The sequence below is a fragment of the Megalobrama amblycephala genome, linkage group LG9 (assembly GCF_018812025.1).
Source record: "Megalobrama amblycephala isolate DHTTF-2021 linkage group LG9, ASM1881202v1, whole genome shotgun sequence".
Classification (NCBI taxonomy): Eukaryota; Metazoa; Chordata; class Actinopteri; order Cypriniformes; family Xenocyprididae; genus Megalobrama; species Megalobrama amblycephala.
In genome coordinates this window covers 21,869,939-22,014,117 of record NC_063052.1, presented here as the reverse complement: position 1 = coordinate 22,014,117, position 144,179 = coordinate 21,869,939, and the positions used below count along the sequence as shown (strand labels likewise).

General features: G+C 37.8%; 2 protein-coding genes across 2 annotated transcripts; one reads left to right on the top strand and one right to left on the bottom strand.

The window, feature by feature from the left end:
- Nucleotides 1–25,263: 25,263 nt before the first annotated feature.
- On the bottom strand, nucleotides 25,264–30,655 carry LOC125274583. The gene is made up of 2 exons (XM_048200956.1): nucleotides 30,167–30,655; nucleotides 25,264–27,972 (listed from the first exon to the last, which is right to left on the bottom strand). Exon 2 carries the CDS (start codon nucleotides 27,014–27,016, stop codon nucleotides 26,249–26,251), a length of 768 nt encoding a protein of 255 aa, XP_048056913.1. The 5' UTR covers nucleotides 27,017–27,972; nucleotides 30,167–30,655; the 3' UTR covers nucleotides 25,264–26,248.
- A 3,542-nt stretch (nucleotides 30,656–34,197) lies between these two features.
- Nucleotides 34,198–142,994, top strand: grin2da (glutamate receptor, ionotropic, N-methyl D-aspartate 2D, a). Its single transcript, XM_048202070.1, has 14 exons — nucleotides 34,198–35,233; nucleotides 62,043–62,655; nucleotides 74,028–74,294; nucleotides 89,641–89,969; nucleotides 108,273–108,387; nucleotides 109,625–109,830; nucleotides 111,315–111,483; nucleotides 111,781–111,934; nucleotides 123,135–123,260; nucleotides 123,493–123,722; nucleotides 126,655–126,815; nucleotides 132,841–133,028; nucleotides 134,370–134,602; nucleotides 136,053–142,994. Exons 2-14 carry the CDS (start codon nucleotides 62,095–62,097, stop codon nucleotides 139,077–139,079), a joined length of 5,766 nt encoding a protein of 1,921 aa, XP_048058027.1. The 5' UTR covers nucleotides 34,198–35,233; nucleotides 62,043–62,094; the 3' UTR covers nucleotides 139,080–142,994.
- Nucleotides 142,995–144,179: the final 1,185 nt, after the last annotated feature.

Below are 144,179 nucleotides of genomic sequence, written 5' to 3'. Positions count from 1 at the left end.
AAAAAACTGTTTTAGTGACGTCATTAAAGAAGGAAGTAGAGGGATGTAGTCCAAACTGGCCGTTCGATGTAGGCGACTTCTGTTAAATAAAATATCTTGCTTGGCATTGAACTTTGAGCTTTAAAATTTTACAGATTTTATTTATACTCTAACAACAACATTACACACTAACTAAAGTTTGAAACATGGGATCACGAAGAACGGGACCTTTAAATCCTTAGTTCTGTCTGTTCACAGTTTCATGTCGTTTGCGGTTAACATGGTTATATCTCCTGAGATTTCCTGTTCCCAGTTGGATTTATTGATTTAAAAACTGTTTTTTGTTGTATTTCCTGAGCCGTGTGAATATTGCTGCAACCCGTTTGCTTACAGTTAGCACAATCTAATTTTTTAACTGATACCCCAAAAATAGCTGATAAACGCAATCTTCAGGCTTAATGAAATAATGACTGTCATGTTTACAGCCTCCCTTGGATTTTTTTTAGTGGTATATCAGCTTTCTCAACATTAAAAGTTAAGTTGGAATTTTATTATTATTTTTTATGCTATTCAGCACTAAACTAATTTTGGCACCATATTAGCTAGTATTTCAGTAATTTCATTTTGAATAACATTAGAAGTATTCTTTCCATACATTCGGAACAGGATGTGGTTGGTTGGTGCTAGGGCTTGGACAATAAATCGTATAGCGATTTGTGGATCGGTTCAAGTTTTTTCTGAATGTATTGCAGTTCTCTCTCAAAGCGATTCTGAGCTTAGTTTTTAACAGCAGATGGTGCTCTAGGCTAGTTTTTAACCACATGCTCAAATGCTCACAAAGAAGAGTGCTGAAGAGCATTCATGCGTTCGGCTGAGCAGGCCCGGGGCCACGAGGGGGCAAAAGGGGGCATTGCCCCCTCAGATCTGATTTGTGCCCCCTGAGGCTACGATAACACCGGTGTGATGAGAACGTTCAATGCGCCACTACTAAAATCAAACCTGCTTTCGCGCTACTGGCGCTGAGCCAGAGCGCTCTGTGCTTTTCATATTTCACAACTATTCAGTTTTCAACCACATGTTTATTTGTGGTTTCAGACGTTTGAATGATGTCTAGGCTATATATAAAAACAACATTTATATTTTGTTAAATGCAGATTCCATAGACTCATATGGAACCTGCGATAATCCTTTAAATTATAATTTGACGAAGTTGTTTATTCAGATCAGATACAATGCGTATGAAACAAAGTTTACTCTCTTATCCCAGTTCACCAGCCACTTACGTTTATTTCGGGAAAAATGAATGAATTTATGTAATGTAAATCTGACAGATCCTCTGTTTTATCTGAGTCTGAGAAAGTACTTGCACCTTTAGAATGCTTTTATGACTCGAGATTAATGTAAACATCCTTGTAATTCGCTTCAATGTTTTCGAACTTTATGAATGATTATTTTATAGAAGGTTCAAGTGTGTGTGTAAGGAATTGGAAGCCAGGAAAGTACAGCTATTTCTAAAGCACACAGTGCCATCTGCTGTTAAAAATTAAGCTCATAATCGATTCGAGAGAGAATCGCGATGCATTTGGATTATTTCAGAATCAATCCAGAATCATTTCTCGATTTGCAATGCATCGATTTATTGTCACAGCCCTAGTTGATGCAAAGTTGTTATAATGGATTTTCATATTATAAGTATTGATTTGGGCTCAAGCCAAATATATCCGAATGCATAGTATTCAATTCAGTAGGCGAAAAGTCCCTGGATGACCTTCTACTTCCAGCAAGAGTCTCTATCCCATGAGGCCCTGGGAGAGGTTTTATGAATGGCAGTGAAGCAACACAACTGACGCTGGTAGGTCATGTGACAGTAACAACATGGCGAATGTACTAAGTCTGAAGTTCATTCACAAGAGTAACACACTCAAATCTATACATAAAAGGCATTAAAATAATTATAACCAAATAAATAATGAAGGCATGTCGCAAGGTTTACAAGACAAAGTTTGATGTAACTGTCATACTACAACAGAGTAAAAAGTTGAAAACCGTTTTAAGAAAAATCAACCTTTTATGATACCCTTGCTGAGTCAAATGCTCAATATCATCTTCCCCTAAAATTATGGTTTTCCGCCAAATTCTATTGCCAGCCCAGGTCCAGGCTCACAGCATGAGCGGATGAGGAAGGGCATGACAATGCCGCAATGCCGGCAGCACATGATGGAGCGCACGTGATGTTTATTATGCCTCGTCACCGCAGTCATAAATCTTGCATTGCACCTCGCTCTTGGGGAAAATGCTCTTCCTCTTGCATGCACCAGGTGTCCTTGAGGTCCAGATGACCTCCTAGCCTCGTGCCACTCAGCCTGACTTTCGCATTCCCCATACCCGATGAGAATATCACACTTTTATATTGTCTCATGCCCCATAGACTTCACAACTTCTACCTTGACACTTCTCCTTTTCATCACTCTTTTATTTGTTTTTTTATTTAATAAAAGCCTCTCACCACAGTGTCTATCTTCACGCATCTATAGACAGCTCTGGCCAAACAACAAGACCTCTTGCTCACTGCTCTAACACGTTGCATGGCAAACAGGAGAACTGAAGCCAGATGGACCCATTTCCTCTCCATTTATTCAGTTAGGGTCTCCAGAGCGGCAACATCAGAAAGTATATAAGCAGCTAAATACTGAGGCCTCTTGCCTTCAAATAACCTAGTGAAAAAGGCACACCTGAGATGAACTCTAAGATAGCCATGCACGGGTCATGAACACAGAAAGAGCCACAACTTTATGACGCCATAGATGTGACTGTGCAAATTATTGATAGGACACTATATATCGGCTAGGCAGAGCTGAAATCCTGTCATAAACTGTAGCATGGACAATTGAACAGAAGCTGTAGTTTCCAATTTGTTCATACAAATGTTTCTAAACAATATGGCTTACGATTTTTGTCTAGCAGGTGATAAAATGTGTCAAAAAATCATATAGATTTACATTGACGGAAAGACACGAGTCATATTTAGGGATATCATATATCAGAATATCTTATTAGGCCTGAGTGCTTTTAATTAACGGAGTGTCTATTTACACTAAGTGCAAATAGCGTCCCTTGTTGGCAAGCACTATTTACACTAGCTCCACCCACCAATGTCTGGTTGGGCCACTCAAGTTTTAAAAAAGACACATAGGCCTCAATGTTTTCAGTGGTGCAGCAGTAGCAAGTAAGGCTTGCAGACCTGGCTTTTAAGGCAATCGACACAGGTTCGAATCCACCTTTTGCCAAGCTCACATTTATTTTCACTAAAAATGAAAATAATGTTCCGAAAGTGGAAATAAACTGCGAACGAGTGTTTAATAATATTACAAGTGTTTATTGGGTAGGGTTAGGGGAAGGTGTAGAGAGGGTTTTTATTCTCCAAATAAGGCAGCATCCATTTAATAATTTTAATAAATATAATCATTTACACTCTATGATATTATTGCATCCTGTTAATGTACAAAAATACTGAGGTGCAAATAGTATCTGCCAATATAAAGAATCACACATGCAGTAGCCTATGCATGCTTTTCTGTTAAAATTAAATGGGATTTATGCTTTAATAACATAATTTATCAAGCACATTTATGCTGCAATGTGTAGGTTGTGGCTAGGCAACACGTAACTTGAAACTAATTCATGGAAATTTTTACTTTTGGGCTTTTGCAGTCAGGAATGGGACAAACAATGAGTGTTGTGGGTGGGAGCAGGAGAAGGTAACGTATATTTTTGTGGGACTGGAATGTGCGTCGAGCAGGTCCCTACATCCAGAATCACCTCTTTTCTCACAGTGTCTGAAATTGTTCGATAAAGGATTCAATCTCTCTAAACCCCTCCTTTCCAAGAACTTCCTCTGCTCTGATTGGTCAGATGGTCAGAAGTCTGTTGTGATTGGTCTACCTCTTACAGCGCATGTTGGAAACTAAACATCCATTACCATATTTGAATTTCAGTTCCGGAGGATTCTATTCACAGCACTTGTATACACACTGTGTTTTACTATATCAATTCCAGCACTAGTCCTCATCCTTTGGAAGTGCATGCAAAGTGGATTCGCAGAATCCACAGAAAACTGCAGAAAACAGTGTCTTTTCAAAGTAGATGTTGTTTACAGGCAGCCAATGAAGACCATAGGCTGACATTAAGCAAATTTGTTACAAACGTAGATGTGTTACGTTAGTAAGACTGGAATTGCTGATGACTCGGTTCGGCAGTTCAGTATTGATTCACAATAACTTTATTTCTGTCATGACAGCCCTCGGAGTGTTTGGCATGCTATTGGGTATGACAATGTTGATATGTTTGGTCTTGGCGGAATAGATCTACTACGCTGCTGCTGCTTTTATTGCTGCTGCTGCTGCTGCTGTAGGTTATTGCTGCTGCTGCAGAGCAAGTACTAGACTTGCTATTGCCAATACATACACAACACACTGCTGTGAGCAAGTAAGTCATGCTGCTGCTGTACAATATAGCATACACAAATTACCTGATCTATACAGGTGGAGCTGGGGAAGGTGGAGGGTTTCTGAAAACACACTGCACTGCTAAGCAAATGCTATTTTGAAGGTTGAGCATGCAAGCTCATTGGCTACTGATACAGCAGGAACCAATCAGCTGTGCCCTATCGATAACGATGGGATTATGAACAGGTTGAAGGACCTATTAGCCTGCGCCATCTAGAGTTTCATGACAGAACTTGGTATTTGTTGCACACTTAGATCTTTTACATTCACCTACACTCTGCATGAAAGTACATTTTCGAAAAAGCACAATAGGGGCACTTTAAATAAATTTTTATTTCAGTAGTTCTAACTTGCTACTAATATTTTCTAGATATAAACTGTACAACCACATTGTGCAAATTAATCTTTGCCCTTTGACCTCAAGCATTGCCTTGTTGCTCCTAAATAATTTCTCTCTCTTTAAGTCGCCTTCCCGAGTATCAAGCCTTTTTTTTTGTCTCCTGGTATTTTACTGGCAGGCCAGTTCAGAGACATGACTTGATTGGCTGTTGCCATGGAGACCAGAATGGTAGTAGGGAGGGCCTGTTTCCCTCTGCCTAGGTGGATGAGGTGAAGAACCCAGTGTGTAAATGTGTGCTGGTGAGTATATGTGTGTGTGAAAGAGAGGTTGAGAGAATAAGAGCAAAAGAGAGTGGGAGAGGGGCGTAATGAGGCTATGTTTGTCAGTTGATCGCTGTTGCTCAACAGTATGAGTGAAAGTGTGTGTGTGTGTTAGGCTGCCTGGAAATGTGGTCAGGTGTGTGATTGTAGAGCTCGTGGTGTGCATTTTAATTGAGCACTATCTAAATTTTAAAGAGAATGCATCTGCACCCCATGTGACCTGAATGAGAGGTTTTCCTGAGTGCGAAATGCATAAGTGTGTTTGTGTGGGTGGCAGCTGTAGCTGAGCAAGGCTCTGTGCCTGATTGCTCATTTAAAGCACTATGCAGCTCTCCTCTCGCTCTATCTATCTCTCTTTCTCTCACCCAGACACACAAATGCACACACATTTACACAGACACACACTAGTCAACCCAACCTAGCACAGACTGACAAGATAAGTACCAGAGCACATCAGTTCTCTCCCTGTCGTCTCTCAGGAAGATATAGAGCATTTAATTAATAAAGCTATCATGGGCTTGTCAAAATGACTTATGATTAACCTGTGATAATTATGATGTCCTTTAGCTTGGCACTCTGCTGACATGCCAAGACACAACACACACCGTCACAGTCTTATTTTTTTTTTCTTCACATGCACATCTTCACTATCTTAGTGCTGCCAGCAACTGGCAAAGCTACAGTGCTGTCAGCATACGGGTTCACTCCACCTGCACACTAATACTAGATGCCGTAGGTGCCAACAGGAACACTAGTTGGCGCCGTGGTCTAGTGATTAGCATGTGCTCCAAATGGTTTGAGCTGCGGTGCTCATGTGGGAGATACAGTTTTGAATCATATTTCAACGCCCCCTGGCAAAATCCTATCCACTTTGGCTCCCAAAGTGAGTTCATTGGCTGTTTTAGTTACCGTTTAGGAAAATACTTCAATGAATGACTCAGCAAATGATTAAATTAAACATTTCTCTAGTTTTTAGTTTAAAATATTCACAATATTGGAACCTAAAACCAGAAAATGTTATTTGAAAACTTTTCCACTTACAAACTGATTAGCCTGCTAAGTTAACATACCCAAATTAATCATATCAAAATGTTTAATTTTGTGTTGCACTAACATTCAAAGCAAGGTTAGCTTGAAAGCAAGTTTTTTTCTTTCTTTTTTGAAGGAAATTAATACTTTTATTTAGCAAGGATTCATTACATTTATCAAAAGTGACAGTAAATAAAGCTATAATGTTACAAAAGATTTCTATTTCAAATAAATGAACTTTCTATTCATCAAAGAAAAATTTATTTTCATTGAAAAAAAGAATATAAATATTAAGCAGCTCAATAAGTATGTTTTTTTAGCATCAAATCAGCACATTAGAAGTATCATGTGACACTGAAGACTGGAGTAATGGCTGCTGAAACTTCAGCTTTGCCATCACAGTTATAAATTACATTTTAAAATATCTTAAAATAGAAATCCCTCTGGTTCCTCCATTGTCCTCACTCCCACCGTCTCCGGTCTGCCAAGCCCACGCCTCCACCTAGGCCAAGCCCGTCTGCAGCTCCGACGTGGTCCTCCAGGCCTTCACTGTCTCCCTGGCTCTACGTCTCCTTGCCTACACCTGGGTCCCCTCTAGTCATGTTTACACCTCTCTCAGTCGGGCTCCTGTCTCCAGTCTGGCAGCTCCCTCTGTCAGTTCCACAATGGGCCTTCATCCTGTCATGGCTCTGGGTCATCCTCTGGTTCCTTGATGCCTTCTTCTGTTCTGTTTGTTTGTTGTCATTAGCCAAGTTTCCATCCAGTGTTCACAATGTTTTGTTATCGACAAAGAAAACAAAATATTTGCGAAATTTGCTGCCTCGAGGCTGTTTCCATCCAGTAGGCCTTTTAATTATAAAATAGTGTGCGTGATGACGTCATCCCTAAAAAATGCATTGTCAAAAAAGTTTTCTTATATCGCTAAAAAAATCTGCTCTTGATCATGAAATCGAAACAGACTCACAATTTTATATATTCAGATAACAAGTAACATTTCTGTATTTTATTTTACCTTCCTTTTTGTCCGCGTTGAAAACTCCAACATTCTTCCTTAATTTGACAGAAACCCTGCTTATTTTTGTCAGAGATTTTCCTTACCTTTGTGATGCATCTTTGAACAGGGAAACAGATGAACCAATTTTTTCGACATTTTGAAGTATCGACATAGAATTTATACGCTAAAGATAAATGGAAAAAAGATATTGTCGACATTTGAGAAATTTTATCGACATTTCCATCAGCTATATCGCTAAACATTTTGAAGCGCTAAATCTTTTTTTGCAAAAAAATCCTTGGATGGAAACCTGGCTACTGTCACCATTTGCCTGAGTTCTAGTTCTTTCATTAGTTGCCATGGATCCTGATAAGTGTCTCACCTGTTCTGTGTTCTGTTAATGATCTTCCCATGTGTATTTAAGCCCTCCTTTTTTCTCCGTTCTTTATCTTATGTTAACATTTAATGAGCTTGTGTAGTGTTATTGCTCTTTGTGTTTTATTAAAGTCTATTTCATCTTTTACTATGCATCCTGCATCTCTCTTGGGGATTTACTACACGCATGAGAGGTAGTAGTAAGTGGTGAGAGGTTGGAGACCTGGGGCCATATTCACAAAACATCTCAAGGCTGAAAGTAACTCCTAACTTGCTGATTTAAAGGTGCTAAAGAGGATCTTTTCATCGACTGAGAATCCAAAGACTGTTACTGAGTTTTTGAAATGAGCGCATGCGTAAGAACAACCCCCCTCCTTCGAAGGAATGCCTCCCAAAACTCGTAAAAACTCGTATTGGAACACGAGTGTTTACCACCGGCATTCGCTCTGTCGTGTTAGTGGATTCATTATGTCGGACTCACTGCAGGTAACTCATAATCTGCAGTTGTTACTCCTGTCTCCTGACAAAAACATTGCATGCGGCGCCTGTGGAGTGTGGAAAGTTACTGGAGCGTGCAGCCGCGCTCGTCTCTCACAAGGAACGTCATGGCAGTGATTGACAAGCCAGAGGGCCAATCCGCGCACGTCTCTCACAAGAAACGTCACGGCAGTAATTGACAAGCCAGAGGGCCAATCATTTACGCGATGATCGCGTAAACGATTGGCTGATGTTTTTAAGGCCCTACCTCGTGCACAGATGATGTATATTAATATTATTCCTTTCAGTGCACCTAATAAATAGTCTTTTATCAGTTAGTAAAGACAGTTTCAAGTAATATTGCAAAAATGTATAAAACAAAACATCCTCTTTAGCACCTTTAAGAGAAACTCTTAAAATTAATGGGTGTGTCAGTCCTAAATTTAGGACTCAAAATTTTTGCTCTAAGAGTATTTCACAATGCATTTTAGCGCTAAAACTAACTCCTAAATCTGTGAAAAGTTAGGAGTAGTCAAGAGGACTAAGTCACTAAGACCAAATCACAAACAATCCTAAAATGGTTGTTGCCGGCAATCTGCCTCAGCAATCCGCCCAATGACACTGTACACCTTTGAGGTAATAGGCGATAGAACCTTGGGTGCTGAGCCTTTTCTTCATAAATGCAATAAATAATTTAATTTTTTAGATTTTAATCTACGATGGCATAACATAAAGGTTAATTTATGTACAGGCAAAATGTATTGAATGATGGAGAATAAAACATTGCGGTCAAGTTGAAAATAATATCCAGTCGTCGTTGCCGATAGCTATGTGGGCAGCTTGGGTGACCCAAGTTCGAATTCTGGCTCGTGGACCCTTTCTGATCCCATGCTGTCCGAGGGGAGGTGCCAAGCTTGGAATTTAGCCCAAACATACATATATATATATATATATATATATATATATATATATATATATATATATATATATATATATATATATATATATATGCCTCCTCTCGAGCTGATTAGATAGACCATTTGAACGTGCTCCTACCGAACTTTGTTAATAAAACTTCATTTGTCGCTTGAATTCTGCAATCTCTTGAGATGCAAACATGTAAGAGGCTGACAATTAGCTGAACATATACTTGTTTAATTAACACTTAGCCTACATTTTAAAATCTTTATTTGAATATGGCAACATGATACCTTTTTCAACTAAATTTCTATGAATAAATCACTGACAAGAGACTCCCCTAACAGCCAATCACTGTGGGCATAGTTAGTAAGCGTGTTGACATCATCCATAGCAATGAGGTCAACCCCGCCCTTTTTCTTAGCTTTGTCTTTCTCTATTCCTTAGAAAAGTTTTGTCTCAGCAGCTTTGTGAATAAGTTTTAAGAGAAAACCCTTTGCTAAGAACTTTTACTTCTATTTAGAAGTCTTAGTGCTAAGATAAAATGTTTTTTGAATACAGCTCCAGATCAGTCTACATTACTCTGCACTCACCTCTTTTCTGTACCAATTAGACTAATCTGTTGATCACTGTGAGCAGCTCTGCAGAAAGACTATAAAACCTGTGTGAATTGTTGAGCAGCTAGAGTAGATGTTGGCGTCGTGGCTGATGACAGGCTGCATACCACATATTTTACTTGCATTTCTCCTTTTAAATGCTATATTTTCCTCCCTGCGTTACTATAAATTTCCCTACTTTTTATTTATTATTTATTTTGTAGTCCTATTGGTGGGTTAGCGAGTTTGACATTTTTAGTTGAGTGGCATATAAAAGAGGCTTAATTGTCAAACAAATTAGACGCAACTTCTTGTAGAGCATGTTTTGTGTGTACTGATAGTCGGCATGGTAAAAAAACATCTCTGAGAAGTTTGGTCTCTTAAATAATTTAAAACTTATTTAAGGTGCCACCATAACTGTGCACTAGTGATAGCAAAATTACTGACACATTTCATCAAATATTTTTAAAAAAATGTGTGTGCAAAGGAGCGAACTTGTGTTTTGGCAACAGATACACTGCCAAGTGATTTCCTGAAAGATTTTTGTGCTCCTGGGACGAGGTAGGGTGGCTGCCATCCTGGAGGGAGCGGAGGAGTGCCGTCGTCCGCCGTGGGCCGGAGCCTGCTGCCCTCAACCGGAGGAGCCATCGCTGGCCGCCAGGAGGTGGTCGAGGATTGGGCCGTCCACCGAGTGTCCAGTGCCATCGCATGGCACTGCGAGGAAGAGCCTCTCGGCTGGCTGAGGACCGAGCGGCAGTGTGTCTGGGAGCCGGACCCAGAATTTTTTTTTCTCTTTTTCCTCTCTCCCCTCTCTCGTCCTGTCGCTCCCCTTGCTTCCGTCTCCTTTCTCTCGTCTCGTCTGTCCTTACTCCCAGGTGCTGCGGCCGCCGAGACAGGGAGTAAGCACAGTCGCGGGAGTACCCCCCGGCCTGCGAGGGGCGATGGGGGTATGTGACGAGCAGGGCAGACGAGAGCCGTGAGGGAATGGCACGAGGCCGGTGACGCAAGTGATAACGAGCATCACCTGCGAGGCGCACCGGCCTTGAGTCTCTCACGGAGGAGCTCCGGGAGCATAAATGGAGGAGCGACGACAGTGAAGGACGAGAGAGGACCAGGCCTGGACTTTACGTTATGTTTTATTATGTTTGTGTGGCCGGCAGATGTCCACGAGGGTCTGCCAGCATTACTTTCATTTTGTTCTTTGTTTATTTTATATTAAAGTATGTTGAACGTTCGCCGGTTCCCGCCTCCTTCTTCCCATATCTACGAACTGTGTTACAATGTTCTTAATTATAAAAAATCCACTTTTACATGGTGTTTGGACATAGTGTTTTGGCAGTGTGTGAACACAACCACCCTACAATGATAAAAATCCACCCGCTCCTTTTTTTATTATGTATTAAACCAAAGCAGTCTCATTAGACATGCTGTTTGATTCTCTGAGCAGTATGATGTCACACTGGTCTGCCATTTACTCCGAGCTCGAGCAGCTGTAGCAACAATGTCTCATAAGCAATCCCGGTGTTCTGTTGTTGGATGTAGTGGATTAGTTTTATTTTTGAAGGTAATGCACCCCAAAATATACCTAAATTTGTCCAATTTCTGCGCAAATCATTCCAGACTGCTTTGTGAACGAAGGGCAATACAAGGCAGGCTTTGCTAAAACATTGTTACTCAAGGATGGATCTGTACCAACTGTTCACAGCTTCACCTCCAGAAGAAGTAACTGTTACACTGTTTATTTTTTATGATTTTTGAGCAAATCGCCATTTCCTTCAATGCACCTGTTAGCCAGTTCCACAACATATGCTGCTAAAGCTACTGTTGTCTGTATAACCACACATTTGTAAAGAACAGTGTAAAAGGTGATTGGTTTGAAAAACTGTGTACGTTTTCTATAAAGATAAGACATTAAAAAAGCTATGTTTATTTGCAAAGGCCAGCACATTTATCCACTGAGTCTCTCCATCAATATCTGACTCCAGTTAATGTGAAGCTGAACACCGCTACTGACAATCGTCATTTTGGCTGTGTGAGATTCTCCAGTTTTGTTGTTGTTGAGTATCCAAAGCACGAGCTGTTAAAGCTCCGCCCTCTTCTGGAAAGGGGTCGGGAGCCGCAGCTAATTTGAATTTAAAGGGACACACAAAAACGGCGTGTTTTTGCTCACACCCAAATAGGGGCAAATTTGACAATCTATAATAAATGATCTGTGGGGTATTTTGAGCTGAAACTTCACAGACACATTCTGGGAACACCAGAGACATTTTGTGAAAAGGGGCCCTTTTGAAAAACATCATGTTGAGAACCATCTGTTCATCGTAGTTGGCAATATGGACATAATACCATATTGCCTATTCATAATCGATAATGATGTTCAATCAACAACAGAAAGCTTACAAACACAGAAATGCAACATTATATTCAATGTATATTCAGTATATGAAATATATTATCACTCAAGTACTGTTCAATTATGAGGCTATTTATGCAATCAGTTACAACAGGATGATGCAGCAGTCATTTTTGATTAGGCATGGCTACCCCTTGGGGTCCAACAGGATGGAATAGGAATCTGTAAAACCAACCTGCTTTGCTTTCTGATCCTGTTCCCTATCATGTTCTAGTGTCTGCTTTGGCTACCAATAAGATAAATGCAGAGTATGGGAAACTGAGGGCAGTTGTAACAAACAGCTCTTCACAATCAAGCTAGAGTGATTGTAAATGTCAGGACATTGTAAATTTGTAATGAGTTTTATATCATTTCAAGTATTTGGCTGGATACTGTTATTCCTTTTTTAATGATATTACTCTTTCGAGGTCTGAATGTATTTGAGAAGCAGTGCATTAATATAATTTATGCATTACAGTTACCCCTGTTAAATTCAATCAAAGCTTTGTAAACATTTACTGTTGGCACACACATGCATAGGTTACAACCAAAGATGTAATTGTCATTCTTCCCAGCAGTAAGACAGCTTCATGTTCCAGGCTTTGGCTTCTTATTACTTACTGAGAGTAGGGCTCTAACTGTACCCCATGGAGAGGACAGGAAGTTAAAAAAAATAGTTTGCTGCGGGGAAGGTACATTCACTGTACATTCTCTTTGGAAAAAAAAAAGGCAAAAAGAAAAAGGGGCAAGGGGTCATTGAAAAGAAAGGTCAAAGTATCAAGCTTGAAAGGGAAATTGGTGTTTCAGTGCTGCAAGCAAAGCAAAGAAAAGCTATCTAACTTTTCACACACAGTTTTCTGATTCTAATTTGGGCTTGAAAATGGATGGATCGACAAGTGAGTCAGTTTCTCTTCAAAATCTGTTGCGCCCCAAGAAAAAGAACTATCGACTGTATTACAATAATGGCAGTATTTATTAAGGTTTTGTATATCATCACCTTACTTTGACAAATACACCAGATCTTTCTCAGCCACAGGAAAAAATGCGGAGAGCGGGATTAGATTTTGTGGCTGCCAGATGGTGAATTAATTTTAAGTTCTGGTTCTTGTAATTCCCATTTGTGCATGCTGCTTATTTGGAGTTGCACCGTATACAAATCAGGTTTGGGCAACGCAACATCACAAGTCCCCTGTGTAGCAGTTATTTTCAAAGAACAAGAAAAATGTGGTTGCTATTGTAATTCAATTCCCATAAAAAATGTAACTCATTATCTTAATACAATCATGCATTTTCTTTCGCATGGTTTAATAAATAGAACAGATTTTCTAATACTTTCCGAAATTTAAACTCGCAGTGTTCCAAGAACAAACCACACTGCAAACATCATGTTCACTTTGTTTGAAATGTCGAACCAAATCAACAATTCTACAAGACACAAAGCTTGCAAACAAAAGCACTGATGAACAAAAACAAGGTGAAAATGCTGACTTCTCCGTGAGGAATGTGTAAACACACTGGTGTGCATAAATGAGCTGAATGTTGTTGGTTATAAGGGTGTTGTACAGAGATCATTTGTGGTTCATTGGTGGCTATATTGAGATGTAACATCTTCCTAATTATCTCCACTGAGAGTCCATGTTTAATTGGAGTCCTGTGGCATGAGGACACGCACACGCACATCAAAAACTTGCATTTACATAAAACACTTGCAAGTTCAACGTAAACATAATAAGAGAGTGTGATTAGGAGTCCTGCGTCTGACATCGCACTTCAACATCACAAGGAAGCTGCAAATTAGAAGCAAAGGAATTGCTCTCTGTTGAGCAGTTTCTTTCTCCTGTTGGTAAGGTCTGATCCTACATTGTTGCTCAGGTGCTCCATAAACTAGGGCATCGCTTCCCGCCCTCTACATTTCTCTGGACAAACACAGAAAGCAGTGATTGAGTTCAAAAAGGAGTAGAACTGTGAAGTCATGCAACTGCTCTGCTGCTTTATATTACACTATGGTTTCAGTCTGACTCTGGATTTCAAATAGTGAAGCAATAGTTCTAAATCACAAACAGTTACAAACACTTTTCTTGTTCTTCTGTGGAACACAAAAGGGGTTATTGTACAGAATGTTCTGCATGGACTGAAATTTAGTAATAATTAAGGTCAGATTATTATTTTTAAATCAATCAATATGGTTTTAACAGCAAGGATAATAGAATTGATCAAAAGTGACAATAAAGACATTTATACAAAAAATATGTTTAAAAAAAACAGACCGCCTTCCGTATTCAACTTACAAAGAAAGTGTAAACTGGCATCGCGTCAGTTAAGCTTTTTCTGTAAGTTGAATAGGGAAGGAGTAGGACGTAGCGTAGTGTTTTTGAACTGCGAGAGTTTTACACTTTCTTTGTAAGTTGAATATGGAAGGCGGTAGATATTTTACTTCATAACTTTATTATGCACTTTATTAACTTTATTAAGCACTTTCTTCAGCTCATACACACTGGTTTCGCTCACTGCCATTATAAAGCTTGGATGTATCAGAATATTTATGAATATATCTCCGATTGTGTACATCAGAAAGAAGAAAGTCATATACACCTAGGATGGCTTGAGAGCGAGTAAAGCTTGGGGCAATTTTCATTTGAAAGTGAACTAATCCTTTAAATGTGGTGGCGTTACAATCGTGTTGCATTGTGGTATATGGAGCTGTCTGAAGTGTACATATGAAGTAGACTCGCTCCCTCTGTCAGAATGGAGGAAGTGAGGGTCTGTCCATAAATACTTCCCTCGTCCACTACACGAAGTGGAACGCACTTCAAAATGGCGGCAGGGATTGCCCCTAGGGGAAGTGCTTAGGGAAGTTTGTGATTGCGTGTCTAAAAGTGGAGTGGAACGCAGCCCAGAACACATGCAAGCTACAGCGACAATGGAGGCCCACATAGACGAAAAACTGAGTGAAGAGTTTGGAAAGTACCCTCATTTGTACAACTCTAGCATGAAAGAATACAAGGATGTTCAAAGATGCTCAAAACTGCGCATGCGTCGAACGCCTGTGTGTGCGTACGAGTCAAACGAAAGGCTGTGCGTTCAACTGTGCGCGTACACTAGCGTACGCATAAAAAAAAAAATGAAGTATACCCAGGGCTTTAGAATTATATGACACTGAAGACTGGAATAAAGGCTGCTGAAAATTCAGCCTTGCCATCACAGGAATAAGTTACATTTTAAAATATATTAAAATTGAATTGTAATAACATTTCACAATATTACTTTTGCAGTATTCTTAGTCAAATAAATACAGCCTTGGTGAGCATAAGAGACTTCTTTCAAAAACATTAAAAATAAAAAATCTTACTGGCTCCAACTTTTGACTGTAATATATATTAAAGTTTCAGTTTCACAAATACAAATTTAAATTAATAAAACTAATTTTTAAATTGGGAAAAATAGTCAGTATATTAAAAATATTCAATTTTAAAACAATATAGCTGCAAGTTGATCAGTATATCTTCAGAAATTAAACACTCAAAATCTGGTCTGGTTAACAAAGAACCTCCATGAAAGTTATAAATTGCATCACAGTCAATATGGACTACTAAAACTGAGCTGTGTTTTGTGTATTTGTGCAGGTGTGCACGTATACAAATAGTTTCGCTCTGGCTCAGCAACTGAGCCCGTAGAGATTATGATGTATGCTCAGGTGTGTACACGTGTATTTGTCTATATAGCTAAGTGAGCATGCATTATTTGTCCATGTTCGATGTATTCATCCCTCCAAGTCTTGAGAGACTGATGTAATCGCGATGAGAGGCAGCTCTCGTAGAGTACATGAGGGGTGCTGTGGGCAGATCCCTGGTGCTAGGGAACTACATCAATAACCACACAACATACACCACAAATGTGTTCTCAACCAGTGACAGCCAGTCCCTGCAGCCTCCCACAAGCCCCCACAATCCCTGTCTATTTTCTCACTTCAGCTCTCTCACTCTTTCTCTGCAATCTAGGCCAGTGAAATGTGCTTATAATGCAGCTGACATATTATGAATTGGATGAAACATTATGCACATTCAATGCTCATGTCAGGCAAGCACACACACACATTTTACACTGTAGTAATGTAGAAATATATAACAAATACGAGTCATTAAAGGGGTTATGACATGGTTTTTTTATTTTAATATGTTCTTCTAGGTTCACCTATAATGTTAATGTTTTTTTGCACACAAAAAAAGAACAAACGGAATAATCCGTCGTTCCAAACCCATAAGACCAACGTTCATCTTCAGAACACAAATGAAGATCTTTTTGAAGCAGAACTTTGATGCTTCATAAAGAGATCATAAAACTAATCCATATGAATTGAGCGGTTTAGTCCAATTTGTCTGAAGAAACTCGATTGCTGTATATGACGAACAGATTTAATTTAGGGCTTTTATTCACATATAAACATTGATAAGCAAACAAACCGTGAACAAACCTCTTCCTGAAGCTCAAACGTGCTTCGTAACAGTTGTGTATGGAGGGACAGAATGCTGTCAGATTTCATCAAAAATATCTTCATTTGTGTTCCGAAGATGAACAAAAGTCTTACAGGTTTGGAATGACATGAGGTTGAGTAATTAATGACAAAATGTTCATTTTTGGGTGAACTAACCCTTTAACGCTTGTCAGTAAAGGGTCAGATATGATTGGTTAATGTCATTGCATAAACAGCATCAACGCCCACACGCTATTCCAAGCGAGTAAGTGTTTTAAAAACATTATCCATATAAAACCATCATTTACAGACAAAGCATTATGAAATCATTTACTTGAGATTTATGGTGTAGTTGCTGTCAGATTCAGCTGACAGCTTCTTCTATCAACAAAAGTTTCTTTAGGAACGCTGTACTGTGCCTTGTTTAAAAAACAATCTGCAGTCAAATTCCCTGAACAAACATATAATCCGCTGATGTGATCCAGGACGGCATTAAAATCAAGCATATGGTGCAATGTCTTGTTCTGGAGGCAGTCATTTGCAAATGAATTAGCTAGTGTGTTGTCACAAGTCCCCCAATGTCCAAATGAGCCATTTTTGGAGCTTGCTTAAATAAATGCTTTGTTTATAATGAGGACAAGCTCTGAAACTTGCAGGATATTTTAATGGTACAAAAGATCAAGCAAATTTGATTTCTTATGTCATGACCCCATTAAAGAGCAGCTTCAGTGACTTTTCCTAAAGATTTCATATTTATTCACATTTTTGCTGGCAAACTTAGTGTTACGAAAAAGATTCCCATCAGCCCTTTGTTTGCTTTAAGAAAGATAGGTGAAATCTTTATGAACTTGTGTAAAAGACTGTTGACCTGTACTAAAGGTCACTGAATCCTTCAACAGAGTCACTCGCATGAGACACAGAGCTCTCTAGGTGTTAGACATGTGTTTCAGACATTCATTACCCTCGCCTAGATGATTCACCTTTTCTTACACAGCTTTATTGAGCACACACACTTATAGTCCAACACATCCACACACATATAGAGGTTCATTATCTGTCTTTGTACAAGGAGATTTTCTGTGGATTGTCTTGACATAACAAGGGATTGCAGTGAAACCATCACTAATATAGGTTTGAGCGCTTTCGAGTTCATTGAGTGTGCTTGTGTGTGCGTATGTTGCACTATTTGTGTGCAAGCACCAGTGTTTCCTCTTATAATTCATCTTAATACTATACAAAACAATTGTATTTTTTATATACCATAGTCTCTATATTGCATACTATAACAATATATTTCTAATTAAAATACAATTTGTTACAACAAAATTGGGAATATCTTTAAATACATTTCTTTTAATTACAGCTAATATATTAAAGGTGCCCTCGAATGAAAAATTGAATTTATCTTGGCATAGTTAAATAACAAGAGTTCAGTACATAGAAATGACATACAGTGAGTCTCAAACTCCATCGTTTCCTCCTTCTTATATAAATCTCATTTGTTTAAAAGACCTCCGAAGAACAGGCGAATCTCAACATAACACCGACTGTTACGTAACAGTCGGGATCATTAATATGTACGCCCCCAATATTTGCATATGCCAGCCCACGTTTCCAACATTATAAAAGGCATTAGACAAGGGCAGCCAGTATTAACGTCTGGATGTGCACAACCAAATCATCAGACTAGGTAAGCAAGCAAGAACAATAGCGAAAAATGGCAGATGGAGCAATAATAACTGACATGATCCATGATAACATGATATTTTTAGTGATATTTGTAAACTGTCTTTCTAAATGTTTCGTTAGCATGTTGCTAATGTACTGTTAAATGTGGTTAAAGTTACCATCGGTTATTACTGTATTCACGGAGACAAGAGAGCCGTCGCTATTTTCATTTTTAAACACTTGCAGTCTGTATAATGCATAAACACAACTTCATTCTTTATAAATCTCTCCAACAGAGTAGCATTAGGCGTTAGCCACGGAGCACTATCAAACTCATTCAAAATCAGAAGTAAACAATATAACAGTATACAATACTCACATAATCCGAAGCATGCATGCTGCATGCATGACGAACACTTTGTAAAGATTTTGAGGGTTATATTAGCTGTGTGAACTTTGTTAAGGCACTGTTTAAGGCAAGCGCGAGCTCTGTGGGCGGAGAGCACGGGATTTAAAGGGCCGCAGCATAAAATCGGCGCGTTTATAATGATGCCCCAAAATAGGCAGTTAAAAAATTTTTTTTTTAAAAATCTATGGGGTATTTTGAGCTGAAACTTCACAGACACATTCAGGGGACACCTTAGACTTATATTACATCTTTTAAAAACATAATCTAGGGCACCTTTAAACTATATTAATTCCAAATACATATACCAATACTACATTTTTGCCTGATACTGATAACTGTTTTCATGTTATGGTCAATACTAAAATTCTATATCAATTTGTCTAAATAAATGACAAAATAAATAAAAACATATGTACATACAGTATATAAAACATTAAAAACTGAAATCAATCATTCAAATTGTACAACTGACTATAGGAATCACAACATTATAACATTAAATTTGAGATTGTGTTATTAAAGGATTAGTTCACTTTAAAATGAAAATTACTCCAAGCTTTACTCACCCTCAAGTAATTCTAGGTGTATATGACTTTCTTCTTTCTTATGAACACAATTTGGAGTTATATTAATAAATATCCTGACGCATCAAAGCTTTATAATTGCAGTGAACAGGACCAACAAGTATGAAGCTCAAGAAAGTGCATCCATCCATCATAAACATACTCCACACGGCTCCGGGGGGATATTAAAGGCCTTCTGAAGCTATGTCTTTGTGTAGGAAAAATATCCATATTTAACAAGTTATAAAGTAAAATATCTAGCTTCCGCCAGACCAACTTCCGCATTCAACTTACGAAGAAAATGTAAAACTCTCTCAGTTCAAAATGCTTACGCTACATCCTATGCTTTCCGTATTCAAATTACGAAAAATTACTTTTTTTCGTACATTGAATAAAGAAGACAATCTGGTGGAAGCTAGATATTTTACCTTATAACTTGTTAACTATGGATATTTTTCTTACACAAACGCATCGCTTCGCTTCAGAAGGCCTTTATTAACCCCCCGAAGCCGTGTGGAGTACGTTTATAATTGATGGATGCATTTTCTTCTGCTACATACTCATTGGTCCCATTCACTGCCATTATAATGCAAGGATGCATCAGGAAATTTATTAATATACCTCCGAATGTGTTTATCAGAAAGCAGAAAGTCATATACACCTAGGATGGCTTGAGGGTGAGTAAAGCTTGGGGTGATTTTCATTTTAAAGTGAACTAATCCTTTAAATTGTTTTTAAAGAATAACAAAGCCCAAATCACCAGCCCTCCACCACCGTGCCTGACAGTTTGGCATGAGGTGTTTGTGCTGATATGCTGTGTTAGGTTTTTGCCAAACATGACGCTGTGCATTATGGCCAAACATCTCTACTTTGGTATCCTCTATCCAAAGGACATTGTTCCAGAAGTCTTGTGGTTTGTTTAGATACTACTTCAAACCTAAGCTGAGCTGACATGTTCTTTCTAGAGAGAAGAGGTTTTTCTCCTGGCAACCCTTCCAAACAAGCCATACTTGTTCAGTCTTTTTCTAATTGTACTGTCATGAACTTTAATTCACCATGCTAACTGAGGCCTGTAGGGTCTGAGATGTAGCTTTTCGGGTTTTTTTGCAGTTTCTCTGAGCAGTGCACAGTCTGACCTTGGTGTGAATTTTCTGGGACAGCCACTCCTGGAAAGATTGGCAACTGTCTTGAATGTTTTGAACCACTTGTGAATAATCTTCCTCACTGTAGAATGATGTACTTCAATTTGTTTGGAAATGGCCTTGTAACTCTTCCCAGATTGATGGGCATCAACAATTGCTTCTCTAAGGCTATACATCCACACGAAGCCAGAGCTTTCCCTATCCAATCTTTTTTTTCCTCATCTCAAAAAATATATACGTACACACAAAACCACTGAAAGTAGTATACATGCCAAATCAGTATGTGGTGCTGTAATTCTGCCACAGAGATACACTAAAAATGTAGAATAAGACTTGGAGCATGCGCATAAATTGCGCGATATATACAAATTTTATCAAAGCTTAGAAATAAAGCTTTACTTTAGTAAAGCTAATAGGTTCAGAAGCTTCTGCAGCTCGAACACAAGCATGTGTTGTTGTTGTTGCTGTTACGTGACGTAGCGGTGCTGACTAGGGTCAACACGTGGGATGATGACATCATCGTTTCACAAAATATACGGATTGGCTGTACACACAAAATGCAAAGATGTCATTTTCAGATTTATCCACTCTGGGACCTGGTTTCAAAAATAGCGGATTCAGGCTCCAGAAACACCAGATCTGTCTGGATGAAATGCCATTACGATACAAAATTTTTGCGTATGCATCATAGTTCACCCAAAAATGAAAATTCTATCATCATTTACTCACCCTCAAGTTGTTAAAAATCTGTATAATTTTCTATGTTCTGTTGAACACAAAGGAAGATATTTTGAAGAATGTGTTAAACTGAACAGTTTTGGGGCACCATTGACGTCTTCCATAGTAGTTTTTTTTCCTACTATGGAAGTCAATGGTGCCCCAAAGTGGCCTGGTTACAAACTTTCTTCAAAATATCTTCCTTTGTGTTCAGCAGAACAAAGAATCTCATACAGGTTTGGAACAACTTGAGGGTGAGTAAATGATGACAGAATTTTCATTTTTGGGTGAACTATCCCTTTAATTCCTATGGAAGCAGTAAGTGTGCACTTAGTTGGTCACACATGGCTTCTCCATTTTGGCCTGTTTTTTGTTAAATAAATTAAATGACTGTGTAATATATCATGTGTCATTGTTCATCTGAAGTTGCATTTACCTAATTTTTTAGACCTGCCAAGGACCAGATGATTTTGTATCATGTCCTGATACATAAAACCATAGAATTCAAAAGGATGTACTTTCCTTTTCACATGACTATATAGATATGCTGTGTGCAAAACAACCATTAAATCAATACAAATAACAGGTGTTTGAGAACTGCCATTGTTTCTGGGCCCGTGTGCATCAGATTTGATTCGGAATAATTTATTTACCGGTTCTCATTATGATAATCCTATAAATGCTGTCATGCAATTTGAAAATCCCATCAGCACAAATGCAGCATTCTGCAGCTTAATGTCACATTCATATATCCTGTCTCATTACAATAAGAGCCAAAGCAGCTCTGCGACAATACCAAATCAAAAGATCATCCCTGCATTTCCTCAAAGATTTCTGAGAATGTCATAATTTATTATTTTATTACATTTTTATTACATTTGTACATTTTTTATACATATTTAATGTGGAACAAAGATACAGCTATTGATTTGTTGGCTGTGTGAAGACTGACCAATCAATTATCACGTTTCCCCTCTTACATGTGTATTGTCAGAAAAAAATACCCTATATTTCACTAAAGCCTCTGTCTCTTGCTTTTGCTCTGTCTCTCTCTATTACAGACGGCATGTCATCATGATATCCTTCAGTCACACCACTCTCTCTTCCTGTTCTCCCTCTCTCTTGCTCTCTCATATCAGATAGTGTTGGCCACTCTCAGGGGAATGCAAGCTGGCAGTGGCCTGTCCCATCTGTCAGACAGAGGATGAGGAGGAGTGAGGGTGTGTGTATGCGTGTACATGCTGGCGTCTGAATATATATATGTGCAAGGAATGTCTTCGGGAATGTATGGAGTTTGCATTGATTTTTTATTTATTTATTTATTTTTTGGAATAGTGTGCTGTGCAAATGTTAATGCATCATAAAGTTATGAAATATATCTGTGCTTATGATGTGGATGGGAAGAAAAGTGGATGAATGCATTCGATGGAAGAGAAAGGGTGAAAAAAAAGAATAGAAATCATCACCATTCTCTGCATAATTAAACTCTATTATGGCATGCCTGAGCTTTGAGCGACACAAGTGTGTATGTTGTTCAGTGCTGCCCCCTGCTGCAAGTAATGTGTCAATGACACATCATACAGAAAGCGGAAGGTGTGCTTTTGTACATAAAGAGGACAAGCTGTTCTGCAGAGCCATCTCTCCTTCTCTGTAGACTCTCCTTTGAACACTGGAAGCAGAATCAATGTTCTTTCGCAAACAATGCTCTTTGCACATTTTCCAGTTCAAAGAGAATACAACATTCTCTACAAGCCGGGGAAGTGCCTGAAAACAAGCAGTTGTATAGAGAGTGATGCGACTGAAGCCTAAGGATACTGCATGAGAGACAGCTGTGACATAACTGATCAACTTTTGAAATTAACACAGGCTTTTAAAGTAAAATATGGTGTTAAAAGGCAAATGATTGCATGATAAAGTGCTGCCTTGTTTAAAGTGTGACTCAGCACTTCATGTTCCAGAGCAATAGCAATATCAAAGAATCTTAGAGGTATTTAATCTAAGATTCATGCCGGTTTTGAAGGGCTGTTTTTATTGTGATCATTTTGAATGGTAAGATGTCAGAAAACCCAATAAACCACCATTACTCCCACCCCACGCATTATTCAGAACATCTCCGCACGTCACTCCTATCCATTTATAATCTTCACAGAGAAAGAATAAATGATTGCATTGCTTTCTGCCGCCATCAAGACAGCAGGCTTTCTTTATTAATGCTTTTTAATCTAGTACACTTTGTATTTAGGACCGTTAGAATCACACCTGAGTAATCTACAAGAAAGGCCATAAAAGAGGAAAGCCACTCTCCCATGGTGCCCATGTCTATTGATTTTCAGATAATGCAATTCATTCAACATGTTTACAGTGTATTTGCTGCATTGCAGCTGTCTGGCTTTATATGGTGCAAACAGAAAGTCAACAATATAGACTTAATCTGATACTTGGCAATTTGGGAAGGCGCTGCAGGAACTTCAGAGCAATAATATTTTATGATCGATGGGAGAAATAATTAGAATCACACTATGGAGGAAAGATCTACTGAGCCTTTATGAGAACACTGTAGATTTGAATAACTGAAAAGCTACTAGTACGGAATCAGTGCTTGTCTGACAAGGAAAATGGTAAGAGATGCAGTGGACTCTGAAATAAGTGGTATTTACAAAGTGATCAACAACTAGTGTAGTTTGGGACAGTTAATATTCAAAACACTGCACCACCGTTTCTGTCTCTTCAAATGATAGAGATGGTACTGAGATATATGGAATGATATGAAACCACAGAGGTGAAATTCCCTCTAGCAATACATAAGCAACTGTATGAGGTTGATGCACATCCGAGCAGGTCAGTTCCCCAGAGTTGCCAGACAGAATTTCAGAGCAGCTTGTAAGCAGCACACAGATTTGCGTGAATTAAGAAGTGAGTCATGATATTTTAGAATAACTGCATTGTTTGACAGTTAATTTACGACTACAGCATGTGAAGTCTATGACTGTCTAATGGCTCTCATGTGTTTCTTAGCTGTACTTCAAACGCTCTACCCACTGACCCACTTTAAGAATCAAATTTTAATAGAGTGTTGATAAGATATTGATCACAGAGACACCCTGTGAACAGGCGAACAAGGCAGGCATTGACAAAACGTGTCATTCTAATGAACTAGAATGGAGGGAAAATGTAAAATATTGGTAATGTGCTGGCGGAAAAGCTCAAAGACACTTGCGAGTATGGCGGCATAGCTCCCATCAAACAATCACTGTACTTTTCACAAGATATCTGTGCTGTTATCTGATAATGACAAAGGATATCGGCCTATCAATCACAGCTAGGATGCCTCCAGCAACTGTCAGAGAGAAAGACTCCGTGAGAGAGAGCGGGAGGGGGAAAAACATTCTTGGGGACTGTGAGATGAGAGATGGAGGTGACACATGCATGATTACGCTCTGCTCTGTTCCAGTCCCCTCACGCAGCTACGGCCAGTCGGCCCTGCGAGGAGATGGAGACGTACTCGAATCGCAGGTGCACGGAGGTAGATGCTAATGAATCCGTTCTAGCATGATGTTAATTTAGATTAATGAGGGGAAAAGGCCTGGGAGCGAACAGTGTCCAACAATAGAAAAATCCTGTGAATCATGTGAACAACCATGTGTATAAAAGAGGACGCTGTGGCAGATAGTTTACACTGACTGTAAAGACACTTAAAAAATGACAGTGGAACATGTTGGAACAGGCTTTAAAGCAATGTCAAAAATGACAATTCTGTCATTATCTATTCACCCTTATGTTGTTCCAAATCTATATTCTGAGATTTTTTTCTGTGAACATTTTTTGTCACCTCTGCTGCAGTTGTAGTGCAGCTCTTAAGTTAAATATGATGCAAACGTGAATGTGAGTAAATTACAGAATTTTAATTTTTGGGTGAAAATGGCCGACACAAGGATGGACCAGTATGCACGGGCACTGACACGCCTAGGAGCTGGAAAAGACCTTCCAATTGTGGGCCTTGGTCAGACACGGTATCTTTAGGTAGGCCAAACTTTCGGAAGACGTGGTGAAACGGATTCTGCAGTTTCCATGGTGGTAGGGAGACCCTTCATTGGGATCAGGCGGCATGCTTAATTATGTTTTATTAACGTAGTTCAGGAGGAACAAGTCTAATAAGCTACCCAATCATTATGTCATCTTAATGATTACGTCATCTCAACCAGCTGTCAACAATCTGTAATCAATGTATCTACCCAATCGGCATGAGTTCAGGCCTGTATATAATCACAGTCAAAACTCACCCAAGGATCCTTGACAGTTTCCAGAATCCCTCCACCACCCCGTCTCCTCACACTCTCTGGGTTACTTCATATAATCTAAAAGGGGGGGGGTACTCTGTGTTCGGGCCGATTACCGAGCTTGGAGCCCTCTCCCCGGACAGCACGCCAAATACGCTTACCAATTTATTGACTTATTTGTAAGTGTGAATTTGTGAAAGAGAACGGGTCGACAGCTACTAGAACACAGGTGAGAGAATCTGACTCAGGAAGGTCAGTAATGAAATCAACTCCTAGGTGTGACCAGTGTCGGCGTGATGTGGGCAGAGGGTGAAGTTTACCTTCAGGCAGGTGGTGTGGTGACCTGGAGATGGCGCAGGTGGGACAATCTTGTTCATAATGTTGCACTTCCTGGGTTACATGAGGCCATGACTCCTGTTGTTGAGGCGTACACTTTCACAACGAAGGGCAGTGCTGTATTCGGGTGGACCAGTGTAGGAGTGGTGGTGAAGGCGTCCTTCAGCTGGTGGAATGCTGAGATGGCAGTTGGTGTCAGGACAGAGACTTGAGCTTATTATGGAGCATGATGGTGAGTGGAGAGAAGAAATCTTCCTGAAGTTGACAATGAAACGGCAATAAAAGTGGGCAAGTCCTAAAAATCTTTGAAGATCTTTTACGGTGGAAGGAAGTGGAAATTTCTGGAATGCTTGGACCTTCCCCTCATGACTCTAGTAGCATGTATGTAGCCCAGGAACTGGATAGAGGGTTGATGAAACTCACATTTCTCTAATTTGAGATAGAAATGGTGTCACTGCAGTTGCTGGAGGACCTGTGAAACGTAGAGACGATGGTCAGTCGGGAATAGATCAACATTTCATTGATGTACATGACCATGAAGCAATGGAGATAGTCCTGGAACACCTCATTCATGAATCTTTGTTAGATGGAGGGTGAGTTGGGAAGGCCATACAGCATGTCTCGATACTCATAGTGACTCGTGGGTGTAATGAAGGCTGTCTTGCACTCATCTCCCCTCCGTATCCGAATAAGGTTGTATGTGCTGCGCAGGTCCAACTTTGTGAAGGTGGTGGCTCCCTTTAAAGTCTCCAGGGCAGATGGGACCAGAGGAACTTGACTGCTGCTTGAGGGCTTGAACCGGCAGGGGAAGTAGAAAGGTAGATGTATGCCTCTTCTACATACTCCTCCGTGGCCTTTTGCTCAGAGATGGAAACTGGGTAGATCTTACGCTTTGGCAATGAAGCCCCAGGCGGCAGCTCAATAGCACAGTCCCATGGCTGATAAGGTGGTAGCTTCGAGGCCAGCTGTTTGCTGAACACATCCTGGAATGCCCTGTATTCGGTTGGAATTTTCACTTTGCAACCTTGATTAGGACTTTTGTTAGTTGCAACTTGGATCGAGATGGAAGGCTGCACATTCTGATGGGTAGATTTCTGTGGGAGACTTAGACACTCAAAACATCTCTTCCCCCAGGACAGGATTTCCACCGTACTCCATGAAATGTGTGGGGAATAAACTTGAAGCCACGAGCTCCTCAGGATGATGACAATGGTCGACCCTTCCAGCACCTGCAATAAAATTTCCTCATGGTGAGTGCAGCCAATACATAGAGTTAAGGTGGGTGAGCAGTGCATGATTATATATTTTTCCTGTGGTTTACCCATGATGGAATGGATGTTTAGGGTCTCTTTGCAAGGTATTTTCGGGAGGTAGAGATGCCTGAGGAACTTCCTTGATATGAAGTTCCCGGCAAAGCTGGAGTCAATGAGAGCCTTGGCTGTAATAGATAGGGTGGAAGAAGTGACTGATATGGTGATATGTATTAACAAGGTAATGAAAGGCTGCATTTAGACTACAATCATCAGATTTCGGGGTGGTCAGAAAGGACACTTGTAAAAGATGACCCTCAGCTCCACAATAAAGGCACAGATGATTTTGGATGCTCCGCTGGCATTCTGTGGAGATGTGGAATGTCTCCACTTGCATCGACTCGGGTGCTGGTGCTGGAGGTGAAGCAGTGGCAACAGCAAGCGTGGATTGTAGGGTATAGAATTCCTGATGGCACGGAGCCATGCGCTGAGAAATGCAGATGGGGCATTGGATGAGGTTTTCGAAGCCGATGGTATCATCATAAACAGAGAGTTGCAGCTGCAGCAGAGGTGAGAGACCATTGGTGGGCTGTAATCAGTGCTGCTTCAGTCCAGCCACTAGCAGACACCAACATGCGGAATAGACCAAAAACCTCCTTAAAATGGCTGGTGAACACTTCAAGGGATCGTGTGATAGTGCTGGCTTGTTCCCAAATGGTCTTTGCCCATTGTAAAGTGTGGCCTGTGAGTAATTAAATAATATACAATATTTTTGTTCTTCTTGTCGGGAACCACTGAGGCTGCATTTCGAAGAGGAGTGAGCACTGAAGCCACTGCAATCGTTTGAGGAAGTAGCACTTGACACAACTGTTGAACTAGGTTGGTGAAGGGATCGGTGGAATCGGACGCGGCAGCCCCAGAATCCATCTACACTTGTTCAGTCTGGGGAGAATCACAACAGACATGAGGATAGAATCAACAAGACTTTAATGAAGATACTTCAGAGATCAACAACTCAGGAACATAAGGCAACATAAAGAATCCACACTATGGTGTGAGTGTGGGTGTGGGTGTGGTTTAAATAGCAGTCTGATTGGTGACAGCAGGTGCAGGTGGTTGGTATTCTGGGGAACGGGAATGAGTGGGAGGAGCTGAGGAGTCTGGCACTGAGGGATCAGATGGAATTGTGAGAGTAAACTCTAAATAAGATAAACCTAATTGGAAAACAAATATCAAGTTAAATGAATGAAATGTGAAATGGCATATACATTTATAATGCATATTTTTCAATTTTCAATTTTGTATGCAAATTAAAGTTATTACAAAGTTTAAACAAAATGTGAAGTTTATTGCAGTGTTGTTATTGTTAACTAAAACTATTAAAATAGTTTTTGGCAATTGAAATAAAGCTGAAATAAAATAAATATTAGATGGAAAAACTTACTAAAAACTAAACTTACTAAAACTAAAATAAAAATGAAATAAAGCTATATAAATAATAAAAAGAAACTAACAAAAGTGACAAAAGCACATAAATTTACTAAAACTTAAGTTAATTTTAGTTTAACAATGGAAATATTAAAATAAAAGCTAATTCAAAATATTAATAAATACTATATAAATAATACTAAATAACACTGAATGTTTATTGTTGTTCACACTGAAACACAGAGAAAAGTTGAATTGAATTTGGCTGAAACAGTGAATGACAGATGCCTGAAAGACCTGATTAGATTTGAAAATCCAATTTTAGATTGGCCTCACAGAAATTGTATACGTGTATTTTTTTTTTTTTATCACTGGCAGATGCTAAAATGGACTCTGAGGAAAATGACTTCTCACTGAAGGGGTGAGCTGAGGGAAGAGCTGTTGCTTTGAATATGAATTATTTCATTTAGGTATTCTGGCACTAACTGGCACTCCCCTAAGTACTGTAATCAATATAATGAATTGAATATGGTTTGACAAAACACATACTGGAGTGGTGACTAGACATTTGATAGCAAAGCATTCTTGTAATAGCACCATTTCAAGGAATTTACTTTTATATAGTGTAGCAGCTCTCTTCCGCTGTGTGTGGTCAGCAGTTCAGTTCACAAAATAACCACTGAGTGGTGCTTTGCTATTTATTTAAAGGGGTCCTTAATTATGATTTCACTTTTTTTAACTTTAGTTAGTGCGCAATGTTTGAGCATAAACATCTGCAAAGTTACGACGCTCAAAGTGTAATGCAAAGGGAGATAATTTATTTTACAGAAATCACAACAATCGGCTGGAAAGGACAACAAAGACCTTCTTCCCAGGTTGGTGACATCACAAACCCCAAAATTTATATAAACCCTACCCCTGGTACCATGCAACAAATGGGGTGAGGCCATAATGGGCTGCTTTAGAGAAGAGGAAGAGTTGTTGTAGAAGAGTGTTGTTGCCATGCTGTAATTTTGCGCCGGACTGCTTCACAAATGAGGGTCAATTCAAAGCTTAATTTGCACAAAAGATTAACATGACAGCACATGCTAGTCGATGAGTTGAATCAACTCCACAGCAATTAGTTACATAAATTTATCCACTAGCCATTCAGAAATGTCCAGTTGCATTCTAAAAGTTGTAACTTCTTCCTGAGTCTCTCTATCAGTGTCCGAACACCAAGGCTGAACACCATTACTGACAATTGTCATTTTGGCTGCGTGAGATTCTCCAGCTTTGTTGTTGTTGAGCAACTGAAGCGTGAGCTGTTAAAGCTCCACCCTCTTTTGGAAAGCGGCTCATTTGCATTTAAAGGGACATACACATAAACAGCGTGTTTTTGCTCACACCCAAGTAGGGGAAATTTTGACAAGCTATAATAAATGATCTGTGGGGTATTTTGAGCGGAAACTTCACAGACACATTCTGGGGACATCAGAGACTTATATTACATCTTGTGAAAAGGGACATAATAGGTCCCCTTTAAGGAGGTTAAATCATGGAAAACAGTATTTTCCATTTACCACAGAGATGTATTTTAACATTCTTAATGCAATGACCCTTAGCCTAGTCCATACAGTTGATTTATGGAAACTAACCTGCCAAAACAGGTCATTCAGAAATTATCAGTTATGATGCCACAACCATGAGCATATTAAAATACGATAGCCCACATTTACATACAGTATAAAGATGCATACGGTATCCAGCAACCTGGCCTTCCCTCATGAGTGCAATTTTCATATACAAAGAGGTTAGAGCCAGTCATAACGTTGGATGGATGGATACATACATACATACATACATACAGTACATACATGTATACATAGGCAGTCAGACAGACAGAAGTTGACATTTTGGGTGCAAATGTGCTTCAGGCAAAAATATTCACGAAAGTACAGAAAATGGCCCCTTTAAGGAAATGCTAATTCTCAAACTCACCTGTCAGAGTTTTCAGTTTAATTCTCCTTTGACAAACTTCTCTCCAGAATATACTTATCTGAAGACTTTCCTCATGAACATAAATGAGCTCTCTCCTAATAGAAACCACTGCAGACGGCATTAAAAAGATGAGCTCTGCTCTAAGTAAAGAAGGAGAGATAGAGAAAACAGAGGGAAAGGGGCAGATTAAGCCGCATTCCCTGAGGGAACAGGCCTTGGTCTTCAGCTCGATGGGCTAATCATGAAGCCCATCAGGCTATTACAGCATACAGTTACAGGTTCAAGACCTTCGAGACTGGCTCTGATGCATAAAGCTGTGAGGGCCTTTGACAAATATGGCTGCCTAGCTCCGTGTTGATTTTCTAAGACAAATTATCAGGGCAAATCACTCTCTGCGGTGGTGAATTTCATTACACCAGAGCACTTGATTGCTCTTTTTCTATGCTCATTGAATGTGATCATTGGTAATTAGCACTGGGGTGGTGACAAGTCGGAGCATTTCTGGGAATATGTTTGGACGTGCAAAAGACACAGAAAAAATGTGCCAATTGAAACTCTAATTAGAAACAACATTTCTTTTAGGGAAAAAAATCAGTTTGTAAAATCCATCACACATGCAAAAGCGGTTAGAACAGGTATATAGTGTTAAAATAGTGTTCTACATGATTTTTAAACTCAAAGATGTATCCACATCACTGTATTATTTAAAAAGCATTTCACAATGTCTGTAAAATGGTTGTGTGTGTAAATGAACTGAAAGATATTATGAAGAGGCTGTTAAAAGAAATCTGATTGGGAAAAAATCTGATTAGGAAATACTTTAGGTTCAGCTGATCTTTTCTTTAGATTATTATATTAAATAGATATATAAATTTATAGGTTAATATAATATATTAAACTAAGAATATGAGAAACCATAAAACAATCAGCACTAGGGTGTCAGTTATATCTCACAAATCACTTTAATGCACTAAATCAGGATCTTATGTTCATTTAATGCACAAGGGCAGTAATGGAGTTTGGAAAAGGAAAGCTAGTTTTGGTTGACTGTCCATAATAGAGGTCTGACTCTCTGGAGATCCTATATCAGAAATAATATACAGAGAATAAGTAGAGCTCAGAAATAATGAAGTAACTTGATGTTTAAAAAACTTCATCTATGGAAATGACATTATTGTACAATGCCCAAGAATGTGAATATACAACACTATAAAAATCTGTAGATTTCTTCTGATTTCTAAAAAAACTGATTGGTACTGAAAAAGGCACAGTGCAAGTGTCAAACACACACACATCCCTAGCGGAGCACCTGTTCTTTTAGCAAATGATGGAAAAGGACACTCTTTATTGGTGATCTGTGTATAAATCAAACATTTAACAAAAGTAAAAGTCATTTGCACTATTTGTATGGTGAAATTTAATTATCGAATCTCAACAAGTGAAAGAGCGAAATGCTGTCATTCATATAAATGCAAACACCATAGGGGATTGCAGATCAGTGCCGTTTTACTCAATGGAAGATGTGGGAAGTGTTTGAAACAGAAGAAGAATCCCGTTTGAAAACTCAGAATACACTTAAAAGTTTTATTTCTGATATGAACAAGACGTGCTTTCCAACTGCTGCCTCAATATCCAAATCAAATTCACTTCAGGGTATTCTATCTGTAACTGCATCCCCAAGGTTCATAAATAATATACTCACTGTAAACAAAATAATATGCACAAGATTCGTGCAAAGCCCCAAAGCCCCCTAGCTGTTTGTATTTGTGTAAATCAATAACCTTAAAAAGATATTTCTGCGGTTTCTAATAAAATATGACAAAACTAATAAATAGGTTGGGAGGCTGTAACACAAGTCACATAATTCCTGTCTGAGCATGTAAAATAATAAAGCTAAATTCCAAGGTACAAGTAATCTGAAAGAATGTCAATACATATTTGAGAATGTCTTTTCTATGAAGTATTAACATGCACCTTTTAGGCATCAGCATATTACTTTTCAGCATAGTTCTTCTGCTTCTTTGCCTTAAAGGAATGATTTGGGATTCAATGTTCCCCTCTGTACATATACAGTGACTTAGTAAGGGGGGAAACTCATACAGAAACAGCACTCTCATTCTTTGCTTTAATGTAAGACTGCTGATAAGATGGTTCTCCACTATAATCCTGGAAAGGTGCAGATTTAGCTTTTTGCTTGAAGTAATGACTTAAAGCTTCAGAGATGAACAAGCCATAGATTCATATAGATGGACACATATTCAAGAGCCAATGCAGCAAAAAATAAGAGAAGAGCATTTATGCCTCTGATATTTCAGTGAGTAAGATTATGACATGATGACATGAATGATTCATAATGACCTGCTTATGAATGCCTGTATTATAGCTAAAATATTCACTTGTCTCTGGTGTAAGACAAAAGGATATAGCAGAGAAAATGTTAGCGTTAACTTTACATCCAAAATTTATGGAAGTGCTGTGAAATTTTCATAATATTCACACCAGTTCTACACATTTCTTCCTGAGTAATCCCTTTTCCTGGTGCTTTATCTCTGTATACGTGGCTGACTGTACCAGTATTCGCTGATTTATGTATCCCGGTGGTGACATGGATTGGGCTCAGTCTTCACTGTATAAAAATATTTTCAATGTTCATCATACTACTACTGCCAACAGAGGTCACTGCCCTGTCCTCCAATTACTGGCTAGACCATACGAAATGGGATGCGGGTCCTGTGCTTTTAAATTAATTAGTGCTATTTTTTAATATTTGAAGGAAACTGAAGGCTGATGAGTATATATATGGACAAATACAGGCAGGTGGAAATACAGTCGTGTGCAGTTTTTTAGAGTACAAACACCTGCAATCCTCCTCACACTTGTGCTCACATACTCACACTGTCAATCTGTCACGAGAATATTCCACATAGATACACACCTCTTGTGTCTCTCACTCACACACAGCAGGGTTGTTTGCCAATCAGAAGTGAATTGGCTTTTAAATTTTAAAGTCACAAAGATGGTTCAAAATACAATCTGAAATTTAAGAAAGTAGAATTAAAATGAAAGAAACTGTATAATTTTTTAACTAGACAATGAAAGTTCGTCATGATAAACTTTGGCTTTAAAAAATCTGTCCGTTTTATACTGTGCGTCTTACAGATAGACCAACAGATATAGACTTATAAATAGACTGAAATATTTCTAGACCTTTGCAGATTTATTTTCACAACCACCTTTGCTCATATAAGGGCGCCAATAATTGTGGAGGGCACTGTAGATAGATAGATAGATAGATAGATAAGAGTAAAATACTAAAAAAAACATTTTACTGTAAATTACACATAAAGATAAATTAAAATCTAAATTATATATAATGTTAAATCATTTAAGTATTTGTGACGTTGGGCCACTAAGCCAGTCATAAGGGTCAGTTTTTTTTAAAATTGAGATTTATACATCATCTGAAAGCTGAATAAATACGCTTTCCATTGATAGGACAATATTTGGCCGAGATACAACTATTTGAAAATCTGGAATCTGAGGGTGCAAAAAAATCAAAATATTGAGAAAATTGCCTTTAAAGTTGCCTTTAAAGGCATTTTTCCAAATGAAGTCCTTGGCAATGCATATCCACTCACAAAAATATATATTTTTTTATATTTACGGTAGCTAATTTACAAAATATTAATGGAACATGATCTTTCCTTAATATCCTAATGATTTTTGGCATAAAAGAAAAATTGATAATAAAATGTATTGTTGGCTATTGCTACAAATATACCCGTGCGACTTATGACTGTTCCAGGGTCACATATGGTAAGATAACCATAAATGGACTGATAAATAGGCTCAATAGACTGATAGATAAAATTAGGTCTACATAAACATTAAATTAAAAATAGGCTAATGTAAAACCATATTTTTTTCATAGTAAGGTATTTATATGGTAAGATTGACTTACAGTTAGGCTAACCAATTTTGTTTAATTTCTAAAGTGTAACAGTGTATTTCATCACATAATTTTTTTTTTTTTTTTTTTTACTAATTCCAATTCAATACATTTCTCTTCAATTCAACTTCCTGTGGGGTGTGGCCAAATTCAATTTTGCAAATACACACTTTTCTACTCAATCACCCACAACATCTCCATCCACCCAAACACGGTCTGTTTCTCTCAGTCCCTCCACATATACAGCAGATAGTGATTACCTTCGGATAGGACAGCAGAGTGCTGAGCACTTGCGTTCTCTGCAGCATTCAACACCCTGATGTCCAGCAGAGGACAACAAAATGACCGGCTCGGGGGGAGGAGTACGATAAAACAGACAAAAATCCTCAAGAGTTTGAAATGCTCTCAAAATAGCTCACCTTTTCTCCTTGCGCCAGACAAACCCCATTTGGATTGATAAAAATTAACTATTTGTAAAAATGACTTTGTTAGGCTTCTATGGAACACAATGACAGCAAAGAACGGATAATACAAGGTTAGAGAATAATTTGGTCGTAATTATCGAACGTTTTATATCTTCGTCTCCTTTTAGAGAGCTAGACGCTAAGTTGCGTCTGGGTCTTTAGGTGGGGGAAAGCGAAACGTTCCAGTTTGGGGGTTAAAGGACGGGAGGAGGCGTGTGAGAAAGCGTACTATAATAACTATGTTGATTGCATAGTGATACGGCACCGGCGCGTGTACAGGCGCTTTTAAAATATCCCTGCAACCTTCCACAACGGCAAGTTTAGCATTCAACACGTGTCGCGTGAGTGATGAAGAGAGAGAGAGAGGTTGCTAGGTGACGGGGCGTATATACTGAATTTTAACAAAATAACTGGAGAGAGAGACTGAGTGAGTGAGAAAGATACGGGAGGGGGGAGGGTGGGAGAGAGCTAGTCAGCAACATGTAGGCAGGCTGAGTAAAGAGAGGTCGAGACTGTGTACGTACAATTTCTTTTTTCCGTTTTACCTCAGAGAAACATACCAGGTGGAAACGTCGTGAAAATGGGCAGCTGTGGAATGGATATACAAGTGACGAAGTGCCGCAGGGAGAACAGAGTGTCTGGATCCTGAAAACAGTGAGTATGCTGGTTTTTTCTTTCTTGTGGGGTGTTTGGTGAAGTCCTCAACGGATTTTTGCCCTTCAAATCGGCAAAAGATGTCAAGCACGAGACACGCTTATGCGTCAGCGCCTGAACGCTCCTGCGTCTCGCGCGCATATCCACTTTGATGGATAGGAGACAACCGGCCGGTGCGCGAGGGGTTTGACCCCTCTGTCATTGATGCGCGTGCACATAACGCAATGCCTCTCTCTCTCTTTCCAACCCGACTATCACCTAGACATCCTAAACACATAGAGGATAGTAGTGACTTTTACCCTACGGGCTCGTGAATATGATCTCAACTTTACCTCGCTGACAGAGCCTAGTATGCTTCCTCAGGGAGAGCAGCAGGAGAGCACGTATGTAAAGCCATTCCGTATTCCAGTGTTATGTGTGACAAGTGGTCGCGCGAATTTCATTGACAGACTGATGTCAATAGTGATATATTTTTTTCCAGTTATTTTTTTTGGTTTGTTTACCGTTCATGTGGAAACACTGCAGTTTTAATGCAGCCATTCGTGTGTTTTTTTAGTTGCTATCAAATGATAAATCATGTTGAGTGTAGCCGCAATTGCAAGAATATATCGACATTTCAAGGGTTTTCAACGTGCTTTTCTCTCATATAATACACATAAATGATGTAATTGCCGAAACTCAGAGGATTATACATTGTTTTAGAAGTGTGCCATATTAAAACAGGTCACAGTATAGTGTTTAATAAATATAATGCTTTTATAATGCGAGAATCAAATACATTTCATTAGGTCTGTAATATCAGATCCAGTGTGCTGAGTTTAGTAATTTGAGGTGCTTCTTTCTTGGCTCAGATTGCCTCCTTTTGTGTGCCACTTGTTACTGGGCAATCAAGATGCACAGAATCTGCATGTCTCCAGCTTATTAGGAGGAATAAGCTGACTTTTATTGTTCCGTGGGCTTCATCATTGCTGCAAATATCAGAATGCTTTGAATGCAATGAATGCCATATTTGAGTCATAGATTCAATTACTTTTGGTGTGGCAGCCATTCTACTCGTTTCTCTTATCATGTTCGGCCAGCTCTCAGTGTCCTGGTTTTATATAGGGTACTCTGTGTATTTGACAGCGCTTCACTAAGCCTTCAGCCACCTCCTACCTAAATGTTGAAGTTATGCAGGTGATCTGCCTGAGACATCAGAGTTGGCTTGACAGTTTTAGATGAATTCCCTTGGGAAAGCCAGGTTTATGCTGGAGCCACCTAAAGGCTCATCTGACAGGTTTGAAGGTGGCAGAAAGGAGCTGGTGATACTGGAGGAGGGGGCACCATTTGGGCTGTCTCAGAGATTGCTACTGCTTCAAAGTCCTCCCCAGGTTACAGTTGTTGACTCCAAGAACCACCCACTATATAAACACACATACACAAATAAAAAACCCCTCACTTGCTTCAGTTGAAGCAGCACAGCTTGAGGGCATTTTGGGATGACTGCCCAACAGGAAGCTGGCCTAGAGGTCTTGAAAAGGCACATCCCAGGGAGAAAGCGAGAGAGAAGCCAAATTGCGTCCTGTTTTCCCCTCGCCTTTTCAAGCCCCCTCCCTACGGGATTCGGTGCTTGCCAGACCCCAGCTGTTCCGAGGAGCCACCTCCTACGTCCAGCCCTGTCATGTCTATGCATCAGCGCTGTGTTACATCACCCTATGTACAAGACTGAGGCTGACTGATATTTTTCTCAAGACTTCAGAGAAGTTTGACTACATTCTCTAATGTCATATAGCGATCGCTTTATTGTTTGCGGTTGGGCGATATCTAAATTTAAAGTACAGTCTGTACTGAATGAGAATAACACATTTTTACATATTAGGAAAAAAAATATTCAAATGAATTCAATTGTGTGATGATTTCATTGTGTGATGAAGTGTTGTGCTGGATTAGGGTGTGGATACTCTTTTCATGGCCCCTCAGACAGAATGCACCTGTATTTGCCTCTAGTCGATAGTATGTTAATATCGGCCACACAATAGATTTTAATACCCGAAAACCCTCCAGAAGGACTTACTTCGCCCTTTAAACTTAATTAAATGTCAAAAAAGAGATATAGAAGCAATTAGCCTCTTTTTTCCTAAAACATGTCTCAACAGGTGTCTGAGAAATGGGCTCCTAAAATCCACAGAGACACTGAATATTTCTATATCTATTATTTAACCAGTGGGATGAGACGGGCAAATGACTGATATAACAAGAACGATTAAAGGCTCGACAAACCCTTTTACCATGGTACAGTTAAATAACCCCTATAGCCTTCTGTTCCTGCTGTCTGAAGCTCATAGGCATATACAGCTGGAACTGAATCTAAATGAAGAGCATGGTAGCACCCGACGTTACTTTCCCAGGGTACCATAGGCTTTGTCAACGTCGCTATGCAAAGTGAGACTTAGAATCTTGACAGTGTAGCTTCACTGAGAACTAGAGTGCTAATGATTTTCAGCAGCTCTGCATCCTGCTTTTTCTGTTCTTCTCCTTGACGGTTCGTATTTGTTGATGTTGTCTTCTCACTGCTCGGCAGTGAGATCACTGGGAGGAACAACTCAGACACTGGCTGCATCTAGAAATAGAAGGCATTTTACTTTTAAAAAAACTCTATGTATGCTACCGGGGAAGACGCTGAAGCAGCAAAACTGCTGGCTTTGAAGCACATAAAGGCATATGCTTGTGCGCAAGACATTTATTTATGTCTGTGATATATTTTTACCTAGATATTGATGCCTAGGGCCGGCCCATTGCGAAATTGCGGAGATTTGTCTTTCTTTCATATGATTTCAGCATTATGAGGCACAGAGGAGAGCAGACATTGTCCATTTGTGGCTAATGAGAATAAATGTAGTTAAGTCAGTGACATTATGTTCAGTGTGATGAACCAAACTCTTTTGGAAGCCCTCGTTGTGCTTGTGTAGCGTTTAAATAATGGAAGCCACTGTCTCAATGACGATTCTAGACACGGTTTCACCTTAGCTTTTACTTTTACCTTTGTTTATAAACTCCTGTCTCCAGACAATTGTAGTGCTGCTCACACTCCCAGGATACTCTGAGAAAACAATAGATTCGACTTTCGATCCAACTTTATGTCAAAACAGGGTTTCGGCTCTTCCACAAGGTCGACCTCAAAGGCATGTGACAGGAAGTCAATGATGCAACGGAGCCACAATTCCAAATAGCTTAAGCCTTCCATCATTTTTATGTTACACTCTCAGTGACAGTCTTCTGATTTCCAGAGAAAGCGCACATATCACCATATTGGATAACATTTACCCATCAAACCCATGATTATTGAACTGAAATGGGAAATTAAACATTTTATGAGGAAATGAATGTATAATCTAACCTCTTGTTCAATTTATCATTTATTTCTGCTTTCCTTCTGGCTATTCAATCTCCTTATTTTGCTTTATTTGGCTGTAACAACACTCTGACCCCCTGCTGTATACCGTGACAGAGTGACATGATATTTAAACACAATCTCTCCCAATGCGCAACAGACATTTTCTGTCTAATGGTCCTGCACTAGGCTGCCTGGCAGCCAGAATCGTTCCACATGCTCTCTCCCGGTCTTTTCTCCACCCCCTGAAGAATCTCACCCAGACCCAGATGCGCTCTGATCACTGTGAATTAATAACTCCACACTTTCTTCGCGATACCAACAGAGACTCCCCAGATGTATTTATTCATCTGATTTTTAGTTTGATTCTTAAGCGCACTACCCTCATGTGCTGGCTTCCTCATGGACTTGGTGCCCGTTGAGTTTTGTCCTTAATTAGTAGCGTTTTGGACAAGTTGTATTTTTTCCCCCCATCTCAAGTGATATGTGGTGGAATGATGTCTTTGTCTTTCGACCGCTGGGCTTGATTGCTCATCTAAATAAGTACCTTAGTGAAAAGGGAACAAGGGCGAACCGCTATTTCGCACTCTGTTAACATCAGGGCTTGAAATCAGCTGCAAATTACCCTTGCTTATCGGACAGGCGTGAATGTTTTTCTTTCTTTCTTTCTTTCTCTCGCTCTCTCTTCGACCATTGATTGTAAATCCCTCTTTGTTCCAATGTAAACCAATGGTTTATCTGTGCACTTCATTTGTGCTTGATGAAGTCTGAGCTTTGGAGTCCAGAGCCTCTGAAACTAAAGCTAGCCAAGCTCATCCTGGGTTCGAATTAATCTGACATGATGTCTTGTGGGGGCGGGCGGATGGTAGGGTGGAGTTTGCAGGGATTCCCTACTTCTCTTTCCCCTGAGTGAGACAGACAGAAACCGGCTCCCCGCGAGCATCCGAAATTAAATCTCAGGGGCCGCCACAGATGTGATTGCCAACGCAAGGCAATATGGCTTGCTGCTGCCACTGTCACTTTTACTCTTTGGTGCTCCACTCTCTCCTCCCTCCCACTGGGCTTTGGGATATGATTCAAATTAAGCTCCTCACCTTTGCAAGTTTTTTTTTTTTTTTTTTTTTTTTTTGTCTCCTGAGTGGGATGCGGCTCTGTGTTTGATGAGATGAACGAGTTTTTTCAGCTTTTTTCATTTTGTACCTCAAGGAGGAGGCATTAATTTATCATGGATTCATGGCAAGAGGCTTCTTTGTTTTGGGCAGTGCTGTTTTCTGATGCTTCACTGATTGATAAAAATATGTTGTTTGATGTACATCCAAAGAAAGACTTCCATAGGAAATATTTATTGCAGCTCAGGGGACTTAGGGGAAGTCTCGGATACTGTTAAAGCAATGTCCCGTGTTCAGTACAAGTTAAGCTCAAATTAAAGTATTTGTTGTATACAGTAATGTTGATTACCACAAAAAATATTTTCTTTTTTAAAAATAGCAACAAACAAGGTTGCTGTGAGGCATTTACAATAGAAATGAATGAGGCCAATTTTTGGAAATGTGAGGGCTGCAACTAATGTTTATTTTGATGAATGATTAGTTGGCCAATTATTTCTTTGATTAATCTGATAAAAAAAGCCCAATTTTCTTCCTTTATTTTATTGACAAAACACTATTCCACATCCTGCCAGTGCTGTCCTTCAAACAAACGTGTCAACGGAATGCTATTCAAATATGCATTAAATGTATATCTATGTTATATGCAAAAGAGCTATGTGCAAAAGGGCTATAAAGCAAAAAGAGAGTTTAAATCCCTACATTAAAAATTAAGATAATAATAAAGATAACAAAGAAAAATAAAAACTTAATCTCAGCATTAACAGATAAGAGGAATGTTCTGCGCACACATTCATTCTGGACACAGTAACCTGTTACTGTCATTTCTTTATGCTGTAAATATAAGAAACGTCTTACATTTATATTCAATTACACACTGTTATACCTTTATAGTTACCACTCTCATAAAATACTTGAATTACATTTTGACTTTTAAACCTCAATTTACCGTCCAACAACAGATATTTCAGCAAAATTAATATTTTTTGCTGAATTTTAATTGTCTCCCTCTCAAATTGGTCTGCTTGACGCGCATACGCGCACTGGCACTCATTCAGTAAAGTCTGAAGTTTAACGCAGACTGTCAGGACGAGCCTTAACGCAAAATGAAAATACTTGCATGAATTTGTAACGCTTATGGCTTGTTTCCACAGAGCGGTACAGTTCAGTACAGTAAGCAATTTTTGCCGTTTCCAAAAGTTGTGAATGGTACCCTAATTCCGAACCGTACCACTTTTTCTACAAGGGGAATGACAAAACACTACACTTTGCAACACAATGTTTATTTTTCAGCTGTTTTTCCTTGCCTTCAGCCTTTGCTCAAACAAAGCAGCTGTATGTCCTCCATTGTTGTTTACTGTAACTTTCTTCTTCACATGAGAATGACATCCATCGCTACTTTCCGTCATACACCACGCCTATCAAGTAAGGGTACTGTTGGCGGTAGAAACGCAAGCCGGATCAGGGTTTACCATCCTGAATCGTACTGTGCTGTACTGAACTGAACCATACCTCTCAGTGGAAACTGTAATTTGACGCGAGCGGTGGAAGTTTTCCATGCACGGTGGGCAGACGCAACTAATCGATAATGACATTCATTGTTGATGATTTTCATTGCCGATTATTATCAATTTTATCGATTAGTTGTTGCAGCCCTAATGTGAAGCTTATAATTTTATAAACACTTATATTAAAGGTGCCCTAGATTCAAAATTTGAATTTACCTTGGCATAGTTGAATAACAAGAGTTCAGTACATGGAAAAGACATACATTGAGTTTCAAACTCCATTGCTTTCTCTTTCTTATGTAAATCTCATTTGTTTAAAAGACTTCCGGAAAACACGCGGATCTCAACATAACACCGACTGTTACGTAACAGTCGGGGTGTACGCCCCAATATTTGCATATGCCAGCCCATGTTCCCAACATTATGAAAGGCATTAGACAAGGGCAGCCAGTAACGTCTGGATCTGACAGACTTGGTAAGCAAGAACAACAGCGAAAATGGCAGATGGAGCAATAATAACTGACATGATCCATGATATCATGATATTTTTAGTGATATTTGTAAATTGTCTTTCTAAATGTTTCGTTAACATGTTGCTAATGTACTGTTAAATGAGGTTAAAGTTACCATCGTTTCTTACTGAATTCATGGAGACAAGAGCCATCGCTATTTTCATTTTTAAACACTTGCAGTCTGTATAATTCATAAACACAACTTCATTCTTTATAAATCTCTCCAACAGTGTAGCATTAGCCGTTAGCCATGGAGCACAGCCTCAAACTCACAGAGAATCAAATATAAACATCAAAATAAATACTTTACTCACATAATTCGAAGCATGCATACAGCATGCATGACGAACATCTTGTAAAGATCCATTTGAGGGTTATATTAGCTGTGTGAACTTTGTAAATGTGCTGTAATATAATCGAGAGCTCGTGTGGCGGGGAGCACGCGAATTAAAGGGGCGGCGCGCTGAAAAAATCACTGCATAGTTAATGATGCCCCAAAATAGGCAGTTAAAAAAATTAATGTAAAAAAATCTATGGGGTATTTTGAGCTGAAACTTCACAGACACATTCAGGGGACACCTTAGACTTATATTACATCTTGTGAAAAAGCATTCTTGGGCACCTTTAACATTGTTTATCTGTTTGTATATTAAGATATTTAAATTATTTTTACTGTCATTTTAGGTAGGGTTGTCAAAAGTGAATACTTTGGTACCAAGTTGGTACTGAAATTTAAAGAAATGTGATGATACCAGTATTTACCCTTAGCATTTTGAGCACAGTTGAGCGTTCTTAAACATCTCTGATTGTGGTCACGAGCTCAACAGATATGTCTGTGATTGGCTTCGATGATCAACGCTTCAAAAACATGTTGTAAATAGACATCTTTGACGCTCTTCACCGAGCTCTTACACAGATACCCACGGGAGCGTTTGAAAGCAGGCGTCTTCCAGAATGCACTCAACAGTGCTCAAAATGCTACTGGGAAATGCTGGTATCACATTTTTTAAATTTCACTACCGACTTGACCCACCCTAATTTTAGGTGATTGTTGTCATAGTGACAAAGTTGTAAAGGTTGAATATAACTTTACAAAGAAAAGTTTTTTTAAGTATTTTTTCTTTTTTCGTTCTCAAAATCATGTTAACACACATACTGTTTACATCTTGTGGCTATGCTATTATTACAGAGTATTTTAACATTCATGGATTGTCCCCATTCACCAAGTGCCTCACTGTAACCCAGATTTTTGCTTTTTTTTCCCCTCAGATGTTTTAGTTAAAATTCCTTAGGAGTTATAAAAATTAAATAAAGTGAGAATTGTCGGCAAACAGAAATATAGGTATAACATTAACATGGATGGCAAAGCTCAGATAATTTGGTCTTAGAAGATTTTAATGAGATGTTTCAGTTCATATTGAAATCATTTATGTTTGATGGTAGACTTTGGTTTTTGGGTAAATCTGAGACCATTTTGTGACATTGAGATTTTTGTAAAATAATTCTGTGGAATTCTAGAGTAGAAACTTTGATTGCTTGGGTCTTTTTCTTATAAGAAAAAAACAACAACTTTAACACTTTATTTTAGGATTCAATTTTCACTTTTCAACTAGTTGCTTGTTAGCTTGCATATTACTAGGATATTGGCTGTTTATTAGTACTTGTAAAGCACATATTAATGCCTTATTCTGCATGACCTTATTCTACATTCCTTAATCCTAAATCTTAACCCAATACCTAAACTTAAATGCTACAAAAACTACCTTAACTATTAATAAACAGTAAATTAGTCTATTGAGCCAAAAGTTGTAGTCAATAGTGAATATGTGTTCTCCATTCTAAAGTGTTACCAAAACAACTCACATTGTTGGAGAAACATGGTATTAAACAATTGAGAGGTCTCTATTTCTCTAAACCTGTTATAGCTTGAAACGTATGTCAGCATTCAGAAGCCACACGGTTTACTCATCATAGCCACACTTTAAGTGATTGTATTGAAGATGAAGAAGCCCATTTGATGGATAAATCCAATGACATCGTATCAAAGGATGAGAAGAGTGACTACGAAGCAGTCAACTGTAACACTCACCCTGGGATTGTTTCTCATTAGCTCTAATAAAGTGCAGGGTCCTTGTGTAATGAAATAAGCCTTCAGGTGTGTTGTCAATGCTTTTCTGTTTATTATTTATCATTCTCCATTTTATTACTTTAGTCCTCTTCACACTAACAATGCCCCTAGCCGTAACAATGCTTTTGGAGTTGAGCATCTCAGCCAGATGTTTCTGCCCACTCCATTACTCACCATCTTCATTTAAGTGCATTGGCAAGCAGGGCAACTGTGCTGTCATTCTGGACATAGCTGGAGTCTGTCCTTTGTGTGCAATTTTTTTGTTCAACGTCTCAATGTTATCTCAGAGTCTGGGAATGCTATCTAGTCAGGGATGGATACCATGCCAAACGGCAAGTGCCTGGACTACAGCGTTTTTAATGGATGCATCTCCAAGAATATTGTCCATATGCATTTTTAGAGACAGCATTGAGAAAACAACATAAGAGAACAGTAAGTCGAATCATCTTTATTTATATAGCACTTTATACAATACAGATTGCTTCAAAGTAGCTTTACAGTGAACAAATACTGATTCAATGATGCAAACAGAGTTCAATTAAAAAGAAAAGTGGTGTCCTTGTTTAGCTGAAGTCAGTTCAGTTCCATAATCATCACTTATTAAATTAGTTCAATTCGGCTATAAAGCAGCTATGCAGAAAATAGTGATATCATCATCTAGCTCAGTTCAGTTCTCATTGGATAGTGTCAGTGCAATCAAATTGTAATATTGTTGAATATTGAGTGTCCTCAACTAAGCAAGCCAGTAGCGACAGTGGCAAGGAATCCAAACTCCCATCAGGTGACAGAAATGAAGGAAAAAAACCATGGCAAAAACCAGGCTCAGTCAGGGGGGCAGTTCTCCTCTGGTCAATGAACAAACACAGAGTGATTATGATTCAGACTGCATCACAAGTAGGGGTGGGCGATATACCGGTAGACACGATTAACTGGTAGAAATTTGTCGACCGGTAGATATTTTGGTCTATCGTCTCTATCGCGGTTATGCTCCTGTGATGTTGCTGTGCTGCGCAGTCACAAAAGCTTATCGTTTGCATGCGTTTTTAAGCATTGCAGTTTAAAAAACACATATTTATGTGTCAACGTGACCATGTATTTGCAAGTAAACAGAGGCATTTATGTCTTAAGTGAAGGTACAGTTGAGAAAGACAAGGTATGAGTATAATGGATGCAGATGGTCTGAAAGGGACAGCATCCAAATTTACCTGCTGTCATTATTAATGCTAATCAAACAACAACAAAAAAAGAGAGAGAGATAGAAAAAATCTCTCACTGCTTGCTTTTGTAACTTTAATAAGAATAAATGTATATTTAATTTACACAGTAAAGAATATGCATTTGATTACTTGAGTGCTTGAAGTTTTTCAGGTAGGTCTATTTCAATTGTGTCTTTGTTCTATTGTAGTTTGTTTTCTTTGCTCTTTCTTTATCACTGTGTACTTGTCTTCAGTAAGCTTGAGAGTTTTTTAGGCTAGTGTTCGTTTTTTTTAAATGATATTGAAAATGGTGATAAGAATTATGAAACAATGAAAAAATGTATATCATAAAAACCTTATTTAAAGCCGAAATAACTATATTGTGATGTATATCGTTATCATGATATAAAATTACTTATATCGTAATATAAGATTTTGGTCATATCGCCCACCCCTAATCACAAGTCAGATTGTGGATTGGGATCATTTAGAATATTTCATACAGTTCCTTCTGCTTGAAGATCGGGATTTATCACACCGGTATGGAGACAAAGCTGGCGTTAAGGGTCTGTGCAGAGGACTTGTCTGGTTCTCGTGGTCTTTACTGAGGATCTGTGCCGATGGCTGTCGTGTCGATGAGGTCCTCACAGGGGATCCGTCTCTAGGGCTCATCTAGTTGACATGGTCTCTGCAGGGATGCATTGTGGTTGTGTCTAGGTGCAGGTCTGCCATCTGATCTGGATACTGACCGGATCCAGCTGGCTTTGTTAACTTCGGGATAAGGATGAGACAGACTAATATTAGCGTAGATCCCATTCCTCTTACGATGTAACAAGTACATCAGATGTTGTGGGAAGTGTTCCCGATTCTGGTTGACCCACATGGAAAGAACCTATATGTGGATATATGCGCATATATGAAACCTATATGCAGTGTATATGTACATATATGTACATATAATATAGGAAAACGGCCAATTTTATATATGTCACATATATTAAAAACCTATATCAAAACCTATATTGAAACATATATGTTTATATAGGTTTTTTCCATGTGGGGACCTACTCTTTGCAGCCTAACAATCCTTTAATGGATTTGAATTTATTGAAATGTGATAGTGTAAACATATGCTATGCTAAAGAGGTGCGTCTTTAATCTAGATTTAAATTCTGCATCCCAAACAACTCTAGGAAGACTGTTCCGGAGTTTGCTCTAAATAGCAAAAGAATCTACTGCACACGGTCGATTTTAATATTCTAGGTATGATCAACTGGCCAGAATTTTGAGATGTGAAGGACTGTAATGCGATAAGAGCTTACTCAAGTACTGAGGAAGGGCTCGATAGTGCAAGCGTTTTGCGACTAAAAATATACAGTACAGTCCAAAAGTTTGGAACCACAAAGATTTTTTATGTTTTTAAAAGAAGTTTCGTCTGCTCACCAAGGCTACATTTATTTAATTAAAAATACAGTAAAAACAGTAATATTGTGAAATATTATTACAATTTAAAATAACTGTTTTCTATTTGAATATATTTCACAAAGTAATTTATTCCTGTGATCAAAGCTGAATTTTCAGCATCATTACTTCAGTCTTCAGTGTCACATGATCCTTCAGAAATCATTCTAATATGCTGATCTGCTGCTCAAGAAACATTTAATGTGTACAATTGTACAAAATATTTGTGTACAATATTTTTTTTCAGGATTATTTGATGAATAGAAAGTTCAAAAGAACAGTGTTTATCTGAAATCTAATCTTTTGTAACATTATAAATGTCTTTACTGCCACTTTTGATTGATTTAATGCATCCTTGCTGAATAAAAGTATTCATTTCTTTCATTTCTTTTCAAAAAAATAAAAATAAAAATTCTTACTGACCCCAAACTTTTGAACGGTAGTGTATAATGCTACAGAAGCTTTGTATTTCAGATAAATGCTGTTCTTTTGAACTTTCTATTCATCAAGGAATCCTGAAAAAAAAGTACACAACTGTTTTCAACATTGAAAATAATCATAAATGTTTATTGAGCAGCAGATCAGCATATTAGAATGATTTCTGAAGGATCATGTGACACTGAAGACTGGAGTAACGATGCTGAAAATTCAGCTTTGCATCACAGGAATAAATTACTTTGTCAAATATATTTAAATAGTACACAGTTATTTTAAATTGTAATAATATTTCACAATATTACTGTTTTTTACTGTATTTTTAATTAAATAAATGTAGCCTTGGTGAGCAGACGAAACTTCTTTTAAAAACATTAAAAATCTTAGTGGTTCCAAACTTTTGGACTGTACTGTATGTGTGCGAACTGTAAAATTTATTTAGGAGCACGAGTGTGAATTAGGGCTGGGCGATATATCGCATGCGATTGTCACGCGCATTTCGTCAGTAAAGCCGGTTCCCTGATTACCGCTAAATTGCCATCACCTGCTTTCAAATGGAGCGCCATTTAATAGACAGAACCGTAGTTCGATATATGGCCCATTATTACTCCCCCTTATGCCGTTCCACACCCGTAAGACCTTCGTTCATCTTCTCAACACAAATTAAGATATTTTTGTTGAAATCCGATGGCGTTATTATTCGGAGCGTTATGAATCAGCGTGTCGAAGTCATTATTTTGTTTTTTTGGCTCACCAAAAATATTCTCATCGCTTTATAATATTAATATTGAACCACTGTACTCACATGAACTGATTTAAATATGTTTTTAGTACATTAATGGATCTTGAGAGAGGAAATGTCATTGCTGGCTATGCAGGCCTCACTGGATTTCAACAAAAATATCTTAATTTGTGTTCTGAAGATGAACGAAGGTCTTACGGGTGTGGAACGGCATGAGGGGGAGTAATAAATTACATTATTTTCATTTTTGGGTATCCCTTTATTAAAGTAAAACGCATTATTTGATGAATTTGCATTACGCCCCTGAAGTTTTTTTGAATGCGCTCCTACATTTTTCAACTCGCAAGCACATGTGCTCCTTGGGGGGAAAAAGTAAGCGTGAAGCCCTGTGAGGAGCTAAACCATTTAGAGCTTTGTAAGTAATTAGCAAGATTTTAAAATGTATGCAATGTTTAATAGGGAGCCAATGCAGTGTTGACAGAACCGGGCTAATATGATCGTACTTCCTGGTTTTAGTAAGAACTCTGCTGCTACATTTTGGACAGTATGCAGTATGGGATTGTGGGATGAAAATAGAGATTAGGATGAACTATGAAGGTTACATTTAGGGCTATATATGTATATTAGATCAGTAACAAAAGTAAAGTTGCAAGAAACTCCAAGACCACAGCTGGAATTTTATTGATTGAACCACGTTGGATTTAACTTAACATGCATTACTTGCACTAATGCCATCAGTCAATCAAGGCTTAAAGTGGAGAGCACATCAATCACTAAAGTCCAAAGCAGATTCACTTTTGTGTGAAGACACTGGGGTGCATACTGATTGTGCCAAATAGTGTCTTCTTGATTTTTTTTCCGTCCATGTACCAAATGCTTTGTGCTTTAGTTTTTTAGTTTTGGATAATGTGTGCCTACTTATGTCAAAAAACCCTTTCGTTTACAAGCAAATATTTGTGGTGAATCGACCATTTTGTCTCTTTTTGAAATTCACAGAGCTAACACACTACAATGTTGAATTTGTACGAATCTCAATTTGTAGGAATTCTAGCTGAGCAGCTGCCAATTTCATACACCAGTGAGCGAGACGACCCGCTCCGCTGATGCTGGGAAAGTTATCGCTTCAGGTCGCCGAACCGCGATGGTAGGCCACTGGCAGGCCGTCAGTAAATTTAATGTTACAGCCAAACATAACAAAGACATAACACTCTGTTCCAGATTCATTGGCATCTCTAAATCTAGCTGCAAATCCCATAAATGGGTATGGTTAATTTATTAATGATGCAGTCACAGTTATCTATAAAGCGTGCATACATTTAGTATTTATTAGTAGATGGATGAAAAGCAAGGTGATAAAAGCAACAGTGCAGATAGCGCATTAGGCATAGTTTTAAAATAGTGATATTATTCAATGCAAGGCTCATTAGGCATCCAAATGAAGACAGCAGATTTGATAGATCATTTTATAGTAGGGATGTCAAAAGTATTGGTGTTTTTTGACTAAGTTCAACCTTGACGTGTGCATTTATGTGCATGATCTGTGAAGAGCTCTTACACCTCATGTTAATGCAGCTGCAATGTGAACGATGCACGACTTGAAAATGCAGTCTTGGCAAGATATTAATGTAGATGCAGCCAGTTATGTGAATGTAAGCAGTCGGGACAAAAATGGGATTTGTGTAAAATATTTCATCTGTGAATGCAACATATAGCATTGATTAATGTTGTTAGTAAAAAAAAAAAAACGCAGTTGATGAGAAAACTACTTACTGTTTTTAATTGATTTCTCTCTTCGTTTATTTATTTTTTTATTAGAAATGTTTAAAGACCCAGTTTTCTTTTAATTCAACTTTATATATAAGTATTCATTTTTTTTAAATATTGTTTAATATGACTAGTTTTTGCTGTGAATTATGTACTCTAAAAAAATGTTGGATAAAAACAACCCAAGTTGGGTTGAAAATGGACAAACCCAGCTGTTGGGTTAAATGTTTGCCCAACATACTGGGCAGTTTTATTTAAAGCTGCAGTCCGCAACTTTTTTTGGTTAAAAATTATCCAAAATCAACTTTTGAACAAGTACATAACCAGCCAGTGTTCAAAACTATCTAATTATCTTGTCTCGATTCACAACAGTAAGCTTGTAATAATGTTTTATAATAAGAGCGACATGGCGGATTTCCGCGGGAAATTCAAGCATGCAGCAGTTCGTCTGTGCGTCATTACGTCACGTCCGTAAACAAAGGAAGGAGTTCCGTCGAGTCAGTTACATCACGCGAGGATGCTGCCGGTAGCGGCACATTTATAGCCTTTTCTCACAGCAGCTGAAATAATTTAACTTATCATTTTGATGGCGGATTGTAATCCAGAAGGGTCCAAATGACAATCATCAGTGACAACTGGAGATTCAGCCGTAGACAAAAAGCAAAAGACTTTGGACTGCAGAGTGGATACAGAAATTGAAATCTACAGGTAACGCTAATACACACTAACGTTAAATACACAGTCACGCATTGCTGATGTTGTTAACAATAACAATTTGAGAACAATATAACATTAATAATAATTTGCACGGTTTTACGTGATCCGAACTAAGCGATCATTAGATTTAATCATCATTGGCAGCGTGATTTATTGTAGGCCTGATGCTTTTTTCCTCAGTTGGTCAAAACAAAAGTAGCAGACATGTTACTTACTTGTTCAGATGATATTTTCCAGTGAAAATTCTTATATTGGTCATACTTTCAAGAAGTAGAATCTGTGATTCTGAAGTACAGTATCCACACCGGTGCGGTGATTGACAGCAAACATTAGATTCATCTGCGCTGACGAGGCACAACGCACGTACAGTTAAGTGTTCCGCGTATGACTGCAATCGCATGTTTCAAACAGAGATGGCGACAAAGAGGAAAAGTTGCGGACAGCAGCTTTAACCCAACTATTGTCTAAAAATGACTATATATGACTGGCTTAAAATGAACCCAAAATAGGTTGGAAATTAAAAATCAGACACATAATAATAATAATAACAATAATTATCAAAAGGTGAACATTTATTAATAAGCAATTTTATAAATGTTTGTTTAATTATTATTAATTAAACTTATTAATAAATGTTCATTTATTAAACATAATAATAAATGTTCATTTCCAATATATTTTGGGATAAAACATCCCATTCACTTGATTGGTCCATTTTAGGAGACTAACATTGTAACGAGGTCAGTAGATGTGGGAAGAAGGAGGCGGGAACCGGCGAACGTTCAACGTAACTTTTAATTCAAAATAAACAAAGAACAAAAACGGAAGTAATGCCGGCAGACCCTCGCGGACGTCTGCCGGCCACACAAACATAATAAAACATAACATAAAGTCCAGGCCTGGTCCTCTCTCGTCCTTCACTGATGTCGCTCCTCCTTTTATGCCTCCGGAGCTCCTCCGTGAGAGACTCGAGGCCGGCACGCCTCGCAGGTGACGCTCATTATCACTCGCGTCACCGGCCTCGCGCCGTTCCCTCACGGCTCTCGCCCGCCCTGCTCGTCACAAACATATATATATAAAAATATAAAGAATTGACCCAAAAGTCATGTGTGCAGTGAACGATGCATGGATTTATCGAAGCCCCCCCCCCCCCCCACACACACACACACACACTATATGTGTATTTTTTTATTTTTTTTTTTACATCAGAAAAATTAATGGCACAGTATGGCCCACACACAGATTACTAGTAGATGTCATCAGGGACAGTTCTATTATAAATACTCGACAGCTCCATGATCGACTGCAGCCTTGGAGATTGCAGTGATGTGTCCTGATGTGGTAAATGCTGTCTAAAATCTGTTACATCAGCATCAGGCTGCATGCCTCATGCATGTCATTTTACAGCTTTCTTTGTTAAATTGTTGAATTTTTCATGTAACAACAGAGCATTACCACATTTTTTGCAACTATGCTCGACCACATCTATTACATGAAAGTCTACAATTTATGGCCAAAATTGAATGTACTCACTTATCAACAAATTCAGTTTCCTCAGTGTTGGAATTTTTCTTCTCTTATTGTAATTTCTTTATAAATATCACAATGTATAAGTAAAGTATACTCTATTCAATTTTATAATACATTTAAATTTATTGTGGTTAATTATTATATATTGTATATATAATAATTGTCTATTAATTATAGTTTATTATTGAATATACAATATACATATAGTGTATATTTTCAACAATTATGTTATATATGTATATATATATGCATTAGAGATGAAGAATTAGGGAGAGGATTGTCTTTAAAATTATGTTTTGATTTTTATAATTTGCTTTAAGCAAAATGTTATTCTTTTTCTTTTCCATTGGGTGTGAAATATGAACAGAACTTGTTCTAGGTTTTGTAAGATTGACCCAGTTTAATTTAAACGTTGCACATTTAGAAAAAAAAGGGTGCAGGTAATTAGGTGCGTGGTAATTAGTGAGTTACCACTGTTTTTGTTTTTTAAATGTCAGCTGTGCAAGAAAACTCAACATTTGCTGTTTGTGGTTCACCTTAAGTGCGTGTTTTGTTACATTTGACATGGTCTTGTGTTTGTAAACCTACGACTTACCCTATTTAAGTGTGAATTCTATCTGCATGGTGGAGTGGGCCCTGAGGCCCCCGACCGGCCTGCAATTCCCAGCAGCTCTCTTTAAGAGCCTGTGTCTGAGCCAGCTAAATATCAACTCATTAGCTCAGGCAAATGGGACTGCAATATAAAAAAAAAAGGACAGGGAAAAGAATACTGAATCTATTTAAGCCCTAGTGAGAAGCATGGGAAACACTTGAGAGGGAAAAGGTAGGAAAGAGAGTTTTGTTAGCATATTTTCTGCTGTTTTTCCCCCGTATCAGACCTTCTTTCTACTGTCCTTCGTCTGTCCTCATATTTCTTGTTCCTCCTCTCTCTGTTTCTTTCCCCCTCTCTTGCTCCCTGAATTTTTTTTTTTTTTTTTGGTATGTCTGCTCCTCCCTGTCTGTGGCCTATATCTTTTGCTCACACTTTGTCTTTCTGCTCGCAACCTCTTTCACCTTTTGTAATCTGTAATTTCCTGGAATATACAGCCTTGCTGAATTTCACCCTCATTTTCCCAAGCCTCTTTTAAATCGAATTAAATAAACGATTATTAAGAACACTGGAAACAAGGTCACAGTGATGCCTGTTGATTACTTTCCCCTTGTTGCAGAATACAGCAGAGCCGGCCGGCATGTGTTGATTCATATGCTTGGATGCTTGAAACCTCACGGATACCGTAACACCCTTTTTTTTTTTTTTCCTTTTTTAACACCTCATTTACAACAACAGTATGCTTTTCGTCTTTTGTGGACACAAAAGATTGCACCAATATCCAATCAACTGAGAAGTTCTTTTACTTGATTTGACTTTGTTGTGCTTCGGGGCTTGCTAGTTCTCAGGTACAATCTGCTCTCTCGCAGTGACATGCTCTTGAAGAATATGCATGAAGTAAAGTGTCTATGGTGCAATAAATTGCAATTCCGTGCTCCTCATGCCGGTGGACGTGTGCCAAACTGCGTGGAAGACCGAATGAAGATTTGTTTCATAAAATGACAGAACTGATTTTGCCAGGTGGGTCTGTGAAAGAGAAATGGCAATTTGCACCCAGGAACTAATGATGGCATTATCGTACGCAAAACAAATATGCGATTAAATATTAATTTAATGCTGTAAAGATGGGCTTGTGTGTCAAGGCACGCTGTGAAATTAGTGCCTGTTGCACAGGGGATGGAAGTGCCCTGAAGCGGCCTGCCACGTCGGCATACGAATTAATATTTTTTTAAGGTGCGAGCGGCACACGGAGCGTCACCCCTGTTGCAAGGGACAAGGCTGGGCCTGAGTGAGAGGAAGCCATCTTTAGCTGCATGAAATTCCATCTCTGTCAGAGCCAGGGCCCTGCAGTGGCGTGAAAAGCAGTTCGATCTCGACAGAATTTAATTTGTTTTTCTTCACTTTTCTCCTCCTTTCTTTTGGGTTGAGGCTGTGCAATATGTTGCTAAGAGGATGTTTTTGTTGGGAGGGAATCTTCAGCTCGATTGTGAATCCAGAGATAACACCTCACTATAGAATCCTTTTCCACAGAGAAGGTTATTGCACCGCGCAGAGAGCACTTGTGTGTGTTCTTTTGCACTAGCAAGACCGAGGGGACGGCAGCTTACGTCAAGGTTCCTCACTGTAATGTATTCAATGAATGGGGTCTCTGCTCTGCTAATTATCCAAAGTAATTAACAGCAGGTTTTCAAGGTATTGCATATTATTATGTCATTAAAACTGTCCTGTGCGGAGGAGTGTGTTTGAGATGGTGGTGGACTGCATGACCTCTGAAGTGACCGTGGGTGGACATTTTCTCATGCATTGCGTTGTACAATAATATCACTCTGAACTCTGTTATAACCGGTCAACATGAAATCAAAATTGACCTTATTTACTTGCTTGATACATACTCCTGCTCATATTTTACATGATTCAGTGATGCACATTATTCAAAAAAAAATTATTTTTGTATTTATGTTTTCTGGGGGTTTTTTTTGTCTTTGTATTCTTTCATCAAAATGTAATAATTTGAACAACTCCGTTTTGTTTGAAGTCGACAATTCCTCTTATTTTCAACCGCTTCCACCTTGGCCTTTTCTGATATGTAACACCCACTTTTCACAACCCAATCAGTTCCAATGATTGATTAAATTAAGTCCAGCCCTGGAAAGTATTCTTCCATGAAGGTGTTTCATAGCAATACCATAAAAGAACAATTTATGATTCCCCAATGAACCTGTCAGTAATATATTCTTAGAAGAACCATTTTTTTCTTAGGCCCCATTTACACAAGAACCTTTTTTATTTTAAAATGCATAACTTTTGCTACAGTTATGCCTGTTGTTTACACTATTATGTAGTATTCCCTCAAAAATGGAGAATTTGCTGTAGAGCCCATTTTAGTTTGAAAACGCTGGGGAAATGGAGACTTTTGAAAAGATGGCATTGCTGCCCACGTTTGCTCTGCGTATCATTGACGACCATGTAAACATTAACATGGAGACCAAACTGCAATCTTTGCTGGCCTTGTTGTCATTTTTAGCAGCCATTGTGCAGTTAAACTGCATTTTTTTAATATTACAGCTACCTACATGAGCAAGAGGCAACTGTTTACACTACGCACATGCCCAATGTGCATGAACGGTCATGTGACATGCGTTTTCGGTCATGTAGTTTAGAAGGAGATCATTTCTGAAACGCTGTGGAAGCCAGTGTAGACGAGAAGAACCTTTTAAATGGTCTAAAGAAACTTTTTCTACTCCATTGATGTTAAAGGTTCTTAATGGAACCATAATGCCAACAAAGAGCCTTTATTTCTAAGAGTGACAAAGTGGGAAAAAATTTTTATTCCTTACTGAAAGTTTCTCTAGGGTACCAAAAATGGTTCCTCTATGGCCTTGTGTCTAAAATCCCCTTTTGGTTCTTTCTGGCACAAGTTATCATTTTATCATCTTCATATATTGCATTAATGTTGACTGTAAATTTTGACTTTTTTTTAAACAATAGGAATGTTGAATCCATCCAGAGAAGTCTTTGTAAAACCTGCGCCATGAGCTGTGAATGATGAAGGGCTCGTGCTGTTATATGAGACACAGCGGACTCCACCATAACTCATCTCCATGTCCGAATCACAGAAGACGCATGTTAGACAGCACTGCACAATGCAGAGATGTACCCACATACCTTGCAGCAAAAACAACAAAAAAGACCTGCAGGGCTGGCTTGCTTACAGAACATCCAGGTCTTTCACAAAAAAAAAAAAGAGGCTTTGATAGTGATGTTGAAGGCAATACCACCCAGACATAGGAAATGGCAAGGAAGAGGTCCATGGTGGGCTTTTTCAGATGCTGATGCATGACATACCCGCATTAGCATCTCTTATTTATTTATTTATTTATTCCTAAGAGAGTCATTTTGGATAAGTGCTTCTCTCTGGGAAGCACTGCACTGCAGACCTATGATCTGAACAAGTGACCATCTGTTCAGCCCTCCATTTTTCTCCCAACAAGCAACTTGAACATATAAGAAGAAACCTGCAAGCTACTCAAAACCCACCACACAGATGCTACTGTGCCACACTGGAATATTTATGAGAGTTCATTGAGGAACACTGAAAGATTTTTGCAGTCATTCAAGACTGATGAAAGTACGCTGCTGTAAATTTACCTGCAGCGAAATCCTCATGAGGTGGAGGGATGGGGGGCAGCTGAAAAGTGAATGATCCCAGAGATGTCATTTAGAGACAGAATGTTATTTAAAGGTGCATTATTAACATGAAAATGCCCTGAAGAGCCAGCATTTTCCAAAGCTTTGAGTAAAGTGTCTTTTGAGGGCGAAAAAACGGTGATTGCTCTGCGGATTACAAAAGCACAACCAGTGCTTGTCAAAGCCACTGTACTCAGCTTTAGACATTCGCAGAAACACAAATTTCTGTTTTGAAAATAGCGCAATTTCAGATGTTGAATACCTGTGACTAAAAGAGCAATAAATTCTTGTTAGCTATGTGAATAGATCCTGTTTTGCCAGGATATGCCGAGTCATAGGCATGCTGGCAAGTCATGAGGACTAGGAGAACAGATTCCAAGCCAGTCAATTTCTCAGAGTCACTCAGTCGGATACAGAGCTCCACAAATTTACTGCCGCGTATGCTAGTACCTCAACCTGAACCATGCTGAAAAGAACTTGCTTGTTGAGCAGCGAGCAGCTCTTATTTGATTTTCGCCCTTCAGTTACCTTGACTATTTCCACAGTTTATCATGTTTGATGTAATTCTGAAAGACTAAAAGAACAGTTCACTCAAATTTTGTTGTTATTTACCAACCCTCATGTCGTTCCAAATCCGTGTGATTTTCTTTTTTCAGTAGAACACAAAAGGTGAATTTTAAAGAATGTCTTTCCACTCTTTTCCATATATTGAAGTGAATTTGGGCTTTGGCTGTCAAGCTCTAAAATGATAAAAGCACCACCATAAAAGTATTATCAAGATGGTTCAAACAACTTGTATGTTCTTGGTCTTCTGAAGCCACAAGATATTTTACAAGATATTCTTTATAAGAATGATTGACACTTTTTTTTCCTTTTCTTTTTTTTTTTTTAACTGGATCAAACAATTAACATAAATATCAATATTGGATTAAATGCAATCTTTGTTTCAACAATCTTATATATTTTCAGTGGCGAAATGACTTTTCGTAAGTAAACAAAATAGACATTTGCTGAAAAATATACTAAAATGAATCTGAATCAAATTAGATCTTATCAACTGGCAAAACTGTATAGATGCCCAGTCCTACTGCTACTTCTCTCATAAATGTACAGTCAAACCATAATTTTTTTTGATATATTTTTACTAGTGGGTGCAGGACACTATAGTTCATTTATGTAAGTGAGGAAAGCAAAATAAAATAAACTGTGACATATTATACCCAAAAATTCTTCATACAGTTGATTACCAGTAAAATTGATAAAAATTTGGAACCAAAAATTATTCAAACACTTTGACCTGACCATGTTTTGCTTAAGTGTTATCTGGCATAATTCTTTCTGACACAGTTTAACTCTAAAATCTTGTCATATTTTATTACCATTTGTAACCTATAGTGAATAAAGTGTATTAATGAATGAAATGTTCAAGATGTCTGAATGAATTTTGGTTTGACTGTATATATTACTAAAACACATTAAACCACTTTTTGTTGAACTGCTAGTTTGGCTCATTTTCTTAAGATTACTTTGCTTAAGATTATTGGTTCAGCTTCTTGAGCATCAGAAACTGTCTGTACAGTACAAATTGGAGAGCAGTGATGTGCTAAGATGTGGTCACCAAGCAGAAAAAGTATATTGCCTTTACAGTGCACCACAGAAATCTCAAGACATTTTATCTTTGACTCATTTCATCATGAGGTCACTCGCCGCTGAATGAGTCGATTCTACTTATCAACCCTGAACGGAGACTTAAATATTTATTGGCATCAGACTCTTGGGAAAACAACATGAACTCACTCAACAATATCCCACAGGAAAAGGTAAACTTGCATTTACTTTCCATTTAGAATTCTACATACATTTACATTTTTCAGCAATAGCAGAATTTTAATATATAAGACATGCTAAATTGTGGTGTGGTAGTTGATTTATTTTAGATCTGTAGCTTATTCTGAGGCTGGGGTATAACTCATTTAAAGCCTGTAATAGCAGCATGAAGTTATTTTTTTTGTCTTTCAGCAGCTGCTTTGTCACAAAATCTAACATGTAATAATGAAATGTTTTTGAAGTACAATTGGAAAAAAAAATCAAAATGTTTAACAAATGATTGTGAAGTTATTGCTGGGTGCTGTTTTTATTTCTGTGGGCAAGTTCATTCATAAGTGTGCTTTCATGAAGGTTACTTGTCATTTAGGAGACACTTTCTACTAGTACACAAATGGCAGGAGCTGTTTCCCTAGAGCAACATGGTATTAAGTGCCTTGATGAAAGACTTGATTGTGTTAGGCTTCACTTAGAAACTCCCCAGTTTATGTGTCAGCCCTGCCTAGGATCACATTTGTGACGTCTGCGTTATCAGCACAGTCTTAATCACCAGACGGCTACTCACAGAGGCAATGACTGGCCAAATTGCCTGACTTAGAGTGTTTTCACACTTTGTACGATTGCTTCAGTCCATACCCAATTTCAATTGTTCCCCTCTAGTCTGCCTTCACGCTTTTTTTCCAATGTGCCGAACCGTTTCTGTCATGAACATGTGGCAACAAGCTTTTAAATGCTCATAAAAACAGGGAGCAATGTTTGTTTCTCCTTTTCGGTTTTGCAAATCCATTTCATGCACAATACTTTTAAACTCACAATTCATCCAACGAATGTATATTTTTATGAAGTTGGAGCAATGTAGCGTGTCTTAAAGCTTCACCCTTTTGTTTAGAAGTGCTTGAACTCCTCAGTCTGGTTTCATGTCGATATCATTGCTGAATTCAGTGTTCGAGCATCAAAAGCAGCCTACTCTTTAAGCTCGCCTTCAGAAAGTCAAGCTCACAGACTTTAAGGGCAAAAAGAATAACATCTTGCCCTTTTGTCAATTACCTCCGTTTTTGCTCTTAAAACTGTGGTATACACACATATCAGCACAACTTAAAGTAAATGTTACTTATTCACATCCCGCACTGCTGATGTAACAGTATTGGCTATGCTTAAGTCTTATAGATGCATGAATGTATATTTCTTCTTCTTTCGGCTTCTCCCTTCAGGGGTCGCCACAGCGAATCATCTCTCTCTCTACCGATCTCTATCTTCTGCATCCTCAACACTTGCATCCACTAGCTTCATAACACAATATACTCACTCTCCCTCCTCTAAACAAGTCCAAACCATCTTAATCTGGGCTCTCTAACTTTGTCCCCAAACATCCAACATGAGCTGTCCCTCTGATGTACTCGTTCCTAATTCTGTCCAACTTTGTCACTCCCAAAGAGAAGATGCATGAATGTATATTTAAAAATTTAAAAATAGACTTTTGTAAATAAAATGAGCCTGGTCTCATTAGAAAAATTTACCTGTGGGAACGTTTTCGTGAATCGCAAAATACGTAACAATACGTACATATCACTGTGTGTCAATGTGAATTGTCAGCTGAGTGGCTCTAAAAGCACGTTAATTTTTTTGCTGGAACAGATAAACGTGAATATGGTACGTTTTTATGATGTTGGTTTTATACGTATCACCGCAGTTCTGATTTGAAATTTGTCTGTTGAGTGACGCTAAAAGTGTAATGCTCCATTACGTTTTAAAATAACGTACCACCAACACTACACCGATAGTGTTAACAAAAGCAAAGTGACATAAAAAGCATCCGTAATCATGCCGTTTTAGCTTGTTTTGATCTCTCATCTTTGAGCTTTTTTACCATGACTTGTTTTTCACCAGATTCGTACCCAAGGCTTCCTCAGTACCACTCAGTACCAGCTGAGCTACCGAGCAAGCTTGTTATATCAGAAAAGCGAAACATATGGATCTGGTTAAGCAATGCAAAGTCAAAAATATATTCGTTTACAAATCATGCACTTTGGTAAAAAGTGTTTTGAAGTCATAATAAAATATTGCGCAAGGAGATATGAAAACAAGTCTTCATTAGTCCATAATCTGACCCTGTAATCGTAGCTGTGTATGAAAACGATTAAAAAGGCTTGCTGTTTTACTGCCTCTAGTGTTCATTTCTGTTTGAAACTGCAGTGATATGTACGTATTTTTGCGACCAGGTTGAATAAAACAGTCATGCTGTGCGCTAACGTGGGGGTACAACCACTGGCCTTGATGACAAGAACCCTCAACCTCATTTTCACAAGAAGCATGCAGCTCCTTATATACCTGCATTCAGAAAACACCTTTCACAACAATCTACCAAGCCAGACTCGCCAAACCAATCAAAATTCTGAAAAATTGTAATGCCTGCAACTTTTGAGCAGGGCCTATAATTATTTTAGGAAATAGCTATAGTGACTATAGATGTTTTTACATCTCTTTAACTCCATTTTCAATTCACTGCATGTTTAGACATAAGTCTGATGATTTTGCCTGAGGTGTGTACTCGAGTTCCTACTCTACTTTTTTGCACTCTCTTACTAATAACCCATTTGGATCCAACATAAGGAGCAGCTTCATTTATAATCATACTTAACTATCCAGAACAGATGTTCTTATCTAGACTCGGTCTACTGTACAGGTTATTGTTTTCTTCTTCATCCGTTACTTTGTATTTCTTTGAAGCGGAATTATAATTGTAATGGATTTTTTATGCTTGATGCACAAAGAAGTCACCTTCTCTGGTCCTCAATCCCTTTGGGTTTCGCCACGCAGAACGAGATTTGAAACATATAGCCTGCCGTCCATTTGAAGTACTGTGTGCTAGACATAATAACACAGAGTCAAATAAATTTTGTTTGTGTTCCTCCATTTAGTCTGCAGTATTTCCTCCCTACTCACTACTGCAGTGTTTGCCCATAGGCCCATAGTAATGATGTCCTGAATTATGCAGCAGACCCTCTGATAGGCCGTTTTGCCTTTACTCAAAACTCCCTTATAGGCATCTGTCCTTTATGTTATTGAACTCTCTTAAATATTTCTCTTTTTACCTCCCATCATTTCCACCCCCTCTCTTTCTTCCCTCTTCCACTCTTTTGCTTCCATTCAAACGTCCACTTCTTTCATTTTTTTCACCCCCTCTCCTCTGCCTATTGGTCTTTCCCAAACGGATCTTGCTTTCCCAAGTCTTAATCCCCCATTCTGTGTCTTTTTCCCAGTGTCAAAAGAACTGCACAGAGAATTAATGGGGGAGAGAGAAGGAGGGAAATGAGAGAAGAAATTATGACGTCAGCGTGCCTTCTGGTTCAAAGCTATGACATTAGCAGCTCCAGCTCTGAAATGTAGCCAGTATGACGGAGAGATAGATGTGCATTTGCGTTTGCGTGTGCATGTGGGTGTGTGAATGTGCTGCCAGACCCTGAGTCAGTGCATTACTTAATATACACATTAGTGCGAGTATAGGTACGATTGTGCTATACATCACACAGTATATCGCACTATTGCCTGTCTGTGCGCTCACGTACATGTTGTTTGAGTATAAATAAGTGTGTTTAGTGGGAGGTTAATTAAAGAGAGTGTGTATGTGCACGTCTACAGCAAAGGCGGAGGGATGGGTGGGTAGGTTTTGATGGCTGGCGTACAAAGTGACTTGAAAATGATTCATGGTGTTGCTGGCGCTTACATGGCCTGCCATTTGTATCAGTACCAGCACGCCGTCTCTCCCTCCCTCTCTCGTTCTCGTGCGCTCTCGCTTTTTTCGCTCATTGTATCAGGAACACAAACAAAAGGCGCAGAGGGCGGCCTCGTCCCCTCTGTTCTTCTTTATTTTCACTTTTATTTACTCGGCCTGCTCTGGATCTACCCAGGCAGAGATGGACGCTTTACAACCAGGCAGATTTATAGTGGAGATTCAAGACACTCTCCTGCGTTGAAGGATCTAATGCATGAATCAATGCAGGGAGGTAATGATTTCCCATGCTCCCCAGGGAATGGTGAGGTTCAGGGAGGTGAGATGTGTTAGCTTTCTTCTCCAATCCTCATGCAGGGACTTAACTACCTCTGCCAGGTTAATGTATCTTGGTGTCTGGTGGCGTCCTAATTGATGTTGATGGACTCTATGCTGACAGTGTGCCTTTCATGTTTTCCCTCAGTTGAGTTACGTTGTTTCTAACAGTCCTTCTTTCTTTTCTTCCTCAAGGTCTCGTTCCCGCATAAAGCGCTACCCACCCAAGTGACTCCCTGCCCGTGTTATGGCGGCGAGGCCCGCCCTTTCATTTCTATTGGCTGTGCTGGCGTGCACTGGGCCGGCCCAGCCCTCCCCCCCACTGCTGCTCCGCCCCCGGGAGAGAGAGAGGGACTCAGGAGGGGCTTCGGGCGGAGTCAACATCGCTGTGGTTCACTCTGGCTCCTCCCACCTCCCGGAAACGAGCGCTGGGGTGGGGGGTGTGGGCGGTGCCTCTTCAGCGGGCTCCGGCTCCGGTGCCGGGCCAAGCAGCAGCAGCAGCAGCAATTCGGGGACGGGTTTTCTAAGTCGGGCCTGGTCAGGACAGGTGGGTGAAAGTGTGATGACGCCGTGGGGTCCCGCGAACGTGATCTGGCTGGCCGTGAACGAGAGCAGTCCTGGGAGCCTCTTGCTACAGTTATGCGAGTTACTGGCTACCACACCGCTACAAGGCCTTGTGTTTGAGGAAGAGAAGCCACCACCGCCCAACCGGGCACCGTTAGCACCTATGCTGGAATTTGTCTCGGCTCAGACAGGAGTGCCTGTCATTGCTGTGGGAGGAGGGGCTGGTCTGGGGAGGGAGCCACAGGTAAGAGTTAAGATTCATTCATAAGATTCTTAAATTGAATGGTTCTTCATGAATTTGTGAGAATGGAATTGGCAATTTTGGAAATTGTGCAAAACTGACATTTCCAGGGTCTCAGAAGCAGAAGCTGTCATAGTTAGGTAAACTTCTGTAGTGGGAAACCGAAACTACAACAAACATAATTTTTGTGTTCCCATTTGCATCAATAGCAAAAGAAAAATCCACAATAGGCGAATTTCAAGCTTCCGGATTGACCCGCGCTGGGTAAACTTGTTTCCGGTAACAGCGATGGCTGAGCCTAACAAGAACTAGTTTGGGAATAAAAGTCTTTGTACGAATTAAACATCATGAAATGTCTTGGTGATTTATTGGTGGGACTATAAAGCTCTAATTAAGAGTAGAGTTTAAGAACTTTTTCAAAATGATGGTGCTTATTGGTTATATCATTCTGTTTGATGTGACTTTACATTATCACACTGCATGTAAAAAGTATTTTTCGCGATGTGTATTGTTGCTGTTGCACAGCGTACAGTTGCTCTGCTTATAGATTAATGCAAATTTGCATATGAATATTGTGGATTTTGTTTTTTATATGAACAAATGATCATCATGTGGTGATACGAGCAGGGGAATTACTGAATGATAACATTCTGTGACACGACAGCCGGTGAATTAAAACCACCCGCCGGTAAATTTGAGCACAATCTGTGTGGCTGTTTAGCTATAAACAAGTACAAATTAATTCTTTGTGGATTTTAGTTCAGCAACTTGCAAAACAGGCAAAAAAGAAAAGGTAAAAAGCAATGTTTGAGAAAAGAGCATACTAATGTAATAGCTGCAGACCAGTAGTGGAAATAATTTTATACAGTGGTGACATAATTTCCGATTTTTGAGAAATTGGCCCATAGGATTACATTTTTAAAAGATGAAAATATAAAAAACATGATAGATTTACAATATTAATCATTGCGGAAATGCATGACAGTCTGTGAAAAGGGTCTGTGGATGTAGCCATCAGTTCTGCAGCCAGTATGTAAATATGTAAATATGACATCATGACACAACTGATTGGCTAATGACATTAAGCGAACGTGCACAGTCACAAGCTATTCGTTAGCGACTATTCTGAGCTCTGATGTGAAAAAAGTTAATTTGACGCTTTTAAGAGCCCTTTTAAAACATATTGGTCATGGGTAAAATTTCTATAATATATAAAAAATGTATTTCCTCAGTTACTTTTAAATTGGCATGAATGGAGAAAGATGCTTTTTGTAGATGCTTTTTTGTTACGACATGTACCTAACTGGACTAACAAACCCTGATCTAGTCTAATAGAAATAAACGAAAGCTCATTACCATTTTCTTTAGACCTAATTCTTTTTTTTTCTGGAATGCACAATAACACTTTCCCTCAGAGATGTAATGGTATTTGGTCATTTTTCAGCCATGACCTCAGTTGTCCTCTCTATGTACACTGCTCTCAGCGGCCTGGAAAAGCACTGAGCTGTCTCCCAGATATGCCTCTTCTAATTTTAGCAAAACAGTGGGTAATTATTCAAAGTATTAAGCATTAGTCAACAATACAGGTCAGCCGGGGTTTTTTAAACAATAAATAGGCAGTAAACAGCAAAATGTTGTGTAAGAGGCCTGTGCACAATAGTCAAATATTTGACCAATATTATGGTAATTACATTTTGAGTTACGATGCCTATACACACTAGAATGTATGTCATATTGGCATGGGCAATGTTTACACCTTGTATTAAGATTTGGATGGCATAGACGAGGGAGACCCATTCCCGTTTACACCTGGTGTTTTAATCTATCTCTGTTGTCCTCTTTCAACCACTTCTGTCCTGATTACTTGGAGGGGAGGGTCTGTGTATAAATGGGTAAATGTATGGGCTTTTTCAGGTCTTTCGATCTAATGAACGAAATAAGCTCATGCAATTTACATATAAACGCGACCGGAGATGACAGAAAAACATATGGAGAGCAACAGCTTTCATTTCCGCTCTGATAGCTGCAAGACATCGCCGAATGGTGAGTGCGTGTTAGAAATCAGGGATGGTGAGAGAACATTGTGCTTGGTACATTTTTTTTTTGTCTTCAAACCAAACATGGGTCTTCACTCAACGAAGTTTAAATCCCGTTTGTCTAGTGCATTTATGCGTTAGGTCACTTGGTGGAGAGTATGCTGTTTTTTGTGGCTGTTCGATTGAATGGCCACATTAGCATCTGCACTACGAAAGCAATCCGGTTGAATGCTTTTTCGACGAGCTCTGACTGGAAGTGGTCGGAAGTAGACAAGCTCAAAACATTTTAGAGCCTGTTTACACCTGTATTTAGAGTCATCCACTTGTAATCCGATTGACAGAGTTTAGCTCCAACTTGCTTCAAAACACCTGCCTGGAAGTTTCTAGTATGCATAGTAAGGCCTTGATTAGTTGGTAATTAATTGGGACTGAAGCTGGGATTGAACACCCCTAACATCGAGGAAAAATGCAAGGGTTTGCGAAAGTGATGCTCCATTTGACCATAAGTTGAGAAAATTGTCACTTTTACCCTCCAAAGTTGTCAGAATGTCAGGTGCAAGAGAGCATTTCTGATTGACTGAAAAAGTGTGGGCCACTCCCATATGTTTATAGAGCCTAGGGCTGTCACAAAGACAGGTGGGATATTTCAGAACACATTTTAGTGATTGTCAGGATTTGATTCAATGCATTCTAACAAAAACAGCTACTATGTATTAAAATGGCATTGTATTTTTTTATAGTAAGGTTCCATCAGCAACTGAAAATCATGTGAAGATGGTATGTATGTAGTGTTTTGTGCCCGCTCTGTGATTACAGTGTGCAAGTGTTACTCGTACACAAACGCACCTGGTACAACTATTATGTTCAGAAATGACTCAGTCAGAGGCCTTTTGAAGGTTTCTTTTGTCACTTAAGCCTCATGCTGTCAACTCATGCCCTGGATTTACAATATTTAAAATCTCAGTCTGTCTCAAACTTTTTTCCTTCATTTGAACAAACACCGCCTAGGCTTGTTTGTAAAAATCCCTACTTAAATTATTCATTCTGCAGTAACCAGTATCTTCCACTCGCATGTGACAGTGCGCTAAAAATTCACCGTGTCCTACCACTTAATACAATTTCAGCATAATTAAGATGACCAATTAAACTCAAATAAGTTTCAGGCTACCTGTGTTGTTTTATTCACACTCTGGAGACATCCTCTCTGCCAGCATATTTCTCTCCTGTGAAAAATATTACATTACTTTTTCATTTGCTTGCTTAGGCTTTAATTAACTACATTTAGAAAGGCTCATGTGTTGTGGATTGGTGAGAGCGTGGGTTTGGAGTCATGGAGTTAACTCTCTTTCGCAGAGCATGTCTCCAGAGACTTTCTTTACCACTTCACAAACCGCCAACCAGAGCATGGCACAAAGGAGTCACTTAACTGGTTTAATTAGGACAGTAATTAATTACATAATGTGGTTAAATATTCTGGTGCGAGAAGAAAGTAGATTTTGCCACTTTGCATCCTCTGCATGAGCTTCGAAATCTGATGTTGAAAATCCATTTTCAAGTGTTCAATGTAGATTGATTTCAGTCGAATCAAAGCTGCGGAATCAGAAGAGACTGAAGTCTGTTAGTACTGGAATTCTTTTGAAAACACAAACACCTCAGGCACCCACTCCCCCAAAAACAATGAAAAAGAAACTAGAATTGCATATTTCTTAAGTTTCAAGCAGATTTTGGTAAACAAAGCCTTCCAGGGTCCATTTTATTCTCTGAAAGCTTTTGAATAAAATAAAATAAAATGCACCACTTAGTCCATCTGGACCTCAATATGGCACATAATGCTGTACAGACGATTATTGCCGTCTCAGGGGCACAAGCTAGCACATGCACTACTTCTGGTTCAACTCTAGTGCAACACATATAAAACCAGCAGGATTTGGACGCTACACAATTATGGTGCATGCTACGCTATAAACTGTGTGACATTCATGCAACTCTGCCATATATCCTGAAGTCTTTCGAATCTCCCTAGCAACTGCGCTAAATGTGTCATTGTGAATTCAAGTAATTTCAAAGGCTGTGACCTCTGATTATAAGTGGGCAAATGTTAAAAAGATTATATTAATGGCTGTTGAAGTGTTCCTCAAGGAAGGCAGGCCATTTAGATCGCTGGACTCTTCATATATCAATATGTGAAATGTATGAGAAATTGGCACAAATGCATCTAAACTTTCACTGCTTAAACAATAGAGTTCAAATAAAAAAAATGTTTCCCGTCTCTTTCAAATAGGTCATTTTAGAGGGGAAAAAATGAAAATTGATTTTGATATTCTTACCAATATAGACTTGATCTATACGTTTCCAAAAATATGATGTGTTTGGTTTGATTGCTGAGAGGATGCAGAGCAGGCTGTTCCATTTCTCTATGTACAAAATGTAATCACTAACAGAAGGTACTTCATTAGCACATATAGATTTACATCTGAGGTAATTTAGAGCTGAAATTAGTTTAGTAGTGTTTAATATACTATATATTGTTTTGCAATTTAATCTAAACCTTCCCACCTGCAATGCATTTGATGTATGCAGCAAATCTAGTTTCAAGTGTTCAATGTAGATTGATTTTAGCCAAATGAAAGCTGCAGCATCAGAAGAAACTGAAGCCTGTTAGTACTGGGATTCTTTTGAAAACACAAACACCTCAGGCACTCATTCTCCTTCTGTAAAAACAATGAAAAAGAAATGAGAATTGCATATTTCTTTAGTTTTAAGCAAATGCAAGTTTAAAAGGAGGAAAGCTGCTACTACTACTACTACTACTACTACTACTACTAATAATAATAAATATTTATAATCTATGGCAGTGTTATTGGTCAGGATAGTATTTATCAAGATATTAAATATGGTAGTATTATTATTATTAGCCTACATATTCATATAAATAATTATAAAACCTGTAAAATCGCAATAAATTATAATTATCATTTAATTTATGTTATCAATTTTTCATACGGTTCTGAGGTTTCGAGATGACTCTCTCCCCCATCTTGCTCTCAGTAAAATATAATAAAAGATATATATGCCTGCTCCAATTTTAGTGCATCAAATTTATCAAGGTATTTGATTCCAATACGAAGTTGAAGGAAATGTAGTCCTGTGGAAAATGTAACCTGACCCATTTAAGTGCTTCACTGCTGCAAGTTACAGTACTACTGTAAGCTCTTTCAGCTTTTACAAGCTGGTCTTCATTTAAATATAGAGCGGAGGTGAGCCTTTATGCTTGGTTAATGCTACTCTGCAGTCGTGACATTTTTGTGCTCATCAGGTTTGCGGCTCCTCTGTCTGGTTATTATTTGAAAGACTCAGTGTAATAGCCTGGCTTTATCCTTTGGTCACACAGTATGAACTCTTGTTTTGCATGGTTGAGGCAGTTGTATTGTAATGAGCATGTTGGAATGCATGCTGATTGTCTTGTTGACAGATGTTAAAAATTCCTCTGCTTACATTTTACAGGTATGTATCATGACTAAACTAACAGTCGAAAGTGTAATTATGAAACAAAAAAAAAATCTGCCAGATTGCCAAGGTAACGCCTAGGGGGAAATTATTCATATGGGAAAAGTACTGTGGAGTTAATTGAGATTTTATTTGCATATGAAGTGTTTGTAACATGCAAAAGCTGTTCTAGATGAAGAAAAACTTAACATCAGCGAGTTAACAAGTTGTTTGTAGTTGTCATGACTGTTATTTTGTTGTGATCATTATTTCAGAGGTCTATTCTCAAAAAAAGCAAGCCAATTTTAGTAGTCTTTAAACACACTATTGGGTAAATAAATAATAGTCAGAAGACATGCTGTGTTAATCTTATCTGACAAGTTGGGGTGCTCATTTAACCCAGCGTGCTGGGTTACACGTTTAACACAGATGGTAGCTCATTTTGACTCAAATTCTGCATTGATTTTACCTCATAAAATGGTTAGTTTGATAATTATATAAATCTATAAAGAAACTTGAAAAGGCCAATCATGTATTTTAGATAAAATTGACAACTTGCTATTTCAAAATAGTGTCATTTAATAAAATCATATTAAATAATAATACCTTTTTTATTGTAGGGCTTTAAGGAGCTAAGCCAGTACATTAGTACATCTGTGAAAAGACATCCAAGGAGTCAATATATTATAGACTTGCAAAGATGTGATTAAATCCAGTTTAATGTATGAAACACTAAGCTAATATTCATGTTTATAAACCCACATGGAAAGAACCTATATGTGGATATATGCGCATATATGAAACCTATATGCAGTGTATATGTACAAATATGCTGCATATATGCACATATATGATAATATATATGCTGCATATATGCGCATATATACTGCATATATGCTATATATATGCTGCATATATGCGTATATATACTGCATATATGTGTATATATGCCACATATAGGCAAAATTGAGGTGCATATATGTGCATATACAGGAAATATAGGTCTCCTGTATTGCTTCTTCATATCCATATATATGCCCTATACATACAAGATATGTCTTCTATATAGCTAATGGCAGGATCTGGTCATTTTGTAGCTCATATCTCATTTTTGACTGTCATACATGATGCCTAGCTCATATTTTCTATTATCAAGGCAAAAACTAAGAATTAACGAAAAAAGTCTGCATGAGACATCACAGCGGTAGGTCGCACAAAGTTTTTGCGGTGATTCAATTGAGGCCATGTTTCATGTAACAGCTGAATTCACATGATATATTTGTATGATTGTAATCCAAAACCCCTCTGTGATGTACATTCAGATGTTTCGTTGATTATTTTTCTTTACTTAAGTTACTTTTAATATCTCTCTTTCTCAGCGTTGTGCGTTGCTGCCGCATGCTGTTTGTATGCTGCACAAGTCCTCATATATTGCCATTTGTGTTATACAGAATAAAGTGAGGACCTGATGGCAAGATTTTTCGCAGTCTGTCTTTGATTACGACACAACGCAGAAAACACACCGCTACACGAACACGTGAAATTGGTCCCACATGGAAAAAACCTATATAAACATATATGTTTCAATATAGGTTTGATATAGGTTTTTAATATATGTGACATATATAAAATTGGCCGTTTTCCTATATTATGTGTACATATATGTGTGTATATATATATATATATATATATATATATATATATATGTGCATATATGTGTACATATATGTGTGCATATATGTACATATATGTACATATAATATAGGAAAACGGCCAATTTTATATATGTCACATATATGTAAAACCTATATCAAAACCTATATTGAAACATATATGTTTATATAGGTTTTTTCCATGTGGGAAGGGATGTCAATAAGAGAGAGAGAGAGAGAAAAAAACAGCTTTACCTTACGTAATCCTTGTGTCAGACATTGGAGATCACTTCCATTGGGGGCCATCTTGTATATCTTTTCACTCGCTCAGACACTATGTATGTTTACGCTTGTGGAAACCTAGCAACTCTAGCAAATGAAATTAGTCCAAACTAAAGTGAAGTTAAGCAGAAATAGGTATATTGTTGAGACTTGATATTTTGGTGTAGAAAAAGCAGGCGTTTTAAAGGATTAGTTCACTTCAGAATTAAAATTTCCTGGTAATTTACTCGCCCCCATGACATCCAAGATGTTTATGTCTTTCTTTCTTCAGTTGAAAAGAAATTATGGGAAACATTCCAGGGTTTTTTTTCATATAGTGGACTTCAACGGCTACCAACGAGTTGAAGGTCCAAATTGCGGTTTCACTGCAGATTCAAAGGGCTCTGCACGATCCCAGACGAGGAATAAGAGTCTTATCTAGCGTAACCATTGGTCATTTTCTAAAAAAAAAATACAATTTATATACGTTTTAACCACAAATGCTTGTCTTGCGCTATCTCTGTGATTCGCCACACATTACATAATCACATTGGAAAGGTCATGCGTGATGTAGGCGGAAGTACCGCAGTTTGGCGAAAAACTCATTTTCTCCTCCAACTTCATCGTCTGACATCTTTTACTTTTTTTTTTTTTTGTAAAGGCCATTTAACTTAGTCTAAAGACAGGAACACACATTAATTGCGAATTTTGCTTATAACTTCTTTTGAATTGCTTTTATATTGGTCCCTAATCTGGGTCGTAACACCGACGGTCAGCCGTCTGACAGTTTTTGTTCATCGGTTTTTGTTCATCGGTTTTCTCAGTGTGTTTCGCACCATTGGCTGAAGTTTTTCGGCCTATTCCACATTGAATTGGCGTCGGAGTTTGTTGGTCCGTCGGGCCATCTGATCATTCTGATTGGCTGTTCAGCTACTGCCACCTGCTGGTACAGAAAGGCATTTCATCTTATGCAGGTGCAGTACGGACGCGCTACTTGGTCGTCGGCTGCTGAGTGTCGGTTTGGTGTGTCAGGGCAACTTTGGACCCAGACACTGCCGACGTGAGCCAATCCCGCGGTCTACTTTCATCGCCACTAGTTCATCTGTGTTGGCTTGGTGTGTTCCTGCCTTAATGCCTGGCGCATTGCAGAGCTAGTGCAAGGCGGGCATTTGTGGTAAAAAAAAGTATAGAATTTTAATTTTTTTAGAAAATGACCAATCATTTCACTAGATAAAACCCTTATTCCTCAGCTGGGATCACCCTTTGAAGCTGCATTTAACCCTCTGGAGTCTGAGGCTGATTTGGGGCCTGGAGAAGTTTTGACATGCCCTGACATTTGTGCTTTTTTCAGTTGTTCATAAACATATTAATGACAAAGGTGTCATTACACTGTATTCAGCACAAACTAGGCTACCATAATATGTGAGGAACATGTATGCACATGTTTGTGTTTTTGAAAGAATAACATTTATGCGTGGTTATTGAAAAAACAAAAAAATTAACTCACTGAAATAAGGCCAAAAATATATATTAAATCTGTGTTTACAAGACTTTTGGGTATTGGAGGTTGTAGGCTAGAGTTTTTGCTTCAAAATTATGTAAAAATTATAATGCCTACTTGTTCATTTAAAACAATATATTAATTTAGTTTTTGTAAGACACTTTTTGTCAAGAAACACAGTATGCGTGGAGGCGTGAATCATCATGAATAATGGCTCATTTACACCTTAGAAGACAAAAGAATCGCATAAAGAACCTCTAACGGTGCTGCATAATAATGAGGCCTTTCAGTCAGGTAGGCTGTGAAAAAAACCTCTGTAATCATGTCTCAGCTCAATTTAAAATAATGGTATTCTATTATATTCTTTAAAATATAATGTATTTCTGTGATGCAAAGAGTCTGAATATAGGTTTTTAGTTTAAAAGCATTCACATTTGGAGAAATATTGATGGATTCTCGTATGTTTATGTCAATATTCTATACAGAGGAGTTATATTTATTCTATATTCATTGTCATAACTATGAGCGCTGGTGTTTTCAATTCATACTTGCAGCCGGAGGGCACTCTGTACACCTTTAGTCCACAAATTATTTTAAAGAAGAAGATGACATTTCAGGAATGGTGTTTTCAATTCATACTTGCAGCCGGAGGGCGCTCTCTGTGCACATTTAGTCCACAAATTATTCTAAAGAAGAAGAGGACATATCAGGAACTAACGGCATGTCTTCCAAAGGTCACTAACTATGGCTTTTACATACAGATAAACACTTTTCAAGACAATAAATACACGATTGAGATGATGTATGCCTGTATTGACTCATAATTTGCCTCTGAATAGTGCTGGCTCCGTGGGCGTGGCCGCATTAGCGGATAATGAGCTGAATCACGGACTTCTGACATGTGTCTCTTTTCAAACAGATTACATAAACACAGAATTTTTGTTTTCAATATGACTTACATGATTTAAAACCTGACATTTCAATGTGTCTTTAGACATAAGTCTATTTTTTTTGTGATAAGTATTCACTAAGTTATAGTTCATTTTCTGAGAACAATCAGATTAAACTTTGTTCAGAGGGAGAGGACAGATCATGCATCATTTTAGTTTTCTTTATTTTGCAAAAAGCACAACATTTAGTTTTTACTCTGAGTTTACACAAATAAAAGAAGACATTCTATAGTTTAAATTGATATATTACTTATGTCTCTATGACAAGAAATGACGGAATATTTTAAGTCTGTTTTGCTGCAATGTGAAAAAAACCTGCAAAACGCGCCAGCGCGTTTTCAGACCTCAGGGAGTTAAACTGCAATTTGGACCCCGTTGGTAGCCGTTGAAGTCCACTATATGGAGACAAATTCTGGAATGTTTTCCTCAAAAACCTTAATTTCTTTTCGACTGAAGAAAGACATAAACATCTTGGATGACATGGGAGTGAGTAAATTATCAGGAAATTTGAAATCTGAAGTGAACTAATCCTTTAAGCCAGCAGTTTTTAGCGTGTAAAGACACAAACCCCTCATTGCACCGAGCACTTCACACTTACATTTATGTATGTAAACTTCTCTAAAGGCATAAAAAAAACCCTTGAAATGTTTTCAATAAGCTATAAGCTTTTCTATACGCTTTTTTTTTTCAGATCATATTGTTTACATGCAGATGTAAGTAGTCTGACATGGAAATGAATGATTTGCCTCTATGTAATTTGCATCGGTGCAATTAAAATATTGACTCTTATGTGTTGTTTTAGCAGCTGCAGGATACACAAAACATCTGCCCACAAATAATTCTTCAAAGATCTACAGAGGTCAAGCTCAGCTCGTCTCAAAAAATAAAGTCAATTATAAAGGCGGCACACTTCTCATATAATGGCCAGTGTCACCAGCAGCCACAAAACAGGTGTCATGCCACATTCGTGATATATTTGATCATGATTATGATGCATTAGCAAGTGTCAGACTAAGCGTTGCTATTTTTCACTATCAGAAATACGGCTTTATGTCAGAGTCATAAATCTCCTCGATTGTACAGTGGAATGGTCACCTTCCGGGGTATGGAAAAAAGACAGTGAGGTGAGCTGAAGCGAGGCCGAATGGACTGTTTCGAATCCTAAAACAGCCAAGGACACTAATGTCACCAGAAACACAGGCTTATGAATAGCAATGAATCCTTTACGTCATGCTGTGTGGGTATTAAGAATGATTGTATTGATCTGAATGAGTAAGAAGCAGAGGGTAAATGGAGGGAAGGAAAAAACATCTAATGAATGAGAAATCTGGAACAAAGGGCGAGTAGACGACTGATCTAAAACTACAAACAGAAATTTAGGCTACCAAGGGAAGTGGAATCCGGCTATGACCTTTCAGAAGTGCCTCTCTTTATGCACAATATTATGTTGGAAAGTTTTACTATGTCCCAAATTTTCTTATTCTTTCAGGAGAGCGGCTCCGTCTACTTGCAGTTCTTGTGCTCCACTGGCCTGCAACTGGAGGTCATTTTTGAAGTCCTGGAGGAGTTTGATTGGACAGCGTTCTCTGTGGTTACCACACGCCACCATGGCTATGAGGATTTCCTGGCCATGGTGGAAGGCATGATAGATGGCTCCTTCATCGGTTGGGAGAGAAAGAGTGTGGTGATGCTCAACCTGACCGATGACCCGGGAGGGGCTCGTACCCGCAGGCTACTGAAGGAGAATGAAGCACAGGTCAGGAGTGGGAATATAAATGCAGTGAAAACTGAAAGTCTGAAACCACTAGTACAAATGCTTCCATGTTGAATCCTTTTGTAATTTAATACATTTTATTTACGAATTATATTATCAGCATAAACATTTCAGAATGTCTTAGTATTTGGTTTGTCTCTCTTCTGCTTTAATGACAGCAGCACTTGAGCAGCTGCTTGAACTCAACAAGTTTGTGTAAAACCTGATGATCATGTTCTCCAGCATGATCAAAGGGCATCTTGAGCTTCAATGGAAGCAAGAACATCTGACTGCCTGTACAAAGAAGTCACATGATCAATGTTACAAATTTATTTACATGTGATTCATGATATAGAAATAGTGTAGGGTAGTTAATTTTTCTTCTTCCTATTTCAATATTTATATATTTCAAATTTAAAAAAAAAAAATCCAAAAAGAGTTGAAATGGTTAATTTCCAGATTCAAATAATTTATTTATTTATTTTAATTTCATTTTCTTGTATATCAATAAACTATTTTTTTAAATCTAAAATTTCTAGGTTGATTTCTAGGTTCAAGGCCTAGATTTTTAATCCGGTCAGACTTTTTATCCCATTTTATTTATTCATTATCATTTATTAAGTCATTTTACACATATATATATATATATATATATATATATATATATATATATATATATATATATATATATACATATATATATATATATATATATATATATATATATATATATATATATATATATATATATATTAAATTATAAAATGTTTTATTTCCAGGGTTGAAGTCCAGATTATTGATAAATAAATTATACATCTGTTTATTTGTTTTTTGGATGTTTTATTATTATTATTATGACAGCATACATTAAAAGGGACCTATTATGCCCCATTTCGTAATTTAAGTCTCAGGTGTCCCCAGAATGTCTGTGAAGTTTCAGCTCAAAATACCTCACAGATCATTTATTATACCATTTTGTAAATTCCCATTTTTGAGTGCTAGCAAAAACATGCTGTTTTCTTGCATGTGTCTTTAAATGCAAATGAGCTGCTGCTCCCCGACCCCTATCCAGAATAGCGCTTCCTTCATTCACAGCTGCCAAATGCTAGACATCTGCTTGGTTTTGATTATCATCTATAAGTATATTACCAGCATGGATTTTAAAGTGCATATTGCAGGTTAAATTCTTTTTCCCGAGATGAATATATAACCTTGTATGAAAGTATCATATAAAAAGGTACTGCAGTATTTAAAAATGTTTTGCAGGACATAAGGGCACAAATTTAGTAGATAAAGTGACGGTCTCTGTAAAAAACACTTTTTTTTCAACGTCGCATCATTTTATGTCACGAGAGGGATTTGTTCGCCGAGCTCTGTGTTGACTCAGTGCAGAGTAGGTTGGTATTCAGTAACAGCAGTCGTGAATCAGTGTGTTTTCGGTAGTTTTTGTATTTTAATTTATCATCGTCATGGCAAGTTATTGTGTTTGTGGAGGTTACACAAACTCCAGCCTGTCAGAACATCGAGTCCAGAGGTTTACTAACAAGAAAAAGCACGGTGTTATCTTCCGTGAAGAGACGGGACTTCACTTCTGCATCTGCTTCGATAAACGCGTTAACTTTAAACCGGATGATTATCATCCCGGCGATATGGTGGAGTTCAACATTGTAATACTACTGTAAATGATGATATTAAATAAATAAACTTACATACGCGATGCTTCTTCGCCATTTTTACGTGAATCAATTTCAACACTGATGAATACAAATTATGCCCTCCAAAAGTTTGGAAACACCCCTGGCAAAGTGTGGTTTTGGACGATATCAGCATAAATCCTTATCATTTTTTGGTGCAAATGCATTAAAGTAACTTGACATTATCATTGAAGAACAGCAATAATAATTTTCATACATAATAAAGCCAATATATACATGTCAAAGTCAGACATGCCTCTTTGCCAGCTGTGATGTCTGGTTACTGGTTTAAACTTGGCCCAGTTTTGTAAAAGATTTTTGGGTCAGCACACCTTAATAGCTTCAACAACTGATTGCCAATTAAGTTTAGAATACAATGAACCAATTAGAACCCAGTTTAGGTCAGATAGCTGCTAATGGTGGATATTTTGATGAATCGAAAATTTAAGTTTTTTCTATGTATAAACTGTTTATGTAATAACATATGTTTTCGTAGTTTGTGTTGTCCCTTATCAGTGCAAAATGATCATAAATTAAAAAGGATTCATGCCAATATTGTCCAAAACCCCACTTTTCTAGGGCGTTTCCTAACTTTTGGATGGCAGTGTATACAAATGCATACAGTCTCACACTCACACAAATTCACTCACACACTCAATTTGTCTCCTCCTCCTTCTGTCTAATCCTTGCCTGTCCCTGCTCTTTTGGCCACATAGCAGGCTAATTATGTCTGTGGTCTGTTATATGAGTGTGAATAAACATTTACAATTTCCTCAGCGTCTATACATTTCTATACATTGAATCACTAAATCTCTAACCTGCAATATGCCCTTTAAAGCTATATCAGTTTAAACTTCTAATTTATAATTTTCTGAGTGCACGCATCTGAAGCACATGCACATAAAGCTGGCTGTCAGATGGCACGTCTCATGAGTATTAAACTAACATCGCTTTCACATTTTATTGTGCTTAAACTGTCAAATCCACACAAGGTTGTCAAAAACACAGAGTTCACATAAACACAGATGATTATATGTCTGCGAACGTAACCAGCAGGGACAGAATTCACATGTGTATATTATATCTGTGGCGCATTCCCTTCAAAAATAAAACTAATCCACTGCTTTCAGCGGCTCAGATGTCAGGTGTAAATGAAGACTGTTATGTTCACTCTTACATCCAGCAACGAAATTCCTCAATTGCTTACCAGACATTCTTGTCGCTAGAGACAATGGCGGACTGGTGAGTGTACTCACTCAGGGTGGGGTCTATGCTAATACGGCAGTGTCCGTCAACAGTCACGTCACTTTGTACAGACCCTGCGAACAGCTTGTTCTGAAACATTGCTTATGATTTATGGGGATTAAAAAAAATGAGTGGGTGGATTTTTATCATTATAGGGTGGTTGTGTACACACTGCCAACACTCATTTATGTTCAAACACCATGTAAAAGTGAATTTTGTGTAATAGGTCCCCTTTAAATAGCCCAAATCTTGGTATTTCCAGAGGGTTCACAAACAACGTTTTGGTTTAATCTGTTCATTTTTTCCAATCTTTATATAAATCAATCCCTTTTGTAAACAGCACTACAGCTCTTTTACTCAATTGCAGCTGTCCAGTTCATTCTCTTACACTGTTTCTTTTCCTTCCATTGAACTAGCATTCCCAGTCCACCAGATCCTATTTAATTTTTTCCATTTTAATTGAAAGTGGCTTCACTGCAATTAACAATTGTATTACCAAATCAGACAATATGACAGTGAAAAGAGAGAAGACAGCTCTAATGTCTTGTGCAGTTATTCTATAGAAATTCAAATTAAGAAACATATGGTAAAGCTCCTCATGCATTCTGTAAGTCAATTCCTCCATATTCCCAACTTGATTTCTTGATTAACCTTCTCTCTCATCGCTTGTGTATTCGTTCCACTCCTTCTCTTCTCTTCTCTTCTCTTCTCTTCTCTTCTCTTCTCTTCTCTTCTCTTCTCTTCTCTTCTCTTCTCTTCTCTTCTCTTCTCTTCTCTTCTCTTCTCTTCTCTTCTCTTCTCTTCCTCTCTCTCTCTCTCTCTCTCTCTCTCTCTCTCCTACATACTTTGGCCTTTACGTGAAGGCTCCCAAAGAGAAGGAGGTCGTGTGACCTACGAAAGGGGAGATGGCATCCATAATGTTACTGAGCAGCGTGACATTAAATGACAGTTTCCATCTGACCCAAAGGTGGCCAACTCAATTCCCCACAGGACTGGCCACGGCAGCAGACATCCTCTACGTTCAACAACTTGACTGATTAATTCTCCACAGTGTCCAAGCACCCAGACTTTCAGCCCCTAATCAGTGACTGATACAGGAGCACATTCAAAGTGGCTGTCATGGTTCCCGCATGGAAAAGAATGAGGAAAAAATTGGGGTCAGCTTGATGCTATGCGATAGGAACTTTTCTGTTTTTTTTTCTCACAGTGATTAAACGTCAGTGTGGTTTTTGTAAGGGCTCAACAGACAACACTACATCAAAGTGCAGATGTTATCGGCGAGCTTTGTTATAAATGTAAAAACTCTGCCTCCAGTGATTTGCTTTAAAGCATAAGCTTACTAGCTATATTTTATTTTAATAAGATTTAACAAAAAGACCAGCATGATGATAAATTGTAAATTGCTCCGTTGTCAAAATTGCTATAAGGCTAAATAATCCATTTCCTCTTCACAAGTGTTTAACCCTCAGAGACCCAGTGTAGCAGAATTGCAATGCTTGCATAAAGCAATGAAATAATGCATAAAGAGCTGAATTGAAATCTGAATTCAAAACTTTCACTTAGTGTATTAAAAAACAGTGGTGAAATTTTGCAACCCTATGAGGGGCTGTATAAGCCATAATTATTGAAAAGCCTCTTATAAACTTTAGTGAAACGAAAAACATTGATCAACCTTAGTGAAATTCATTCATATGCATTAGAAAAAGACTCTTACAAACACTAGTGAAAACATTGATCCACCTTAGTGAAATTCATTCAAACGCATTACTGAAATAGACTCTTACAAACACTAGTGAAAACATTGATCCACCTTAGTGAAATTCATTCAAACGCATTACTGAAAAAGACTCTTACAAACACTAGTGAAAACATTGATCATCCTTAGTGAAATTCATTCAAACGCATTAGAAAAAGACTCTTACAAACACTAGTGAAAACATTGATCAACCTTAGTGAAATTCATTCATACGCATTAGAAAAAGACTCTTACAAACACTAGTGAAAACATTGATCAACCTTAGTGAAATTCATTCATACGCATTAGAAAAAGACTCTTACAAACACTAGTGAAAACATTGATCAACCTTAGTGAAATTCATTCATACGCATTAGAAAAAGACTCTTACAAACACTAGTGAAAACATTGATCAACCTTAGTGAAATTCATTCAAACGCATTACTGAAAAAGACTCTTACAAACACTAGTGAAAACATTGATCAACCTTAGTGAAATTCATTCAAACGCATTACTGAAATAGACTCTTACAAACACTAGTGAAAACATTGATCATCCTTAGTGAAATTCATTCAAACGCATTACTGAAAAAGACTCTTACAAACACTAGTGAAAACATTGATCAACCTTAGTGAAATTCATTCAAACGCATTACTGAAAAAGACTCTTACAAACACTAGTGAAAACATTGATCCACCTTAGTGAAATTCATTCAAACGCATTACTGAAATAGACTCTTACAAACACTAGTGAAAACATTGATCCACCTTAGTGAAATTCATTCAAACGCATTACTGAAATAGACTCTTACAAACACTAGTGAAAACATTGATCCACCTTAGTGAAATTCATTCAAACGCATTACTGAAAAAGACTCTTACAAACACTAGTGAAAACATTGATCATCCTTAGTGAAATTCATTCAAACGCATTAGAAAAAGACTCTTACAAACACTAGTGAAAACATTGATCAACCTTAGTGAAATTCATTCATACGCATTAGAAAAAGACTCTTACAAACACTAGTGAAAACATTGATCAACCTTAGTGAAATTCATTCAAACGCATTACTGAAAAAGACTCTTACAAACACTAGTGAAAACATTGATCAACCTTAGTGAAATTCATTCAAACGCATTACTGAAAAAGACTCTTACAAACACTAGTGAAAACATTGATCCACCTTAGTGAAATTCATTCAAACGCATTACTGAAAAAGACTCTTACAAACACTAGTGAAAACATTGATCATCCTTAGTGAAATTCATTCAAACGCATACTAGAAAAAGACTCTTACAAACACTAGTGAAAACATTGATCATCCTTAGTGAAATTCATTCAAACGCATTACTGAAAAAGACTCTTACAAACACTAGTGAAAACATTGATCAACCTTAGTGAAATTCATTCAAACGCATTACTGAAAAAGACTCTTACAAACACTAGTGAAAACATTGATCATCCTTAGTGAAATTCATTCAAACGCATTAGAAAAAGACTCTTACAAACACTAGTGAAAACATTGATCAACCTTAGTGAAATTCATTCAAACGCATTACTGAAAAAGACTCTTACAAACACTAGTGAAAACATTGATCAACCTTAGTGAAATTCATTCAAACGCATTACTGAAAAAGACTCTTACAAACACTAGTGAAAACATTGATCCACCTTAGTGAAATTCATTCAAACGCATTACTGAAATAGACTCTTACAAACACTAGTGAAAACATTGATCCACCTTAGTGAAATTCATTCAAACGCATTACTGAAATAGACTCTTACAAACACTAGTGAAAACATTGATCCACCTTAGTGAAATTCATTCAAACGCATTACTGAAAAAGACTCTTACAAACACTAGTGAAAACATTGATCATCCTTAGTGAAATTCATTCAAACGCATTAGAAAAAGACTCTTACAAACACTAGTGAAAACATTGATCAACCTTAGTGAAATTCATTCATACGCATTAGAAAAAGACTCTTACAAACACTAGTGAAAACATTGATCAACCTTAGTGAAATTCATTCAAACGCATTACTGAAAAAGACTCTTACAAACACTAGTGAAAACATTGATCAACCTTAGTGAAATTCATTCAAACGCATTACTGAAAAAGACTCTTACAAACACTAGTGAAAACATTGATCCACCTTAGTGAAATTCATTCAAACGCATTACTGAAATAGACTCTTACAAACACTAGTGAAAACATTGATCCACCTTAGTGAAATTCATTCAAACGCATTACTGAAAAAGACTCTAACAAACACTAGTGAAAACATTGATCCACCTTAGTGAAATTCATTCAAACGCATTTCTGAAAAAGACTCTTACAAACACTAGTGAAAACATTGATCCACCTTAGTGAAATTCATTCAAACGCATTACTGAAATAGACTCTTACAAACACTAGTGAAAACATTGATCATCCTTAGTGAAATTCATTCAAACGCATTACTGAAAAAGACTCTTACAAACACTAGTGAAAACATTGATCCACCTTAGTGAAATTCATTCAAACGCATTACTGAAAAAGACTCTTACAAACACTAGTGAAAACATTGATCCACCTTAGTGAAATTCATTCAAACGCATTACTGAAATAGACTCTTACAAACACTAGTGAAAACATTGATCCACCTTAGTGAAATTCATTCAAACGCATTACTGAAAAAGACTCTTACAAACACTAGTGAAAACATTGATCCACCTTAGTGAAATTCATTCATACACATTACTGAAATGAGAAAAGATTTCATTAGTTGATGAGAGCTAATTTCACTTGAAAAGGAAGCTGTGGCCACACTTTCTTTTAATTTGGCGCGTATCTCACAAACTCATTTAGGCAATGGCGGTTAGTTGAATGAGTTGTAAAGGAAACCAAACTATGGAAAGCCATTCATACTGAAAGTTGGATGAAACAGCGTGCTCTTACAGAGCTCGCTCTGCGCTGACATCGGTGTGGCTCAATGGACCGGGCTGCGCAACTGACTCGACATCGCAGGGGAAACGTGTTTACTAGCGCGTAGTGCCACTGTACGTATGGGAAGCCAAACACAGCAAAAGTGGGATGTGGTTACAGAACTTGCACCCTATAAGTAGCCTAAGGAACAATACTGTTTGTTTATATGTACTACTAATATGAAATATAAGCAAAATATGCAAAAGAAATGTATAACTTAATTCTCTTTATCTTCATTATCTTATGTAAAGGGGAAAACAGCTGAAATTCTGCAGAGCAGTAATTGTGATTTGCACTGTGCTGTTTTAATTGTTCAGCGCCAAGCTGGTGAGATTAGTTTGCGCCACGATGTCCATTCGGTGGCGCTAGCAAACACGTCCTCACTGCGCTGACTGTCAAGTCGGCTCGGTCATTTGAACCGCGCAGATGACATGACAGTGCAGCGCCAGCTCTGTAACACCGCGCTGTATCGTCCCACTTCTGGTGTTTTTGGCTTTCCATAGTACAGACAGCGCGGCGTGAGCTCTGTAACAGTGCACTGTTTCGTCCCACTTTCAGTGTGAATGGCTTCCTATACAACTTGGTGTATATGCGACTATCCGCCATTGCCTAAATGAGTTTGTGAGACGTGCGGCCACAGCTTCCTTTTCAAGTGAAATTAGCTCTAATCATCTACTGAATTTTTTTCTCTTTACAGTAATGTGTATGAATGAATTTCACTAAGGTTGATCAGTTTTTTTTTCACAAGTGTTTGTAAGGGGCTCTTAGGGGATTAAAAAAAGTTGAAATACGTAACCAGCAGTGTATTGTTAGCCAACATCCCGATGCTGTCCACACTGCTGAGAGAGGTGTTTAGGTGAATATGTAAATATGTTCTGCACGCTTTCCTATCAATTATAAAATAAACAAATTCACACTCACAGTGAGAAAATTAACACTTATTCAGTGTTTATATAGGTCCACACTAAAGTTAAACTTTAGGTAGTGTATATGTGAATAAAAGGTGCGGTAGGTGTTCTGGGAAAATGCTAACTTTAGCCTGCTAGCATTTAAAGACTTTAGCCTGCTAGCATCCCATTCTCCCTGCAAATCGCCATCCACAGCCACGCCTTCAAAATACATGAACACACAGACCAGAAGCAAGACGACCAGAGACAACGTTATTGGATTACATTGTGTCATTCATTCAAAACTTTACAGTACAGTGAATAACAGTACTACAATAAAAAACGTAAACATCTTTTTAAAAACGGAATTAGATGCAGCAAATGGATATGCTGGTCATTTCTAATGTGACAACTGATGAAAAACTAGCAGCATTGAGAACAAAATAAACCACATCACTGTTTTTAGAACCAGAAAAGCGATAGCATTTCAGCAAAACATTGCCAGAATATCAAGCAAAGGAACAACACAAAACTATATTTCGTGCTAAAGATGGCACGCACATTACCTGCAGGGATGCTGAGGGTGTTTTCATTGAAGAAGGAAACAAGACGTTTTACTCATTGTTTGTAGCAAGACCCAAAAACAAATGGTCGAAACATTTGTTGGTGGTGGCCTTATGAATTCATGCACCAAAGGTGTGGATGTTGTAGTTTGCTCGTAACTTTGACAATATAAAAGTAGTTCCCGATTAGATGCTGGGTGCTGCTGTCATTGAGTTAATTAGTAAAGGTACACAAACTGCACATGCTACATTACGTGTTACTACCAAAACTCATCCAAATCGAATCATATTATATACTTACTGGTCCAAAATAAATATTGCAACCATTGCATCAGCTTTCAGACCCTTTAACAGTTGTCTCCAGTGTGGAAAAACAACATATATATTACAACGATATTAATTCAGGGTTTTAGCTCTTTAACAATCCATCCTTTTTCCATTGTAGCCCTTTCTAAGACTCTCTTTCTTTTAGATACTTTTACAGTGCCACTTGTTGTCGGTTCGGAAGGACAGATAGATTGTTGCTGTTTGCCTGTCATTCATGTGCTGAATCTGCACAGTGTACAAGAAACGCTCTCATGTCGTATGATGCCTGTGTGAACAGGCTGCGCAGTGCTATGCAAACACACGTTGACCGACAGGGAACACATACTATCGGGCTGTTCAGACTGAATGCAATGTTTGAACGAACATTTTATGGTCCTATGCCTTCCACAGTTAATATATATTTAAAAAAATACATTTAGACCACTTAACATAGTGATTGCTATCAGGATATGAGGATTCGTTCAACCGGCATAACAAAACATGTTTCTGAAAAGAATCTCCTATTGCACCTTTAATTAAATCTCTTCATCACATAAAGCGATCCTGTCCTTTACAGAAAATTTGGACTAAACCTCTCAATTCCTATGGATTAGTTTTATGGTCTCTTTAAAAAGTGGTGGTTGCATGTACTGTCATTGGAGGGACAGAAATCTCTCAGATTTCATTAAAATATCTAAATTTGTGCTATGAAGGTGAACAAAAGTTTTACGGGTTTGGAACGACATGAGGGTGAGTAAATAATGACATAATTTTGGGGTGAATTAACCCTTTAATCAAAAAACAAACAACAACAAATAAAAACACCTATATAAATACACCTTAACCCAATGTGTGCAAAATAAAACCAGTTGGTATAATGCTTTGCTTATTACTGTGACAGGACAACTTCATTAATAATATTTCACACAAAAATGAAACTTTGCTGATACACCCTCAGGTCATCCAACATATGTTCTTTATTAGAACACAAAAGAAGAATTGTACAAGGAAATCGTTTCGATTACCAGTGTAACCCTGATTCCCTGATGGAGGGAACAGAGATGTTGTGTTGAAATACAGACACTAAGGGGTTGCCCTTGAGAGCCCCAAACACCTCTAACGTATTCAGAAAAAGCCAGTGGAATTGGCACGTGGAATTTGCATGCCATGCCATACCCCGGCTGCACACACACTTCAGCTTTGTTATGAGGAGCCGAGATGGCATCTCAACCCCTCAGTGGCAGTTGGGTTCACAGAGAGGGAAACTGAACAGTGGAAGAATACATCATATGGGTTCACTGTTAGGAAACCACTACATTCAGAGCACTAGCCAGATTACAAGGGCTCACCTGAAAAGAGGCATACCATAAGTAGTGGGCCTGGTAGTTAGTTCCTAGGGTTCATCATTCAAAGGAAACTCTAATGGTGCATGTTATCACCTGGGGAAAGGCTCTAATGCAAGTACTACATCCAACCAGTTTGTCAGAGTTTTACCTCTTATTGCCTAAGACTAGAGACAAAACTGTTTTCATGCATCGACTATAAAATCTAATAAAGGTGGTGGGTGTAGCCCATCCCGCCAGGGAGTAGCCAACAACATCAGCTTGAGCTCCGAGAACCAAGTCTGGTTGGGCCAGTAGAGCGTGACTATTAGGACTTGTTTTTCTTTTCCTTGATTGTGCAGTCAGGCTCACTGGGGGAAACCCATACTTGCACAGGCCCTGGGGCAAGCTATGTTGCCAGTGCATCCGTGCCGAGGGGGGCGCTTCAGCTGCGTGACTTCAGTCACTGCTGACTCTAGAGGAGGAGATCGTGTGCAAGTTATGACATGCAACACTGTCGCTGTGTTGTCCGTCCGGCCCAACACATGTTTGCCCTAAATAAATGGTCGAAACCTCCTCAAAACTAGTTGCACAGCCAACAATTTTAGGCAGTCGATGTGCCAGTGCAGTCAGGGTCCTGTCCACTGTCCCGAGTCTGTGTGCCCATTGCATACAGTGCCCCAGCCGGTCTCAGAGGAGTATGTTGTGACAACAACACACCTGGATACTCGTTCAAGGGGAACTCCTGCCCTTATAAATACAAGGTCTGACCAAGGGCTGAATAAACGATGACAGATTGACATTATGGTAATGTGATGTGCCACAGCGCCATTCCCATCTCGGGACTCCTGCCTGAAGCCAATGCTGAGGTGATCTCATGTACATCAATCCCAGTGGCATGAATGCAGCAAAGAAAGCCAGGAGGGAGAACTTGCAATTCACCCAGTTGACCTCAAGTCCCGAACGGGCTAGGTGCTCGGGACCAGGTCCCTGTGTGCACAGCAACTCTTGCGAGTGAGCTAGGATTAACCAGTCATCAGGGTAGTTGAGAATGCTAATACCCACTTCCCTTAGAGGGGGCAAGGGCAGCCTCTGCGACATCCTTAAAGATGCAAGGAGACAGGGACAGTCTGAAGGGGAGGTACTGATATGCTCAACCTTCAAAGGCAAACCGTTTAAACCGTATAAACATGTCTGTGCCATGAAAGGATTGAGGCATGAAAGTACACATCCTTCAGGTCTATCGCTGTGAACCAGTCTTGATGTTGAATGCATGAAAGAATGTGTTTCTGCGTGAGCATTTTGAATGGAAGCTTGTGCAGGGCCCAATTTAAAACTTGCAGATCTGCGATTGGTCTCAACTCACCTCCTTTCTTTCCCACCCTCTCATTACTTATGCTGAACGATGTGCTGAAGCACATACCTTGCTCCCCGGGTCCACTGTGGTGGCAGTTTGTGACAGTCAAGGAGGCTGGGCCTCATCAATACTCAGCACACTTACCTGTTCTGAGCAGACTCGTGAACGTGGGGAGCCGCCCCCCGATTTTCTGGTGTGAGTGTTCAATGTCCGGTCATGAAGAAGATGAGAGCCATGAGCATTTTGTGTGTGTGAGACCCAGGGAAAGAAGAAATTGCTCTTTTAATGACCATGTAAGATTCACTCCCCCCTCTGATTTGAGTGAGGCTCGCCCTGGCCAGGGCAAACAGGTCTGGAGCCTCTCCTTCCCTGTGTCGCCCATCTCAGGTTTGACACCTTGTGGGGGGTTCTTAGTATCCTGACGACAGGCGGGCAGCGCCACCTTTCCTGCTACTGGACTTCTGGGGTCTAGTTGCCGGTCCAGGCTGTTGCAGGACCAGTGCAGCCTTTGCAGGCCACCCTCGGTGATGAGCAGCCAGAGCTTGGGCTAACAGGGGTCTAGAGGAAGACCTGTGTCGAGGCAAGATGTGCTTAATCACCTCTATCTGCTTCTTCACTGGTGATAACTGTGTCGCAGAACAGGCTACCTTGGGAGTGGGCATAGAGAAAGCACACTTTCTCTGCATCCCACATCTCTGCGAGGTTGAGCCAAATATGGCACTCCTGGACCACTAACGGACATCACCTGACCCAGAGCCTGTGCCATCATCTTCGTAGCCCAGAGGGCATAGTTGGTGGCTGAACTCAGTTCCTGCATTACCTCAGGGTCAGGACTGCCCTCAAGCAGGTCTTTCAACACTTTGGCCTGGTAGACTTGCAGGATAGTCATAGCTTGACGCCAAGAACTAATTGTCCAGCCATGAGTGCTTGGGACAGGGTGGAGGAGACCACTCACGCCCAATGCTCATGGCTGCCTAGGAAAACACAGCTGCCAACTCTGCCTCAGCCTCAGACTGCGCTGTCACGCCCAAAGGCGGCAACACAGACGAGTCATCAGCGTCAGAAGGCATAATGCCCACCCTCTGATGCTAGGAGTGACACTTCATCTTCCTCTCGATAGGGTTAGCCGCTGAACTCATCTGGAAACTCGACCGGGGGGGAATGAGCATGCTGAGGAATGAGAGGTTTACAGGACTGGCCCAGCGGCAGATCTCTCATTGTAGCACTCACCGCCTAGGCCTAGTACCTGGAGGTAGAAGGAGTCAGCTGAGGATACTCTCAGCTTCTTGAGAAATATGAGATCATGGACAAATTAATCATGAAGAAAAACACATGCATACATACCCGTTTTGCCTCATCAGCATCTATGCTAAAGCTGTTGCTGGCCATTGCTGAATTTTGCACTGCTCTCTCTGTCTCTTTATGGTCAGTTGAAGAGAGTGAAAAAGTATCAATGCATATGCTGGGGGTTGAGGATTTTGTGGATGACTCTAAGAGAGAAAAGCAAAACATCATTTTCATGTCTGTAAAGGCATTAATTCAAACAGGGCTACAAATAAAAATGTTACGCTACCATATTAAAATTACAGAGGCCTTGAACGAATGTCTGAAGTGATATATATCACCTCAATTTGATTTTCACAATATCTCTGACAATATTGATTTTTTTTGCTCTATTTTGTCAACAAAAGTAGTTCCAAACAAAGTCACAGCATAACTGGTGTGCGTGTCCGAACACTGCGGTGTTTCATTTTTGAATGAATCGGGTGAGTCAATGATTTAATGACCCATTCAGAAAGACAGCCACTTGTTTCATTCTTGATTGAATCAGCCATTGGAATGACACAGTTGAATGAACAGCCTACTGGTGCTTTAGTTAATTTTTATGTTTAAAAGTATAATATAATTTTTTCCAACATTTTATATTTGCATATTTAGAATTTTTCATTTAAAATGTTAATCTCATAACTTTATTTATGCAGTTGCAATTTAAATGCATTCATGCCACCTCTAAGCTTCATTAAACAGTCTGTGTATATACATTTAAATACCACTTTAGATGCAGCTGTCCTCTGCAGTGGAAAGATGGATTTTGTTGATACTGGTTTCATTTGATTGGTAACAGCCCTTCAATGTCTTTATTATTATAAGTGAATTTATTTATTAAAATGTAAGAATTTGACATGAAATATGAATGTTTATTTAAAAAAAAAAAAAACGTTTATAAAGGTAAAAAAAATCCCTAAAAATCAAAGGGACAAATATCACAAGTATGCTGAATTATGTAAGTAAGAGCTGATAGAACATTGATGAGAATATTGTTTCAGATTTTTTTTTTTTTTAACCGTCCGTTTATTTATTTTTTTATAAGGAAATAAGACCCACAGCCATTGGAGAAAAAAAAAAAAAAAACATTTGGGGGAGTAGTTCAATAGCCAGGTCCTAGTCTTGCCCCTGCTGGAAGGTCTATTGATTCCACACTTCTACTTTCTCTACAGTTGTTATACTGTAAGAATTGTTTTGGAGGTTTGCAGGTCACCAGTCAACAACCCTCAAGAGTAGTTTTATCTTCCTGTCAGGAGCCTGTGGCTACATGTCTACAAGTAGGATAAGCAACACATCTCCAGCAAAAAAAAAAAAGACCCTTACACATCAAAGTAATTTTAAGATGTCTGACATCTCTGACCTTTTTCTGAAATGTGTGTGGAAAAAGCCCTCATACACCATGTCCCGGGTTTGAGGTTCATAAAAACACCCTTGGTCATGCTAAGGATATTGAAGAACGCGTGCTAGTGCATGAATAACAAGCTGACCGGATCACTCTGTTCCGATAGGGCAATTTCTGAAATCATAGAAGTATCATGAGCAGCCAGAAAGAGCTTATTGAGCTTGATGACTGTAAAGTGTTCATTATATCTGCTTGTGACATGGCATGATATTCATGTTCGAATAATATTCGTGTTCTTCAGTATCCTTAGCATGACCAAGGATGTTTTTATAAACTCCAAACTTTCTTTTTCTTCCATAATGTGACATATTTCAGAGTAAATCAGGATATTTAATGAGAAAAATATGTAGATCAAGTTATTCCAATTTTATTAAACATTACAAAGACTTTTTTTCTCTGCAGTAATTTACAGCAATGATCATTGTGCACAATAAAACCAGGAATGAGCAATAAGTAAATACATTTTGATTTTATGTTGAATTTAAAAGGAAAAAGTGGTCCCTTTGAATACTTATTCTATTCTCGCTCTACCACTCTTTACAGGTACGACTCCTGTATTGCTCACAGGAAGAGGCGGAGCACATTTTTAAGGCTGCATGGGCATCAGGGCAGGCTACTCCCTCACATATGTGGTTTGCGGTGGGCCCGGCTCTGTCAGGACTTGGTCTTGAGGGTCTACCCAAGGCTCTGTTCGCTGTGAGGCCACAGGGATGGAGGGACGAGCCACGACGGCGAATTGCAAAGGGTGTGTCCGTACTGACGCACGGTGCTATGGCTTTGCGTAGGGAGTATGCTGGGGCTCGAGGGACGAGCTTCGCAGGGAACTGCATGATGGATGGAAATCAAACCCAGAGGGTGCCAGATAGGATCAGGTAAGCAAAGCTTGCTGCTAAGTTCACGGCTTTGTTTGATGTACACCCATGTCTCATTCAAAAATAAGAAGAAAGAACTATAGTATGAATATGAATTTGATTGGATGAAAATCTGTGTAGTGCAGGATCAGTCCTCAATTTTTGGTTTCCTTTTTTTTGTAGAGAAAGACTGTAAATAAATGCACTTCAATCATGACAACTCTCGGAGTGGATTAAATTCAACCAGCATTTATTGGCATAGGGTATGAAGTATACATGGCTTGATTTTGGCGTACGAGATCTGCTACGTTGCTGCTGTTGCTGCTGCTACTGCTGCTGCAGTTACTGCTGCTGCTGCTGTTGCTGCTGAGCAAATACAAATTGTTCAGCTTAGTCAAATAAAACAACAAGGAAAAGGCTGCTGCAAGAATGGTAGAACCCCCGTAGCAGATCTCTACAGGTGGCGCTGGGGAGGAGGAGGGATAACAGCGCTTCACATTGCGCAGCTTGTCGATCGCAGGCTAGGGTACGATATATATGGTTGCGTGGATATGGAATTACTTCCGATTGGCTGATGCCATGGCGTAGAAAGAACCAATCAGCGTTCGGTTAGAGTTTCATGAGTGAACTTTGTATATATCCACTAAAAGCAGATTCTGTCAATATTTTAGAGTTCTTAGACTTACTTAGACATCGGGCGACAAGTTTTCTCCATCTACATCTATCCATCGCAGTAGCTGCGACTTCATCCCACGACGTATCAATGAATTTAAGGTCGGCTGTGAAAGTGAAGCGCTAGGTGATACGGGGGCGACCATGTCCACGTTTACCACCTGGTGGGATCCAGTTCATGGCCACTTGAAGGAGGGCTGCCATAGCATGCTGAAGATATGCCCTGCCAAACAAAGCCGGTGTTCTGCAACTATGACATCCAGCCTGTTGAATTAGGGCTGCATAATGAATCAAATTTTTAATCACAATTACGATTATGGATGCCACGATTTTGTAATCGTTCAAAGGCGCGATTACAAAAAATATCTACTTACATTATTCTACGTGCTTAAGCGGTGTGTTTAGACCATGTGAGAGGTGAATCATGACTACTTCAGAGTCTAAAAGGTCTAACCCAGCACAAAAGGAACTACCAGTGACGTAAGTGTATGCTGATTGGTCGAACGCACGTGAAACACCAGCACCCGCCATTTTTAAAAAGCTGTGTATACTGCCTATATATTTACTCCACAAACTAACTCTAAAAACACGCAAAACAGTGATAGATGGCACTCTAAACCTTACGCTAAGGAGAAAATCCTTTGACTTTGAGCAGACCAAGCCAAACATGAATATGTATTTCTGCTCAGCTAGCGACATTGGGCATCAACCACATGGCAAAAGCTAATACTTTTTCTCATATACTGTCTTCTTTCTTTGTATAAAAGTTCTATCTAATAACGTATTAGGCAGGACCGCAAACTTAATGAAGCCAGAGAATGCGAGCACTGTGTGTTCAGGCTCTGGCTGAGCTGTTCTCAGCACCATCAAAATAAATGTCCGCTGCGGAAAATGGCCCATATGTCAATTTTTTTTTTTTTAATTAAAGAAGAAACCAAATCGATGTACAATTGACATTTGAGGCTTAATGCTATAGAAAAGCAATAAAAAATTCAGGAAGAGTGTTTTCAGTGTTTCAGTGTTTTTTATTTTTATATAAAAATATGGCATGCAGTTGCTTCAAACAATGGTATGAAGCTATTCAAATCATTCAATGTAAATTGTGATAATTGTAATTAATAGTCGCAATTACAATTTCAAGGGAATAATCGACAATTATGATTTTTGTCATAATCGTGCAGCCCTATGTCGAATCCACTCTGTCGCCACACCACTTAATTTCGGATTTGGTCAGTGTAGCGTATCTTGTGGATACAGCGGAGGCGTCGATGATGAAAGGCGTTTACCTTATTCCGAACACGAGCCAACATGCTCCATGTTTCGCTAGGCCTTCCAGCATTAACTTTGATTTTTGGTGTTAATTCGCAACCCGACCTTTGCCGCTTCCTGGGTCAGTCATGTCGTGGCTACTTGTAGCTGCAGATTGTCTTCCACAATTAGCGCTACATCATCCACAAACTCCAGTTTGGCCAAGCAGTTATGGTCAAAGGTCCAAGGGATGCCAGCCCCAACATAATCAGTTGACTTTCTCATAATGAAGACCATCACTACAAGAAACAGCATAAGGGACAGAATACATCCTTGTCAGACACCCGCCTTGATGTCAAAAAAATTGATTTGGTCTTAATGCAGCATGACGATCTTTAAAGAGTATTAAGAGTACACTAACATATAAAATAGCATCCAAGCTAAAATTTGAATCCACAAAACGTGAGATCTTTAGATAATCACGAACAAGTTATTTATTTATTTTATTAACCATGATCTGCACATGATCCAGCTGCATTTGAAAGAATAAAAGAATAAAAGTATACTGACCCAAATGCAGTCCAGACTGTTCTATTTAAAATTGTTAAAGCATTCATTTGATAAATATTTATTACTTTTTGGTTGTAATATATCTCTCCACAGACTCCTAACACAAACTGAAACTCTTTATTTCAAGCTGTGCATCACTGGTGTTAATTATGTATGAACACTACATTGACTTTTACTGTTAGAGGAAATGGCCCTAAACCGGGTGCATCATGAGCGGCAAAAAAAAAAAAAAAAAAAAAAAAAAAACTACAGAGTTCCTGTTTCATCTCTTGCAGTGCAAAATTCAAAGATAGTGCCAAACAGTGTGACTGTGATGACTGAATCAAAACCCTGTGTTGTCTGTTACCTGGGTCTCTTTTCAACTATAACCCAATGAGGCCACATGTGTTCAGTCACACACACAGGCCCTTAACCTGCGTTTGATTTGTGTTTGACAACCCATACTGCAGGGATTTGCTGCCTGTCAGTCATACTTCTCACAAATCACTCAGTCTCCAAAAAAAAATCTGGCCCCAAACATCACCGTTGACTTGTCTTTTATGGTGGAGAGAGCTCTCTCGGAAGTGTTTGTGTCACTCAGGCATGAACTAAGGGAATCATAAATCTTTTAAGCACCTTCAAAAGTCAATCACTTAAACATGCCATCAGGTTAGGTTAGCTGACCCTGCCATTTCATTTCCATATTGAGCGACGTTCTCTCAAGCCCACTTTACTAGCACGATTATCAATCATCAGGTTTTGTTTGATGTGACATCTGCATATTAGGTCTAACCAAAGTTATCCATATTTTAAAGTTAATTTCTCTACTCTTTGCCTGAAAAGGGATTTGCTTCTCTACCTCAAAGTATTGCAACATCTATTCCTTCAGGGGAGCCAGTGGACAGCCTGTACACTTTAAGACTTGCTGCTATATTTTGCTCAAGGTTTTCCCATTGATCTCTGTTCATTAGCACTGAGCACGGAATCACATCTATAGATCCTTTACGAGTGCTTTCATATAGGAATTGTTTTCTTCCTTATTTTAAAATCATTGCAAACTGCCTTTGAGCTTACTTGTATTCATGTATCTTCATGTGGGTTGAAGCAGTGGTCACAGAGTACATTTTTTGTTCTCTAATTAATTTTCTAAAATGGATGGATGAGTCTCCAAAGAACATGTCTGTCATATTTCAGTTCAAAAATAAATATAAAAAATAGAAATTATTCTTTGCCTATTGCCTATTTTTAGGACCATTAAGATTGTGACACTGCAACATTATTTTCATGACAAATAAGCATATTTTCCTTCCATATTCTCATTACAGCAGTATATCAGGATATTTTACTTTCAATTTTATTTGTTATTCTCATTATTTTCAAACATGATTCTCATTAGGTTCTCATTAAATGACCTTACATTTTAAATAATATACCATTATTTATTCCATTATATAGTAATGAATGAGTTTTTTTTTTTTTTTTTTTTGCCACATTGTGGTAATGAGAATTTGGGGGGAAATTGTCAGGAAAATAATGTCACAATGCAAAGACAATGTTCCCTTGAACACCATTAGCTTTAATTGTATGGACAAAAGCAGTATTAAAAATATCACCTTGAGTAATTGATGACAATATTTTTGAGTGAAACAAATTTTTCTTTAAGCAAAATATAATTTCTATTTCTTTTGATCGTCAAATGAAATATGTCCTGAAGATATTTCATGACAGGTATGGTGAAATTCATGTCTCTTGTGGTTTATGATTATGATATTGATCAAGCTTTCTGAGCTATGAAGCTATGAATGTTTGATATTTGAGCTTGTGGTCATGTCTTAGTGAAGTTAAATTGATTTGTATAATGGTGGTCAGTTAGATAATATAGCATATTTTATTAATATGATTAATCTAAAGTCCACTTTTGAGTTGACGGAATAATGAAATCACATCCAGCATGATCCACAGTCCAGTCAACGGAGCAAGTTCACAGATTACAGCCACGGTTACTGAATATTATTCAGGTTTGACCGTTGCACGTATGGCCGTTTACTTTGGGAGCAGTATATTACAGTTATTCCATTTAAATATGGAGGCATATGTGCCGAGAGCTGTTCCTAAATCAGTCATTAGAGGCAGGAGACAAGGGTGCTGGCATTACTATGAATAAGCATATTACAACAGACCTGTTGCCCCCTACTGCTAACTTTTTGTTACTGCCTAAGCTAATGGAGTGTGATGAATGCTCACCTGCACTCCTGCCCACTGTTATTCACCCTTCATTGCCTTTCTCCTTTCAACTTTTCACCCTCTTTTTGGGTTGTTTTCTCTCTTTTCATTCTTGTTCTGTCATTCTTTTCCCCTCCTTTTCACGTCCTCTCACTCTTTCATGCCTGTGCATTTCTCAGTCCCTGCACTCTTTCATAATAACTCTCCTCTCTCATCATGTTGACATTACTTCCCCCACTCTAATTCCATCTCTTTATCTCATACTCTTCGCTCTTCCTCGCACTCATTCCTTCCTGTCCCCCTCCTTTTCTCCTACCCTTTTGTTGGCCCCCACTGTCTCATCCCTTCATTTTTCCTCTCCGCTCTCGTCTTGCCCCTGCGGGCGGCTCTAAAGAGGCACGCATGCAGTGTCGTTTTGCATGTAAATAGGATAATTGGTTATGGTGTGCTGAGTGCAGGGGGAAATATCACAGACTGTCACCAATGGAACTGATCTCGCAGCCACCCGGCTTCACCCACACACACTCAAACTCAATCTTACTCTCACTCATTCATTCACTCAAGGTCTGCTCCATCCCTCATTCGCTCACTCTTACGCCCACTTCCTCTTATTAATTCACGCTGTCTGTGCAGGATGTCGCAGCAGTATTGACGTCTTCAGCCAACTTTGCCAACTCTCTCTCTCTCTCTCTCTCTCTCTCTCTCTCTGGTTGTTTTAAAACCTAGAGAGTTGCTTATCTAGACACATTTCTGGACATCACAGGCACATAAGAACATTCTTACTTTTGTTGCATTTTTGTGCATTATTGATGTGTGTGAATTTTTCTTGCATAGGCTTAATTTTTGAGCATCAAACAGATCTAGGTGCAATCAAATATTTTGGAATCAAATTACATAAATATCGTAGGTACATTTTTACAAACAGATTTTTTGGGAATCCTAACTGCATTATGGGTGGGTTTTAACATTATGTAGAACATTTTTGGGCATCATAGATTCATTTGAAGGGTGGTTGTAATGAAGTTCAAGTTCAGGGAAGGAGGAGGCAGAAACCGGCGAACGTTCAACATAATTTTAATCCAAAACTAAACAAACAACAAAATGAAAGTAAAGCTGCAGCCCCTCACAGAAGACAGCTGCTGCATATGAACATAACAAAAGACAACAGAAATGTCGTCTCTCGTCCTTCACTGTTGTCACTCCTCCTTTTATCCTTCTGGAGCTCCTTTGTGGGACTTGAGACCGGTGTGGCGCACAGGTGATGCTCATTAGCGCTCACGCCACCGGCCTTGCTCCATTCCCACGGCTCTCTGCCTCACCCTGCTTGCCACAATCATACTGTAGATGCTTTGAAGGATTTAGACAATAATTGTCTACATTAACAATTGTTGGGCATCATAGATATGTGTGAAAGGTCTGACTTAATCCATTGCAACAAGCAGCATTTTTGGGCAGCATATGTGTGTCAAACATTCATAGACAGCAGTTTTGGGCATTGTTAGAATGTTCCCGCCTAGATAGCCCTAGATAATCCTATAGGCCTCTTTTGGGCATTATACACTTTTTGTTTTGTTTTTTTGGACATGGGTGCTTTCAAACATTCCTACATAGACCAAGATGCGTTTGTAGAAGTTACTCCAAACCATATTTTTGGGCAGCTTTGTCATATTGAATGTCCATAGCCAACATTTTTGGCAATCATGGGTACGTTTAAATGCTGCTAAACAGCATTTTTAAGAATTAGATGCATGAAAGTGTTCCATTATGTGTGCTTTCAAACATTCCTACATTGACTATTTTTTGACATTATAGATGTATTTGAATGATCTCATCTAGACTTTTTCAACAAGCAGCAGTTTTGGGAAGCATATACAGTGCTGCTTGAAAGTTTGTGAACCACTTGCAGAATCTGTGAAAATGTGAATAATTTTAACAAAATAAGAGGGATTATACAAAATGCATGTCATTTTTTAATTTAGTACTGCCCTGAGTAAGATATTTTACATAAACAAAGTTCATAAAGTCCACAAGACAAAAAAAAATAGCTGAATTTATAAATATGACCCAATTCAAAAGTTTGTGAAACCTTGATTCTTAATACTGTGTGTCATTACTTGGATGATCCACAACTGTTTTTATGTTTTGTGATGGTTGTTCGTGAGTCGCTTGTTTGTTTTGAGCAGTTAAACTGCCCAATATTCTTAAAAAAAATCCTACAGGTCCCAAAAATTGGTTTTCAGTTTTCCAGCATCTTTTGCGTATTTGAACCATTTCCAGCAGTGACTGTATGATTTTAAGATCCATCTTTTCACACTGAGGAAAATTGAGGGACTCAAACACAACTATTAAAACAGGTTCAAACATTCACTGATGCTCCAGAAGGAAACATGATTCATTAAGAGCCGGTGGGTGAAAACCTTTTGATTTTGAAAATCAAGAAATATTGTACTTAATTTTTCTTCTGGCAAACATTTAAGTGTCTTCTGTTGTTTCCGAAGGGCAGTACTAAATGAAAAAAAAAAAAGATATTTAAATAAAATAAGAAAAAAATTGGACATCATTTTCTTGTTCAAAAGTTTTTTTGTGTATGTGAGGGTTAGCGTACAGTGTGTGTCACGCGAATTCCATCATCAGAAGAGTACGTGCGTACTGTACGTGCACTGCTGGATTTTTGTTACCATGCATACTTGTATGCACAGTTCGCACATGTGCATTTAAATTTCTTTTGTTTGTTTTTTTGGTTTTTTTTTGCAGTAATTAGTTTATCCACAAGGTATGGATGTCGTGCCCTGGGGGCATCAATTCACAAGGTAGTCGAAGAAATCCTGCAAAAAACAGAACAGATTGCTACAGCAACAAATGAGGCCTACTGTATATAGACGACAGATTGTGCAAAGAGGTTAGAAAGTACGCTCATTTGTACAACTCTAGCATGAAAGAATACAAATATATTTATATGGGTTGCAACTCGTGGCAAGACATTGCTCAAAACTGAATGCATCGAACGCCTGTGTATAGTATACTTAAAAAGTATAGTGTTTGCAAAGTATAGTGAAGTATACTTGGCTCAGTGAAGCCTGCATAGGGAGCAATGACATTTCCTCTCTCAAGATCTATTAATGTACTAAAAACATATCTAAATCAGTTCATGTGAGTACAGTGGTTCAATATTAATATTATAAAGCGACGAGAATACTTTTGGTGCACCAAAAGAAACAAAATAACGACTTATATAGTGATGGCCGATTTCAAAACACTGCTTCAGGAAGCTTTGGAGCATTATGAATCAGTGTGTGGAATTAGCGGTTCGGAGCGCCAAAGTCATGTGATTTCAGCAGTTTGGAGGTTTGACACGCGATCTGAATCATGATTCGATACGCTGATTCATTTATGCTCCGAAGCTTCCTGAAGCAGTGTTTTGAAATCGGCCATCACTATACAAGTCGTTATTTTGGGTTTTTTTTGGCACACCAAAAGTATTCTCGTACTCACATGAACTGATTTAAATATGTTTTTAGTACATTAATGGATCTTGAGAGAGGAAATGTTATTGCTCCCTATGGAGGCCTCACTGACCCATCGGATTTCGTCATAAAATATCTTAATTTGTGTTCTGAAGATTAATGAAGGTCTTACGGGTGTGGAACGGCATGAGGGTGAATAATAAATGACAGAATTTTCATTTTTGGGTGAACTAACCCTTCATAGACAGCATTTTTGGTCTTTGGTCATCTGCCCATGATCCCAAAAAATCCTGTCTAGGTTTCACTAGGCTTTGGAATACCCTGACTTTCACTCATAGGGTAACCATATTGCCAATGTATACAGCCACATTAAAACTGCTTTGAGACACTCTCTCTTTCAAACACACACATACACACACAGCTGCAGAGGGCAGTGCTTCTGCTCATCACCATACTAATGCCGCTTTAATGGACACATTAAAACCCCTCAAATGTTTCAGATGTTTAAACACCCCTGTGATTTTTAAACATTCCACATTTCTCCTTATCCTGTCCTAGCGTGTGTGCGACTCACACTTTTCCCCCCTGCTTCCTCTTCCTTGTGTCTCCAGGCTTTTTCATTTCACATTCTTTGTGACAGTACATCACTGCTACGTTTCCATTTTGTGTCAGGCTCACGCTCTCTTTTTCCTGCCTCTCTCTTTCTCGTCTTCATTGTGATGACACAAGTGACATCTGTATTCCGCTACGTGCTGTGCTTTAGGTTGTTTGTTCACCCCACAATGTAAGGCATTAGCGGAACACATGTAATGTCAATGGCTGCGTCGCTATGACAACCTTGCAGGGGTCTAGAGCGAGGGAACGAGGAAAGTGTGAGTGCTGGCATCGCAGACTCGAGGTTGTTAAGATTGTCACGCTCTCCATTGGACTCTCGAAACGAGTGCGAGATAAATTAATTACACTGGATCGGACGTTTTCTTTAATTGCCGATCCAAAGCAGATATCGTGTGTGACGGATCGAAGAAGTTTGAGAGTGATTTGTAAACTCGATTATGATTCCCTTGTGCCAGATCTGAGTGTGCATGGAGAAAAAAAAAATGTGCCATGAAAAATGAGCAGTGTCATTCATAATCTTCATTCCGTATTCCAAAAAGTGTTTAGTGTGCCATTTCAAGACGGAGGATTGAAGTTTGGCTAAGCAATACCGCTCACATTCTATTAAATGGGGCATTAAACCAGAAGCGGGCCCGCAGCCGTCATTGCGACCAACGCTTTGAAATGAACATAATCTCTTATATAGAGCCTGTCATAAATTATGGATTAGATATCAAATGCAATTTCTCCCAAAGACAGAAGTGAAAAGACTTATGAGACATGTCTCATAAAAACGAGCCGAGCGTCCCGTGCAGTGACGGGCTAAAATAAAAAAAATGAAAAACGAGCTGGTTGAAAGAGTCTTTTTCTCTGGCCATTACCGCGTCACCAGTAAAAAAGAAAACTGCTGACAAATGCTTGATGAGAGATGTAGTTTACAAATGCGGAGGGGAGAAAGATACTCTGTTGTGATGTTCGCGTTTCACGTCCCTCTGTTCCAGAATTTCAGTGCTACTCTCATGCTCCTAGTTGTCATGGCGACTAACAAGAGCATCTCGGCAGCATTCTAAGAGCTCCAAACACTGAATATTGAAAACAAGCCACTGGCGAGATGACTGCCATGTCCTGCCGCTGATCTGGAAGTGTGATAAAAGTGCAGTCGGAGCCGTGGCTGCAGTGCTTTAGGGCATGTCATTCATCCTCCATCCACTGAGTTCCTCTTTTTAAGATTCATCGATTCATTCCTCTGTGAAGTTTATCCTTTATGTTACCCATGTTTTTTCCATCCATACATCCATCCATCCAATTTTGTCTCCATAAAAATAAGTATAAAATGATAATGATATGTGTCGTAAAAAACAGCAAGGAGATGGTCTAAACATTTAAATAATTTATTGATAATGTTTTCTGTGTTTTCGGCTACAGAGATGAAGTCGACGATGCTGACTTGTCATCTCCGCAGTAGTGGACACATCTATATGCACTTTTTTTTTATACAGATTACATAATCTGAGAATATTTTTTTTCCACTTTAATTGGTTGAAAATCACTTGACATTTCAAGCTTTCTATAGCTATATTTCTCATGTCTGTGAGGCAGGTATACACTGAGTTTTGGTTTATTTTTTGACGCGGTTACAGAGACCGAGACGGCAGAAAGCGCACCCCATTCCAAGGCACGACGTTTTTATTGTGAGTGTACTCAACCCTGACCTAGGGCTGTGAATCTTTGGGTAAACAGTGAATCGATTCGATTCACGATTCATAGGTGTTCGAATCGATTCAAGTGTCACGTTCCTGTTCACTCCGGACTCCATTTCCCATAATCCTCCCTTGCCTATCACATGCACTCACTCCACCAATCACCTATTGCCACATACTCCTGAAGCTCTTTACCTGGACTATTTAAGACTCACTCACACACCACCTCATTGCGAGGTCTTGATTCACCCTGTGTCAATTCTGAGCATTTGTATCCTGTCTGCCTGTCTGTTATTGATCCTGCCTGTTTCCGGTTTATGATTCTCTGCCTTCTACCTTTGGACTGTTTATTGTTATCTGGACTGTGAACGATATCTGCCTGCCCTGAACTACTGCCTGTATCCTGACCACGATTCTGCCTTGCCCTTGCTGTTCCTGTTTGCCCCTGCTTTGACCCTGCCTGTACGACCACTCTTGCTTTAAATAAAGCTTGCAAATGGATCTCTGCCTGAGTCCCGCTTCATTACATCAAGAATGATTTTTGCAAATTCAGAACGATTCGATTCGAGACAATTCACATTAAAATTTGATGCGATTCGATTCTGCATTTTTATATGCATTCACAGGGTTATTGAAATGTTTCCCCCAATGTGCCTTAGTCAGGGTGCGAATTACACAGCGACTTTCAGGGGGTCAGAGTAAGGGCAAAAAAGAAACAACCTTTTGTTCATTGTTAATGTTGGTTCATGTTAGTTTTTTAATGATGCTACATAACTTTATTTTAATAGCCTAAAAAATGGCTTTTGTAGAAATTTACATAAGACAAAAAGGCTTTAAAAGTATTGTTAGTTCATGTTAACTATGGTGTAGGATAGTGTAAATGGCTACACAACCTTATTAAAGTGTTCCAGGTACATTAAACACACGCTTACATGGAGAGACTACCCTAGAATATTGTGCACTTTCCCAACTAATCCTAAACTATCTTTTTTCACGGAATAGTAAAAAAAGCCCTTTTTGTTCTCTTTATAACGCTGTGAGAGCGCGAATGACGGCGCACAATGTCTCCATCAATTTGCGCATGTAGTAATTTAATGTTTATATATTTTAGGGATGTCCAGATCCGATCACGTGATCGGAAATCGGGCCCGATCATGTGGTTTCAGACTCGATCGGAATCGGACGTTACCTCCCGATCAGGACTCGGATATATATGTATATATATTCTCATTATTTTTAACACATCTATAGTGATGCGGTGGCACAGAGTTAGGCCTGTTTCACACTGCAAGCGTAAGCGGCGCGTGAGTAGCGCATATTTTTTTCAGCGTGCATGTCAACCAACGGATGCATTCACACAGGCAGCAGGAGCAGCTCGTAAAGCGTCAGGCAGGAGCAGCTCGTAAAGCGTCAGGCAGGAGCGTCGCGTAAGCAGCAGTGCCGCGATCGTCTCGGCACCGAGTCTATCCCTGTGTCTCAATCAGCTCCCTAGCTCCCTAGGTCGTGAATAAGTATAAGTGAATGTGGCTGATACCCTGATCAGTGCCCTGACTACTGAACTAGGGAGCTGATTGAGACACACGCTGCGCTGCTGACGCGTAATTAAAGTGAAAGCACACTTTTGATGGACAAAATAAATATAATTTCACACAAAAAGTGTTCAAAATGCACACAATACGCATGTCTAATGTGTTTTAACAAGAATTTGAGTATGACAGAAAAGAAAATTAAGAATCAAAAATAATAATAGAAGATTTACCCATTTAAACTTGTTTTTTATTATTCAGTTTGGGTTAAAGTATGGTGTATTATAAAAAACTAAAGTAAACTAGCCAGAAAATATGATATATATAAACATTATTTTAGTTATTACACAGACTGCAGCATACCCAAATCAAACCAAATATATTTGTTTTTATATTAGCCTTTTTTATATTTACTGTTGCACTAAAGTGAAGTGAAGTGAACAATTTATGTTATTTATTACTTGATTGTTCAAGCTACCTCACAGAAGTGCTCTGTTTGTAATTAAATAAAAAATAAGGAACGTCCTGGATCTGTTTTTTTTTCGCTCTTCTTTATTCTTTTTTTGATGTATTATAGAAGTATCGGATCGGGACTCGGTATCGGCAGATACTCAAAATCAAATGACTCGGACTCGGACTCAAGGGCAAAAAAACCTGATCGGGACATCCCTAATATATTTTAAAGTACTTTATCGTTATTGAATCTGATTAATCCGATTCTTAGCATTTTACATCGATTATCGACCGAAAATAACAAGTGAATCATTACACCCCTAGCCAGACCCTTTACAGTTTTGAATGATTTATTACTCTTATCTATATGACCAAAAATGACAGAGTATTTTAAGTTAAATGCAAGTGATCTCAGTGATTTTTTACTGAGTTTTTGAAATTTCAAAGGAACGCCTCCCAAAACTCGTGCACGAGTATTGGAACACGAGTGTTTACCACCGGCATTCGCTGTGTCGTGTTAGTGGATTCATTATGTCGGACTCACCGCAGGTAACTCATAATCTGCAGTTGTTACTCCTGTCTCCTGACAAAAACATTGCATGCAGCGCCTGTAGAGTGTGGAAAGTTACTGGAGAGCACAGCCGCGCACGTCTCTCACAAGGAACGTCACAGCAGTGATTGACAAGCCAGAGGGCCAATCCGCGCACGTCTCTCATAAGGAACGTCACGGCAGTGATTGACAAGCCAGAGGGCCAATCGTTTACGCGATGATCACGTAAACGATTGGCTGATGTTTTTAAGGCCATACCTCGTGCACAGATGATGTATATTAATATTATTACTTTCAGTGCACCTAATAAATAGTCTTTTATCAGTTAGTAAAGACAGTTTCAAGTAATATTGCAAAAATGTATAAAACAAAACATCCTCTTTAGCACCTTTAAGTTAACTGTCATGCAGTAAGAGTGCTACTATTCATCTTCCACACTTCGCACAAACACTTGAATGCGGCAGATATTAGCACACATTTTTCTTGGTTAACGTTAGAGAGAGCGGCCATGTAAAGTTGCTACTACTTACATGTTTCAAATTATAAGCCATATTTGAGTTCGGTGAATGATAGGTTAACTTTGGATTTCCTGCCAAGCATACTGTAATTACCACAAGGACTTGTCATTAATGATCTGTCCGTCACAAACTGCATGACTTCACCACTTCCTGTGGAGGTTTTTTTTCTGCGAAGTAATGCAAGTAACTTGGTTTTCCCATTTATTGACTGACATCTCTCCTGACTCCATGTTGATAGAAATCGGGAGTAACATGCAGAGGCGTTGTGTGCGCTGTATGAACATGATGGTTATTGTAGTTGTTGACTAAAGTAAATATGTTACTCATGTCACTTGGATAAAAACATCTTTAGTATTCCTCACAAAGAATAAAAACTGTAAAATGCAAACTCTGAATATTATGCAAACCTGCAATAATTAGATATTTACTTCATATAAATACAAATATACTTTATGTATTTAATCTCACTTTATTAACCAATGTCTTTGCTGCTGAATTTACCGTCCATCCATCCATCCATCCATCCATCCATCCATCCATCCATCCATCCATCCATCAATCCATCCATCCATCCATCTATTCGTCTATCCATCCATCTGACTATCTATCCATCCATCCATCCATCCAACTATCCATCTGTCTATCTGTCTATCGATGATCAAATTCAACCAACCATTTGGTGTGAAATGGTCTTTACATTTGTAAAACCTTTTTATAATTAAAAAACAAACAAGCCAGCCCAGCCCAGGTGAGAAAGACACATTACTTTCCATAAAACTAAGTAATGCAATTAGTTACTTTTTTCATTACTTTTAATATATACAGTATATATATATATATATATATATATATATATATATATATATATATATATATATATATACAGTGCTTCCCACAGGTTTGAAATATACTTGTGGTGGTAGCCGGGGGGAAAATCCTCCTATTACCCACGGCACAAAAATGGTCTACTACTGTCACAGAACCCTTGTTTCCCTGGACTTCATTTCCCAAGATCCTCCTGTTTCCACACCTGCACTAACTTCCCTCGTCAGCTCCTCATCAGCACTCATCACCTGCACCTGGACTCTATTGTCAGCACTCCCCATATATTGCACTCACTCCCTTCACTCCTCGTCCGTTCTCTGTTTGTGTTAGTGTTTTGTATGGTGTTCTCTGCCTTCGTTTATATTAAAGTATTGAATGTATTGTGGAAATCCGTATCTGCCTCATCTCTACACCAGCAAACGTAACAACTACATGTGACAAGCAAATAATGTGTGATTGTTAACAGTATTTTTATTTATTGAAATTCATTTTAATTACATAGCATAGTATTACATTTAATTACATACTAATATTATGCATTATTATGCATTGTGAATTATGCAAAATTACAGCATTTAAATGTTTATCCTTTTCCTATGTTCTCCTTGCTGTCATATAGTTTCTCTCTCAGTGAATGGGACACAGATTTTACTAGTAAAATGTATATAAAATGTATAAAATTAATAATATATGTGTCAAATAATGTTCTAAATACAATTTATTGTGTAACCAAAATACCAATAATGCCCAAAAGAAAAAGAAAAAAACTTTTAATTACTTTGACTTTTGACTACTTGTCTTTTAATTATAAACAAGCCCGAAATACACTGGGACTCTTATTTTGAAATGTCTGTACTATTGCAGGCTGATCCTTCAGATTCTTACAATCGTATAAAACATTTTATATAAAGGCCATGAAGTAGACACTGTAATAATTCATCAACTTGAGTTCATTAGCAATCGCTTGGCATAAATCTGCACTTTTCACTGATTGAGAATCACTTTGAAGCAGTCTGAACCATGATCTGAACCAAGCGGCAACCTCCCCCAGTTTCTCGTGAAGCCAATACGGAAGTAACTTAAACTGCGATTCATCGACTGGCCGCTAGGGACAGGCTGCAAAAGGGAGCAGAATCTCATTGACCATCATGTTAAAACAGCCAAGTTTACAGCAGAAAAAAACATGTTTACAGTCTGGTTCAAATTGTGTTTTGGTCTATACTGCTAATTTTGCCCTTCATGACAACTCTGAGGGGGGTGAATTTTTTTATAACTCATCTGTTTAAATTATATTAAGCCTTAAAGTTCTGCATAATTAAGGGCGTGGTCACTTGAGTGACAGGTGGATTGGCGCTGCTGTCTGTGAGCCGTCATGTTACCTCAGCTAATTCTAGCCACTGAATTTGGCATCTCAGCCGTATTTGTGCCTTTTTTCTGGATTATTTTATACAGTATATGGCTTGCTGCATACTCGAGACAGATGTCAGTCTGTGTACATGTGCTCGCATGCGGAACACACGTTGTTGGATCGTCGTGGCATTGGCTAAACGTTTTGTTCCTGAGATTTACTACAATGACAATACCAGGAGGATATACAACTCCGACAGCACTGCTTGGATATAACTAAAACTGCTGCACTATTTTGAAAAAAATATACTTTGGACAAGTTGATTTTTTGTGTTATTTGCACACCCCACACAAATTAATTAGCCTACTGGTGTTAGAGCATCTAGCGTTATAACGTTATCTTAAAAATCACCGTAGATTGACAGTAAAACTTTAGTACTTTCTAATGGTATTGTTATCTTTATTAATATTTTAGATAGTATCTAAGATAGATATGCTAGGCGGGCGTGGTTTCAGCAACAAGTCGCATGGGCTCCAACTACATCCCGCCTCTTTGCCCATTTTCAGTTATCCGTGAGCAGTGATGGGAATAACGGCGTTATAAATAACGCGCGTTACTAACGCAGTTACTTTTTTCAGTAACGAGTAATCAAATGAATTACTTTTTCTCCCGTTACAACGCCGTTAGCGTTACTGACAAAAAAAATGCCACGTTACTATAATTGAGCTCACTTAAGCGGTTTTCATCCGAGTAAGCTCTCTCTCAGCCACAGGACCTGCAAAGTTTTTTCTCTGGTGTGTGCTGCGGTTAGTCATACACAAATATAATTTTAAACTGATAATAATGTATGATGCGCTGTGTGTGTGTCTGTCAGAGCATGCGCGCAAAGCGCAAGCTCAAACCAGAATACCCTTTTTGATGCTTGATCGAAAATATGTGAAATGAGTTTTTTTCTAGTCGACTAGTAGTTGTTCATTTAAGCTATTAGTTTACTAATCACATTTATATTAATTTAATTTCTTAAATACTGGAGAGAATAAACCATAATAAGGAGCGTTTACAATGGCTATATAGCACTCAAGGGCACGCATAATTGCCATAAAGAACCGGCAAAAGTAATGATTATGAGTGTGACAAAAACAGCAAGGAGACATTTTAATTGTTTATTAATAAAGTAATGTTTTCTGAATCAGTGTCGGCTGCAAAGATGAAGTTGACATTGCTGATTCTTATTGCTGATCATCTGCTCATATGGACACGCCTAGAGAGATAATGCACATTTCATTCGGATTAGGCTATATAATCAGAGTAGCCTCTTTCTTTTTGTGTTTAATTACTTCATTTTCGTTAAAGTAGATATTTCAAGCATTCTATAGATATATTTCTTATGTCTGCGAGGCAAGCAGCCTCTGAGTTTCGGTTAATTTAGCCTATAAGACGCGCTCCAGTTCACGCGCCAGTGATCGCGCCCGCGCCTCCATGCCATGATTTTATTGTCTGCTATATTTGCTTGTTATATATTAAATCCAAGCAATTTGTTGATGAAACATTGATTAAAATTAAGATACAATTTTTACAAAACGAAATTCACTTTAAAAAGAGGCTTTCTATAAAACAAAACTTAATGAAGTGTTTAAAATCATGTCTGACCCACTCCATGTCTCCCGATATATTTGCGCATCTTATGATGCATCTTACTCACGCTGTTCACTTTTCATAATCAAATAAATGGATTTAAAACATAACATAGGACTATTTAAACATCAATATGAAACTACGTTTTCTTTAATGGCTACCAACACAGTACAGAGAAATTTCATGTCGTGAGCAAGAGCGGATCATGAGTCAGGAGTCGCATCAAGAATAATTTATTCTTAGACTTATATGTAATATTGGGGGCATTCAATTTATTTGGCTTTTTTTTTTTTTTTTAAAGTAACGCAATAGTTACTTTCCCTGGTAATTAGTTACTTTTATAATGATGTAACTCAGTTACTAACTCCGCTACTATTTGTGAGAAGTAACTAGTAACTATAACTAATTACTTTTTTAAAGTAACGTGCCCAACACTGTCCGTGAGTGACATGTGGTCACGTGCAGCTAAGATGGCCGCGGCCTCATTTACGCGTCAAAACTGCTGTTCAGAACAATATAATATAATTTATAATAATAATAGTAATATTATAATAATATATAATATATTCACTGTAGCCATTCATTCATCCATTTCTTCCTTCTTTTTTTTGTTAATTCATTCATTCATTTAGCTTTACTTTTTCCTTTAGTTTTGTATCCTTTTTTTTTATTTTACTATTACTATTTTTACTATTTTACTGTATTAATTAATTGATTCATTCATTTGGTTAAGCAGTTGTACCTTCAGTTTTCTGTCATTCTGTAAATCAAATTCTTTTTTATGTTCATTGAGATTCAGTGTTGTCATTTCTGTTTAATGTTCAGCAGAGAAGGTTTGCTTTAGAGTCCCATAAGCATTCAGCACAAATCACACACACCACCCCAAGTGGAGAGGTGACTAATGGAACTCCCATCTATCACTCTTTATCTCTCACTGCTCTCTCTCTCCTTCTCTTTATCACTTTCACTCAGACTCCTCCTTTATCACCCTTCTCTTTTTTCCTCTTCTCCTCCTGCAGGTTCTTCAGTAACATAACTCTATCTGGACGGGACTATTCCTTTAATAATGACGGTTATCTGGCAAATCCGCTCCTGGATGTTATCTCCTACACTGCAGGAAGAGGCTGGGAGGAGGTAGGGGTGGAGCCATTAGTATGCTTAAATGTGTTTAGATATTCATGGTTATCACCGAACTGTTTTAAATGCAGCTCCCAAGTGAGTTCACATTTTGCCATGCCATTTAAATGCAATATAATTGAAATGTGAAGAATGCATCTGAAATGAACCATGTCGCATAAAGAAGGGACTGAAGTACATCAAAGAATAAATATATGCACATTCACATTATATTACAATACATTTTGTGCAAAGCAAATCAAATCAAGTAAGTCAAGGTCACTATGGTGCTTTTTTTCATTGGAACTGCAATTTTTAAAGCATTGAAACAGAAAGTGAAATTTATGTTTATAAACATAACTATCATTATCATTGTTTTATTACATTCTTTTATACTTTGTACATGACAGTACTGACCAGTAATTTTCGTATTCAGTACTTTCAGTACATATACTTCTACATATCATGCTACATATTAAAATCTTTAAATTCATGGTAAAAAAAAAAAAAAAGAATTATAAAAATGACTAGTCTGCTGTTCATATGCTTATTTATGTTTTACTGTATAATTCGCAATGTTCCTGTTTTTCCAATAACTTACCAGTTATTTTAAATTACTCTCAAAAGGGAAATGGTTTACAGGCCAGTGCACTTGAATGCAATTGAGTGGCAATTGCTAATGATTGCATATACAGCATTTTCCTGGCAAATGTCAATAAGTCATGGGAAATAATAGATTTTTGCCGGAACATTTTTGGTATTGGTTATTCATGCACTTTTTGACAGTTTGAAAAGGCTGGTTTCAGAACTACCAAGGGAGCTGTAGAAACAGTAAATCATTCATTGTTGAGATACTGTAGAACAAAGGTCTTTTTTTTTTTTTTTTTTTTACATTTAATTGCCATATTCACTGACAGATGGTTTGCACCTGAGATTGGGAATCATGTGAACTTACAAAGGTGTCATGCTGCAGTCGCTTTGAAAGGTTTGGGTTTACGTGTTAAAAGGTAAAATAGCTGTCACTAGGGTGACAGGCATTTTATATGTTCTGTAGCTTCAAGCATCTAACTTAATAAAGTCGGGACTACCCTAACAATTTAAAGAATGCCATACAGTATAGGAAACAGACAGAAAGGCCCTGCCAACAACAATCATATTTAACTTCATCAAAGCACCATTATGAAACATTTTGCATCTGTCTGAGGTCTCAGAAACGTGTTTGTACCATTTTAATGGCATCTTGCTATTGTTGTAGGTAGGTTGGTGGGAGAATGGAGTGTTGCGTCTGCGTTACCCGCCCTGGTCCCGGTACGGCCCCTTCCTCAAACCTCTTGATGATTCCCAGCACTTGCGAGTGGTTACTTTGGAGGAGAGACCATTCGTCATCGTAGAGCCTGCTGATCCTGGAACAGGCTCCTGCATCAGAGACTCTGTTCCATGCCGTCTGCCACTCAACACCAGGTCAAGGTTCAGTCTGTGGATTTCTAGACTAGAAATGTTAAACCTTTGGGGTTATCACTTTAGCAAATGTGGCAGTGAATATGCAGATGTTACAAATTACATTCACATTACCCCAGGGGCATTAATTCCCCGTCCTGTCACTAGCACTGATGGAATTTAAATAAATTAGAAATTCACGTAGAAATGGAAGAGGTTGATCAATGATTGTTCTTTGTTAGAGCACTTTACTTCATTTACCTTATTTAAATGGAGAATTTCTCCAAATTCTTCATGGTCTAGCATATACAGCGCCTGGGTGAATCACACAAAAACTGTCAAAAGCATGCCCAGATAATATTTCACCTCAAAATTAAAAGAAAGATAATGGAAATTAGATTTTAATTAGATTATGATTTTGTTTAACCAACTAAATTTTTCATGAAGGAAATGAAGCCTTGTTTAGGAACATTAAGATTATTTTACATGACATTTTCATTATAATTAAGCCTATTTACCCCCAGATACTCAATACCGGAATGCAAAAAAGTCTCGTTCTCATTTTTTGCAGAAATGAAAACAAGACTTTTTTGCATTCCGGTATTGAGAATCTTTGGGGGTACATATGCTTAATTATCATGAAAATGTCATGTTAAAAAAATAAATAAATAAATAAATATATATATATATATATATATATATATATATACACACACACACACACACACAGTCAAACCAAAAATTATTCAGAAATTTTTTTTATTTTTTATATATTTTTGCTAGTGGCTGCAGGACACTTTAGTTCATTTATATAAGTGAGGATAGCAAAATAAAGTAAACTATATTATACACAAAAATTCTTCATACAGTGGAACCAAAAATTATTCAGACACTTTGACCTAACCATGTTTTGCTTAAGTGTTATCTGACATTATTAAGATTCATTTTTTCAACAGTTTAACGCTGAGATCTTGTCATATTTTATTACCATTTTTTTAAACTATAGTGAATAAACTGTATTAATTAATGAAATGTTCAAGGTGTCTCAATAAATTTTGTTTTACTGTATATATATATATATATATATATATATATATATATATATATATATATATATATATATATATATACTCAAAAGGCTAAAATCTCAAAAATGTTTTTGCAAATTGGCTTTAAATAAAACATTTAAATATTTTTTTTGTATTATATTTTTGGGTGAAATATGACATACAGTATTTAGATAAATAACCTTTTTCTATTTGATCACAACTCCAGTACTGGTTTTTAAAACAGCAGACAATTTCCTTTAAGAATCTTATGCTTTATGCTGATAGACCCCAGATTATGTGTGTTTGCCTTAGGTGACAAAGCACTGAATTCTAAGCAGGGATGTTCATTTAGTTTCTTTTACTTGGTTTCTCTACATTATTTCTTTCTTTTGTCACTGTCCCCTTTCTGTTTCTTTTTCCTTTTCTATGTCTTTCTCTTCTTCTTCTTTTCAATTACAGCATGGTTGTTGAGGGCATTCAATCCATGAAGCACTGCTGCAAAGGCTTCTGTATTGATGTTCTCAAGCGCCTGGCTAAAATAGTGGGCTTCACCTATGACCTCTATCTGGTGACCAATGGCAGGCATGGAAAGAACATAGATGGAGAGTGGAATGGAATGGTCGGGGAGGTCAGGCCCTCATTTTATCTCTCGACTATTTGTTGATCTTGATTTTATTGTCACAAAGTCCACTGAATTCAGGTGCAGAAGGTTTTTTTTCTTGAATTGTGTCACTGATGAAGCATCAGGCTTAATATGCAAGTTAATGTTCTTGAATATAAATTATAAACATATAATTTAACTTTTTTAAATGTCCAAACTAAGCAACATTCAAATAATAAAAGTTAGTTACTATCTTGACAAACCTGTTCACTTTTTTAATTCACTTTCTCTGTTCATAATGTTATTAGCCTCTTTCCCCACCAGGTGGTGTCCAAGCGGGCCGACATGGCGATCGGCTCCCTGACTATTAATGAGGAGAGGTCAGAGGTTGTGGAGTTCTCTGTTCCATTTGTGGAGACTGGCATCAGTGTCATGGTCTCTCGTAGCAACGGCACTGTGTCACCATCTGCTTTCCTCGGTAAGGAAGAAGGAAGAAGCATCATTATTAAATTCAGGCATTTGGCAGACATGTATCTGTTTCCTTGGGAATCAAACCCTTGACCTTGGTTTTGCCAGCATCGTGCTCTACCAGTTGAGCCACAGACTTAATATTACTTCGGATTTAGTGTTATATTATGTTTATATTAAATGTTGTAGATTTACAATTATTCACATAGTTTTTTTTTGTTTTTGTTTTTAAATAAAACATTTTTTGCTGGTTGTCTTTCAACTTTTTATGCACACTGCCAAATGAGTGTTTAACGGATGTTTATAAATCTTTAAATAATCTTGTACTTTGCAAACCAACTTGGCTTCTCCCTAACAATGAACATTTTTTTAAATGTTAAGCTGGCATAAGGAGTCACATTTTCCTTGATTTTTTTGAGTTAAAAACATACTATAAACTTTCTTCCTAGTTTAAAAAGAGGATTTATTAAATCTAAACAGCAAAAACGACTCATGTATACAGATAAATGCATCAACAAATGACATGTCATTGACATCAATTGGGTATGGAAGCCACGGAATAAAAACATAATTATGCGACTTTAGATAATTGCGACTTTTTATCTCACATTTCAGATTTTTTTTCTTACAATTGCGAGTTTATATCTCTCGCAATTCTAACTTTTTTTCTCTGACTTTTGTTATAAACTCGCATTCCTGAGAAAAAAGTCAGAATTGCAAGTGTATATCTCGCAATTCTGACTTTATAACTTGCAATTGCGACTTTATATCTCGCAATTCTGACTTTATAACTTGCAGTTGCGACTTTATATCACGCAATTCTGACTTTATATCACGCAATTCTGACTTTATATCACGCAATTCTGACTTTATATCACGCAATTCTGACTTTATAACTCGCAATTGCGACTTTATATCTCACAATTCTGACTTTATAACTTGCAATTGCGACTTTATATCACGCAATTCTGACTTTATAACTCGCAATTGCGACTTTATATCACGCAATTCTGACTTTATAACTCGCAATTGCGACTTTATATCAAGCAATTCTGACTTTATAACTCACAATTGCAACTTTATATCTCACAATTCTGACTTTATAACTTGCAATTGCGACTTTATATCACGCAATTCTGACTTTATAACTCGCAATTGCGACTTTATATCACACAATTCTGACTTTATATCACGCAATTCTGACTTTATATCACGCAATTCTGACTTTATAACTCGCAATTGCGACTTTATATCTCACAATTCTGACTTTATAACTTGCAATTGCGACTTTATATCACGCAATTCTGACTTTATAACTCGCAATTGCGACTTTATATCACGCAATTCTGACTTTATAACTCGCAATTGCGACTTTATATCAAGCAATTCTGACTTTATAACTCACAATTGCAACTTTATATCTCACAATTCTGACTTTATAACTTGCAATTGCGACTTTATATCACGCAATTCTGACTTTATAACTCGCAATTGCGACTTTATATCACACGTTTCTGACTTCATATCACGCAATTCTGACTTTATAACTCGCAATTGCGACTTTATATCACGCAATTCTGACTTTATATCACGCAATTCTGACTTTATATCAAGCAATTCTGACTTTATAACTCGCAATTGTGACTTTATATCACGCATTTCTGACTTTATATCACGCAATTCTGACTTTATAACTCGCAATTGCAACTTTATATCACACAATTCTGACTTTATAACATGCAATTGCTACTTTATATCACGCAATTCTGACTTTATATCACGCAATTCTGACTTTATATCACGCAATTCTGACTTCATATCACGCAATTCTGACTTTATAACTCGCAATTGCGACTTTATATCACGCAATTCTGACTTCATATCAAGCAATTCTGACTTTATAACTCACAATTGCAACTTTATATCTCACAATTCTGACTTTATATCACGCAATTCTGACTTTATATCACGCAATTCTGACTTTGTATCAAGCAATTCTGACTTTATAACTCACAATTGCGACTTTATATCACGCAATTCTGACTTCATATCACGCAATTCTGACTTTATAACTCGCAATTGCGACTTTATATCACGCAATTCTGACTTTATAACTCGCAATTGCGACTTTATATCAAGCAATTCTGACTTTATAACTCACAATTGCAACTTTATATCTCACAATTCTGACTTTATATCATGAAATTCTGACTTTATATCACGCAATTCTGACTTTATATCAAGCAATTCTGACTTTATAACTCGCAATTGCGACTTTATAACTCGCAATTGCGACTTTATATCACGCATTTCTGACTTTATATCACGCAATTCTGACTTTATAACTCGGAATTGCGACTTTATATCACGCAATTCTGACTTTATATCACGCAATTCTGACTTTATATCAAGCAATTCTGACTTTATAACTCACAATTGCGACTATATCACACAATTCTGACTTTATAACATGCAATTGCTACTTTATATCACGCAATTCTGACTTTATATCACGCAATTCTGACTTTATATCACGCAATTCTGACTTTTTAACTCGCAATTGCGACTTTATATCACGCAATTCTGACTTTATATCACGCAATTCTGACTTTATATCACGCAATTCTGACTTTATAACTCACAATTCTGACTTTATATCACACAATTCTGACTTTATATCACGCAATTTTGACTTTATATCACACAATTCTGACTTCATATCACGCAATTCTGACTTTATAACTCACAATTGCGACTTTATATCACGCAATTCTGACTTTATATCACGCAATTCTGACTTTATATCACGCAATTCGGACTTTATAACTCGCAATTGCGGCTTTATATCACGCAATTCTGACTTTATATCACGCATTTCTGACTTTATATCACGCAATTCTGACTTTATAACTCGCAATTGCGACTTTATATCACGCGTTTCTGACTTTATATCACGCAATTCTGACTTTATAACTCGCAATTGCGACTTTATATCACGCAATTCTGACTTTATATCACGCAATTCTGACTTCATAACTCACAATTGCGACTGTATATCACACAATTCTGACTTTATAACATGCAATTGCTACTTTATATCACGCAATTCTGACTTTATATCACGCAATTCTGACTTTATATCACGCAATTCTGACTTCATATCACGCAATTCTGACTTTATAACTCGCAATTGCGACTTTATATCACACAATTCTGACTTTATATCACGCAATTCTGACTTTATTTCACGCAATTCTGACTATATCATGCAATTCTGACTTTATAACTCACAATTGTGACTTTATATCACACAATTCTGACTTTATAACATGCAATTGCTACTTTATATCACGCAATTCTGACTTCATATCACGCAATTCTGACTTTATAACTCGCAATTCTGACTTTATATCACGCAATTCTGACTTTATATCACGCGATTCTGACTTTATATCATGCAATTCTGACTTTATAACTCACAATTGCGACTTTATATCACGCAATTCTGACTTTATATCACTCAATTCTGACTTTATATCACGCAATTCTGACTTTATAACTCACAATTGCGACTTTATATCACGCAATTCTGACTTTATATCACGCAAATAGTCATAATTGTGTGATATAAAGTCTCAACTGCGAGTTCTAAAGTCAGAATTGCGTGATGTAAAGTAGCAATTGCATGTTATAAAGTCAGAATTGTGTGATATAAAGTCGCAATTGTGAGTTATAAAGTCAGAATTGCGTGATGTAAAGTAGCAATTGCATGTTATAAAGTCAGAATTGTGATATAAAGTCGCAATTGTGAGTTATTAAGTCAGAATTGTGTGATATAGTCGCAATTGTGAGTTCTAAAGTCAGAATTGTGTGATGTAAAGTTGAGACTTTATATCACACAGTTTTAACTTTATAACTTGCAATTATGACTTTATAACTCGCAATTCTAACTTTAGAACTCACAACTGAGACTTTATATCACGCAATTTTGACTTTATAACTTGCGATTCTGACTTTATATCATGCAATTCTGACTTTATAACATGCAATTGCTACTTTATATCACGCAATTCTGACTTTATATCACGCAATTCTGACTTCATATCACGCAATTCTGACTTTATAACTCGCAATTGCGACTTTATATCACGCAATTCTGACTTTATAACTCGCAATTGCGACTTTATATCAAGCAATTCTGACTTTATAACTCACAATTGCAACTTTATATCTCACAATTCTGACTTTATATCATGCAATTCTGACTTTATATCACGCAATTCTGACTTTATATCAAGCAATTCTGACTTTATAACTCGCAATTGCGACTTTATAACTCGCAATTGCGACTTTATATCACGCATTTCTGACTTTATATCACGCAATTCTGACTTTATAACTCGGAATTGCGACTTTATATCACGCAATTCTGACTTTATATCACGCAATTCTGACTTTATATCAAGCAATTCTGACTTTATAACTCACAATTGCGACTATATCACACAATTCTGACTTTATAACATGCAATTGCTACTTTATATCACGCAATTCTGACTTTATAACTCACAATTGCGACTTTATATCACACAATTCTGACTTTATAACATGCAATTGCTACTTTATATCACGCAATTCTGACTTTATATCACGCAATTCTGACTTTATATCACGCAATTCTGACTTCATATCACGCAATTCTGACTTTATAATCGCAATTGCGACTTTATATCACACAATTCTGACTTTATATCACGCAATTCTGACTTTATTTCACGCAATTCTGACTATATCAAGCAATTCTGACTTTATAACTCACAATTGCGACTTTATATCACACAATTCTGACTTTATAACATGCAATTGCGACTTTATATCACGCAATTCTGACTTTATATCACGCAATTCTGACTTTATATCACGCAATTCTGACTTCATATCACGCAATTCTGACTTTATAACTCGCAATTGCGACTTTATATCACGCAATTCTGACTTCATATCAAGCAATTCTGACTTTATAACTCACAATTGCAACTTTATATCTCACAATTCTGACTTTATATCACGCAATTCTGACTTTATATCACGCAATTCTGACATCAGCAATTCTGACTTTATAACTCGCAATGCGACTTTATATCACGCAATTCTGACTTCATATCAAGCAATTCTGACTTTATAACTCGCAATTGCACTTTATATCTCACAATTCTGACTTTATATCACGCAATTCGACTTTATATCAGCAATTCTCACGCAATTCTGACTTTATAACTCACAATTGCGACTTTATATCACAATTCTGACTTATATCACGCAATTCTGACTTTATAACTCGCAATTGCGACTTTATATCACGCAATTCTGACTTTATAACTCGCAATTGCGACTTTATATCACGCAATTCTGACTTTATAACTCACGCAATTTGACTTTATACTCACAATTCTGACTTTATATCACAATTCTGACTTTATATCACGCAATTCTGACTTTATATCAAGCAATTCTGACTTTATAACTCGCAATTGCGACTTTATAACTCGCAATTGCGACTTTATATCACGCAATTCTGACTTTATATCACGCAATTCTGACTTTATACTCAATTGCGACTTTATATCACGCAATTCTGACTTTATATCACGCAATTCTGACTTTATATCAAGCAATTCTGACTTTATCTCACAATTGCGACTTTATATCACGCAATTCTGACTTTATAACGCAATTGCTACTTTATATCACGCAATTCTGACTTTATATCACGCAATTCTGACTTTATATCACATTCATTCGCAATTGACTTTATATCACGCAATTCTGACTTTATATCACGCAATTCTGACTTTATAACTCACAATTGCGACTTTATATCACGCAATTCTGACTTTATATCACGCAATTCTGACTTTATAACTCGCAATTGCGACTTTATATCACACAATTCTGACTTTATATCACGCAATTCTGACTTTATCACGCAATTCTGACTATATCATGCAATTCTGACTTTATATCACGCAATTCTGACTTTATATCACGCAATTCTGACTTTATAACATGCAATTGCGACTTTATATCACGCAATTCTGACTTTATATCACGCAATTCTGACTTTATAACTCGCAATTCTGACTTTATATCACGCAATTCTGACTTTATATCACGCAATTCTGACTTTATATCATGCAATTCTGACTTTATATCACGCAATTCTGACTTTATATCAGCAATTCTGACTTTATAACTCGCAATTGCGACTTTATAACTCGCAATTGCGACTTTATATCACGCATTTCTGACTTTATATCACGCAATTCTGACTTTATAACTCGGAATTGCGACTTTATATCACGCAATTCTGACTTTATATCACGCAATTCTGACTTTATATCAAGCAATTCTGACTTTATAACTCACAATTGCGACTATATCACACAATTCTGACTTTATAACATGCAATTGCTACTTTATATCACGCAATTCTGACTTTATATCACGCAATTCTGACTTTATATCACGCAATTCTGACTTTATAACTCGCAATTGCGACTTTATATCACGCAATTCTGACTTTATATCACGCAATTCTGACTTTATAACTCGCAATTGCGACTTTATATCACGCAATTCTGACTTTATATCACGCAATTCTGACTTTATAACTCACAATTCTGACTTTATATCACACAATTCTGACTTTATATCACGCAATTTTGACTTTATATCACACAATTCTGACTTCATATCACGCAATTCTGACTTTATAACTCACAATTGCGACTTTATATCACGCAATTCTGACTTTATATCACGCAATTCTGACTTTATATCACGCAATTCGGACTTTATAACTCGCAATTGCGGCTTTATATCACGCAATTCTGACTTTATATCACGCATTTCTGACTTTATATCACGCAATTCTGACTTTATAACTCGCAATTGCGACTTTATATCACGCGTTTCTGACTTTATATCACGCAATTCTGACTTTATAACTCGCAATTGCGACTTTATATCACGCAATTCTGACTTTATATCACGCAATTCTGACTTCATAACTCACAATTGCGACTGTATATCACACAATTCTGACTTTATAACATGCAATTGCTACTTTATATCACGCAATTCTGACTTTATATCACGCAATTCTGACTTTATATCACGCAATTCTGACTTCATATCACGCAATTCTGACTTTATAACTCGCAATTGCGACTTTATATCACACAATTCTGACTTTATATCACGCAATTCTGACTTTATTTCACGCAATTCTGACTATATCATGCAATTCTGACTTTATAACTCACAATTGTGACTTTATATCACACAATTCTGACTTTATAACATGCAATTGCTACTTTATATCACGCAATTCTGACTTCATATCACGCAATTCTGACTTTATAACTCGCAATTCTGACTTTATATCACGCAATTCTGACTTTATATCACGCGATTCTGACTTTATATCATGCAATTCTGACTTTATAACTCACAATTGCGACTTTATATCACGCAATTCTGACTTTATATCACTCAATTCTGACTTTATATCACGCAATTCTGACTTTATAACTCACAATTGCGACTTTATATCACGCAATTCTGACTTTATATCACGCAAATAGTCATAATTGTGTGATATAAAGTCTCAACTGCGAGTTCTAAAGTCAGAATTGCGTGATGTAAAGTAGCAATTGCATGTTATAAAGTCAGAATTGTGTGATATAAAGTCGCAATTGTGAGTTATAAAGTCAGAATTGCGTGATGTAAAGTAGCAATTGCATGTTATAGTCAGAATTGTGATATAAAGTCGCAATTGTGAGTTATTAAGTCAGAATTGTGTGATATAGTCGCAATTGTGAGTTCTAAAGTCAGAATTGTGTGATGTAAAGTTGAGACTTTATATCACACAGTTTTAACTTTATAACTTGCAATTATGACTTTATAACTCGCAATTCTAACTTTAGAACTCACAACTGAGACTTTATATCACGCAATTTTGACTTTATAACTTGCGATTCTGACTTTATATCATGCAATTCTGACTTTATAACATGCAATTGCTACTTTATATCACGCAATTCTGACTTTATATCATGCAATTCTGACTTTATAACTCACAATTACGACTTTATATCACGCAATTCTGACTTTATATCGCGCAATTCTGACTTTATATCACGCAATTCTGACTTTATAACTCACAATTGCGACTTTATATCATGCAATTCTGACTTTATATCACGCAATTCTGACTTTATATCACGCAATTCTGACTTTATATCACGCAATTCTGACTTTATAACTCACAATTGCGACTTTATATCATGCAATTCTGACTTTATATCACGCAATTCTGACTTTATATCACGCAATTCTGACTTTATATCAAGCAATTCTGACTTTATAACTCACAATTGCGACTTTATATCACACAATTCTGACTTTATAACATGCAATTGCTACTTTATATCACGCAATTCTGACTTTATAACTCACAATTGCGACTTTATATCACGCAATTCTGACTTTATATCAAGCAATTCTGACTTTATAACTCACAATTGCAACTTTATATCACACAATTCTGACTTTATAACATGCAATTGCTACTTTACATCACGCAATTCTGACTTTAGAACTCGCAATTGAGACTTTATATCACACAATTCTGACTTTATAACATGCAATTGCTACTTTACATCACGCAATTCTGACTTTAGAACTCGCAATTGAGACTTTATATCACAATTCTGACTTTATAACATGCAATTGCTACTTTATATCACGCAATTCTGACTTTATAACTCACAATTGCGACTTTATATCACGCAATTCTGACTTTATAACTCACAATTGCGACTTTATATCACGCAATTCTGACTTTATATCACGCAATTCTGACTTTATATCACGCAATTCTGACTTTATAACTCACAATTGCGACTTTATATCACGCAATTCTGACTTTATATCATGCAATTCTGACTTTATAACTCGCAATTCTAACTCTATAACTCGCAATTGAGACTTTGTCACGCAATTTTGACTTTATAACTTGCAGTTCTGACATATACAATTCTGACTATAACATGCAATTCTGACGTTATATCACGCAATTCTGATATATAACTCGCAATTGAGACTTTATATCACACAGTTTTAACTTTATAACTTGCAATTATGACTTTATAACTCGCAATTCTAACTTTAGAACTCACAACTGAGACTTTATATCACGCAATTTTGACTTTATAACTTGCAATTCTGACTTTATATCATGCAATTCTGACTTTATAACATGCAATTCTGACTTTATATCACGCAATTCTGACTTTATAACTCGCAATTGCGACTTTATATCACGCAATTCTGACTTTATATCACGCAATTCTGACTTTATATCACGCAATTCTGACTTTATAACATGCAATTGCTACTTTACATCACGCAATTCTGACTTTAGAACTCACAATTGCGACTATATCACACAATTCTGACTTAATAACTCACAATTCTGACTTAATAACTCACAATTGCGACTTTATATCACAATTCTGACTTTATAACATGCAATTGCTACTTTACATCACGCAATTCTGACTTTAGAACTCGCAGTTGAGACTTTATATCACACAATTCTGACTTTATAACTCGCAATTGAGACTTTATATCACACAATTCTGAATTTATAACATGCAATTGCTACTTTACATCACGCAATTCTGACTTTATAACTCGCAATTGAGACTTTATATCACACAATTCTGACTTTATAACATGCAATTGCTACTTTATATCACACAATTCTGACTTTATAACTCGCAATTCTGACATACAATTCTGACTATAACATGCAATTCTGATGTTATATCATGCAATTCTGATATATAACTCGCAATTGAGACTTTATATCACACAGTTTTAACTTTATATCACACAATTTTGACTTTATAACTTGCAATTCTGACTTTATATCATGCAATTCTGACTTTATAACATGCAATTCTGACTTTATATCACGCAATTCTGACTTTATAACTCACAATTGCGACTTTATATCACACAATTCTGACTTTACAACATGCAATTCTGACTTCATATCTCACAATTCTGACTTTATATCACGCAATTGCGACTTTATATCACGCAATTCTGACTTCATAACTCACAATTGCGACTTTATATCACACAATTCTGACTTTACAACATGCAATTCTGACTTCATATCACACAATTCTGACTTTATAACTCACAATTGAGACTTTATATCACACAATTCTGACTTTATAACTTGCAATTGCGACTATATCAAGCAATTCTGACTATAACTCACAATTGCGACTATATCAAGCAATTCTGACTATAACTCACAATTGCTACTTCATATCACACAATTCTGACTTTATAACACGCAATTCTGACTTTATAACTCGCAATTGAAACTTTATATCACAATTCTGACTTTATAACATGCAATTCTGAGAAAAAAAAGTAAGAATTGCAAGATGTAAACTCGCAATTGTGAGAAAAAAAGTAAGAATTGTGAAATAAAAAGTCACAATTACCTTCCATAATTGGGTGATTAGAAGTTTGGGTGTGATAAAAAGGAGAAAATATGATATATACTATTATTCCTAAACAAGAAGAACGGTAATATGTGAGAAAGTTCATCAACTCTTATGTCGTTCCTGGCTTTGTGTAACACCTACTGCTCTGCAAATGAATTCTGAAGGATCCCCACAAAAATGGCTGAAAATTTCAAAATATGATCTATATGCTATTATTCCTAAACATAGATCACACGGAGGGGTAATCACAGAAGCATGCCCCTTTATTGACGCGAATGGATTGTCAGTTAAAATGTCACACTTAAATAGTATTTATAGCGCCTAACTTAAAGCAAGCTGTGTGACTATGAGGAATGATTACCTCAAAAGGTTGTGGTACGTCCGCTTGCAAGTTTGAGGGACTTTATTTAAATTTAAATACATACACCTCTTTAGCTATTGTCACATGCCAGTGATTATCCACATGTGCCAACCTGTGCTATAGACTTTTTGGCACAAAATAAAAAAAAACTTTGCTAACATTATAAATGGAGCTCTGAGGAAAATATGATATGACCACTTTAATGTGTTTGGAATGTCATCTATTCATTTGTTTCTTTGTTTTTTCCACTATTGTAGAGCCGTACAGCCCAGCTGTGTGGGTGATGATGTTCGTCATGTGCCTGTCTGTGGTGGCTGTGACCGTTTTCATATTCGAGTTCTTCAGCCCTGTTGGATATAACCGAAGCTTACAGAGTGGGAAGAGTATGTCGTTTATATATTTTAAGGTTTTTCTTTAGGCACTTTCTTGAACGCAATCAGCAATGAAGTACTTGTTTACACATTGTTATTATCATTGTAAGCATGTTCCACAGTTCACCTCGAGCTATCTTCTTCTCTCATGTGTCTTACTGTTGTCTCCCTTTACACTTCCTGTTATCAGCATGTCATAACAAGACATGTCTCATTTGGCCTTCCTGTGTTTTTCTTCTCCCAGAGGCAGGAGGTTCAAAGTTCACCATAGGGAAGTCTATTTGGCTGCTATGGGCTCTGGTTTTTAATAACTCAGTTCCGGTGGAAAACCCAAGAGGCACCACCAGTAAGATAATGGTGCTGGTCTGGGCTTTCTTTGCTGTCATCTTCCTAGCCAGCTACACTGCTAACCTGGCTGCTTTCATGATCCAAGAAGAATACATCGACACTGTGTCAGGCCTCAGTGATAAGAAGGTAGACAGTGATAGGAGTTATTTAATTAGTAACAAATTTTCCTGTTTTAGCTATTACGTTGAATAATAATAAGTATGATTAGATATGTTTTATATTTGTGTAATCTTGTTTGCAAATAAGATAATTGTTATATCGAGGTGTTTTTAAATGTATAATTATTTATCATTTTGTAATCATCATAATTTAGCTGACACTATTGAATATTTAATTGTTTCTGCCTATTTTAAAGTTTAGATTACCATTTACCACTGATTAAATATTCAAAGAATAGCACTAATTAAATACTTAAAGGATATTAACCCCTTAGCCCATCCCCCCCACCCCCCACCCGCCCCAACAAAAAATTCATAATCCAATTGAGTAACACAAAATAGGAATCATTTTAAAGCTTACAAACTCAGGGTTTTAATGCATCTAACCTTTTTGATCAACTCTTGTCGATGCTGAGTATTCCCTCTAAAACAGAGTGTACCCCCTGCGGGTGCCACCTACCCATGAAAAGAATAATCATAATATTTTTCAAAACTACTGCCTTGATCAACACAAAATAGGAGTCATTTGAAAGCTTAAAGGATTTGTTCACTTTCAAATGAAAATTAGCCCAAGCTTTACTCACCCTCAAGCCATCTTAGGAATATATGACTTTCGTATTTCTGATGAACACAATCTGAGATATATTAATAAATATAGCTTCCGCCAGACCACCTTCCCTATTCAGGTTAAGAAGAAAGTGTAAATCTGCGTCGCGTCTGTTACACTTTTTCCATAAGTTGAATAGGCAACTCTTGAACTGCAAGAGTTTTACACTTACTTCGTACATTGAATACGGAAGGCGGTCTTTTTACTTCATAACTTGTTAAATATGGATTTTTTTTTTTTTTTTTTTACACAAACGCATCGATTCACTTCAAAAGGACTTTATTAACCGGAGCCGTGTGGAGTACACATTTATGATGGATGGATGCACTTTCTTCAGCTCATAATCATGAACCCTGTTCACTGCCATTATAAAGTTCAGATGTGTCAGGATATTTATTAATATTTCTCAGATTGTGTTCATCAGAAAGAAGAAAGTCATATACACCTAGGATGGCTTGAGGGTGAGTAAAGCTTGGGCTAATTTTCATTTTGAAGTGAACTAATCCTTTAAGAGTCTGAGCTTTGCAATGCATGTAGCCAATTTGATTAACTCCTAAGTAGTGCTGAGTTATTTGCTAATAAAAAAAAAAAGTTTTCATCATTTATGAAAAACTTTTTTAGTACTATGTGCTGTAATATGTCACATCATAAACATCATACAGCTTAGATAGTCATGTGTTACGTATGTCATTTGAAAGGTTTCACGGAGTAGAATACAACAAGCATTATTGTTTTGGGTTCAAAGGGTTAATAGATTATGGTAATGCCTAATATTGTGATGCATAAATTCACTTGCAGCAACTACAAGTAAATATTTTCTTTAGTTATTAATGTTTGGTTTTAACAATGTAGGTTATAAATCAAATATTTATCAGTTATCAGCAGTGTTATTTTAGTATTATTCATATACTATTGTAGTATTTATTTATTAATTTATTAAATGACTAAAGTGAAATGTATATTTTCAGTTTAGTCATTTTAGTACTTAGAAAATTAGAAATGTTAAGTTGGGAACTAACTGAAATAAGTTTACTTTAAAGGATTAGTTCACTTTCAAATTAAAATTTCCTGATAATTTACTCACCCCCATGTCATCCAAGATGTTCATGTCTTTCTGTCTTCAGTCGAAAAGAAATTAAGGTTTTTGATGAAAACATTCCAGGATTTTTCTCCATATAGTGGACTTCAATGGGCACCAAACGGTTCAAGGTCAAAATTACAGTTTCATTGCAGCTTCAAAGCATTCTACACGATCACAGACGAGAAATAAGGGTCTTATCTAGAGAAACCATTGCTCATTTTCTAAAAAAATTTTAATTTTATACATTGTAACCATAAATGCTCATCTTGAACTAGCTCTCTTCTTCTTCTTCTTCTTCTCTATTTGAATTCCGGCAGTGTAGACACTGCTGAGTGTATTACTGCCCTCCACAGGTAAAAGTTTGAACTAAATTGTCATATACAATATGCTAGTGCAAGTATATAACAATTAGTTCAAACTTTGACCAAAACATTTTTTTTTAGAAAATTAGCGATGGTTTCTCTAGATAAGACCCTTATTCCTCATTTGGGATCGTGTAGAATGCTTTGAAGCTGCAACTGCTTTGAAGCTGAAACTGTAAATTTGACCTTTAACCATTTGGAGGCCAATGAAGTCCACTATATGCAGAAAAATCCTGGAATGTTTTCATCAAAAACCTTAATTTCTACTGAAGAGAGAAGGACATGGATATCTTGGATGACATGGGGGTGAGTAAATTATCAGGAAATTTTAATTTGAAAGTGAACTAATCCTTTAAGTTTAAGTTTGTCATTTATAATTTATATTTTATTTTACTTCCGCCTTGTTTAATTAAAACATTTTTAAATAGTTTAACACTGGTTGCTAAGCCTTAAAATTAAAATTATTGAGTCACAATTTTAATATTGGTGCGTCCCTATTTACTGGACCTGATGTATACTAAACTGAGCTGTAGTGAAATTTAGTATAAGCTGAAATTGTGATTTATAACAATAACTGACATCACTGTAATATGGTCAAACACTATTAATCTTTTTAAACTGGTCTCACTAGTCACAAGTTAGTCACAAATTATGCAAATAAATCATCGGCCTATGAAACAATGATTCGATTTTCATTCTTTTAAACCCCCGTTAGAGCATCCCCCCCCACCCCCTTGGGTTTACCATCATAGTTAGCCAAATGATTAATTAACTGAAATTCAGAGGCCTAAACTGTAATCTCATATTTCAGAAACCTAATGAAGTATCTCCCATTCACTTTGGTTTTCAGTTTCAACATCCCACAGAGCAGTATCCTCCCTTACGATTCGGCACTGTCCCAAACGGGAGTACAGAGGAGAATATACGGAGCAATTACCCCAGCATGCATCAGTACATGGTGCGTAACAATCAGAGAGGAGTGGAAGAGGCCATCGACAACCTTAAAACCGGGTGAGTGATTGACGACCACTGATAAAGACAATATAAAAATGATACTAATGACTCTAAAATCTGATATGGTGAGCCAGGTTCAAAGTTGTACACACTCGCGGAAGAATCTATAAGTTAAATCTATATGCATAAAATGTATCTATAATGAAGTATTTTACATGGCCAGCTTGGCAAATGAAAAATCTGCCAAACTCGAGCTTTAATCCTGGCCCTAAATCAGACCACAACAGATCAAGATGTTCTTTTAAGCAGTGGGGCAAAACAGATGTGCTTACAAGTAATTGACGGATATGGGTGACATGATGGATCACAACAGAGGCGTTAATTATTTTGTTGGCTGTCGCTTTTCGTCTCCATTTCGAAGGAGAGTGTGAAGATTGACTTTCATCCTTGGTGCTATGTCACTGGAAGGACCAAACATTCAGTAGGCATTGCTATCACCACAGGATGAAACTTATTTAACTTGATTTGTTACAGTTCTTGCAGGGCGAGCATGGATTTGATATCTCTCGCTTAGACCAGTCAAACTTCATTTATTTTATTTACATTTTCATTTCATTTATTTATATTTTACATTTATTTATGTAGCAGATGCTTTTATCCAAAGTGACTTACAATTAAGGAACATCACAAGCAATTTGTTATAAGGGTGCAGTAACTATTTACACTATCGTTCAAAAGTTTAAGGTAAGGTTGTTGTTTCTTTCTGCAGCAAAGTAATACTTTTGTTCAGCAAAAATGCATTAAATCGATCAAAATTAAAAGTAAAGACTTTTACTTTGTTATAAAAGATTTCAAATAATTTCAAATAAATGCTGTTCTTTTGAGCTTTCTATTCATCAAAGTATCCTGAAAACAAGTATCACGGTTTCCACACATGCAGCACAACTGTTTTCAACGCTAATGATAATAAAAAATGTTTCTTAAACACCAAATCAGCATATTAGATTTGCTAATAATGCTTTGCCATCACAGGAATAAATTACATTTTGAAATATATTTGTAACGAGGCGGGACTCAGGCAGAGATCCATTTGCAAGCTTTATTTAAAGTAAGCGTGGTCGTACAGGCAGGGTCTAGGCAGGGTCTAGGCAGGGGCAAACAGGAACAGCAAGGGCTAGACAGAATCGTGGTCAGGGTACAGGCAGTAGATCAAGGCAGGCAGATATCGTTCACAGTCCAGATAACAAAAACAGTCCAAAGGCAGAAGGCAGAGAATCATAAACAGGAAACAGGCAGGATCAATAACAGACAGGCAGACAGGATACAAATGCTCAGAATTGTCACAGGAGTAAACAAGATTGGTGATTGGTGTGGAGTGTGCATGTGACTGGCAGGGAGGATTATGGGAATTGGAGTCCGGAATGAACGGAAACGTGACAATATTAAAGGTGCAATATGTCGTTTTTTTAATAGGTTGCCTATTCAAAACAAAGGTGTAGCTTGATGACGCCAAGTTTGAGCAAGGAATCTTGGGACATGTGGCCTTCATCTCACAGCCGGTGGAAAAGAATTGGGATAGGACTCAGGCAGAAATCATGTTCATGGATGAGATTATTAACGTTACGGTAGTATGAAGCGTAGTCTGTGCGTTCGCTCCGTGGGTGCTGTGAGACACTTTTTGGACACTGCAGTAAGATAGATCGATTTTAGAATACCATATTAAATGCTGGATGGGCTGTGTTGATAAACGGCATGCAATTAATTTTAAAACATATTGCATGATGGAGAAAATTCTGTATTGCTGTTACTAAAAATAAAGCTGCATCTGATTATGCTATGTTATCTACTTGACAAAATAGTGTTTTTCTCTGAGGCATGGTAAAGCATGGTACTCGCAAAAAATCAAGAAAATTAGATTTAAACAATAAGACTAAACGTGTTGAACTAGCTATATAACAACGATTAGTATTCTGTCTGTAAATACATTTGGGATACTTTAAGTACTCAACTGAACAAAATATATAACACTGGCCCAGTGGTTTATGGATATTTTACTGCAAGAATCTTATATATTGCAGCTTTAAAATAGAAAACAGTTATTTTAAATTTTAGTATTTTATAGTGAGCATAAGAAATTTCTTTCAAAAACATTTAAAAACCCCACACAGTAGTGTGTATTTCATTTAATGTATTTTTGGTTGTTATAAATGTAATAGTTTATACAAAATTTCAAGTTAAAATCTTCAAAAAATCATGTTATGGTAGCTATTTAAAACATTTTGTCTAGTTTGTTTTGGAGCATTTAGTTAATAGCGTCAATGTACAGTAGTTCTCCACTTTTTATTAGAGCTTTTTGTTACATAACTACTTTTTTAAAGTTAAGAGCTCTTTCCAAGCACTGATGCATAATGATGATCATTTTCTGCTTTGCAAGCACTGATACTTCCTTCAGGAAATGTGAATCTAGCAGGTAGTGTCATTACCTTTTAGATTTATATAAACAATAACACCCGCTTGATAGTAGTCTCAACCTCAGACGTCACGCCCACGGACTGTTAGTTGAACATCTGATGCATATTACACACAAAATTGGAAACACTTCAGGAGTTTCAAAGCTGTCATCTGATTGGTTGAACCTGTTGTGATGCCAAACCCCCTCATGGAAGAAGAAAATTGTTGTGTTTACAGTTGTGACAATAGCTTTTCAGGGTCAACTAAATGCTGGATTTTGAAAAGTATGTAAAGTTCGCAGAATAGACTTTTTAAAATAAGTCCAAGAATTGTATACGCAGGTCTGTTATTGTAGGGACAACAATGTGCATTTTAATGCCTGCTAAACATGATGCTGAACAAAACAAACTGTTATTGGTTGCTTTACATGTCAATAAGATGGCCTCTGAGTGGTCCTTGGCCAGTGAAAGCTGCTATAAAGTTCAGACCTTCTGTCCTTACTCTGAAGGTCTGGCTACAAGAGACTACCTTTATAGTAGCAGAATGTGTTTTATTATTGTCATATTGAGAGTGTGTAGAGGCATTGGTGTTATTACAATTGTTCAGTCAAATGTAGAGTTTTCCTATGATGGTGCTTTAATGTGTCAAGTCAGTTGACACCACTTTGCATGATGTTAGTTAGGAAACAAAACTTTTCAAAATGCTTTGCCAGACTTTGTTATACAAAGAACATTTGACATCATTAGATTTTCATCTGGTTTAATCATTGAAAAAAGCAATTCTAGATTTGTGTATTATTAATTTGCTGCTCTGCATCATAAGATGCCATAGTTCCAGAATTATTAAATAGTAGTGTGGTGTCGCTAACACTACTTCACTGCCCTCGGATCTATCTGCATGAGTGTGTGTGTGTATGTGTGTGTCTATGGCCGCCTTTAATGTTCCTGCATTATGCATACAAAGGGCATGAATATGCATCCCATCGTAAAAAAGGTTATGCTTGCAGGCTAGAATGTGAAATCATGATGTGCCACCGTTACAATTTCTCATGAAGATTTCATCTGTCGCTCATAAGTACTTGGTTTGTAAAATAGTTTCAGCCTGCAGAGTGATACTTTCGCTTTCAAGCTGCGCAATTCAAGGAAAGCCTGCTGCCCATAAGTCAACAAGCCAGGTCTTCATCTAGGTCCTAGCTGATTCTCAAAGGCACTTGTGTTTCTCAACCAGCCTACCTACTGCTTTTATGCCTTCCTATTTCAGTGTTGCACTGTGGGGCAGTATGCTGCGCTATCAAACACCTGTCTGTGTGTGTTCTATTCATTTGGTTTCACTCTTACTGAAATGTGTGACTCATTTTCCCCCAAGGGCTCTGTTTTGTTGGATGCAACACTTCTGACAAAAGCTGCCACCTTGAATGCTAATGCAGCGTTCGTTGGTCTTAGAGGACCAAGTTGAGCTTGTTAATAACCTCAAGGTGTGCTTAGCAGGAGGTTGAAGAGTAGCCAGTAATAAGCTGTCAATTTGGGTTTTTGTTGCAGACGTTGGCATGTTACAAGGTGGGAAAAATATGATCAAAGAAAAGAGGCATACCGGTGCACCTGACTCTGATAAGGCACAATGCTTCCTTGACTTCTGAAAAGCAACTTACTTTTATGTCTTTACTGTAAAAGACTCACCTGCTAAATTATTTAGCACTGTGAATATGCAGTAATAAGATTAAAGCGGATTTTAGCCTTTAAGAATGTGAGTGGTGCCTGTGCATGTAAATGTCACATTTTTTGCGTGTTTTATCATGCAGCAAGGTGAAAGTCTGATTGCTTAGAAAAGTTATTGCTCAATTGACACATGATACCAAGCATCACATTACAAACAGTTATGTAAAGAAATGTGTATTTGTGTGACACCGCACAGCCACAGCTCAGAATTTATAGAATACTTGCAGCCTGCCAATCTGGTCCCAATTTTAGGTGGTATTTTTCTACATGGGGTTTATTCGAAGACCGGTGTCTGCACAAATTAGTCCTCCTATTATGCACTGCTCATTTCAGCAAGGCGCGAAGCCAGACAATAACGCCGTTCTTCGGTGCTATTCTGCAAAGTGCTTGTGCGCATATATTATCACATTTATGGCAAAGAAACAAGACGTGTTCAGAAAACTCTTGAGGTATTTGATTATCCGCCTGTATATAAAAACAGAGTATGCATGCATGAAATAGCTGTTTACGCTAGTCTTATTTATGCTTCCCTAGTACCTTATAACCCCCGGTTTCACAAACAAGGCTTAAGCTAGTCCTAGACTAAAATGCATGTTTGGGCTGTTGTAACTGAAAGCAACTTGCACTGACAAATCTTAAAATATGTCAGTGTCATTGTTTTGTCTCAGAATGCACACCAGTAATGTGTTTTTCTAGTGAAAGTTTATAAAAGCTACTTAAATGCCTTAATTGAACTAAGGCCTAATCCTGGCTTAGGCTAAGTCCTGTCTGTGAAACCGGGCCATAATATACTTTTCTTCACGTTTTAATTTTTTAATATGTTAATACTGTATTTGTATGAAATTAAAACATTCATTGTAATTATGTTAATTGTAAAGAGAAGTGAATGATTGAGAAAAACAAAAAATGGGAAGAAAAACAAGAATTGAAATGGCTTTCAGTGCATCTGAAATTAGTATGTGATTGTCCATTTTAAACATCCTTAAGACACTTTTAAATGGAAATCATTGTAAAAGTATAATACACAGGGGTCCATGATCATTGAAAACTGTGATACTAACAAAATCCAAAAAAAGGTGTGAAAATTCCTGCAATGGATATACACTGTAATTTAAACGTATGGCTGCAGTTACTTGATCATACGATCCTTCAGAAATCAAGAAACATTTATTATGCTGCTCACTATTTTTGTGGAAACCATGGTACATTTTTGTTTTAGGATTTTTTAATGAATATAACGTTTAAAAGAATGGCATTTATTTTAAATAGTTTTTTACAATGTAAAAGTCTTTACATTCACTATTAATCAATTTAATGCAACCTTGCTGAAAAAAAATAATTTCTTTCTTTCTTAAATCAATCAATCAATCAATCAATCAATCAATCAATCAATCAATTTCTTACCCCAAACTTTTGAATGGTATAGTGGAGTTTTTTTTCTTCTAGTTATTCTCTGCTCTGAGATATTACATTGGCTTATTTTGAGTAAAATCTCAATACAGTTATCATTATTATTATTATTATTATTATTATTATTATTATTATTATTATTATTATTTAAATCCTTATACATTAATTCAGTTCATAGAAAGGTAATAGAAAAATCATGGAAATCCATTGGTCTTTAAAGGCAGTTACCAGTAGCAATACAGAGTTTGAGAGAGAATAAAAAATCCAAGTCCTAAATAGGATTTTCAGTGCTGAACAACAAATGCATGGCCTAAAACTGGGGTAGGTGCTTGATTGGCTTCACTAATTACCCGTTACAAACTATTTAGTTTAGGAATAGGATTTCCCTTAAGATCATCAGTGTTTTTGTCTTTAGATGTAACAATCAATAAAGTGATAATTAGTCTCTTAAAGTAATTTCCCCATGTCTTGTTGTTTTGTTTCCGATTTCCTTTTTCTCCCGGCAGCAAACTGGATGCATTCATATATGATGCGGCTGTCCTGAACTACATGGCCCGTAAAGACGAGGGCTGCAAAGTAATGACCATCGGCTCTGGCAAAGTGTTCGCTACAACAGGATATGGCATTGCCTTACACAAGAACTCCCGCTGGAAGCGGCCACTAGACCTTGCCCTGCTGCAGCTAGTTGGAGATGGTAAGAGAATTTCTAAATGAAATTAATACTGTAGATACACACAAGGTCCCTCATTTAACAAACTTCTTTGGTTAAGAAGTTAAATCTTGCTTTTGTTTGTTGTTTATTTGTGAAGTACAATTTTCACCCCTGACGAACAAATATTCTTAGTGTTTGGTCTACCGTAAATAGTGACTGAGCAGGATTTTTTTTTTTTTTTTTTGGAAATAAACTTTTTTAAAGCTGTTTTACACTTGTTATTGTGATACTCTGAGGTGTCTCCCTCTCTCCATCTCTCATATGCATACATTCACATGCTTTTACTTGTTTTTCTTTGAAGAGACTCTTTGATGAGGAACCTAGTGAGTTGCCCCATAATGATTAAAGACTAAATGTGAAAGGGAGCTGGAAGTCTCACTGAAATATGATAAATGAAATTAGAAAAAGTGTCACAGCAAATGAACACAATTATGAATAGCCAAAGGGTCACTTCATTAAACAGTGTGGTAGTCGAACGCCTCGATTTTTAATTTTGATGCTTTCCAATTTGGATCGGAATTCTCATTAGGGGTGATTTTTGCTTGTTTGAATAAATAAATATAATGAAAAATATTATGATTTCAGTTCTTGTGATTAAATTTCCCATTACCTAAGCCATGGTTCAGGGCCATATTGTCATGAATTGAAACACATAATTAACCTGCGGGTCAGTGCAGTTATAGTTTTATGTTTTGTTTCATATGAAAAGAGGATTTAGTCTTATCTCTTTCCCTCCTTCGGAGTGAAGGAATAATCCTCGTTATAAAGCCGACATCTAAATGCATATGTCGTTTTTTTTCCTCCTAGTAACATGCCCTTGTCATGCCTTTATTTTTTCCACAGTGACATTTTCACTCTGATAAATGCACTAATGGCTATTGTTGGGAGGTAGGCCCATCAGTCTAGAGCTTTCATCTCCAAACTACTCCGTGCCTGTCTTATCACAAGAGCCTCGAAACCAGGCCATTTCAGACCTCCATCAAAGCTGTTATTATCCTCCAGTCTCTCTTTCTCTGCCTCTCTCTTTCCTCCTCCTTGCCTTTCATGATTCTTTTCCTCTCTTTTTTCTTTTCCATTTTCACCTTTTTGTGAACACAGTGTAATAATAACCGAAGCTAAACCAAGATCTCCACTGTCTGGAGATTTGAATTAAAGACTCACTTTCCCCAACAATACTTTTAGATTCTAGTGCTCTTTTACTTTCTTAAGCCTTTTTTTCATTCTCTGCCTTCTGTCCATCTGTCTTGTACCCTGTTTGTAAGACTGCTTATTGTTCATGCTTCTTATCTCCTGTCATTGTGCACATCTTTTCGTTCGTTTCAGATGAGATTGACATGCTTGAACGACTCTGGTTGTCTGGGATCTGCCATAATGATAAAATTGAGGTGATGAGTTCCAAACTGGACATAGACAACATGGCAGGAGTCTTCTATATGCTTCTGGTTGCCATGGGCCTAAGTCTGCTGGTGTTTGCGTGGGAGCATCTTGTCTATTGGAAGCTTCGCCACTGTTTGGGCCGCTCAGGAGGACTTGACTTCCTGCTGGCTTTCAGTCGGGTGAGTGCCCCAAATAATTGCAGTAATAATATAAATATTAAGGCTGTCAATTGATTTTGTTAAAATGTAAATGCATTCAGTTAATTTCTAAGAAAAGATGACAAAATAATTTATTGTTCTTCAATTTATGTTAATGGCACTCAGAATATATATGCATTTTTTTCCCCCACCACTGACCCACAGTCCTCCGTTGGTGATTGCATTAACATTTTTATGAATGACGGTTTTCCACTAGTGGATGATGTTTCAGTTTTTGAGCTTCGATGATTATTCAATTTCATTATATAAAGGCTGCAAATGACTTTTATTAAATGTCCCATCTGGGTTTGATTTATAAATAAATAATTTGTAGGAGAATGGTTTTCTCAGTCATTTAGGCTACTGATAAATGTGTGTGTGTGTGTGTGTGTGTGTGTGTGTGTGTGTGTGTGTGTGTGTGTGTGTGTGTGTGTGTGTGAGAGGGAGAGAGAGAAACAAGAGAAACTTGTGCTGTGGATCCAAACTGTTTCGGTTAGTTCTGAAGGCTTCCCATTAGTTTTAAAAAATTACACAGAACAGATTAATTTTAATATCAAATTGAATAAATGAGTTAATGGCGCTTACATTTTTTTAAAAATGTGTTAAACGTTTAATTAATCAGATGCACTAAAAAATGTATTAATTTTATGAATATTTCTTATGAAACACTGTTGATGTCAGAGAGAAGGTGATAAAATACATTAAGAAACAATAATTGTGTCATAATAATGACTTCCAGCTCTGCAAACTAAAATTAGTAGCCAAGGAAATGTAAAAATGAACTTAAACAAAATTGTAATTGTTTGAATTTATTTTCAATTAAAAGGCAAGATTAACCTTTTTGCAATTCTTGTGCTTGCAACAAGAACAAAGACTGACACGCAGAAATCTGGCGTTAAATCCTTAGAAGGGAACTTTGCAGCACACTCCTTTAATTCCTGTCATTTCTAAAATGTGATGGCACATCCAGCATTTCCACTGCACACACAGAGGGATTTTATGAAAGCCCCTTACTTCTCTCATAGTAATGAATAACGGAGGAAGATGACAGAAGATGGATCATTTATTCATTCTGTATTATCACTTTGTGTCTTTGTTTACATTATGGAAAGAATGAGAAGAACCTTAAATCCCTTTTGCAAGCAAACAGACTTTCTTTTGAGAGAAATGTAAGGCAGTTAGATTAGATGGGACACTCAAACAGTGAGGTCAGCATTGCCATTACCTCAGAAAAACGTTAGCAGAGTTTACAGTGTGTATTCTTGCATCATCAAAGCACTGGGAGCTTTACAATTTCATTATTATGGTAATGTTTCACGTCTTTACAGAGACATTTTCCAAGCATCTAAATCTGTTTGTATGCCACCAAGGGGAATATTATGATATCCTGAACTGTTTGCTAAATAAATCTTTTGCTTGTTATCTCTTATAGGGAATGTACAGCTGCTGCAATTTTGAGGATGAAACAGCTCCTGGAGGTTCCCAAAGCACTCTCCCTCAATATCATCATGTTTCCACAGTTCCCCCTCCTCCGCCGCCTCATGTGATCTCTACAGCCGTGGCCAATCCCCCTATCACTAAGGCACAACAACAACAGCAGCAACAACAACAAAAGCAACACCACCAGCAGCCACCGGTATACAATGCTCTTCTTCCTGGCTCCCCTCCATCAGGTGGACATTCTGGAATGGCTCTAGGGCCATCGAACAGTCCCATTCTTGGAGCACCCATGCCTTGCTCTACTTTCCTACCACGCCATGATCGCCGATTAGCTGTGGTGGATCGGTGGACTCGTCCAAAGGTGGGTCCTGAGAAGCCTGGTGGTATGAGCAGTGGGATTACAGACTTAACACAATTCCAAGGCATGCCCTCTCACTGGGGTGCAGGAATAACTGGAGGGGAGGGGGGTCTGGATGAATACAAGAGATACTATGGGCCAATTGATCCAGAGGGCTTAGGGGTCTCTGCAGAGCCTCAAAACATAGGCACTCAAACTCCAAAATCTAAGCATCGAGGAACAAAATCCTCTGGAAATCCACGGTTACCTCCTAAAGGTCAAGCTTCTGGACACATACCAATTAACCCTGCTTTGCCACATCTCTCTCCACCCCATCAATCTATCTGGAGGAGAAGCAGCTTCTCAAAAAGGAAGGGCTCAGGGGGGCCACTGTACGAAAACATCCTTCCACTAGGAAGAAGAGGTGGGGGCAGATATGGAATAAGGGATGGTGGTGGAAGAAGAGGACGTCGTCCTCCTCCCCTTCCTCTGCCTATACCTGTGCCCCTTTCTTCCCCAACACAAACTCCACCCTCACCTTCTCCATCTATATGCTACACATCCACTTCTACCAGCAGCTCCAGTACCTCCAGTTCATCCTCTTCTTCAGAATCAGTCTCCCGATCCAATTCTCCCTCCTCTTCATCATCGTACACATCATCACAAAGCTTCAGATACCGGACAGATGTGCAAGACGTGTATGAGGACTATGACACTGATGAGCTTACAGAGGAATCAAGCTTGCTTTTGGGGAGGAGAAAAAGTCGTTCACGTATGTCTTCTCGATCCCTGCCCAGCAGTCCACCGCCACCACCTATACCACCCCGCAAACCTTGCGCACAGAGGGCACAGGTGAGAGACAGAGCAGGCAGTCAGCTTGCACAGCTTCAAGAGTGGTGGGCGTCATGGGGAGAGAAAGAAAAAGGTAGAAGAGCAGCTGGAGATAGAGAAGTTAAGGAGGAGAAACGGCATCACAAAGAAAGGGAAAGAGAGAGAAAGAGGAGGAAGAAGGGTAGAAAGAAAAAGAAGAGAGAAGAGCGTGAAAGAGAAAGGGAGCGTAAAAGACGTAAGGTGAAAAAGAAAAAGAAAAAAGAGGAGAAATCCAGAAGAAGGGAGAGGGAAAAGCGACCTGAACAAGAGGAAGTAGATTTGGACAGGAAAGATGTGTTCGAAAAAGGAATAGGACAGGAATATTATTCCTATCCTGCACTGAGACGGAGCTCATTCCGAAAAAAAAGTGAAAGCTCTACCAGGAGTTATGAGTGGGATGTTATCAGAGATGGAGTGAAGAGAGATAGAGATGATCAAGGAGGAGATAATGAAGAACCCAGTAGGGGAAAGGAAAGGCATCACAGAAGCCCAAAATCACTTCGCAACTCCAGGCCAAGGTCCAACAACAAACATTTTTCCACCTCAAACAAACCTTCTTCAACCGTCAAATTTTGGGGTAGTGGGAACCCAACTTCAGATTCTCCATCGTCTTTTGTACCCCTACTTCCTATCGCCTCTAAAAGACGAAAGTCTGTAGGAGCTGAAAGAGATGAGCATGGAAGAGGTGTAGAGAGTCGGCCCTTGTTGGGAAATCACTGTAGAGGTAAGCCTTGCTCGAGAGAAGGCCTGTCTTTTCAGGAATGGGAATCCGAGGAAGAAGATGAAGAGTCTGAAGTGGAAAGAAGTAGGCCAGAAGAACAGGGGAGACGGCGAGAAAGTAGAGGAATGAACTCCGAGTCTGAAAGGGACAGAGAAAAAACTGTTGAGATATACACAGATGATGAAGGTTCCTCAGGAGAGTTTGGTAAGTTTGAGAGATACTGGGAGGGTCACGAAGGTAGGGCAGTTGGAGGCATTGGAGGAGGAGGATGGTTCTTTGGCACGTACCCAGCCAGAGAAAGAGGAAACAGTATAAACAGTAGAGATGACTCCTTTTTGGGATTGGGTGGTGGAGAAAGTAGCTTGGGGTTCGGTGCAGGAGCAGGATGGAGTTCAGGAGGTTTAGGATCAAACCAGTGGCCTCCAACTCCATTGACTCCCCCACCTCCTCGAAGATACTGGTCTGTAGATAAATTACCAGTCAAAACTGAAAAGAAATCTAAAAGCAGGTCTCAAGAGAAGAGTCGAGGCCACACATCCTGTTCCTGCCAGTCACCCCATCACTCTGCCAGCACTCACTCCAAATGGAATCGGGTGACTTCTAGGAGCCAGGAGGAACTACTCCCCCACTGCCACAGTTTCAGCAGCAGCGTAAGGCCCAAACGCCAGTCATCTAAACCAGATCGGGCTCAGAGCCAGGCAAAATCTGGAAGCCAATCCAACCTCAATGCACAAAGACCACAGCGCTCAGACCGGTCCCGACAACCGCCATCCCCTCCTCAGAGTCTACCACCTTCTTTACCCTCTCCAATGGTCCCTGCACTCCCAGCACCACCCTCTTCCTCTCACCATATACATGTACCACCACCTACCTCCTCTTCCTCAGTGTCCTCCCCTTCAGTTGTCTCATCTACACCTGGTGCCCCACAGCCCTCCTCTTTGTCCTCCTCTAGTGCTAAACTCCAATACCAGAAACTGCGGTCAGTTCCCCAACCCCAAAGGTATCAATCCCCACATCTTCCCCTCAAAACCAAGAGCCTATGCTCCCGTCGAGGCTCTGCCCAATTCTCTAGTGTGGAGAGTGAGGTTTGAGCAACATAATGAAATGAGGAACATCAGCAAGTAGCCCCAGGGGCGATCAAGTCACCTGCTCATGCCACAAACTGTTAACTGTTCATAGCAGTCGAGTTGGGTTGTTTTTGCTGGCACCCTCCTCTTGCACAAAAGCTCTAATGCTCCTTAGAGACAAACCTGGATTGGGATGTCACATAATTTGTAGCCCTTTCTCTTTTCTTGTGTAAGAATGGAATACTGCCATGCTGACAAATCTTGTCGATGTTAGCGAGGCTGTTCATATGGAATTGGCTTTGCTTCTCTTACTTGGGGGCTTTAAGGTGGAGTGTCGATAATGTGGGTAAATGTGATTTTTGTTGGAGTGTTTTGCTGCTCGATGGCTCAGGAAAGATTTTTTCAAAGGGAGATTCTGAGGTCAAATACAATGCCCTAATGCCCCGCACCCATCTTTTTTTCTCTCTCTCTCTCTCTCTCTCTCTCTCTCATGCTATCAGAGCTCTGAATCATGATATAGTTGTTGTGTGTATTTGTTCAAAATATCTCAAGGGAAGCATTCTCAAAGAAAAGTAGCAATCCATTTTTCTCCTCTCAGAGCATTTTCCTTGACCTCCACCTTCCGCAAAATGACATCTAGCACTCTGTGTTGTCGTCAGTGTTTATATTTCTAGAAACAGGGTAAGTTAGCCATGACTGATCACATATTGGTTTACTGAAGCTGAATGCCAAACTTAAGTGGAGCTGATGTACAGTCCTGTTCTGTTGAAACCATTTCACAGGTCCTCATGTTTCATTCTTGTCCCTTGAGCAATACATAATTAACAACGAACAACATTCAATACATATATTTTATATTTTAAAGTTATTTTATTATATATAATATATATGTTTTGTGATCTGGTTCAAAACAGTTATGTTAAATTATTAAAAGAATACAAGCACTGTGCTGTATTACCGTTGGGCACATGCAATGTTTCAACTACCTATAATCGGTGGCAGCCCTTCCCCTCTCGACTGAATGTACATGTTGCCATGACAACACAGTGTGCTGCAACCAAGACACTTTTAAGATCGTAGCTTTCTCGGGGGAGACCTTCTCGTCTGAGCCAGTTAGGGTAGCTTTGAACGCAGATGTTGTGAGTGCCAGGATGACAGGGCTAGCTATACTGCAGCACTGTACTCGCTAACCGAGATGTCAGTGATGAAAGACACGTCATCATTCAGAGAGCGATAAGTGAAGGAGAGCACTGTTTACAGTTTAACACTGTGTTTTTACACATTTTTTTACAAGCTGCTCTGCTCTGCCATTTATTAGCTTATGACACAATATCCATACTTGCTTAAGCTTTACAATTAGCAGCAAGGATAAACTTGTCAAATGAGAGCAAAATAGAGTTGCAATTTTATGCTTTTACTAGACATATCTGTTAAAAAAAAAAAAAAAAAAAAAAAAAAAAAAGCCAGATCAAGTATTCTGTTAATTGTGAGGAAAAGACTGATTAGCAAACCAGTCAGGTAGATCTTTTGTTTATTTTTGCTTTTACCATTAGCCAAAAGCTAGCATTTTTGAAGTGATCGCTATAATTGACTGTGAATATTGCTAAGGGCAATGCGTGTTGGCAGCAGGTCTGAGTCAACTATGTTTTATTTTATTTACTCAGATTAATTTTCCTCAGATTAATGGTCAATTTTGTAATTATATTGCCTTGACAAAGCCAGCATACTGTATTGAACAAATTTTATTTTGGGTTTTTCAAAATCCCAACATTTTTCTGAACAAATCAGATGATGTTCAGGCTACAACAACCCCATCCAATAAGTGTGTGTGCCACTCAAACCAGCAACAGATAAAGGAGAAAACTATCATCTAAATCAGACTGTACTTTGCTGTTTAGTGATCAGTATCACACTGATGTGTCCGAGATGAATATATGCAGGTTATAAAATGTTTTAGGTTTCTTCTCATCATGTAAGCACATGTTACATGTTATCACTTTGAGAAAATCATTGAAAAAAAAAAGAGAGAGAATAAAAAATATTTACAGGTGACTGTACTATATACCAAACATAATGCTGAAAATAATGCTGTATGAATCATTTATGTTAAGTATGGACTAAAAAAAATCTACAGAGAGATTTGGAAATTTGAGTCTGGAAAAGTAAGAAATTTTGAAATTGAAAGATCTTAAATGATTCAAACTCAAGGATTTTTAAACTTTCAGACATGGCTTTGTCAAGCCAGCAGCAAAGGTTGACTATTTTAAGTTCGATTTGAAATATTGTATGTTGTTATTTATATATGTATGTATGTATGTATACATTTATTTAATTGCATATTTGACACAGAACCATGCACAGACCAACAGGCTAATTGTTTTTTTGTGAGTGCTTGTAACTGCATCTGAGCCATATTTAGCTTATTTGTTGTATGCTGAGCTTTTTTACAAGTAGTACTAATTAATTGGGATATATTTTGTTGTCAGTGGGGTAAACCGTAATGTCAAGAGACTATGGAGTACTAGAAACAATGGGTGATGATTATTTTACATTTTTTAAACAACAAATGACATTTGTTTGGAGAAATCTGAAGGGCAGTAAAAAATCTTGTCAATTCTGACCAGAATCATAACACTCTGCCTCACTGTCACGGATTTCAGAGTAATTCGGAGTAGTTTGACATTAACATTTAGAATATTTGGCAGCTTATGTATGTATATCCTTTTGACTCCAACTTTGTTGTGTAATATGTGTCTGGATTACTTTATATATAGATGTACCTCATATATGTGTTTGTGACGTTTAGATAGCAATAGAGAAATAGTTGTTCAGCAAAGCAGTATAGCTGAAGACAAGAGTATTGTTTTCAAACATTTCTGTTGGCAGACTTGACAATTAAGATGTGTTTCATGTATTAGCTGCAAAAAATAATTTTCCATTCCATTGTGCACATTAAATTCACTAGACCGCTTTGATAAAATATTTGAGCTGAATCAGCAAGGACCTTAAGATAATGCCTTTTTTTTTCAAATGACAATAAAATATCAGGCATATTGCACATGTTTTAGTAGGAACCACCGCCACCAAGAATCTTAAAAAGGCCTTTCTCTAGACATGTGTCTTGTTGTGTTGATAGTGTCTTTGACAGTAAATGTTTTGTTTGTTTGTTTGTTTGTTTATTTGTTTATTACTCTAAGGAGAAGTCTCTTTTTGAAGCAGCAGCATATAAATATATACATATAGGTATAAATTATATATTTCAACAAATAACATGCATATAAATATATAATGTTTATCTACTAAATTTATTCTCTTTGAATTGATCTTCTTTTGTCTCTTTGTCCTCTTTCGTCTCACAATAGCTGACATCAGAGACCAGTTTTCAACTGTGTTTTTATGAATAACATGGCCGACCATCGACCACATTGAATTTATGTTGCAAATAACCAACGGTGTGTATGTGTCACTGTGGTGAAAGTTTTGGGACGAGGTGATGAAACTTTTGAGAACAACTTTAGGCTACACACTACGATCACTATGAGCGTCCATCTTGGCGTAGTAGGTCTTAGCAGATAGATTTGACCTTGCTACGTCAAAAGTTTTGCAGTCTCCACGTCACACAGTTCTGGCTTTGAAAGCGGTATGTGTGCGCGCTCTGTCTGTGCCAAGCTGCAGTGTGTTATGCTGAAAACTCATTCAAACACATGCGATGCTGCTCTGTAATACTTTATGATAATGTAGCTGAGCAGAGCCAGTTATGTTTTATGCCACTCTGTGCCAGGACGGTAGTGCCCCCCGGTACCACTGTGTTAGGTTCTTGTGCCATACTCCTCTCAGTAGGGGAGCCTCACAGGGGGGCCACTCGCTGGGCCGCTCGACCATGGGAGACTATACTATGCTGTGCTACGAGCAGAACAGAATAAAAGACTTTTAATACAACACTGTTTGGTCTGTTTTGTTGTTTCAGCATGTGTTCAACAGAGAATGTTTGTGATTGACAGCAAAAGTGGTGAATAGTTGTTTAAGTCTTTGTTTTCTAGATTTCTGGGGAGAGAGGACTTGAAAAGAAGAGTGAAAAGCCTTTTGAAATCCCTGGTGAGGACACCTATGTTTTACCTTGATTAATGCAGAAAAATTTTAATAAGTTTTAATAGAGTTGGGAGAACTCCATATATGGAGTTCTCCTGACTCTGTCAAAAGTTTGGAAACATTACAGTCTCTTATGCTCACCAAGGCTGCATTTATTATTTTAAAATACAGTAAAAACTGCTCAAGATTTACTGCTCAGGAAAAATTTATTATTATTATTAATTTTGAAAACAGTTGTGCAGCTTAACTTTTTTGTGAAAATGATGATACTTTAAGGACTCTTTGATGAATAGAAAGTTCAATGAACAGTGCTTATATGCATTTATTAAATTTATTAAAGCATTTATTAAATTTAAATCTTTTGTAACATTACAAATGCCTTCACTGTCACTTTTGATCAATTTAATACATCCTTGATGAATAAAAGTGCTATTTTCTCCTTAATTTAACACAAATGTTTTATTTTTTTCCACAAAAATGTTAAGCACTCTTTTCGAAATTGATAATAAATGTTTCTTGAGCATCAAACCAGCTTCTTAGAATGATTTCTAAAGAGTCATGTGACACTGAAGACTATAATAATGCTGCTGAAAATTGTCTTAGGTTAAGCATGTTACCTTGAGGAGGGTAACAAGACACTGCATCTGAAAACACTTTGGGGAACACCTCCAGCATGACCTGTGTCTGAAGCATGTGCAAAGCATTCAAACGTGAGTACAAGAGGGCACCTGTAGTACATGTCAACAACCAGGTATGCCTGAAGCATGGCAGCGAGACGCAGTGTCTCGTTCCGCTTCTCAGGGAACCATGGTTACATGTGTAACCTGAGATGTTCTCTTTCGATTGGGAACTCGCATTGCTTCCGAAGACACTTCGGGGAACGAGTACCCACTCCGCCATGCTGAGGGAATAACTGCCTAAATGGCTATGACAATTACAAAAAAGGCTTAACAGACTTATATGCCAGAGACCAATCCCTTACTCAAGTCAAACACTGGACTGTCAGTGACACTATTCCCTAATTCCACAACTTAG

Excerpts from the sequence above, each read along its gene's own strand:
- grin2da (XM_048202070.1), top strand. The coding sequence starts at position 62,095 with ATGGCGGCGAGGCCCGCCCTTTCATTTCTATTGGCTGTGCTGGCGTGC. Across the intron at positions 109,831-111,314 it reads CGTCTGCCACTCAACACCAG|CATGGTTGTTGAGGGCATTC; the intron begins GTCAAGGTTCAG and ends TTTCAATTACAG. Across the intron at positions 126,816-132,840 it reads ATCGACAACCTTAAAACCGG|CAAACTGGATGCATTCATAT; the intron begins GTGAGTGATTGA and ends TTCTCCCGGCAG.
- LOC125274583 (XM_048200956.1), bottom strand. The coding sequence starts at position 27,016 with ATGCAGCCTTTCATTACCTTGTTAATACATATCACCATATCAGTCACT.